This window comes from Hyperolius riggenbachi, chromosome 1, assembly GCF_040937935.1.
Source record: "Hyperolius riggenbachi isolate aHypRig1 chromosome 1, aHypRig1.pri, whole genome shotgun sequence".
NCBI classification, from domain to species: Eukaryota; Metazoa; Chordata; class Amphibia; order Anura; family Hyperoliidae; genus Hyperolius; species Hyperolius riggenbachi.
In genome coordinates this window covers 111,645,671-111,770,142 of record NC_090646.1, presented here as the reverse complement: position 1 = coordinate 111,770,142, position 124,472 = coordinate 111,645,671, and the positions used below count along the sequence as shown (strand labels likewise).

General features: G+C 44.1%; 2 protein-coding genes across 4 annotated transcripts in view; both read left to right on the top strand.

Annotated features, from left to right (window-relative positions):
- Window positions 1–4,535: 4,535 nt before the first annotated feature.
- SEPSECS (Sep (O-phosphoserine) tRNA:Sec (selenocysteine) tRNA synthase) lies at window positions 4,536–72,385 on the top strand. 2 transcript variants are annotated; one of them, XM_068278272.1, is made up of 11 exons: window positions 4,536–4,779; window positions 7,758–7,912; window positions 17,467–17,585; window positions 17,656–17,814; window positions 21,664–21,817; window positions 23,927–24,029; window positions 29,501–29,722; window positions 39,853–39,946; window positions 54,005–54,095; window positions 59,335–59,629; window positions 72,157–72,385. In XM_068278272.1, the coding sequence occupies exons 1-10, from the start codon at window positions 4,666–4,668 to the stop codon at window positions 59,624–59,626; spliced, it is 1,503 nt and encodes a 500-aa protein (XP_068134373.1). In that variant the 5' UTR covers window positions 4,536–4,665; the 3' UTR covers window positions 59,627–59,629; window positions 72,157–72,385. The 2 variants fall into 2 exon arrangements, with proteins under 2 accessions (XP_068134373.1, XP_068134364.1); XM_068278263.1 differs by lacking the exon at window positions 72,157–72,385 and having other exon boundaries at window positions 59,335–63,839.
- Window positions 72,386–99,842: 27,457 nt separating this feature from the next.
- LGI2 (leucine rich repeat LGI family member 2) overlaps window positions 99,843–124,472 on the top strand; it is a 73,410-nt gene continuing 48,780 nt past the window's right edge. Inside the window, exons 1-2 of one of the 2 annotated variants that reach the window (XM_068278211.1) lie at window positions 99,843–99,896; window positions 105,475–105,549. Coding sequence is in view for 1 of the 2 variants with exons in the window: in XM_068278206.1 (XP_068134307.1) it covers window positions 105,365–105,549 (185 nt within the window). In the remaining variant the exon portion in view is untranslated. Of the gene's footprint in view, window positions 99,897–105,225; window positions 105,550–124,472 lie in introns of those variants that run through there. The other variant, XM_068278206.1, reaches the window with a different exon arrangement.

Genomic DNA, 124,472 nt, shown 5'->3' with positions numbered 1-124,472 from the left:
AGAGCATGCCTATGTCTGGCCGACCCCCCTCTCCCCCCCAGGACCAGGTGCCAATATATTCTCCCCACCGCAGCTGACCGCTCTGACACGGAGACAGAGCGGCAGCACTTCCAGAGCAGCACCGCAGAGCAGCCAGCACCGAGTCACATGTGAGAGAATCACATGTGAGAGAGATGCACGGTGCTGGCTGCTCTGCGGTGCTGCTCTGGAAGTGCTGCCGCTCTGTCTCCGTGTCAGAGCGGTCAGCTGCGGTGGGGAGAATATATTGGCACCTGGTCCTGGGGGGGAGAGGGGGGTCGGCCAGACATAGGCATGCTCTGCATGCTATAGCATCTGATATGCGGCTTGCGTCCGGAGCTGGGGGAAAAGGTTAGATAGTAACAAAATTAGATTGATTTTTAACTTGTGCATTGACTTTTTGGATCACTTATATAATAAATAAAACATTACAATAGTGTTTTAAAATTCAATTTGGGGGCTAACAGTTACTCTTTAAGCAAGATAGAACAACAGAAGAGAATTCCAACCAGCAGATGGAACTGCGGAGTACAGAGGAACAAGTCCACTGTATTTCCACAGATGCCAGATTGAAATTGCCCGACTAATGTAATGATCTACAGGCGATTTCCAGCCAGCGCACACCATGTGTGCTGAAGCTGATGGAAGTGGCCACAGTCACAAAAGCAACAAGTCAGAACAAAGCAAAAACAGGGACAGACAATATGAATGGCTACCAATCTAGTCGCCACCCCGCGACGGTAGACATATCACATCATAGCAGGCCAGAATGAGAAAGCTAATCGCAAGAGAGGCGATTGCTATCAGCGACACAAGATTGAGCAAAGACAGAGCATGAACTGAATAAGGAAGACACAGCAAATAACCACAATCTGAATGCCAAGGAAAATAACAAAGAACTAGCTAAACGCGGTCCCCGCACGAAATGCACAACAGAGACAAGTGCGTTAACGGTACGGCCACCGCACGTTAAGCGCAACAGTGGCAAAACGTACCAACCCTAACTAACTAATGGACACAGTAAATGACGACAGACAAATAACGCAAACGCTTGCTAATCGGTTGCCTCACACCAGACAACAGCAAGCGTTCGTGCTAGACAAGACAGACTGAAGGAGTAACCAGTAGCAACCGCAGCTAAGGTTATACTCCAAGAGTCAGACAAGGGAGGTCCACCGCCTCTACCGCTAGGGTGAATGCAATCTAGGAGCGAGACCAAACGATTCACTGTCAGCCACCGCAGGTGACAGTACAATCGCAAGGACAAGACAATACAGACAGGAATAAACAGTACAAATAAAACAGAACCTGACCGTACTATAAGAAGTGCAGAACACGCTCCCCAATAATTAACTACACTAGAATATTCGCACAAAATACAAAAAGGCTGAGGCTCCAAGGTAAGTTTCCCTAATCAGAAAACTATGTCGAGCAAGGAATTCTGGGAGGAAGTGACATTTATACTAGAAACCTTCAAAGGAAGCAGATAAGCAATTTGCATGACAAGTGGATGCAAATCAGTCAGCCTTGCAAACTGACAAAAATGACTCTTTTCCCTGGACTGAACTATGCAAGCTGCATAGAAAACAAAGCAGTCCAGGGAATCAAGTCCAGCAAAGCGGATTCTGACACACTCCTAAAACATGCTAAAGATCATAACTCCATGCTTTCCTACTCTGGCCGAATGGCTTCGCCAAGTCTACCTTCATGCTGAGCTAGCTCCCTTGGCTCTGAAAAGACTTCTGGTTTGTTAATTAACATCTGAGTGTGAGATCAGCTTAGTTAAGCTTTGGCACTTCTGTGAAGGCCCAGATCCTAGTCATATGCTAATTAACCACAGGGGTCTTTCCAGTGAGCATACTTGCTCTCATGAAAAGAACTGTGCTAACACCTATGAAGACAACTGGGACCCCAGGCTGGACTGCAGATAGCCACAGACAGCCAATTCAGATCCTATCTTAATCGCAATCGGTGCAGAAAATCAATTGCGATCGCATTTTTTCACGGGCGGTTCACGGACGTCGTCTGAGGCCACGCAACCGTCCGTGACACCTACATATACTGGGACATATACCCCTGCCTACATATAGTGGGGACATATACCCCTGCCTTCATATACTGGGGACATATACTCCTGCCTACATATACTGGCCACATATACCCCTGCCTACATATACTGGGGACATATACATCTGCCTACATATACTGGGACATATACCCCTTGCTACATATACTGTGCACATATACCCCTGGCTACATATACCCCTGGCTACATATACTCGGCACATATACACCTGCCTACATATACTGGGGACATATACCCCTGCCTACATATACTAGGGACATATACACCTGCCTACATATACTGGGGACATATACACCTGCATACATATACTGGGACATATACACCTGCCTACATATACTGGGGACATATACACCTGCCTACATATACTAGGACATATACCCCCTGACTACATATACTGGGCACATATACCCCTGGCTACATATACGGTGCACATATACCCCTGGCTACATATACTGTGCACATATACCCCTGGCTACATATACTGGGCACATATACCCCTACCTACATATACTGGGCACATATACCCCTGGCTACATATACTGGGCACATATACCCCTGACTCCATATACTGGGCACATACAGTATACCCCTGACTACATATACTGGGGACATATACCTCTGGCTACATATACTGGGCACATATATCCCTGGCTACATATACTGGGGACATATCCCTGGCTACATATACTGGGGACACTGGCTGTTTGTCATTATGTGCATTTACTGGTGAAAAGCTGTCTCTTATTATGTGCATTTACTGGTGAAAGGCTGTCTCTTATTATGTGCATTTACTGGTGAAAAGCTGTCTCTTATTATGTGCATTTACTGGTGAAAAGCTGTCTCTTATGTGCATTTATTGGTGAAAAGCTGTCTCTTATTATGTGCATTTACTGGTGAAAAGATGTCTTTTATTATGTGCATTTACTGGGGAAACGCTGTCTCTTATTATGTGCACTTACTGGGGAAACGCTGTCTCTCATTACCTGCATTTACTGGTGAAAGGCTGTCTGTCATTACCTGCATTTACTAGTGAAATGCTGTCTCTTATGTGCATTTAGTGGGGAAACGCTGTCTCTCATTACATGCATTTACTGGAGAAACGCTGTCTGTCATTATGTGCATTTACTTCATATTTTTTATGTAAATACATTAGCTGGTATAACTACATTACAGTTAGCCCCACCCACGGGCAGGGTATATGAGGGATATATTTATTAAAACATATAAGGGCATCAATATTAAAAAAAAAATCTTAAAAAAACTTTATGGTAGGCGTGACTAGAGGTGTGTGTTTTGGGTGTGGTTAGGGGTGTGGCCTGGTTCCAGATTTCTAATTCAAAAATGTTGGGAGGTATGCACACAATGGGCTCTATTTACAAAGAGCCAAATTTTCCGGCAAATTTTACCGCTATATTCCCGCCAGCGGTAAACTCCGCATTTTTTCCACATTCACTAATATTTTCCGCATGCGGGAAAAAAGATGCGGAAACAGCCATTATTCATGCGGGAATCATGCGGTAAAATGGTCGCATGAAAAAGTGTTTAAAAAAAAAAAGTTAAAGTCCAGCAAGCACAACCATTTAGCCCACAGACTTCATTAAAGTCAATGGGATACGGAATATATCACCTACTACTTCTGGTTGTTGATAAAAAATCGTTAATTAACGACGAAATGATGCGCCTGAACATTTTTGAGAATTGATCTTTTATTGCGGAAAATACCGACTTTTGCGGAAATCTTTCCGCATGAATCCCGCACTTTTACCACACTTTTTCCGCATGCGGAACCTTTTGAGAATTTCAATGTGGCGGTGTTTTGGTCGGTAACTTCCCGCATGCACTTTACCGCATGCGGGAAGTCTTTGAGAATAGAGCCCTATGTGGCTTTTCACTCCGGCGCATGCCCTATGTGTCTGTACAGATTCCACCATTAACTCATTTGAGATCCTTTCCTGATCCCTGCCATGTGACAGCACTGTGAAGTGTGTACAGTTGGCTTGCTTTCAAAAATGGCAATTGGAGCTTACTTCCTTCAGTTTAAAAATAATCTTGGCTGGCTGGAGACAGAAATAGAGCAATGCATTTTAATAAGATGAAATAACAATTTGTGCAGTGCTGTTTTTTTTTTATTCATGTTCATATTATAAGGAATGCGGAATTTATTACACCATCTTCATAAGCCAAAGCCAGCAGCACAGTTTATTATAACCCCCGTATCTCTCCTCAGAAGTAACGGAGAACTTCAACCAAACCTGTCAGAAAACCTAACAGCTGTCACTTACAGAGGCGAACTGAACTGACAGTTGAGTGATCACGTGACTTTTTTCTCTAGTAAGCATGTTATTCCTAAAGTGAAGGGCGGGACGGACGGGTGTGTCGCATATTATAGACGTCACACAGTTAGAGTCAGCCCGATTGGTGCAGCCACAAATGACAGTTTCCGTACTGCCTTCGCGGATTGGCGGAGGAGAGAGGGTGGGCGGAGCTGCAAGTGACTGTCATGCTGCTGTGGCACTGGCTGTAGGCAGCGAGCACTAGTGCCGTGGGGGATCTCAGCTGTCATGAATGACGATAGTTTCAGTGCTGGGGAGCATCTCGTCTCCCCGGCTTATATCCGCCAGGGGCGGGAGGCCAGGCGCGGCCACGAGCTGCTCATAAGGCTTCTGCTGGAGAAGGTAAGTTTCATCATGAGTCACATGACGTGCTGCAAGGCACCACGGGAGTTGTAGTTCTCACACGCTGATGGTGTTTTATCATAACAAGTGTAACATTTCTTATTGTTTCCTCACTTTAGTAACTTTCTTGCTAAATAAATAAGCGTTAGGTGATTGGTTGCTTCACAGTGATTATTGCATGTCAGCTGTTTGCATCTGGCAGGGGTATCCCTTTAAATTATTGATATCAAATATTATATTTTAAAATCGCAGCCTCTGGAGTTAGTTTAGTTGAGGTGACCCAATGGGACACTTCAAAGATCAATGGCACCTTCCTGCTTACAGCAATATGGTTACAGCCACAAATTTGGTAGGGAAAGGGGACTTATTATCCACGCCAGCAACCTAATGCCCCCCCCTCCCCCCCCCCCCCCCCGCGTAACTAGACTTAACAGGGGCCCCCTGAAAAAAATTGTAGCATGGGGCCCCCTTGGTACCTGAACCCCATGCATATTTATTTCCTTTTAAAGAAGTGAAAGGTTCTGGTAAAAATGATAGCTGCAGTGTGTGGGGGGTAAAAAGTACATACCGTTCGCTCTTCCTGCCCCCCCTCCGTCTCTCGCCGTTAGTGTAATATACATGCCGGTTTCCCCGGCGACTTGCTTGACATCTGTCCCGGACATACTGCACCCTGTGTGCGAAGTATGTCCTCCCCTCTTCACTTCATAGTGACCCGCTCAGAAGCACACTTATCCCTCCGTCTCCTGCGCTCCACTACACCAAGCGCCACATGATTAGTAGGTGACGCTTGGTTTAGTGGAGCGCACATGCAGCCCAGAGGAGACGGAGGGATCAGCGTGCTTCTGAGCTGCTCACTATGCGCCGGCCAGAAGTGAAGAGGGGAGGACATACTGCGCGCACAGGGCGCAGTATGTCTGGGACAAAAGTCAAGCAAGTCGCCGGGACACCAGCATGTATGTTACACTAACGGCGGCAGGAGGAGCGGCGGTATGTACTTTTTAGCCCCCACACACTGCAGCTATCATTTTTACCAGAACCTTTTGGTTCTGGTATCCTTTAAACAATACCAGTTGCCTGGCAGCCCTGCTGGTCTTTTTGGCTGCAGTAGTATCTGATTTGCGCCTGAAACAAGCATGCGGCTAATCCAGTTAGATCTGACAAAAATCTTGGAAATATCTGATCTGCTGAATGCTTGTTCAGGGTCTGTGGCTAAAAGTATTAGATGCAAGGGATTAGCAGGACAGCCAGGCAAAAGGAAATAAATATGACAGCCGCCACATCTCTCGCTTCAGTTGTAGCGTCTGGAAGCAGGGAAAAAAAATTACACATGCTCCTGCATGCAGTTTTTGTAAACAAACAGGAGGTTTTTTTTTTGGTTTTTTTTTTTTTGCTAATTGGCTGCACTAGTGGTGGGAGAGGAGGAGGGTCCCCAAAGCCTCTGCCCCCCCCCCACACCTGTGATGGCAGGGGTGACTGCTACGCCCATGCCTAGACACCCCCCAAAATCCCCATTTCGGGTTCACTTTAAGCCTGGTATTCACTTTCAATTATGATTCAGTGTTCTCCCTAGGCTCTTTTAGCTGGGTGCTCCACCCGGGTAGTTTTGGGAAGCACCCGGCTATCATTGGCTCACCTCCTTCTCTGCTATAAGCCGAGTTGTGCAGAGAAGCACCGGCCCTGCATCATCTCATCTCACCCGGCTACTTTTTCATGTCATCCAGCGACTTTCATATGCCACCCGGCTGCAAAAAAATTCTGGTGAGAACACTGTGATTGGTCAATTACTGACCAGTTTTACCTATACAATCTGCTCATAGTATTCAATATCTGTTGAACCTCATTCTACACGTAGGGGGTAAAATTGGTCAGTGATTGGCCAAATGAAAGTGTGTACCAGGTGTTGGAGCTCTCCCTGTCTGGTGAATCTTTCTGCGCTTGGTTGGGAAATGAAATCTTCACATGTCACATCTAGTAACCTCTGAAACTGTGAGAGCTTCTAGTATGAATAAAAGGGATAAGCTGCTCAATCCTATGAGTGCAAATATCACAAAACAAGATTTTATTCTTTGTTTCTCACAGGTTTGCGTTAGAGAAAACCTGAACTGAAAATTAAAAGTCAAAATAAACATACACACGTCATACTTGCCTTATGCACTGTCTACTCATCAATATCTTTCCAGGGCTGTGGAGTGGGTACAAAAATCATCCTCAGTTTATGAAACCTCTGACTCCAGGTACCCAAAATTGCTCCGCCTCCTCTACTCCGACTCCTCAACCCTCTATCTTTCTCCTCTCCTGCGTCCTGTTTTTCAACATTGAGGTATGGAATTCTCCGTCCTCCATTTTAAAAATGGCATTTACCCTGTAACAGCTTCCAGGTCAGCACACTGTTAAGGTACCCCTGAACTGAGAGGGGGTTTGAGTAACCAAATGGGGACCGACGCAGTAGGAATCTACGTCCAGCAGGTGGTGCTGCCACCTTAACCGTACGTAGATTCAACATTGTCGTTAACGGAGCGTCCTGCTGTGATCGTGCGCATCCAAGAGGGGAGATTAGGCTGTCATATGACAGCTGACATCATCCCTCAGTGATCAGCAGCCATCACTACGATTGCCGTCGGATCGTAGTGATCACTTTTACAGCAGTGGCGTTAGGAGGGGAAGAAGAGGATCTACTCACCTTCCTAATGTTTCCCCGACGATCGTCGATCCCCTCCGCTTTGGCCGGCAACCCCGCTTGGTGTGATGTAAGTGTTGGGTGACCCGGGGAAACATGGACATTACCTTGCACATCAGTTGCCCTTTCAGCCATAACTGACAGCAACTGATATATAACTGACAGCAACGGATACATTTCAGTTCTGACAGTAATGACATGAACAGCAGTGCAGTGTAAGTGCTTTAGTTATCACATGACAAAATAAACTTCCCACGTCTTGACCTGTTTGACAAGCTTTTCACTTTCTTTTGTTTTCCAGGGAAAATGTCCCCAGGAAGCGTGGGATGAAAGCACAATAGAGCTATTTCTCCATGAGTTGGGCGTGATGGACAGTAATAATTTTCTCGGTAACTGTGGTGTTGGAGAAAGAGAGGGAAGAGTCGCTAGTGGCATAGTTGCACGTCGCCATTATCGGTATTTACATTAAAGTATTATGCTGTTTTGGAATTGTTGAGGTTTGCATTTATTGGGCCTAATTTATAATGCGTAGTTTTCGCACCTTGAGATACACCTGACCTGTTCCGTCCATGGTGCCGGGGCATCTTGTTTCTCCCCCTCCTAAGCTACTGTTCCCTAGGGGGCCCAGCACCGAGCGCCAGCCCATGAAATAACACCAGCGGCAGGTGTACCCCCCCCTTACACACATACTCTCTCTCCAGCACCCCCCTAGCCGCCCAGTTACAGTACCTCCCCTGTTAGTTACAGTAATCCCCACCCCATGGGGTCACGTAAAGAAGGCGACGATAGAAGCTGGAAGAGGACACAAGACAGAGGAATCAGAGTGTACCAGCTGGAGAGGTGAGGGCTTCGGCTGTGCGCTCTGCATTTGCCATGGGAATTACTGTAAGGGTGGGAGGCTTGGGGATTTCCTTAGCAGTAGTAATAGCATTGCGGGGGGCAGGACACCTTGCGCCAGGCCAAATATGTACAGTGGTGTGAAAAACTATTTGCCCCCTTCCTGATTTCTTATTCTTTTGCATGTTTGTCACACTTAAATGTTTCTGCTCATCAAAAACCGTTAACTATTAGTCAAAGATAACATAATTGAACACAAAATGCAGTTTTAAATGATGGTTTTTATTATTTAGTGAGAAAAAAAACTCAAAACCTACATGGAGCTGTGTGAAAAAGAAATTGCCCCCTGAACCTAATAACTGGTTGGGCCACCCTTAGCAGCAATAACTGCAATCAAGCGTTTGCGATAACTTGCAACGAGTGTTTTACAGCGCTCTGGAGAAATTTTGGCCCACTCATCTTTGCAGAATTGTTGTAATTCAGCTTTATTTGATGGTTTTCTAGCATGAACCACCTTAAAGGGAACCTAAACTGAGAAGGATATGGATTTTTCCTTTTAAAATAATACCAGCTGCCTGAATTGCCTGCTGATCCTGTGTCTCTAATACTTTTAGCCACAGCCCCTGAACAAGCATGCAGATCAGGTGCTCTGGCTGAAGTCAGACTGGATTAGCTGCATGCTTGTTTCAGGGTGTGATTCAGCCACTATTGCAGTCACAGAGATCAGCTGGACTGCCAGGCAACTGGTATTGTTTAACAGGAAACATCCATATCACTCTGTTAAGGTTCCCTTTAAGGTCATGCCACAACATCTCAATAGGATTCAGGTCAGGACTTTGACTAGGCCACTCCAAAGTCTTCATTTTGTTTTTCTTCAGCCATTCAGAGGTGGATTTGCTGGTGTGTTTTGGGTCATTGTCCTGCTGCAGCACCCAAGATCACTTCAGCTTGAGTTGACAAACAGATGGCCGGACATTCTCCTTCAGGATTTTTTGGTAGACAGTAGAATTCATGGTTCCATCTATCACAGCAAGCCTTCCAGGTCCTGAAGCAGCAAAACAACCCCAGACCCTCACACTACCGCCACCATATTTTACTGTTGGTATGATGTTCTTTTGCTGAAATGTTGTGTTACTTCTACGCCAGATGTAATGGCACACGCACCTTCCAAAAAGTTCAACTTTTGTCTTGTCGGTCCACAAGGTATTTTCTCAAAAGTCTTGGCAATCATTGAGATGTTTTTTAGCAAAATGGAGACAAGCCTTAATGTTCTTTTTGCTTAAAAGTGGTTTGCGCCTTGGATATCTGCCATGCAGGCCGATTTTGCCCAGTCTCTTTTTTATGGTGGAGTCATGAACACTGACCTTAATTGAGGAAAGTGAGGCCTGCAGTTCTTTAGATGTTGTCCTGGGGTCTTTTGTGGCCTCTCGGATGAGTTTTCTCTGCGCTCTTGGGGTAATTTTGGTCGGCCGGCCACTCCTGGGAAGGTTCATCACTATTCCATATTTTTGCCATTTGTGGATAATGGCTCTCACTGTGGTGGAGTCCCAAAGCTTTAGAAATGGCTTTATAACCTTTACCAGACTGATAGATCTCAATTACAGTACTTTTTGTTCTCATTTGTTCCTGAATTTCTTTGGATCTTGGCATGATGTCTAGCGTTTGAGGTGCTTTTGGTCTACTTTTCTGTGTCAGATAGCTCCTATTTAAGTGATTTCTTGACTGAAACAGGTGTGGCAGTAATCAGGCCTGGGGGTAACTACAGAAATTGATCTCAGGTGTGATAAACCACAGTTAAGTAAATTTTTTAACAAGGGGGGCAATCACTTTTTCACACAGGGCCATGTAGATTTTGAGTTTTTTTTTCTCACTAAATAATAAAAACCATCATTTAAAACTGCATTTTGTGTTCAATTATGTTTTCCCAGAACGTCATTTCGGACAGCACCCCTGGATGAGACTTGTCTCCCTCCCCACTGTGGACAGGAAACTGTTAAAAGAAGAATTTGCATAAGCAATAGGCAGCCACATATAAGATACTACACCTGCCACAGTACCTCAGTTTAGTTTCCTGTCCCGGACGGGATGCATGGGAGAGGTCTCCAGGAGTGCCATCCATGTCAGGCGGCAGGGGCAGCGTTTTCCAGGGCTCCAAGCAGCACTGTTCAGTGAACAGTCGGAGCCCTGCAGCGTGGAGGAGGCTTCTCCATTGGAGGCAGCAACTTTATGCGCGCAGGTGCGTGCATTGGAGAGAGTTCACTTCCGGTTGAACCGGAGGTAGTCACGCGCTGGCGTCCCGCGTGATCTGAAGTCTGAGCCGGGCGGCAGGGGCCGCGGCGGTGATTAGGAATCGGCATACAGCTGATTCCTTAAGGTAAGAAGCTGATTAAGCATATGCTTAGCCGGCAGGGGCCGCATGCATAATTGGATCAGCTGCATCAAGTCAGCAGCACAGGTATAAGTTTGTAGAGTCCATGATGCACTCTGGTTTGTGGCTGGGATCATGGAGGACGCCTCTGGGTCAGCTCCTGCACAATCTGCTGAATCTGCCCAGGATCCCTCTCTGGCAAGTAGATGTGACTATGTTTCTTCTGCTTGGCTGGATGTATGTTATGTATAGAGGGATTTGTCTAATGGCTGGCTATCGTTTATTATGTTTTATACCCCAAAAGACATAAGACTGAGAAGGTTGAAAAGTCTGAAAAATCTTCTACTCAGTCCAGTCAGCATGGATTGGCAACTCTGAATGGAAATTGTGCCAGTATTGTACAGAGAAGGTCCACAGCAATAGGAAATTAAAGATAGTGCTATTGCTTCTACCGCCTCAGCTGCTTCAGATGGGCCTGGGACTAGTACTGCTATGGCTTATCTACCTGTTATAGCTAATCCATCATCTCCTATGTTGTCTGCACCTCTAACTATGCCTCCTGCTTCCAAGAGACATAGGCCTCTATTTATTGAGCATTCCTGCATGCGGTAATGCTCAAAACAGCTGACTTTACCCACCATTTAGTAAAGTGTGCATTCATAAAACCTGTGTCCGCATGGAAATTTATAATTCCTGAGCAGGTGCGGGAAATTAACACCTTGTGCGGAGATTATCACAACACAGGTCACTGAAGGTTAATTCATAAAAATTAAAGCAGGCAAATGTGAGCAGAGAAACCCTGGCTGTTTAGAGAAGGCGATAAGCCAGCCATAACAGGCAAGCTAATGGAGAGACAGACCTCCCAGGCAGCTGCAGTGAGAGCAGAACAAACTGCATCCCAGAATACCCAGGCTGTGTTTTTAACCCCTTGGGTACCTGTTTTCAGATAAATTTCACATCAGAAAGCCTGCATGTGTAACATTCTTGAAGTTCTTCTAAGCTGCAGCAATTAAATAGATTGTTTAAAAGAACTAGACAGATTCAGGGCAAGGAGAGGCAATTTAAACAAAAATGCACATGTAAAGGAATGCTGGGGCTGCCTCCTTTATAGTAACTCTCTCTGCACAGAGAAAATGTATCAAACTAGGAGGAAGATTTGAGTAAAACTGACTAAGGGCCTTTTTTTCATTACTCTGCGAGTTACGATTTGATTCTGATCACGAGGTACGTTAAATTAATGGAAACTGCAGCAGCAATTTCCATTAGTGCAATCTGATTGCGATGCGATTTGGACAAAGCACAATCGTCATCCTCCTGCATTGTATGCAATTGAGCTGTACTATAAGTATAGTAGCGCAATCGCATAGTGGAAATTGAAGTGCGATTGGGATCGCAAATGCGGTTGCGATCGCATTTCATAGTAGAAAAGAGCCCTAACCGCAATGTTTTTTTTTTTTTTTCCTGAATTAATGAAAGACTTACTAATAGGTATTAAGTCTGAGCAGAAATCTTTGACACCTTTGGATCAAATGTATGAGAGTTTGGCGGATCCTCATTCTTGGCTTATTCCAGTCCATTCTACTTTTAAGATTAGGATTAAGGAGTGGGATAATCTAGGGAAAGGGTTTTTTGGCCCAGATCATTATCTAAATGTTATCTTTCTCCTGAAGATCAGGGTTTTGGGGAACCCCGCCTAAATTAGATCCATATTTTTCAAGGGTATCAAACAAAACTGACCTACTTTTTTGAGGATTTCTGGGAAATTTTGAATGATTTCCCTAAAGTTTGGAATGCTTCCAATTATCTAGTGGACGCTTCAGATGATACGGTTAAACTTATGGCCAGAACTACGGCATTAGTTAATTCAGCCAGAAGAGGTGTATGGGTAAAAACTTGGAATGATGACAATTCTTCAAAATCAAGTTATGTGGTGTACCTTGTGAAGGGGGTCTGCTGTTTGAGTCAGTTAGACAACCCTCTAGACAGAACGGCAGACACACATTTAAAAAAAAAAAAAAAAAGTATTCCTGTTAAAGGAATTCTATCGATTCACATATTTTCAATTGACACAGGAATTGTTTGGGAAGTGTTGCTAAGTACTGGTGTATACATTTTAGTAGCAACCTCTTTGTTTACTGTTATCAAAATGCTTTCAAACTTTACTGACAAAACTGACTCTGAGCCATGAGGAGAGGGGAAATTCCCCTCACACTTGATCAGATAACTCTGTGTAACTGTGTGTGACAGAGAGAACAGCTGCAGCTTCTGTGTCCTGTTTCGGACTGAAGTGTCTGTAGGGAGCAGAGGAAATGTAACTAATTGTTACAGCTTTTCATACTGTTTTTTGCTTTCAGAGTTTGTTTGATATTTGCTTTCTGTAGTCCGATATGCAACTCTGGCTGTGCATTGAAGTAGACACCCCTTCTGCAATTGATTTGTCCCAATATAGCTAATCCTACCCTCAGTAAATTACAGCTTTTGCCTCTGATATTTAACATGAAAGGTAGGAAAATGTTTACACAGCAACTTAGACATTATTTGTACATTGTCTTTTTAGAACACTTGGGTATCGATAGTATTCCTTTAAGAAAGGACCTTTTCAAAGTAAACGGTCCTTTCGTCCCTCCTTCTAAGAATAAGTCAGATCCCTAGTCCTCTAAGGGCAGGAGATGGGCTCTCTACAAGTCACAGAAGCCTAAGGGCCTGTCCAGACTGCACACGTTTCCAGCTGCGTTTTGGAAACGCGTGCAGGAGGCCGACACGCACGACATCAGACAGTGCATAGAGTGCACTGTCTGATGTTCACACTGCATGCGTTCCGGACCTGTGCGGTCCGGGAAAGCATGCTGCACGCAGATTTAGCAAAAACGCGCGGCTGTCCCATTCACTTTTCAGTGATGGGATCAGCCACGCAACGCATGCAAACGCGGATGGCGTGCGTTCGTACGCGTTGCCTTCCGCATGCGTGGCCGTCCGCGTTTGTAATGTGAACCGGCCCTAAGTCCAACTTCACTTTTACCAAGAAGTCAGATAAGCAATGACGCTAGTATTCCAGTGAGATGGAGAATTGCAAATTTCAAAACATGGCAACTACAGTGCACAAAATATTGGTTATTTAGGCTGCTTTCACAGTGGGACGTTACAGGCGCAGGTTAGAGCAGCTTGTAACGCAGCCCAGCTCACAGTAATGAAAAATCAATGGGCTGTTCACAGTGCCCACGTTGTGTTACACTCTAACGCTGGACGTTTAAAGAAAGTGCATCATGCTGTGCGTTATACACGGTTTTAGCCGCATTAGACTGTTTGCATATGCTCAATAATGTGTGTTTTTTGTTTTTTCTTGCAGGAGAGGAGGGGAGAGTCCGCTGTTGTGGCCAGCCACATGACTAATTAATATGCACTGCAGTGTTAACTTCCTGGAGCGGCCGCTTATTGGCTGGCAGGACCACGTGATGCGGAGTTTTCCGATCACGTGCTCTCCACAGTCTTTTGCCGCATGCGCCGTTTTCGTCCGATAGTAAGCGTCAAAAAGTACGCATCACAGACCCATTAGGAGACGCATAACGTGGCTCTAAATAGCATCCAACTTCAAAGCTCACATGCGTTGCGTTGGGGGCACGTTATGTGACCTTAGCGTCGCATCTAACGCAACGTCTTAGTGGGAAAGAGCCTTTAAGGTGTTTTTTGTTGGAGGGATACAGAATAGAGTTCAGCCAGCCTCCTTTTTAAGAGCTTTTGCATTACTCCCCGTTTGCAGGACCAAATAAAGTTTTCAGCCCTACAATCGAAAGTCCTTTCCCTGTTTAGAAAAAAGGGTAATTCGAGAAGTACCGAAATGTCAGAGGACAGGGATTCTATTGCCCTGTGTTTTGTCTAGTAAAGGAGCTACAGGGAAATTATCAGTTCATACTAAATTTAAAGAGTCTAAACCAGAAGGTAAAATACAGAAAATTCAGGATGGATTTGATCTATTATTCATCTCTTACAGAAGGACGATTTCCTAGCCTTTCTAGACTGAAAAGATGCGTATCTTCAATTACCGATACATCTGACTTCTCAATAATGCTTAAGGTTTGCCATCCAGATGGAGGAAGAGGTAAGAATGTATCAGTTTAATGCTTTGCCCTTCGGATTATCCTCAGCTCCAGGGTTGTTTATGAAGGTAATGTCTGGGGTTCTAGCTACACTTAGACAGAGAAAGGTTAACATTTTGGGTTACCTTGATTTTCTGTTTTGGGGGACATCTCCCAATTCGGTAAGAGATCAGATTGTTACGACAATAGTCTTACTACAAGATCTAGGTTGGATCATTAATTGGGAGAAATCTTCCTTAATTAAATCCTACACAGATTATACATTTGTTTGGGCTATTTAATTAGCATATCAGACACAGGAGGAGCAATTCAATTCTATCATGCCTCATTCCACAAGAGGAATTTCGACTTCTTGGGCAGAGAGGGCAGGGGCCTCTATAGATCAGATTTGCAGAGCTGCGACCTGGTCAAGTCACAATAAGTTTGTAAAGCTCTATCGCCTTAATGTATCTGTCTCTGCAGGTTTATCCTTCAGAAGGAAAGTTTTGCAAGCTGTGGTCCCACCCTAAGGTTTTAACTCTTGTATATCGTCTCATCCAGGGGTGCTGTCCGAAATGACGTTCTGGGAAAGACCACTTTACTTACGGTAAAGTCTTTTCCAGTAGTCATGAGGACAGCACCCCTGCAACCCGCCCTTATTTGGGTAGGAAAGAGAAATAAGTTTGTGTAAGCATCATTAAATGTCCGTGTCATCTTTTTATTAACTGAGGTACTGTGGCAGGTGTAGTATCTTATTTGTGGCTGCCTATTGCTTATGCAAATTCTTCTTTTAACAGTTTCCTGTCCACAGTGGGGAGGGAGACAAGTCTCATCCAGGGGTGCTGTCCTCATGACTACTGGAAAAGACTTTACCGTAAGTAAAGTGGTCTATCTTTGACTAATAGTTAACGGTTTTTGATGAGCAGAAACATTTAAGTGTGACAAACATGCAAAAGAATAAGAAATCAGGAAGGGGGCAAATAGTTTTTCACACCACTGTATTATTCAGTCCGTACAACACACACAAGTGTGTATGTATAGATAGATAGATAGTCATCCCCCCTCCTCTGGCAGGCCCTTCGCTTGTTCGCACTTGTCTCTGCCCCCAAATCTGTAAAATCTGGTGCTAGCCACGCCCATCAAGCAGTCAAGAGGAGCACCGCTATAAGGATACAGTGGTGTGCCACGATCCCTGCCCCTGTGTCCCAAGGGGCATACACACAACAAACCTGAAAGATGGATCGGCACCACTGCCGATCCATCTTTGAAGTCTGGAGGAAAAAGCCATGCATGAGCGGCTCTGCTACAGCCAAAGAACTTGATTGACAAGCCTTTGTCCAATGGGTTCGAAGGGCCACTGCATTAGAACAGTGAGCTTGAGGGGGGATAGTGGAGCCTCTGGATTATCCAGAGCCTTCACTCTACTAAGTATGTTACTTTTTAAACTCACAGGTACTCTTTTTAATGTTTTTATTAAAATTTGAAAAAGTGAGCTTGTAATGTAATATGCCTATAAGTGAGGAACTCTGCTCTACCTTAGGCACTGCTTTACATTGGCCTGAAAAATGGCTGATCAGTGGGTACCATGAGCCATGTGTGACTCCTCACCCCCCAACGTCTGGGTAAAGGCATGCCTAGAGAGGATGTACGGATTTACCACTTTGGTAAACTTGGATATAGTCTCTAGTGTTCCTGGCAGATCTTGTGTGTTTTGGTAATTGGAGTGTTTGTGAATGACAAAAGTGATGAAGCAGAGTGGTCTGTACATGCAGAGAGGCACCCAGTATAACAAGTTAGAACTCTTTATTGAGGAAAAACATGCAGCCATATATCATACACAAACATCAGGAAATACAGCTTACTGAGAGAGGAACACACACAGAGAGAATACAGGAAACTACAATAGCATAGAGATTTACACATCATTCTACAGACAGTGACATCTTGTGGTTGCTTTACTATAGGAGGTGCTTAGGTAAAGCTAGTAGTTCTGCAGCTATACTGATTGTTTCATTATCATTCTGTTCTGTAAGTACTCCAGAAAATGCAGATGACACTGTGAGCAGGCTGTCGTGTTACAGTCTCCCCTCTTGGGATGTAATAACTGATAACAGGACATGGTGTGAAGGTTTAGAGCAAGAGTGTAAAACTCAATTGCAAAGTGGGCCGAAATTGAGCTCTGGGACCAAGTCGCGGGCCAACCTCAATGTCTATTGGCCACCTCTTTCCCTTATAGAATTCTCCCCATACCATATACAGCTCCCTGATGTTTAGTGGTCCTCCCTCCCTCATCTATACAATTCCCTGATGTTTAGTGGTCCTCACTTCCTCATCTATACAATTCCCTGAAGTTTAGTGGTCCTCCCTTCCTCATCTATACAATTCCCTGGTGTTTAGTGGCTTCCTACCCTCTCCTTTACAGTTCCCTGGTATCTATTGTCGTCCCCTCCCTATATGGCTTTCCTGTAGATCTAGAGCTTAGCCTCTAATATACCTTCTCTGGTGGTCCAGAGTGCGCCAAACATAATGCACAGTGGGGAAACCACCTGAGGGCCAAATCTGATGGCTCTGAGGGCCATATCTGGCCCTCCAGCTGGAGTTTGGCATGTATGGTTTAGAGTCTTGTGCTTCCATGTTTTCTTCTATATTAATTGGAAATATAGATAATGCATAATTCAGATGCAGCAAGTTCACCCCAGGAATGCTAAGCGATTTTTCTCTGTTAACTGCAGACTCATCCACGGCATTGGAAGATCAGGAGACATCGCTGCTGTACAACCAAAGGCTGCTGGCTCCAGCCTCTTAAATAAGCTAACCAATTCAGTGGTGCTGGACATGCTGAAACTTGCAGGCAGGTGGATTTGCAAATTACATTCCAATTCATGTCAAGGTGCAGCGCAGTGACAAATGGTTCATTACAGGTGTGCGAACTGCTACAAGCTGCTTTGTGGTTCCTATGGCAACTGGAATGAGTTTAACCCTGTGTTTCCTTACACTGCGACATAAAAGGCCAAAAGCAAAGTATATTATATGGCCCCGGATAGACCAGAAGTCCTGCTTCAAGTCCATGATCACTGCAGGTAATTGCTGGCTTTATTTTTCTGAGCGTGAATATTGTGTTGTTGATCAAGTAAATTGTGCAGAATCTCTGCTTGGAGTCTCTTCTATGGGTATAGTGAGTCCTGCAACAGATGAGAATGAGTTGCATCACATTGTAAAGCCTGTCTCTTGTGGCAAAGCTGCAGGGTATTCCCATGGCCCTGTATTACACTGCAGCTGTTACAAACCAAGCCAGGGATGTACATGTAATAAAGGATGCCTACAAAAAAAGGAAGTCTGACCTGAATTCCGATATTAAACGACCGGTAATGACTGATATCTTACGAAGACCTAACCTAATTTTTTCCTCTCACACAGTCCCCACCCTCTATCGGTGCCTGACCCTAAATCCTCCCCCCACCCCCCACCCCCACCAAAATATTTAATGTGCCCTTATACTGTGGGAGGCGCAAATGCCTCTAACACCGTACTCAATGCCGTGCCCTTTTACCTGCTTGCTGTATGTGCCCTTTTTAACTGTTTTGAGGCCAGGGCAGTCTCATCCTTACTGTCTTTATTCGAATATAAATTAAATTGTGGTGAGTCCACTAATTCACAATCCAATACTGAAGTGAAACGCAGCTGAGATCTCAGCACTAGTCTATAAAAGAGAAGTTAGTGGCTACCTAATACTGGGGGTACCTCTGGCTATGTAGACTTGGGGGCACCTCTTATTACCGAATACTATTGAGGGAGAAAATCTGTCTTCCTAATACTATTGGGGGCACATTGATTGGGCTAGCTAATATTATTTGGAATACACATCTAGCTACTTAATACTAATATCTAGGGGCATACCCGGCTACGTAATACTTGCAACTACCGAAAACGCAATGTTCTCGGTAGTGGCATTGCAATCTGTGGCAGTGCTCCTGCTAAAAGAGCCTATATGGTGGCATAAGTACTGCCAAGGGTTATAGACCACAGGACATAGGCTTTGTTCCCACTAGCATTAAACAGCAGTGGTTACTTGCCCTTCTCATCCCCAGGTGAGTGATGGGGTAACACTTGTAAAAAGAACTCCGATTTTTAAGACTGTTCCTAACTATCCGAGTCACAGACAGGGCTGTGGAGTCAGTACAAAAATCATCTGACTCCTCAGTTTATGAAACCACCAACTCCAGGTACCCAAAATGGCTCTGACTTTGACTCCGACCCCTTAGTCTAATACTTACCAGGGCTGTGGATTTGGTACAAAAATCATCTGACTCCCGACTCCTCAGTTTATGAAACCACCAACTCCAATTCTGACTCCAGGTACCCAAAATAGCCCCTACTGCTTTTAACATCTTTTTGCAGTTATTTTTCATGTTCTCTTGGGCGACATGGTAATTCTTTACTTAGAAGTCGCCAATCAAATGCATGGTGACGTCAATACGACACTCTGTAAGTGTGTTTGGGATTACATAAACTTGTGTTCCATTTTAAATACAGGATGAAATATCGTTTTCAGTGCAGCTAGTCGCATTGCCTGAAATATCTTCAAAGGACACCTGAAGTGAGATTGCTATGGAGCTGCCATATTATTTCCTTTTTAAACAATACCAGTTGCCTGGCTGTCCTGCTGATTTTTCATCCATCAGTAGTGTCTGAATCGCACACCTGAAACCAGCCTGTGGTTAATCTAGTCAGACTTCAGTCAGAAACCTCTAATTTGCATGCTTGTTCGGGGTCTGTGGATAAAATTATTAGAGACAGAGGATGAGCAGGACAGTCCGGTAATTTTGCCTTGTTTGAAGGGAAATAAATATGACAGCCTCCATGTTCCTCTCACGGCAGGTGTCCTTTAAAGGGATACTGTAGGGGGTCGGGGGAAAATGAGTTGAAGTTACCCGGGGCTTCTAATGGTCCCCCGCAGACATCCTGCGCCCGCGCAGCCACTCCCCAATGCTCCAGCCCCGCCTCCGGTTCACTTCTGGAATTTCAGACTTTAAAGTCTGAAAACCACTGCGCTTGTGTTGCCGTGTCCTCGCTCCCACTGATGTCACCAGGAGCGCACAGCACAGACTATACTGGGCATGCGCAGTACCCTCCTGGTGACATCAGCGGCAGTGAGGACATGGCAACGCAGGCGCAGTGGTTTTCAGTCTTTAAAGTCTGAAAGTCCAGAAGTGAACCAGAGGCGGGGCTGGCGCATTGGGGAGTGGCTGCATGGGCACAGGATGTCAGTGGGGGACCATTAGAAGCCCCGGGTAACTTTAACTCATTTTCCCCCGACCCCCCCCCCCCCCCTCCCTACAGTATCCCTTTAAAGGGGAACTGAAGTAAGAGGTACATGGAGGCTGCCATATTTATTTCCTTTTAATCGATACCAGTTGCCTGGCAGCCCTGCTGATCCTCTGCCTCTAATAATATTAGCCACAGCCCCTGAACAACCATGCAGCAGATCATGGGCTTGATTCACAAAGCGGTGCAAACTGTTTAGCATGGGTGTGCTAAACAGTTAGCACGTGAAGTGGCGTTCGGGGACTTTTGCGTGCGCAAAGTGCCGCGATTTGCACGATCGTGGATTTTTGCGCGCGCAATATACCGCAATTCACGGCAAATCGCGCGCAAAAGTCTGCGATCGCGTGAATCGCGGCACTTTGCGCGCGCAAAAGTCAGCGAACTGTACTTCACGTGCTAACTGTTTAGCACACCCGTGCTAAACAGTTTGCACCGCTTTGTGAATCAAGCCCCAGGTGTTTCAGACTTTAAAGTCAGATCTGACAAGACTTGCTGCATGCTTGTTTCTGGTGTTATTCAGATACTACTGTCGAGAAATAGACCAGCAGGGCTGCCAGGCAACTGGTATTGATTAAAAGGAAATAAATATGGCAGCCTCCGTATACCTCTTAGGCCTGGTGCACACCAAAACCCGCTAGCAGATCCGCAAAAATGCTGGCAGATTTTGAAACGCTTTTTCTTCTTTTTCTGCAGCGTTTCAGTTAGCATTTTGCGGTTTTGTGAAGCGTTTTTGGTGTAGTAGATTTCATGTATTGTTACAGTAAAGCTGTTACTGAACAGCTACTGTAACAAAAACGCCTGCAAAACCGCCCTGAACTGGCGTTTTTCAGAGCGGTTTGTGTTTTTCCTATACTTAACATTGAGGCAGAAACGCATCCACAATCCAAAAAATGCCTCACCCCGGGAGGATTCGTTTCTGCAAAACGCCTCCCGCTCTGGTGTGCACCACCCCATTGAGATACATTGACCAAGCGGATCCGCAGCCGCAAGCGGATCTGAAATCGCTGAAAAAGCTGCTTGGTGTGCACCAGCCCTAACTTCAGTTCCCCTTTAATCACATATATGGATTGGCTGGTCTGTACATTTTGCAGTTTTGGCGGAGTATTTAATTGGCTGGTAAACTTTGCGTTGATGTAACCTTTCAAAGTCTTGGTTGCTATAAGTGAAAAGAGCAGACCGAGGAGGCCTACTAGAACTGCAGCTTGGATCTATCAAAACCTGTACAAGGAAAAGTGGAAGAGAAGTGGGGCAGATACTCTAAGGATTCTGGCTGCTTTGAACTTCTGCTTTCCACAAGTTCTGCTTGCTTTTACATAATCTGCCCTAGTGTTGGCAGAGCTGAACAGGGTGTATGTGGATCACAACTCCTGACAATGTCTTATCTGTAGTAATTTACCCTAGAGCTGGACATAACTCTACAAACAAGCAACTGTGCCAAGTAAAGTTGTGACTGGCAAATCTAAAGAGTTCTACTTGTCATTTGTTTGTCCGTATGCTGCAATTTCATCATTCTATACATGTCCTGTTATATCAGTCAATCATCCCTTTTTTTTTTTTTTTTTTTTTTTTATCACTTCTCATGAACTGTTCTAATTTCCATGAAGGTTTTGAGCCAGTTGTGATAGAGAATGTGCTGGAGGGGGATGAACTGCGCACCGATCTGAGCCTTGTGGAATCTCAAATCCAGGAACTTGGAGCAGAGAACATCCTGTGTGTTCACTCCACTACATCCTGCTTCGCTCCTCGGGTGCCTGACAGGTAGGAGGCTCACCGTGACCTCAGTCACAAGCTGTGTCTTACACTGAAAGCATTGTGTTGTACTGCTTGTGACAGAAATGACATTTGCATTTGATCTGTTAAAGAGTCACTACAAATATCCTTGTAATAGAAAGTGATACATTATTTTGATACCTAATTTTACATTAAAGCAAATCCAAACTAAATCACAAAAACAATGTGCTGGACGACTGCTGAAATAACAGCACAGGAGATTTGGGTGCTGCCGCTGCCACCATAGGCTGTAATAGGAATTACAGCTTAAGCAGGGCTCAGTGACTGATTTGAGTGCCGTCAGTAGATGGAGCACAAATCAGTACAAGAACACTGTCATTCGGCCGCTGGCAATAGCTGGAAGCCGAATTATCCTTCCCCCACTATCCATGGCGGCCTGGAGGGGAAATAGTAATTAACGCACCTGGGACTTGTGCAGGAGCGGGGCGAGCCGTTTATTGGCTTTCCACTGCGCCGAAATCTCCCGGTGGCTATAATTTGTGTTATTGGATTTTATGTTTAATCAAACACCATTCAAAAGAAATAAATTTATTTTATTCCTCACATTGCTACCTAACCAGCTCCTATCATCTCCAGCTCAAAAACATAGCACACATCCAAACTTTTCTCACTCAAGACACAACTAAAATGTTAATACATGCTCTTATAATATCTTGTCTGGAGTATTGAAACCTACTAATTTTGTGGACTACCAACTAACAGACTGGCGGCACCCCTCCAATCTGTACTGAACTCAGCTGCTCGTCTCGTTCATCTTCTCGTTCTTCCTCTGCTGCTCCTCTCTGTCAAGCTTTTTATTGGCTACCAATTAACCAGAGGATCCAGTTCAAACTCTTAACCCTAACCTACACAGCTCTGCACAATCTCTCTCCCCTGTACCTCTCCTCGCTGGTTTCCAGATATCAACCCAATCGTAATCTCAGAACTGCACATGACCTGCTGTTGTCCGCCCTTAGAATCACCTCCTTACATTCACGTATACAAGATTTTGCACGTGCTTCACCCCTCCACTGGAATGCCCTTTCACAACACATCCGTCACTCTCCAACCTTTTTGTTCTCTTTAAACGCTCTCTCAAAACTCACTTGTTCTGACAAGCATGCGCTCTACCTTGGGCCACTTCCCCTTTGTCCTAAGGCCAAACTCCTACTAACTCCTACTAGATATCCTAAAACACACTGCCTCCTGGTATCTTTATTGTATACTACCCCACCTCTTGTTTCTCACCCTATTCCTTTAAATTGTAAGCCTGCAAGGGGCAGGGCTCTCTTCCCCCTTTTGTGTCTTGGAATTCATTTTATTCATCATGTTACTGTTGTCACTGTCATTATCAATTTTGTTTTTTGTATCAATTCGGTATTTTGTCACTAATTAAGTGTTTTGTATATTAGTGGATTTCAATTTGTCTGCATTATGTGCCCCATGTTCGTTTCATACTTTGTACTACGCCACAGAATTGGCGCTCTATAAATCAATAATAATTCTAATTTAAATTGTTTTTCTTCCTGATAGTCGTAAACATAAAGACAACTTGCTTATTGTTGGGAGCTTAGCCATACCCCTTGTAGTTATGCAGCACAGCAACCAACCGGAAGGTGCAGGCAGGGTCATGTGATGCCTAGCATTTATATAAACCATGACCCAGAGAATGGTTGGTATTGGCAGGTGACCTTTGAAGGGCTTGTGGAGCACAGGGAATGAACAGCGAGTGATCATAAAGGTGTGGATGACATTGTATTCTGTTTTCTGTAATGTAATGACGGCTGTCAAAGGGCAACATCAACAATGTATCTCTATTTTCACTACCTAGGACAGTGTACTTTATCATTGCATGACCTTTATGAGAATCTGCTGGTTCTTCCAGATTTTCTTTCCAACATAACATCTCACAGATGCTTTTGAATCCCTTTTTATACGTACAGTTCCATTAGATACCTTTTTCCTTTTTTATATCAAGCTTCCTGTGTCTAATTTGTCATCTTATGACAGTTTGCCAAACATACCTGACATGCCTGATGACTCTGAAGCTAATGAATGGAAATATCTAATTAATCAAGCTGCTTGTGCTTTGTTTAGGCTGGAAGAATTGGCAGAGATCTGTGCCAAGTACGATATTCCACACATTGTGAATAATGCCTATGGTGTCCAGTCTTCGAAATGTATGCATCTTATCCAGCAGGTATTGTCTCCACAGAAATTATCTTTATGCCTGACACATTAAATCCAGACAAATATCTGTTTTGCTCCATGAAAAATGTAGCAGTTCTGATGCTTGTAAGCTTTTCTTTGGTAGATTGACAGATTTTAATGAATAGTGCTTGTGTTGGTGTGTTAAGTGTAACTTTAATCTGTCAAAAAGCTAATAAAATTGTTTGTGATAGTCTTTAATGGTTATATCTGTTTTAGGGTGGCCGTACACCAGCAGATGACCGATAGATGTACCCTAAGGCCTATTCACACTGGGGATTCACAAAATTGTGTGTGTTTTGCAGAGTGATTTTTTTTTTTTTTTTTTTTTTTTTACATATGAAACCGTAATCGGTCCAAAATCGTAGAAAAGCAATGTATGCGTCACGCTTCTGATTTACACAGATTGCGAATCCATAGCGATTGCTGCACATACTATACAGTACTTTAGCGCTTTTCAAAGCACTAGTGTTCGCCGGTGATTCAAACCGCTGTGGAAACCGCAAGGAAAGCTCCTCACTGTGAATAGGCTCTTAAAGGATACCTTAAAGAGACACTGAAGCGAAAAAAAGTACAGCTAAGAAATAAAACATTAGGAGCAGATGCACAAGTCTAATGCTGTTTCCAGTACAGGAAAAGTTAAGAAACTCCAGTTGTTATCTATGCTAAAGAGCCACTGAGCTCCACTACTTTCAAAGTCTTCTGAAGCTTATTATCTCAAGTTAATCTATTTTTTTTTTTTTTTCAATTCTTTTTTTTTTTTTTTTTTTTTAATTGATTTTCATTGAACAGAACAAAAATCGATAAACGTTCAGAAAACGATTAAACGAAGTTGCAAGTTAATCGATCTGGCAGATAAATCTAACAGAAAATTGTATGGTGTGTACCTAGCATTAGATAGGATCTTCTCTTATCGGAATCAGATCTTTTGCCTCCACACACTGGCTGTAGATCTTCTATCAGCATGAAGTGTATTGAATGTCTGGTGCAGCTAATAGAACAGCTGGTTCTGTATGGGAGGACTGCAAATACCCCTTTGCAGTGCAGTTTCTAGGCTAAAATGCACCCAGGGCGAGTGTGTAAAAATTGCGCCCCCCCCCCCAGCAAGGTATGGGTGCCCGCAGTATAGGTTAGCCAGGTCTAGTTGCACTTAGTATAGGTCCCCCCAGTATAGGTAGCCAAGAATAGGTATCCCAGTATAGGTAGCCAGGCATAGGTGAGCCAGTATAGTTGCCCCCGCTATAGGTTAGCCAGGTAGGTGCCTCCAGTATAGGTAGCCAGTTTAGTTGCCCCCAGTATAGGTTAGATAGGCAGGCGCCCCCGGTATAAGTTAGTTAGGTAGGTGCCCCAGTACAGGTTAGCTAGGTGGGTGCCTCTAATATAGGTAGCCAGAATAGTTGCCCCCAGCATAGGTTAGATAGGTAGGTTCCCCCCAGTATAGGTTAGATGGGTAGCTGCCCCCCAGTATAGGTTAGATTAGGTAGGTGCCCCCCAGTATAGGTTAGATTAGGTAGCTGCTCCCCAGTATAGGTTAGATTAGGTAGCTGCCCCCCAGCGTAGGTTAGATTAAGTAGGTGCCCCCCAGTGTAGGTTAGATTAGGTAGGTTCCCCCCAGTATAGGTTAGATAGGTAGGTGCCCCCCAGCGTAGGTGAGAGTAGGTAGCTGCCCCCCAGTATAGGTTAGATTAGGTAGCTGCCCCCCAGCATACGTTAGATTAGGTAGCTGCCCCCCAGTATAGGTTAGATTAGGTAGCTGCCCCCCAGCGTAGGTTAGATTAAGTAGGTGCCCCCCAGTGTAGGTTAGATTAGGTAGGTGCCCCCCAGTGTAGGTTAGATTAGGTAGCTGCCCCCCAGTATAGGTTAGATTAGGTAGCTGCCCCCCAGCGTAGGTTAGATTAAGTAGGTGCCCCCCAGTGTAGGTTAGATAGGTAGGTGCCCCCCAGCGTAGGCTAGATTAGGTAGCTGCCCCCCACTATAGGTTAGATTAGGTTGGTGCCCCCCAGGGTAGGTTACATTAGGTAGGTGCCCCCCAGGGTAGGTTACATTAGGTAGGTGCCCCCCAGCGTAGGTTAGATTAGGTAGCTGCCCCCCCCCCCTTCCAGTATAGGCTAGATTAGACAGGTGCCCCCCAGTATAGGTTAGATAGGTAGCTGCCCCCCAGGGTAGGTTAGATTAGGTAGGTGCCCCCCAGTATAGGATAGATAGGTAGGTGCCCCCCAGCGTAGGTTAGATAGGTAGCTGTCCCCCATAATGGAGGGGGGAGCCGCGGGGAGGGCAACCCGACCTCTCCCTCCCTCTCCTGGGCCGCCCTCCGTGCTCCCCCCTCAGATGTAGAGCGCAGCAGCAGCAGCAGCAGCCAGGGAGGAAGCGCTGTATACAGCATACCTCCCTGCGTTCCAAGCGCTGCTCTCTCGCCGCCGGTCTCTTCCTCTCTGCCTATACGATGATGCACACGCTGGTTCCTGTTAGCCGGAACTAGTGTGTGCATCATCGTATAGGCGGCAGAGAGGAAGAGACCGGCGGCGAGAGAGCAGCGCTTGGAACGCAGGGAGGTATGTTGTATACAGCGCTTCCTCCCTGGCTGCTGCTGCTGCTGCTGCGCTCTACATCTGAAGGGGGAGCACGGAGGGCGGCCCAGGAGAGGGAGGGAGAGGTCGGGCTGCCCTCCCAGCAGCTCCGGCTCCCCCCTCCATTTCAGCGCCCACCTCCCAACAGCGCCCCGGGCGGCGGCACGGGCCGCACGGCGCTAAAAACGGGCCTGCCCCTTTGTGTAGATGAATAGCTTTTCAATTCTAGTGCAGGAAAGGGTTAACAATACATCAGCACAGGGATCTGGATTAAGCAGCGATTGGAAGAGTAGATATGAAGATTAGGCTATGGGCAGTAGGTTTGTTTGGGCTAATCCAGCCAATTTTGGGACATGTGGGAGAAGCCCCATTAGTAACAGCAGGCAGCACTGAAGAGGGGAAATGGAACTAGTTTACAGCAATCCATTACTGGATTGCTTTAAGGCCCAAATAAACCTGTATGTAGAATAAAGCAAAATTCCAATAATAGTCAGGATAAGTGAATATAAACAGCATATGGAGGCAGAGTGTTTGACTGAATGTCTTTCATGGAAGACATTTGCTTCAAATGGAAAACACCCTGTATTATCTTCTTTATATGCAGCATGGAAACCAAGTGAGATCACATAGCTCCCAACTGTCCTTTTTTCGGAGGGACAGTCCCTTTTTGGGAGCTCTGTCCCTCTGTCCCTGCATCATCCTCATTTGTCCCTCTTTCAGGACTTTGTCTCTCTTTCTATATAAATATATACATTTCTATACTAAAAATGTGTTTGACTCTAAACTTTATTCCCATCCTTTAAATTGATATATTACTAATTTTAAAATGTTACTGTGAAGGAAAATGAACCAGGATAGAAAGGACCAGTGTGGTTTGGATTATAAAACATATTTTCTTATGAAATTTTTATGGCATGCGTGACTGGAGGCGTGGTGGGGGTGTGGCCAGGGGCGTGGTTTAAGTGTCCCTTTTTCTCATCTCAAAAAGTTGGGAGGTATGAGATCATGTGATACAGTGCAGAACAATAGCTGGAGACTGGGTTATGTTTACTAATGCTGGGAATACATGATTCGTTTCTGCCGCAGATAGATGGTTCAGTAGATAATTTCCAACATGTCCGATCTCCCGTTCGTTTTGCCGCTTGTGGTTTTTTTTTTTTTTTCTTTTTTGCATGAGGAAGTGGGACCTGCACTTGTAAGAAGTACCATATTTCAGACTATAAGACACACTTTTTCTCCCCCAAAAGTGGGGAGAAAATGTTGGTGTGTCTTTTATAGTCCGAATGTGCCCTCCGTCGCATGTGGAACACAACAGCTCCAACTGTCACAGCACAGGGCACCACTCACAAGCCCTTCTGCAAACACTTCAGAACATCACTGCCAGACGCCGCTCTCTGCATTGCTGGGTGAATGGTGCAACGCGTGGCATTAGATTGCGCTGCCATAGCCTGCACCAGTACTCGGAGGGCTGAGGCCATCACAGCGCAGGGCTCCACTCACTACAAACACTTTGGGACATCCTCTGTTCTGCTGACAGACGCCATTATCTGCATTACCGGGAGATCAGGGAAACGCGGTATGGAATTGCGCTGCTTTAGCCTGCACCAGTACTCAGGCACCATACTTCCTCGTTACTGATGCCCTTTGCATGACCTGATGGCGCATGTGGAGTCACGCAGTAAGAGGGTGTCAGTAACCTGTAAGTTTCGGCACCCTCCGAGTACTGGAATTAATTTTAATTAATACCAATAAACACCATTGCCCTTAGAATTTGCCATGTTCAATTTTTATGTTTAGTGGGGCTTTTAAATTGGAGGCCTGCTCTTTCTCGATCCCTCCTGGAATGCAGTGTGGGGAATTGTTTGAGATGGCACAGTTGACATTGCAGTCACTCTAACATCACGGGAAGGCTATGATACGGTGGGGCTCTGGGCAGAATCAAACCAGCTAGGTTTCCTGTGAGTGGTGGTGGGGAGGACCTGGCAGTCTGCTCTGAGGGAGAGAGTTGGGGTAGGTGGGCAGCAGGTTGCCTGTGAGTGATGGTGGCAAGGACCTGGCAGTCTGCTCTGAGGGAGAGGGTTGGGGGGAGTTGGGCAGTAGGCTGCCTGTGAGTGGTAGTGGTGGGGAGGACCTGTAGGTCTGCTCTGAGGGAGAGGATTGGGGAAGGTGGGCAGCAGGTTGCCTGTGAGTGGTAGTGGTGGGGAGGATCTGGCAGTCGGCTCTGAGGAAGAGGGTTTCTCACATTCTTCTTTGCAAAACAGTTGCCATGTCAGTGTGACCTAAAATTTGGTTTATTCTGCTCCATTTGCACTGCTTTATGAATGGAAAATAAAGAGAATGCAGTTAGCAGGATTGGTACTATACAGTACCTATGCTTGTCACGTGCCACTTCAGGCATACTTTAATGGACCCTTGATTAGTCTCTGTTCTCTGTTCACCTGATCTCATGGCAGACTATTAAACAGTGATCATGGACTGTCTTTGCTGAGAAGTTACAGCTGCTGGCTGTAAATGATAATCATGAAACCTTCATATGTACAGTTGGTTTTAGTACAGAACATATTCTTAAAAAGAACATCACAGATTCCCTTTAATCTGGCTGCATTCTCATATTTGTTTAAAAAAATGAAGATAAAAGTGTATTTCTGTGCCTTTCCTTTAGAATGATGTTATTTTCTTAATGCATGTTACAAAATGAAAGCTTCTGGTTGGTGGGTTGCTCGGTCTCCATTTCCCACGATGCATTCTTTTATCTTCCTGTTTCTGTTCAGATCCCCTTCTTGTGTTTGTAGTATTTTTTTTTTTTATTTCTCTTACTTTCTTTAATCTTGTGTTCCTGTGTAATATTAACCACTGATGTCTTTTTGCATAGTTTTTGACTTCTCTCTTTTTCTAGGGAGCTCGGAAAGGCAGAATTGATGCCTTTGTGCAAAGCTTGGACAAGAATTTTATGGTGCCAGTAGGGGGAGCTGTTATCTCTGGTTTCAACAATGCCTTTCTGGAGGAAATTAGCAAAATGTACCCAGGGAGAGCATCTGCCTCTCCATCTCTGGATGTCCTAATAACACTGCTGTCACTTGGTGCGAGTGGATATAAGAATCTCTTGACAGAAAGGAAGGTAAGCTGTTGTTCTAGGGGAAAGAAGGAGGTCTGTTTAAACCTGAAGAGGTTAATTGAAGTTTGTATAAATGTCAGGCTGTAAGTGCTGGGGGATTTAACTCTTTGGTTGCTGTGGGGCCTGTGGGCACACACCACCCCTCCTGGAAACAGAAGATTGCTTTGTTTTTTCCATCATGTCATTGAAGATCAGACACTCTGCTACAGGACTGTAATAATCCGTGTAGGATGGCAGATGGCTCAGTGAACAGGTACATTTGAACTCGGCTCTGTTGCCGTTGTGGCTTTTTTGCTACATAATAGACTTTCTGGTGTTGCTTTGAACAGTCCTTGCCCCCCAAATATCTTGCTACTTATCAGATCTCAAAAGCAAAATCCCCAATTTCCCCTTACCTGCACCAAGCAGAAACTGTTAAAGTACCACCAGTGTAAAAATCAATGCAATTAATCTTCACCAATTCTACCCTAATGTTATGCAAATGAGTGAGAATATAAATTGGTTGGTAACTATCATAATCGGTAAACCCATGATTAGTGAAAAGGAAGACGTCTTGCCAGAACCAATCAAAGTTCCCATAAGCAAATGAGCTTTGCAGTATCAAACACTGTCTCTGTGCATAGAGACAGCGACTATGAGGACATTTAGGGGTTGAAAAAAAAAATACATTGTACATACTTAAATTGTAATAAATTAATACCTCTTTGCCCCCCCCCCCCCCCCAATTACCAAAAAAAATTGTTAAAAAAAAAGACAGCAGTTAATGAAGAAAACACAAATACTTGCGTTGGGGACTCCGCTTCTTTACTATGTATGGCATGAGGGTATATTACTGTTATATTTGCATATATAGGGTTTTAATTAGCGACGGACACAAAACTGAAAAAATGCACCTTTTTATTTCCAAATAAAATAATGTTGCCATGCATTGTACTAGGGACACAATTTAAACATTGTAAGAACCAGGAAAAATAAAATATGCAGGTTTTATTCACAGTAGTATGTTTTATTTTAAAACCATAATGGCTGAAAACGGAGCTATAATTAAATTTTTTCTTATTATTCCTGTTAAAATGCATTTAGAACAAAATATTCTTAGCATAATGTACCACCCAAAGAAAGCCTAATTGGTGGAGAAAAAAAAAAGGATCTAGATCATTTTGTTGTGACAAGTAGTGATAAAGTTATTGGCGAATGAATGGTAGGAGCGCTGACAGGTGAAAATTGCTCTGGTCCGTTAGGATAAAAACCTTTGGGGGTGAAATGGTTAAAGGGAACCTAAAATCTATTTTAAAAAATCCAGCACTGTGTATCCTTCTGCAACACATTCTTTCAGCTATGCATACTACATTCTCAGCAGAGGCTGACCGGACTATCCACTCTGGCCAAAAACACTCTAGCATGTGTGTACTGGCTTTGTCTGCTGTCTTCACGGTCAGCCAGTTGTCATGTATAGGGAGAGCAAGGAGAAAGAGGTAGAGGCAAGGCTGCTAAGCCAAAAGCAGAGCCTGCTTTTGGCTTAGAAGCCTTACCTAGACCGTTTGCTCGTGATTTTGAACAACAGAAACATTTTATTTTAAATTTTATTTAATTTTTAAAGTGAACTGAGAAGCATTTTTAGCTTCCAGAGCATCTCCATAGCACATTAAAATATGCAAACAATGTGGCTTATTACTAAAATCCCATTCTACCTCTTCTCATTACATGTTAGAGGCTTTTACTGCACTACTTCCATGGCCTGCCGTTTGCAGAAAGAGCAGGCAGATAAGAACTGCTGCAATTTTGCTGTGGCAACTGAGCACACCCTTGGTGCTGCAGCTCAAGTGCTTTGGATCCTCCAGGAGAAAAGTGCAGTATAAATATTTTGTTTTGTTTCATAAGCAGTAGCAATGAGCAAAAAAAAAGTTTTCATCATCAGGGGGTGAGGAGATAGGACACTGTACTTCAAACAGTTTAGAAAAGTCACACTTGATTACATTCACAACTTCCCCTGGATAATTAAGGGCAGAGAGAAGGGGAGGGGGAAATGGCAGCTCCTACAGCTATTAGAAACCAGGACAAAATGCTTGGATCCCTTCAATATGTCTGCACTATGCTGTGTTTGCAGGGAAAATGGAAAAAGTGGTAGGAAAACACTAGAATACTGTCTACAGTTTTTGATGGTTGAGCAAGGATTTATCCACATGAAAGATGCCTTTGACAGTCGCTGTTTCATTGGCCCAGAATCTCTGTGACCTTCACTTCTGCATATCCTTGACCTATATAGCATCCTATTGAGAACCAGTTTGCTATAAAATGCAAAGAATCTTTTGTTTTTTTGTTCTTTCAGTCATATGTAGCTTGTATCTCGGCAACTCCTTTTACCACTTGACGTTCATTTATTTTTGTAGATTTTTTTTCTTCTTCACCAACACAAGTCTCCCGCTTGTCAAGTAGACAACTTTGCGTTTTTAGAATTGGCCGATTGTTCAACAGAAAATAAGCACTGAAATGGAGTTAAATATAGTGCATGAAAATCAATGGCGCTGCCATCTCATTCCTCTGAAATAAGACCTTGCGCTGTACGTTTGCTCGGGGTGCTATTAAGTTCTCCATAGTGGTTGCTTAGGAAAACGAGCCTGTTATTGATTTGACCCTTGGAAAAAAAAAACACGCACCTATTCTAAGCCCAGAAGCGCTATTAATCTCTTCTGCATTAGCCTGCGATCCCCTTCTGTGTGTGAGACCAGGCCGGATGCACGCGTTTGAGGTGGGAGAACTGGAAAGTTGTGTTCACAGCTAGAGTTGGGAAGAGTGATTGATGGAGAAGCTTGCGTGGTATTCCCTTCCTCTGATAAATAGTCTGATATGTGATGCATTTTATTGACGGTAAGACCAAGGGCAAACAGCAGCAGCAGCAGCATCTCCAGGCAACTGAAGGTGAAGCTGCAATCCCGGCCTTATCAGCTCACTATCTGATTAAACATGCCTTATTAATTTATCCTCACCTGATTTACATCACTGATAGCCGGGGGCTGACCTTCCCTGTGCCAATCACTTTATCAGTTTTGCATTTGCTGTGTAACTAAAGGGTAAAGTCTGTTTAAACCTTAAAGCAGACCAGAACTTCCACTCTGCTCTAAAAGATGCACAACAGTATAATAAAAACATATTTGTTACCGCTGATATAAATCTGCAGTGTCTACTTCCTGCTTTCATGGAAGCAGACCTGTTGTTTACATCCTGTGTTTGCAAATGAGCTCTCTGCCATGGAAGTCAGCTGACACAGGTGAAGGATCAAATTACAACTTGTGCTTAGTAACAGATGAGGGGGAATTGAACAGAATAAACTCTAGATACATACAGGGTGCATTTCTATATATTTTCCTTCTGTCCTGTGCAAGAGTCCAGGTCCTCTTTAACCACTTCAGGACGAGTGCAATTTTCACTTATCAGCGCTGCTCCCATTCATTCACCAATAACTTTATTACTCCTTATCACAGCTAAATGATCTATATATTGTTATTTTTTGTTGTTGTTGTTTTTTTCAGGACAAATTAGGCTTTAGGGCCCATTCACACTTTAGCGTTTTGCCGGCGATTTCGGCAAAACGCTCAAACGCTAGCGCTAGGGTAATAAGTCTATGTGCCTGTTATCATTTGGGCGATTTGCGCTAATCACCGCAAATCACCCAAAAAACGCTAAACACAAACGCATAACCTGCACCATTTTCAGGTGATTTCCTGCCGATCGTTAAAAAATCGCCAGGTGTGAATGGTGATTTTTTTTTTTTGCGTTATTCGCCAAAAAAATGCCAGAGCAAAACGCTAGCAAAATTGCTAGCGTTTTGCGATCAGCAAGTGTGTATGGGCCCTTACTGTGTGAAAATTTTGTTAGTAAATACCTTATTTTCTTTGCATTTTAAAGGGAATTAAGGTAAAAAATAGAAAAAACACACTTTCTCCATTTACATCCATTATAGCTTTGCAGTAAACAGTGCTAAGTATAAGTTAAACCCACAACTTTTATTTGCTTATCCATCCTGGTTTTTGATTTCTCATTGTACACCATCAATGATTACGAGACCTTATTTGCAAAAATAACAGTAATATACCCTCATGGTATACATATTTTGAAAAGCCAAGTTCTTATGGTAACAATACATGTGTTTTCTCTTATATTCTGTCACTTTGTTTTAATTTTACAGGTCTTTTATTTTGGTACAGAATGTGCAAACATTTAATTGATTTTGATTCAGTTTGTGACTAAAAAGGATACACAAGACATGGGCCTCAACCCTAAACTTTATAAACTCCATTCTACAACTTATCAGGGTTAAAATATTACCAAATATGTCTCTTGTAGTTTTTACTAAGACTTTCCCAAGTTTGATCATCATTTTGAAAATTACTTTTCAAAATGTTGGATTGAGTTTGTCCCTACCCATTTTTTATGTGATGTGTGTTCAAGCTTTAAGACACACCAAAATGTATTGTACAACTTTTCACGGTTAGAATGATACTACATGTGCCTCATTTAGTAACAATCTGGTGGTGCACTCTCCCCAAACACACTGGACGTATATATCCGTCCAGATAGGCTCAAGTGATTAATGACTAAATGTACATAGTTTATTGCAATCTTTCGTTAAGTTTCTTCTTCAGGCATTATACAGAACTGTAATGCCTAAAGAAGAAACTATTTGGTTTTGAAAGCTTGCAATAAACTATGTACAGTTAGTCATTAAAGGTATTACCTGAATCAACAATTCTTGGTTTGATGTCTGTATTAATAATCTATACTGCTGTTCTGTTAAATGTATTTAAAATCACTGTCTTATGAAGCTTTTACAGGAAACATAAAGTGTGTGTGTGTGTGTGTGTGTGTGTGTGTGTGTGTGTGTGTGTGTGTGTGTGTGTGTGTGTGTGTGTGTGTGTGTGTGTGTGTGTGTGTGTGTGTGTATAGGTTTAGCACTAATAAACATTTAAAAAGAAGAGCATTTACAGTATTTTCGGACTATAGAATTATAAGACGCACAAGAACATAAGACGCACCTAAGTTTAGGGGGACAAAAAAACGGGTAAAAATAAAAACTTGGAGCATTGGTGGTGGCGGGGGCATCTCATGGACCTTCTCTCTCTCCCCCCCCCCCCCCCCCCCATTATTATGTTCTCTTTGCACCTGTTCTGTCCTCCTGTAGTCTCCCTGTGTCCTCTTCTGGTCTCCGTGTCCTCCCGTGAGCCCTGTGTCCTCCTCTGCCCCATGTGTGTCCTTTCCCCCTGTGTGTGTGCCCTCTGCCCCGTGTTTCCCCCCTTTGTTTTTTGCAGCAAATAAGGACACTCGCATAGATACAGGCCCTGCTGCTCCAGTCAAGTTGTGCTGAACTACTATAGCTGCACTTAGGCAATGCTCCCATGTGTCCATCCTCCGCCCCGTGTCCCCCTCTGTTCTTTGCCGTAACTAAATGAACACTCACTCGGATGCGGGTGCCCGCCGCTCAGTCGGGTTGTACAGAAATAGCTGCACTTATGCTAGGAACACACAATGCGTTTTTTTCAGTCGATTTCCCGCTCAATTCTCTTATCTTTTCTTCTCAATTTCCATTCACTTCTATGAGAAATTGACCAGAAAAATGATCTAAAATCTGCTTGACTGTTACTGCCTGTTACCTGCACCTGCCCCCCTGCATATTCCATAGCAGCTCCATGGCTCTGAAGCCGCCGCACTCCCCATGCACGACGGGCATCACCACGCACACCAGAGAGGAACTCCTGCTATGGGAGGCCTGCAGCGCGGAGTCCCATGCATCCCTGCGGGACACAGTCTGGGCACACATCGGGCTACTTACCAGAAGGGCCAGGTGGGCCAGCAGAAGATACCGCCCCAGGGGAAAGAGAGCAGGAGTCCAAGCGAAGCTTAAAAGAAAGGGCCTGCGTTCACCCATCCCAGCCATTCTCCTGGCTAATGTCTGCTCCCTCCCAAACAAGCTTGACGAACTGCTCATACTGCTAGGACGCAATCGTTCAATGGGCACTAACACCCCAGTCCTTTGCTTCACTGAAACGTGGCTGAACGACACCATCCCGGACAACTCCCTCCAACTACCCGGCTTCAACCTCTTCCGCGCAGACCGTGACAGCGCACTCTCCGGAAAACAGAGGGGGGGTGGCATCTGCTTCTATATCAAGGCCACCTGGTGCACAAACACTTCCATTATGGACAGTCACTGCTCACCTGACATTGAGTTCCTACTCATAAATTGCAAACCCCAATATTCACCAAGAGAATTCTCCTCCTACGTCCTTGTAGGAGTATACATCCCCCCCAGTGCCAACACCAAGATCGCCCAGCGTACAATCAGCGACACCATCTCGAGGTGGGAGACATCCCTCCCGGACTCCCTCTTCATCGTCTGCGGGGACTTCAACAGCGCGAACCTCCACACGGAGATGCCTCGCTACAAACAACACATTACTTGCCCCACCAGGAATCAGAACACCCTGGACCATTGCTACACGGTCCTCAAGAAGGCGTATAAACCTATTCGCCAGGCTCCCCTGGGCAACTCTGACCACTGCCTAATCCATCTAATTCCAACCTACAGAAGGCACCTTGAATCATCCAAGCCAGTCCTCAGGACTGTGAGAAAGTGGACAGAAGAAGCTAAGCTACAACTGCAGGCGTGCTTTGACTGCACGGACTGGGCCACCCTTGAGACAGCCTGCCTGGAAGAATGGACAGAGAACGTCATCTCCTACATCAGCTTCTGCGAGGAGCTGTGCATCCCCACAAAAACCTTCAGGGCCTATCCCAACAACAAGCCCTGGTTTAACGGCAAGTTACGCCGGCTCCGAAAAATCAAGGAAGAAGCGCACAAGTCCGGGACACCAGAGGAATTCAAGGCAGCCAGATACACCCTCAAGCGTGAACTGAGTGCAGCAAAGAGGGAATACTCCAACAAGCTGGGGCTCCGCCTACGCTCAAACAACACACGGGAGGTCTGGCAAGGTCTTAGGGCAGCCACAAACTTCAAGTCTTCTCCCCATCATGCACCCCCGAGCCTCGAGCTAGCAGAAAAACTCAACGAATTCTACTGCAGGTTTGAACATCAACCAACCCGGGTAGGAGATCTGAGGACCAACCACTGGGCACCCCCCATACTCACCCCTCCTAGGACTGGTGATGCCCTCCCAGAACCAGCTGTGGTCCAGGCGACAGACGTACTCAGGCACCTCCGGAAACTTAATCCTAGGAAAGCCTCTGGCCCAGACGGCGTGTCATCCATGTGCCTAAGATCCTGCGCTAGCCAGCTAGCCCCGGTGCTGACCTCCATTTTTCAGAATTCCCTGTCGGCTGGCAAAGTACCCTCCTGCCTTAAAAGGTCCACCATCATCCCACTCCCCAAAAAACCAGGGGTCACGGATCTCAACAACTACAGACCCGTGGCCCTTACCTCAACAGTCATGAAGATCCTTGAAAAAATAGTCCTCACCCATCTGAAAAACTCCACCAACGCCCTCCTAGACCCACTTCAATTTGCATACAGGGCAAACAGGTCCGTAGAGGATGCCATCAACATCAGTCTGGCATACACTATGGAACATCTGGACAGACCCAACACCTACGCCAGGATCCTCTTCCTGGACTTTAGCTCTGCTTTCAATACGATCTGCCCGAACATCCTGTATAACAACTTAGCGCAACTTGGGCTTGAGGGTAATCTCTGCACATGGATCAAGGACTTCCTCACAAACAGGACGCAACAGGTCAGACTTGGTAGCTGCCTCTCCCAAACGAGGACCACAAATACTGGCGCCCCCCAAGGCTGTGTACTGTCTCCGATACTGTTTTCCCTGTACACGAACAGATGCACCTCAACCGCGGACTGCGTTAAGGTAATTAAATTTGCGGACGACACCACCATCCTTGGTCTCATCAGTGAGGGGGACGAACGCACCTACCGCAGTGAGATTGAGCGAATCTGCAGCTGGTGCAAGGACAACATGCTTGTCCTAAACGCTGCAAAGACAGTCGAGCTGGTTATCGATTTCAGGAAACGCCCCCCCCCACTCAGCCCGGTACTCATCGAAGGCACTGAAGTCACCAGAGTATCAAGTGTTCGGTTTCTGGGCACTACCATCACCAACGACTTGAGATGGAGTGAAAACACCACCAAATGCCAAAAGAAGGCGCAGCAACGGCTGTTCTTCCTAAGACAACTCAGGAAGTTTGGCATGCCGCAGGAACTGTTATCAAGCTTCTACACTGCCACCATCGAGTCAATCCTGTGCTCATCTATCATCGTGTGGTATGGGGGTGCCACCACGAGCGACAGGTACAGACTTCAAAGAGTAATCAAGGCAGCGGAAAGAATCATTGGGTCACCCCTGCCACCTCTGGACCTCCTCCACGCATCCAGATTGAAAACAAGGGCATACAGGATCACGAATGACCCGCACCATCCCGGTGGCCGCTTTTTCAACCGCATGCGCTCGGACCATCGTTTCAGAGCTATTTCCACCAAAACCTCCAGGCACAGGAACTCCTTTTTCCCCCAAGCAGTGTGCCTTCTGAACTCAAGTCACACACACAGAAAAACTAAATAGAACACCTGCGACCCAGGCCTAATTAAATATGTACTTTTCCGTGGTTCCGCACGCAGTTTTTGCACTACAATACCCTAAAGTCTCTTGTCTGCACATGTTTTGCTTGCACTATGTTGTTTTATTGTTCTATGTCTGTCATTGCATGCTTTGCACTACTATGTCTTATGCCGATGTGTACCACAAACAATTCCGAGTGTGGCAACTGCTGCACTTGGCGAAATAAATCTGATTCTGATTCTGATTCTGATTCTAAAATAAATATCGGACATGACGGAAATGATCTATCAAATCCTCTATCTAACACAAAATTTGCATGGTGTCTTCCTAGCATTAGAGAGGCATTGCAAGGCTTTACAGAAGTGATCGAATCAGGCGGTGGGCGCGGCCCTAGGGTCCGCCAGTCACGTCTGCACACTGCTCTGCACCCTTCTCTCATTGGTACTGCTGGTCCCTCCTTCAAGACTACAATACATACTTTATTTTTCTGCAGTGTAGTAACGATCAAATGGCTACTTAGAGAACAATAGACTCTGGTAAGGTTTTGTCAACATTAAACTGATAACTAGACGGATGTTTGTGTGGAGTAGCAAAAAACCTGAAAATGTACTTCTAATGCTAGGTACGCACAATACAATTTTTTTCTGTCAGATCGATTATTTCCAACAGGTTCAAACTGATTTTTGAGTGATTTTTTTTCCATATAAGTAAACGGAAAATCGATCGGAAATCAGATCGGACATGTTAGAAATAATCGATCTGACAGAAAATCTGTCAGAAAATTGTACCGTGTGTACCTAGCATAACAATTAATAGGTTTCTAATGAAAAAAGTAAATGGAAGTAGGGATATGCTCACAAGTAATTACGAGTAGCTAGCTACTCGACTTTGTGATTCGAATGAGGCTTAATTGCCTCAGGTGTGCAGCTGGAAGAGAGGGGGTTAATTACCCAGCTGCCCGCTGCTTCTCTGCGTATCACAGCCTTGCACACGACTCAGTACCGCTCACTTCCTCCTTCCGGTTGAAGGAGGAAGTGCGTGGTACGGAGTCATGGAACACGCCCCATTGGACGCATGCAAGGCTGTCGTACGCATAGAAGCGACAGGCAGCTGGGTAATTAACCCCCTCTCTCTCACCCGCACACCTGAGACAAGCCTCATTAGAATCACGAATTTGAGTAGCTAGCTACTCGTAATTACTTGTGAGCACATCCCTAAATGGAAGCTAAAGCACTTGCATTTTGCTGAGAAAACACTGCTGATAACAAGGCAAGGTCAGTCAAACACAGACTGACCTAGTTGCTGTTTAGAATTCAGTCTTAGAAATTCTGTCCTTAAAGCGAACCTGAGCTGAGCTGAAGCTCAGGGTCAAAAATGTCTAATTACCCTGTGGAGAGGGAAGCGTCAGGATCCTTTCGAAACTTCCCTCGGTGGTCCGCAGTGCCCCTGTTGCTGATTATAAGTACTACAAATAAGTTTATTTTCAGTTCAGGTTTTCCTATATGAAATCTTGGTACATGAAATAAGCCAGCTTGTTCTTTTGTTTGGCAGGAGATGTTTGCCTATCTCTCCAGTGAACTGAAGGAATTGGCCACAAAGCATGGTGAACGCTTGCTAGAAACTCAGCATAATCCTATTTCAATGGGTAAATTAAGCTCCGTTTAAAATAATAGACATTTTTTTTTTTGGGTAGATGATGATTGTTTGTAAATTTGTATCTGGCTTACCACCACTACCACTTTCAGTCAGGCCCAGAAGTAAGCAGAGCAATTTTTAGGTTTTAGTGATGGAAGTTTTCATCTGTCAGCTACTCTTCTTCTTCTTTCTAGTCTCTGTATTTTTGGGAAATATGACTTTCAGTGTAGGGGGAAAAGTGCCTGGTTGAGGACAGGGGAAGCCTCTATAGGATCCAAAGGTTTCCCCCTCACGAGGTAAGTATCCAAAATATGCTGCAATAAACCTAACAGGTTTGCTTTAAAGGATACTTTAGCGCTTAAAATATCTGAAAAATGACTCTTGCTGTGTGTGTGTGTAGTTGTGCAGATGCTTACCGCACCTCCTGTACCCAACGTCACCCTGCATTCTCCGGTAATTGGCCCCGTTCTTTACTCCTGGTCGGTGTCAGCTGACCCAAACACACTACACTGCGCATGCACAGTTTGTCCGCTTGGGCTCCTTGTGACTACTCTCCCCGGCGACCCCATGTGAATTACGCCTGCACTTCACCCCAATCGGAACAGATAGTGACGTTGGGGCACGGGAGGTGCAGAAACTCCACGCACACAGCAGGCGTTATTTTTCAGATATTTTAAGCGCTAAGGTATCCTTTAAGTTTAACCCCTCTGGCGGTATTCACGAGCAGAGCTCGGGCTGACTGACACATGTCAGGAGCAGTAAGCCCGAGTTCTGCTCATTCGGGCAAAAAACAGTGAGCACTTTCCTGGGTCCTGCACACGATCAGCGCTTGTCAGCGGGACCCAGGCTTCTTCCACATCCCCCCCTAAACCGGAGTCCCCATTACCGCTCTGATCTTCCGGGATCTGGTGGCCAATTAGCATGGAGGATCGGCTGTGATGTGGCGTGACGTCGGGGGCGGCGTAGGGTCGCGGGAGGGAGGAAAAAAATGTAAAAGCTTCTGATTGGGCCAAAATAGCATTGTATTGGATACAAGGGGATTTTGTATCCAATGCAATGTTGCCTTTTGCTTCCTGGGTGGCTGAGAGGAGCTGGCTGTGATCTGTGAGTGCTGATCTGATTCCTTCCTGCCTGCCTGTTACCGATATTTTTTTTTTTTTTTTTTTTTTTTTTTGCCTGGACTTTGACTATTCCTTCTGCCTGGATTTTGTTATATTACCCATTGCCGATTTTTGCCTGGCCTTTGACTATTCTTTGCCTGCTGCCTGCACCGACCTCTGCCTGGATTTGACAACTCTCTGCCTGCCGTTTGCACCGACCTCTGCCTGCCTGTCGTTTACTATGGCATCATCATCCAGAAGGCGTCTCACAGCGAAAGCGCTGGCAGAGTTGGAGAACAACGATCTGCAGTCACTGGCGGACTCCAGTGACAGTGACGCACCTGGGGATCTGTCATCCGACCCAGGTAGTGACAGCGACTCCTTCACCAGCGAGGTCAGGTTTAGTGCCCCATCGACTTTTCTCAGGCTCCGCCACTGCCCCCACGTTTCCCTTTTACTGGGGAGCCTGGCCTGAAAAAAGAGTGCGAGTGCAACCCCCTGGCGTACCTGCAGCTTTTCTTCTCAGAGGCGGTTATTGAGAGGATAGTGGAGGAGACTAATTGGTATGCTAGCCAACAATTGGCTGCTCCTCAAAGACGCTTTTCCAGGAGCAGGACCTGGGAGCCGGTAACAGCAGCGGATATATGGTTGTTCTCGGGCCTGATCATTCTGCAGGGAGTGGTGGGGAGGGCCCTGCAGAAATGGTAGTGGAGCACAAATAAGATCATTGCGACCCCCTTCTTTGGTACAGTGATGTCAGAGTACCGGTTTTCCCTAATAATGACATTTCTCCACTTTGCTAACAATGAAACCTTTGAGGAGTTGACCCACCCTGCTCCAAAACTAAAAAAAATCTGGGAGGTCTACCAGATGGTGGTGGAAAATTTCAGGACCACTTATGTGCCACAGAGGGACATCAGCGTGGACGAGAGCCTAATGGCCTAAAAGGGGAGGCTGAGCTGGCTCCAATATATCGCTTCCAAGCGGGCCCGCTTTGAGATCAAATCGTACACTCTATGCGAGTCAAGTACCGAATACATCTGGAACACTATTTTGTATACGGGAAAAGGCACAAATTTTGTCCCAGGTTTAGCAAATTTGGAGTGGCGACATCCTTCTGGAGCCTTTACTGGTCAAAGGCTACTGTCTCACCACAGACAATTTCTATACCTCCCTTGAACTGTCTGAGATTCTTATAAAGCATAAAACTGACACCTATGGCACCGTTAGGGCTAACAGGAGGGAGATGCCATCGGCCTTTGCCAAGCAGAAGCTGAAGACTGAGGACATAGCTGCTTGGCAGAGAGGGAAGATGTTGGCACTCTGGTGGTGGGACAAAAAAGACGTCTGTCTCCTCTCTACAGTTCACGACACCTCCACTGTCCCCACCAGAACGAGAGGAGGAAAAGACATTGCAAAAACCGCAGGTTGTGGTGGACTATAACCACACCATGGGTGGTGTGGACAGAGCTGACCAGGCGGGGTGATCTTTTTATCCTGCTGTAAGGAAACAGCAGAAAAAATACTACATGAAGATTTTCCGTCACCTCCTGGAACGCCTATATTCTGCACAAGCAGCGAAGTGACAGGCCGGTGACGCACGCTGACTTCATCTGGAAACTGCAAATGCATCTGTCTAAAGTACCAGACTGCTGCAGATGACAGTTGGGCGCCGTGCCTCTTATGTGGTAAACCCGGAGCGCCTCACTGGCCGTCCTTTTATGGAATACAAGGGCTTTTATACATTACCTGTCTTGAAGTTTTCGGCAGAGTCACTCCGCCTACCTCCTCAGCAGTGTGGTGGCGGCCACGTTTCCGAACACTGCTGAAGGTCTTCGGAGACCTCTGCCTGCAACAGCCGCTTCCTGATTGGTGGCTGCCGAGCTAAGGGCGGGCCACGCAGGTGAGCTTGCACAGAGCCCTGGCAGCGCTTTGAGGGGGGGAAAAAAAACAGTTTCTGCTCTGGGAGGGAGGAATAGTGATCACCTGCTTGGAAGGATGACATCAGGAAAGGTGAGCATTTTGCTTCATGACCCCTGCCCCCTCCCCCTCCTCAATCATGCAGACAGAGCCTGTCATTGCAGGCTCTGTCTATTATGCTTTAGATGCCCTTAAATATACATTTGATCGTCAGGAAAATATGCAAAACTATGTGATAAAAGAAAATATTTTTGTTGTTGTTTTGTCCATTAAAGGGGATCTGAAGTAAAAATACTTATGAGATAATGATTTGTATGTGTAGCACAGCTAAGAAATAGGACATTAGTAGCACAAATATGAGTCTCGTATTGTTTCCAGTACAGGAAGAGTTAGGAAACTTTACTTGTTATCTATGCAAAAGAGCTTCTCTGAGCTCTCCGACTAATTTGTTAGACTTAAGGTCCGTACACACGCCGGACTGGAGGCAGCGACAGGTCCGTCGTTGCCTCCCGCTGGGTGGGCGTGCCAACGACAGTCCGGCGTGTGTACGCACTGTCGGCGGACTGATACGGCTGTTTCTGAGCGATCCGCCGGGCGGATCGCTCAGAAACAGCCGTATCAGTCCGCCGACAGTGCGTACACACGCCGGACTGTCGTTGGCACGCCCACCCAGCGGGAGGCAACGACGGACCCGTCGTTGCCTCCAGTCCGGCGTGTGTACGGACCTTAAGATTTGTTCTGCCAAGAAGTTCTAAAGGTCATTTGCTCTGCTCTGGTTCATCATTTAAAATACACAGTACAGTTTGTAAACTGCAAATACTAGAAAACAATGCAATGTTATAGAAAAAAACAGCTATAGAACTTAAAATAAAAATTATTTTCTTTGCTAACAATGTTCTATTCATTATCTGTACTACACATACAATTCATTATATCGGTGGGGTTTTTTGCTTCAGTGTCACTTTAATAAACAATAATACAGTGGTAGAAATAAAAGCTTATTGCACTACATTAACATCTTTTTGTCCCATCTGATTTAAGGCGCCCACTACTGATACAATCTTGATTGTGCAATCTCACCACTTTTATGTAAAATGAGGGAGTACCTAATGCCTCGTACACACCATGCAATTCCCTGACAGATAATTGGGTGGAAACTATTATTTCCAACAGGTCAGATCAGAGTTTGAATCGTTTTTTCTGATTCGATCACTGCTATACAAAATCAATCAGAAAAACGATCGGAAATCACGTGGGACCTTTTTGAAAATAATCTATTCAACCTGACTATTTGACAACATTTCATGTTGTGTAGCAGGCACTAAAGGGGGCCACACACGGTACAATATAATGATGCGATTTTAAGGTTATTCGATTAAAAAAAAACAGATTTCCCGAAAAATTTAAAGCTTATTATTTTTATTTTTTATTCGCACAAGAAATCTGATCAGATTTCCCTTTTTTTTTTTTTTTTTTTTTTTTTTTTTTCCCTTCATTCTTTTGAAAATAAACCCTGATAATCCACCATGAGGAGATGGACTAGTCCAAAACCTGTCAGTTCTATGAGATTTTAACGTCTTCATTTTTTTGCTCGAGTGTTCCTTTCATTAACTTCCCCTTTAAGAAAAATTGTCCCTTGACTTGCCCAATGTGCTCTGTAAAGTGCTGCGGAAAATGTCAGCGCTATATAAATGCGTAATGATAATAAAGTAACTGGATAGAGCGGCACGGATTGTAATAACTGTGACAGATGAGTGCGCTTGGGAGATCTGCCGCTGAGTTATTCAACCTGCTTGAATTCACTCATTTTTCACTGAAATATTATTTTTATACGGCTTTAACATTTAGTTTCCAGCTTTATTATAAGAAATAAGAAGATGGTGGCCGGGGTTTATCCTGTGTCATTTCCTTCTCCCCACAATGGCTGTATATTATCAGCACAAAGTGATACTTGCTGTACATGGCTGCTGGAGGAAATGGCTGCATTGATTGTGCCGAGCCATTATGCCCAGTCTGAGAGCCGAGTACAAATGCTCTTTGATACCCACTGTGCGTTCTGTGACATTATAGCATTAATAAGCTGAAAGTGTTCAGCCGCAGTGTAATGGCTTACTCGGAAAATCCGGGGACAATACCTGGACAGCTTTTTCCCGGAGCGTCATTCGGACAGCACCCCTGCTGAGACTTGTCTCCCTCCCTGACTGAGGACAGGAAGCTGAAAAATAAAAATTTGCATAGCAAATAGGCAGCAGCATAAGTAGGGAACAAGTACCTCCATCTTCAGTTCAGTTTCCTGTCCCCGGTCAGGATGCATGGGAGAGTCTCCTCTGGGTGCTATCCAGTCAGGCGGCTGGGGCGGCGTGGGTCAGGACTCCTGTAGAAAGATCGTTCAGTGAACGATAGCGGGTCCTGCAGCGTGTTGGAGGCTACTCCTGAAGAGGCAGCGGCTTTATGGGCGCAGGCGCGCTACACAGGAAGTTCCGGTATTCGAAACCGGAAGTCGTCATGCGTACGCGTCCCGCATGACGTAACCACCCGGAAATGTGCAGACAACCAGCGCACAAGCCAATCAGGCGGCCGGGGCGGCGGAGATCATACACCTGAAGCAAATCAGGTAACCAAATTACTATTTAAAACAGCAAAATGTATCCATTCGTCATTCTGCTCTTTGAATTTGACGATGGAGGACGCTGCAGGTTCTTTCTCTCTGCAGTCTGCAGAGCCAGGCCTAGATCCCTCTCTGGCAAGTAATATTGAAAGTATTTACTTAGCCAGCATATATCTGTGTAGAGGGAATATTGTATCTTACAGTCTTGTCTCTTATTTTTTCTTTAGCCCAAAAGAACTGACAAAGCTGATAAATTGGATAAACTCAATCCTCAGACCAGTCAAGTGGGTGATTGTCTGTATTAATGCATGATATATTTTTTTGCTATGTTACAGATAGGCTAAAAAGGTCTATGTTTGTTTATATTATAGACAAAAAAGGACAAGACTGATAAGAGTGTTCATCAGACCAGTCAAGATAGACATACAAAGAATGAGAGAAAATGTGTTATCTGCAATACTCGTTTTGTAGCCTCTTCAGCAAGAAAATTGTGTCAGGCCTGTACTGAGAAAGTAGTCAAGGATGAATCTCCTGTGTTGATGAAAGGATTTATGGGCTGGATGCGGGCTGAGATGGCATCAGCTATTAAAGAAATTAAAGATTCAGCTATAGCCTCTACCTCTACTTCTATTCCAGCAGTGTCCTCAGCAAATGTCCCACTGATTTCTGAGAATACAGATAATACGGCCTCTGTTAATACCATAGATCCACCTGGGTCCCCGGTATCCTTAATACCCCCTTTGGTTCAAAAAAGGAAAAGAAATAAGGAGGATTCAGAAGCTTCTGAATTATCAGAAGGAGAAATTTCAGAATTAGAAGATATTTCTGCAGAAGAGGATGCAGTTAAATCAGATAATCATCAAAGATTTGCCTTTTGTCCAGAATTAATGAAAAGCCTTTTATCAGAAATGTATGAAACAATGGGTATAAAAGATGAACAAAAATCCTTGACACCGTTAGATGAGATGTATGTTGGTTTGGCGGATCCCCAATTTCAGGTTATTCCGGTCCATTCTTCCTTGAAAGATTTAATTAAGAAGGAATGGAGTAACCCTGAAAAGAGGGCTTTTTGGCCTAGGTCTCTATCTAAGAAATATCCCTTTAGTCCTGAGGATCAGGCTTTTTGGGGTCCTCCGCCCAAATTAGATCCTTCTCTGTCTAGAGTGTCAAGGAAAACTGACTTATTATTCGAAGATTTTGGTAATCTTAGGGATCCCATTGATAAAAAACTGGACAATATTTTACGCAGAGCATGGGAATCATCCTCGCTTACTTTCAAGCCCGCAGTAGCTTCTACAGCTGTGACTCGGTCTCTTAAATCCTGGTTACTAGAAGTACAGACTAAGATTGCAATGGGAGTGCCTAGGAATGATATCCTGAATGACTTTCCTAAATTATTTAATGCAACTAATTATCTTACAGACGCAGCCGATGATACAGTAAAATTAACAGCAAGAACTACTGCTTTGGTAAATTCAGCAAGAAGGGGAGTATGGGTGAAAACGTGGAACGGTGATAATGCATCCAAGTCTAGACTGTGTGGTATACCATGTGAAGGTGCCTTGTTGTTTGGTTCTAAACTCGAGGAGACTCTGGATAGAACCGCGGATAATAAAAAGAACTTTCCAAATAAGAAAAGACCCTATCAACCTAGACGGTCCTTTCGAGGACCCGTCAGGTCTGACCCAGGAGTTAAGCAGACCCAAAACAGGAAAAGATGGGCTCCCTATAGACCACAGAAGTCCAAGACCAATTTTGCTCCCCCTAGTAGATCTGACAAACAATGACGCCAGGATTCCGGTGGGAGGGAGACTGGCTCATTTTTTCGAGTTCTGGCAGATTCACATGACAAATCAGTGGTTACTAAAGATCATACTAGAAGGATACAGGATAGAATTCGATCAACCCCCACCACTAAAATTTCTGGTTACCCCCCTCCCAGTAGATCCAGAACGAGAGATATTTCTTCAACAGGAGATAATGTCCTTATTACAAAAGAGAGTTGTAAGAGAGGTGCCATTATGTCAAAGGGGTTTAGGGTGTTACTCACCGGTATTCCTAGTAAAAAAACCACAGGGAAGCTTCCGCTTCATTCTAAATCTCAAGGTCTTAAACAAATGCATAAAATACAGAAGGTTCAGAATGGACAACATTCACTCTGTTATTCATCTCCTACAGAAAGACTGTTTCCTGGCATCCTTAGACCTCAAGGATGCTTACTGGCACATCCCAATTCATCTCTCATCCCAACAGTATCTGAGATTCGCAGTTCCAATCGGAGGAAAGGTAAGACACTTTCAGTTTTCTGTTTTACCTTTCGGAATATCTTCAGCTCCATGGCTGTTTACTAAAGTAATTGCTGAAGTATTAGCCATCCTAAGATCAAGGTCCATTAATGTGCTTGGATATTTAGACGATTTCTTGTTTTGGGGTCCTTCTCGTGAATTTGTAATTACTCAAAGTCAGATAGCCCTTGAATTCCTCCAAAATTTGGGGTGGCTGGTTAACTGGGAAAAGTCTTCTTTAACACCGAGTCAGTCCATGGAATTTTTAGGGTTCACTATTTCCACTAGAGAGGAAAGGACTTTTTTGCCTGTTAGAAAAATATCTGCAATTACAGACTATATTTTTTCTTTTCAGAAAGCAAGGACAATTTCTCTAAGAAAGGCTATGTCTCTACTAGGACGTTTAACGGCCAGCTTTCCAGCAGTACAATGGAGCCAATTTCATACGAGAATTCTGCAAATATGGATTCTAAAAGCTTGGAACAAGAAGTTGTCAATGCTGGACAAGAAGATATTGATACCCCACTATGTGAAAGTCTCCCTGATGTGGTGGCAGGACCAATCACACATCACAGAAGGTCGTATGTGGAATTATCCGGTTCAGAAAGTGCTGACGACGGATGCCAGTTCCTGGGGATGGGGAGCCCACTTAGATTCCCTGCCAGCCCAGGGTCAATGGTCCAGGACAATGTCTTTGAAGTCATCGAACAGCAGAGAGCTGGAAGCAGTTTATCAGGCATTACAACACTTCAGTACTCCTCTCAGGAATACACATGTAACAGTCAGAACAGACAACAGCTGTGTAGTAGCATATCTGAACAGACAAGGGGGAACAAGGAGTATGACCTTATGGACCCAGACTTTTCGGATCGTTTCTTGGGCAGAAAACAATATCAAATCCTTGACGGCAGTCCACCTGAAAGGCACATCAAATTCCCTGGCAGATTCCTTGAGCCGTTCAAAGTTAGACCAGAACGAATGGTCCCTCAATCATGGGGTTTATCAGCAAATAGTGGATCAATGGGAACATCCGGAGGTGGATCTATTTGCCAGGAGAACGAATATGAAATGTCTAAAGTTTTGTTCCCTATATCCGCAAGACAATCCTTGGAAACTGGATGCATTCTCAATAAACTGGGGATCACATCTGATGTACGCTTTTCCGCCCATACCTCTTTTACCAAAGGTGCTGAAGAAGATCGTTCAGGATCAAGCCGAAGTAATTCTCATCGCTCCACTATGGCTAAAGAGACCTTGGTTCACATTACTTCAAGCTATAGCAGTCTCGAAACCGATCATTCTCCCACTTCAAACAGATCTATTGAACCAGGGGAAAATTTTTCACCCGAACCTGAAACTCCTTCACCTCTCAGCATGGAGGCTGAATGGCGCATCTTGAAAGATAAAGGGTTCTCCAATAGGCTCACAGAAACTTTAATTCAAAGTAGGAAGAAGGTCACTCGGCAAATCTATAACAAAGCCTGGAAAGTGTTTAACAGATGGTGTGCGGAAAAATCATTGGAAGTGAATTCATCATCTTCGGTATTGGAATTTCTTCAAAGTGGCTACGAAAAAGGTCTGAGTGCAAGTACGCTTAAGGTACAAGTTTCCGCATTGAGTGTTTTTCTAGAAAGAAAACTAGCTCAAGAAGAGTTTGTTATTCGATTCTTTCAGGCACTAAAGAGACTGAGACCGGTGATAAGACCTAGAATTCCATCTTGGGACCTAAATACAGTTTTACAAGGACTTTGTGAAACTCCTTTTGAGCCGATTGAAAATATATCAGAAAAATATTTATCATTGAAAACAGCCTTCCTTATTGCCATTACTACGGCTAGGAGAATAGGAGAATTTCAAGCACTATCAATAAGAGAACCTTACTGCATAATATCGGATGATAGGATCACGTTACGTCCAGATATTACTTTTTTACCAAAGGTAGTATCCAAATTTCATAGAACTCAAGATATCTTTTTACCCTCATTCTGTCAAGACCCAGCTAATGAGAAAGAAAGAAGGTTACACTGCTTGGATGTAAAGAGATGTCTCATTCAATACTTGGAAATGACAAAACAGTGGAGGAAGTCTGACGCAATATTCGTTCTATTTTCGGGAAAATTCAAGGGGAACAAAGCTTCCAGAGGAACATTATCCAGATGGATAAAACAGACAATTGCTACTGCTTACAAGACTCAAAATAAACAGCTATCTTCCACAATTAAAGCTCACTCGACTAGAGGAGTCTCGGCATCTTGGGCAGAGAGGGCTGGGGCCACTATTGAGCAGATCTGCAGAGCTGCGACTTGGTCCAACCACAACACCTTCGTCAAGCATTATAGGCTGAATATTTTAGCTAGCACAGATTTAAGTTATGGGAGAAAAGTATTACAGGCTGTAGTCCCTCCCTAAGAGAATAATCTTGGTTATCATCTCAGCAGGGGTGCTGTCCGAATGACGCTCCGGGAAAGAACAACTTACTTTCGGTAACGTCTTTTCCGGAAGTCAAGAGGACAGCACCCCTGCAACCCACCCTATTTTTGAGGGTTTATAAGGAATAAAGAATTACATTTTTTTCAGCATCAATGGTTGTCCGTGTCTTTTTTATAACTGAAGATGGAGGTACTTGTTCCCTACTTATGCTGCTGCCTATTTGCTATGCAAATTTTTATTTTTCAGCTTCCTGTCCTCAGTCAGGGAGGGAGACAAGTCTCAGCAGGGGTGCTGTCCTCTTGACTTCCGGAAAAGACGTTACCGAAGGTAAGTTGTTCTTTAAATACATTTTCAAAAAGGCTTGTTTCACATGTCGCCCCGTGCAGGAGAAATATTTTACTGTCATCGTAGAGAGAAGTGGGGGTGGTTGTTTAATGATTTTTTTTTGTTTGTTTTATTTGTTGCAAAGTTTATATGCTTACAGAGTGACATTTCTATCGGGCCTGTAATACAGTTTTTTGCTAATAAACATCACACCCACTCTAAATCATGTTAGCCGTTTAGACAAAGATCTACACACACTCCTAAACTAACGATTTTCAAACTTCGCTACAAAGTAATCAGTTGCTAATGTTTCTACAGTAAAGCAAACTTGATACAAAAATAAACGTGTGAGACAATGAGTTGTTTGTGTAGGACAGCTAAAAAAAGACATTAGTAGTAAAAAAAAAAAAAAAAAAGTCCTTTTTCAGTTCAGAAAGTTAAAAAAGAGAGTTAAATAACTTTTTGTTGCTATCCATGCAAAAGAGCTTCTCTGAGCTATTTGACCCACTGAATCGAATGCAGTCCTGTTTTTTGAAGCACTTAACCTCCTTGCTGGTTATCCCGAACTCAGTTCGGGGTAACCTGCGCAGGAGGATTGCTCAGGCCCCGCTGGGCCGATTTGCATAATTTTTTTTTTGTTACAAGCAGCTAGCACTTTGCTAGCTGCTTTTAACTTCCGATCGCCGCCGATCCGCCATGCCGCTCCCCCCCCCCGCCCCAGACCCCTGCGCTGCCTGGCCAATCAGTGCCAGGCAGCGTTGAGGGGCGGATCGGGATTCCCCATGACGTCCCGACGTCCATGACGTCGGTGACGTCATCCCGCCCCGTCGCCATGGTGACCGGGGAAGCCCTGCAGGAAATCCCGTTCTGAGCGGGATTTCCTGCATACTCTGATCGCCGAAGGCGATCGGAGTGGGTGGGGGGATGCCGCCGCTCAGCGGCTATCATGTAGCGAGCCCTCGGCTCGCTACATGATTTAAAAAAAAAAAAAAAAGAAACAAAAAAAAAAACCTCCTGCGCTGCCTCCTTGCCCGAGGAATTGAACCGGCAAGGAGGTTAAACAACCAAAAAACAGTGAAAGGGCTGGTGCACACCAAGAGTGCTTCTAAGCACTTTTCAGATTGCCAGCATTTTGAACAGCGATTGGCTCCTACAACCCTATGAGGGTGTTCCCACAGCAGCATTGTGACTTTTTTTTAAATCGCAAATTCCCTGCAGGTAGCATTTTTTTGGGAGCGATTCAGCTTGAATGAATGCGCAAAAATGCTCATTCATTCAAAAATCACTCTGAAAATCTCCTCACAAAATCGCTATCGCAAATCACTAAGCGCTAGCTAGCGATTTTGGTGTGCAGTAGCCCAGAGACACCTTAAGATAAGGTTTTACTGCAGTGAAGTTCAAAGGGTCGTTATGTCTGCTTTTGTTTTGTAGCTTAAAACAGTGTGGTTTTAAAACTGCACTTGTGACTGTATATACAAAGGACAGTTACATAAAAAGCTTAGGGACTGAACTTTTTTTTTTCTTTATATGTAGTGAGGGTATATTACTGTTATCTTCTGCCTATATGGGCTTGTAATTGGATGCATGCAAAACTGAAAAAATGCACCTTTATTTCCTAATAAAATATTGGCGCCATATGTTGTACAAGGGAAATATTATTTTAAAGGTTGCAGTAACTGGAACAAATGGGCAAATAAAAGTTATGAGTTTTATGCACAGTAGAAATTTTTTTTTTGTTTGTTTTTCTTTGTTTTGTTGCTGTATGTATGTGTATGTACAGTATATATACACACACCAAGCACTTCAAAATAATGAATTGTTTTTCCATTTTCTTTCTTACTTTACCCTTTTTAAAATGCATTCAGAATAAAACAATTCTTAGCAAAAGGTACCACCTAAAGAAACCTAATTGGTGGCGAAAAAAACAAGATATAGATCATTTAGGTGTGATAAGTAGTGATAAAGTTATTGACAAATGAGTGGGAGTAGCGCTACAGGGAAAAATTGCTTTTGTCCTTAATAAGACACTTAAGCCCCCCCCCCCCCCCCCCCCCCCCCCCCACACAAAGAAATCAGTTTTACTCACCTGGGGCATCTACCAGCCCTCTGCAGCTGTCCCGTGTCCTCAGTCACAATCTGATTCTCCTTTCCCCGGCCGCCAGCTACTTTCACTTCGCCAACAGGCCTAGCCACGCATGGCCTTCTACGCGTTCCCGTCAGCAATAGCGTCCTGTGCACGGGCAGGGCGCTATTGCTAATGGGAACACGTAGAAAGAGATGCGTGGCCAGGCCTGCGCTGGTGCAGTGAGCTTGTCGGCTGAAAATGAGAGTAGCTGGCAGCAGGGGACAGGAGGATCCGTGAGTGACTGCGAGGGCACGAGACAGCTGCAGGGGGCTGGTAGAAGCCCCAGGTGAGTAAAACTGATTTGTTTTTGTTTTTTATTATAGGCTTAAAGAGGAACTCCGGTGAAAATAATGTAATAAAAAAGTGACTAATTCATTTATACATAATTATTGTAAAAATGAAGCAGTGTTTGCTCATTGTAAAATCTTTCCTCTCCCCGATTTACATTCTGACATTTATTACATGGTGACATTTTTACTGTGGGCAGGTTATGTAGCTGCTCCTAGCTGTTTTGACTGTTAGAGACAGCTGTAAACAGCTAATTCCTGTCTGTGAGCCTTGTTACATTGTAACAAACTGCCAAAAGTACTGCGGTCCCAGAGCTTCTTGTGGGAGGGGTTTCAGCACAATATCAGTCATACAGCGCCCCCTGATGTTCTGTTTGTGAAAAGCAATATATTTCTCATGTAAAAGGGGGTATCAGCTACTGATTGGGATAAAGTTCAATTCTTGGTTGGAGTTTCTCTTTAAGAATCCCTTTAAAGTGAACCCGAGGTGAAAATAAACTGATGAGATAAACAATTATATTTATCCTCCTACTCCTAAAAATTACTTTTTTAGACATCCCGGGATTTTATTTTATCTATAAACCTTTAGAAAGTAGATTGAATGTTTTGTTGTCTCTGCTCAGTTGCAGTCTATTAACTGTCCCTAAATGAAAATACATGAACTTTATTGACTCTCTCTCTCCGTCTGCTCTCAGAAATATGTAGAAAAATGTATTCTGCCATGAAAACTCTTATGGAATCTCCTCAAAAAAGGTACAGGCACAGCTTTGCTGAGCGGATCGGAAACAAACCAGTCAGAGGTGAACTCTCTTGATGGGAATCGTTGCACTAGCGTTTTAAGAGTGATTTTGAAAATCGCCAGTGCTTCAAAAAGGGCAAAAACGCCCTTAGTGTGAACGAGCCCTTAGTCTGCCTTATATTATGATGTCTCTTGCCTTGGCACTTCTGTTATGACAGTATTTTTGATTTGTTCTGTATGTGTTGATCAGCCATGTCTTTGAAGAGCCTGAATGATAAGGGGGGCACCGCCATCACCCAGCTGGGATCTATGCTGTTTACAAGACAAGTGTCTGGGGCAAGGTAAGTGGCCCTTTTACTGATGCTTTTGTTTACAGGTACTTTAATCCACCACTCTGACACTGAGGTAACCCAGTTTTATTTTGATTTTATTGCTCTGCAATAGCTGGAATTGCCAGAGGTAGCGCCAGACTTTTGCACAGTTCTATTTAGAATCTTAAGTTAATGATTGACCAGCTGCCTCATTGAGTAGTGAATGAATTGTCCTGTAAGGTATTTACTGTATTTTTTAGGCCATAAGGCCCTGTTCACACTCAGGAGCGCAAAAGGCTACCGCAATCGCTTGGCGATTTGAATTTTGCATTGTGCTATTCTGTGATTTTTTTTTTTTTTTTCAGCGATTATGTTTATATATTCCAGTGGATGAGGATTGGGACACAATGGCCGGGAAAATGATTCATGTAGCACGTTTACAATCATCAAAATTGCAAGCGTGCTGCAATCACTGCAGTGTGAGTACAGGTAGTCCTCGGTTAATGATCGAGATAGGGACTGCCCGCTCGTTCTTAACCTGAATCTGTCCTTAAAGGGAACCTAAACTGAGAAGGATATGGATTTTTCCTCTTAAAATAATACCAGTTGCCTGACTCTCCTGCTAATCCTGTGTCTCTAATACTTTTAGCCACAGCCCCTGAACAAGCATGCAGATCAGGTGCTCTGACTCAAGTCAGACTGGATTAGCTGCATGCTTGTTTCAGGTCTGTGATTCAGCTACTACTTTGGTCAATGAGGTCAGCAGGACTGCGAGGCACCTGGTATTGTTTATAAGGAAACATCCATATCCCTCTCAGTTAAGGTTCCCTTTAAGTCGGGACAGCCACCTTTGCCCCCGTTTAAAATGCAGAGTTATTGCAGCGGAAGGTAAATAGAGGACATCTCACCTGATCCTCGGCGGTAGAAGGTCCCCTCGTGGTGCCCGGATGCTGCGCAGCCCGTCCTCTCGCTCCGTCCACTGTTCCCCGGCGGCTTCTGGCTTCACATGCGGCGCATAATGACGCAATTAGGAAGCGTCGCCACTAGGGGGCTCTTCCTGATTGCGTCATTATGCGCTACATGTGAAGCCAGAAGCCGCCGGGGAACAGTGGACGGAGCGAGAGGACGGGCTGCGCAGCTTCCGGGCACCACGAGGGGACCTTCTACCGCCGAGGATCAGGTGAGATGTCCTCTATTTACCTTCCGCTGCAATAACTCTGCATTTTAAACAGGGCAGAACAGGTAGTCCCCGGCGGGCGTGACGTCATGCGACGGGGCGGAGCTCTGGTCACGGCGTTCGTATCGGTGGGTCGTTCGTAAGTCGGGCGTTCGTAACCCGGGGACTACCTGTATACTTATAGACAAAAAGCGCTAAGCGTAAACCTAGCCTAAGATGCTGCTGACTATAAGATGCACCTAGGTTTAGAGGACAAACATTAGGGTTAAAAAAAACACCCACCCAATTATGTCCCTCTGGTGTCCCCCTTGTGCCTTTTTTGTACCTCCTGTGTCTCCTTTGCCCCCTTGTGACCTCCTCTGTCCACTTGTGTGCCCCCCCCCCCTCCGGGGAAGGTCTGAATTGTATTATTACTTCTTCTTCCCACTTCTGGGGGAGAAAAAGTGCATCTTGTGTTCTGTAAAAAATTATACTTTCTGAATACATAGCTTGCATTAGTTCCTTTTTTTTTTTCACCACCAAGTCATCTTGTCCCTTTTTCTCGCTCATTTGTCCCTCTTTCATATGTGAATATATGTATTAGTCTACTAGAAAACATGCCTGTGAGACTCTAAACTGACTTAAATCCCAGTCTCCTAAATTGACATGACTTTATTCTTTATTTAAAATGTAAATATAAAGAAACCATAGTCATTATAGAAACCAAGATTGTGGTTAGGCATGAACAATTTTAGGAAAAGATTGAATTGCACGATTTCTGTCAGAAATTGCAATTTCGATTCACGATTTTCAATATCGAATGATGGATCGGCACACGGATGGTGAGTATGAGTTCCCCCAGTATGGTTAGCCATGTATCGGTGCCCCCAGTATAGTTTTGCCAGCTATAGGTGCCCCAGTAAAGGTTAGCTAATTCGGTGCCCCAGTATAGGTAAGCCAGCTATAGGTGTTGCAGTACAGGTTAGCCAGTATAGGTACCGCAGTACAGGTTAGCCAGTGTATTGGTGCCGCAGTGCAGGTTAGCCATCCAGATCCCCTTTAGTGTATATAACCAGATCCCTCCCCCCCCCTTTAGTGTATATATAGGCAGATCCCCCCCCCTTTAGTGTATATTGCCGGATCCCCCATTTAGTGAATATAGCCAGATCTCTGTAGATCGTCAAGCCACTGATAACGATTTTCGGTTTAAAACCGAAAATCGTTCAGCCCTAATTGTGGTTTTGCTCATTAACCACTTATGTGGTTACAGACGGTATATATTACAGAGATAGATATTCGTATGTTGCGGCGGACGGCCGCTGCTTGCATGCGTTCCTTGCTGACGCCCGTTAAGGAAGATGAATGGGAATCCAGTTGTCAGTTGTCCTCTTTAAAGGACAACTGAAGCAAGAGGAATATGGAGGCTGCCATATTTTATTCTAAGCAATACCAGTTGCCTGTCTCTACCTCTAATACTTTGTCATAGACCCTGAACAAGCATGCAGCAGATCAGGTGTTTGACATTATTGTCAGATCTGACAAGATTAGCTGCATGCTTGTTTCAGATGTGTGATTCAGGCACTACCACAGCCAAATTGATCAGCAGGACTGCCAGGCAATTGGTATTGATTAAAAGGAAATAAATATGGCAGCCTCCATAGTCTTTTTCACTTCAGTTGTCCTTTAAAACAAGGTTAGCAACGGCTGTTTCTATATTGCACCACACAGCAGTTAATCAGTGGTTATGGTATTCCTATGTAGTATATGAATATTATTTGTTCTGTTATTTTAAATCCTCTTGATGCATAAACCGCTAGTATTTTACGTTCCTTTAAATGGTAAGCGCACGTTGAAATGTAATCTAGGTAAATTCTCTTGGCTGCTGAAAGATCTTCTGGTCTCTGACAGCCTTGAGAAACATTTGTACTTTGGGGAGAAATGCTCCATTACACTGATTGTTCGGAGTTCCCTGCCCAGCTCTGAAGAAAACTGCTGTATCCACACATTGGCCATCCCTGTATGCTGTCTGGCAAGCCGGAATCAGCTGAGGCGGGAATGTCTGTGGGAAGCTGGGAGACAGCAGCTGACATAGTTTTTACCTCAGTGTTTGTAACACATACAGAACCACTGAACAGGGAATATTTAAGAAGTCTTGTGCTGTGAGTACGGCTTGGGGCTGTTAACAAACTCCTTTTTATCCCACACCACATCCCACATCGGCTCAACAGTTTTTTGTTTGTTCTGGGGATTTTTTTCAATCCAAAGGTTTTATGTATAAGTAATAAAAACAATCACCTGATCCTTAGCAGTTTCTGAAATTACCTAAATCTGACCTTAGGGTAAAACATGCAACAGATTACACTCTGCCATTTAACAAAAATAAAGCCTAAATTGAGAAGCCATGTGTAAAAAATAAATAAATTTTAGTACACCTCTGTTTCAGTAGCTTGTAGAATCACCTTTAGCAGCAATAACTTTTCTGTAGGTTTTTAACTATATCTACCATTGTTGTGGAGCAATTTTAGCCCACTGTTCTTTGCAACATTGCTTTAGTTCATTGAAGTGTGCGTGTATTTGTTTATGAGCAATTCTCTGGGCTGGTGCACACCAGAGCGGGTCATTTTTTTCCACAAACGCAAACTCGGGGGCTGCAGCATTTTTTAAGATTTCTGAAGCGTTTCTGCCTCAATGTTAAAGTATAGGAAAGTAGAAAATTGCTCTGAAAAACGCCAGATCAGAGAAGCTTTCCAGGCGTTTTTGTTACAGAAGCTGTTCAGTAACAGCTTTATTGTAACAAGATTTGTAATCCGCTACACAAAAACGCTCCAAAAACGCTAGGCATGCCTAGAATCGCTCTGAAATCTGCTCCAAAAACATCTAGCGGTTTGCAGATCTGCTAGAGGTTTTTGGTGTGCACTGGGCCTCTAAGGGTTTAGCCACAGCATTTTGATTAAGTTGAGGTCTGAGCTTTGACTGAGTCATGACAGCACCTTGCTTATCTTTTTTTTTTTTTTTTTTGCCATTGTGTAGCAGATTGCAGGTGTGCTTGGTATCCTCCTTCTGTTGCATGAGCTCATTTTGGCCAAGCTTTTATTGTCACACAAATGTTTTTATTTGAATACTTTGTCATACAGAAGATTTGATGGTTGACTTGGTGACTGCAAGGTGCCTAGATATTATGGCTGCAAAATCAACACACCCCTCCACCACCATGCTTCACAGCTGGTGTGAGATATTTGTGTGCATATGCTGTGTTTGGTTCACACTAGTTGTATTTGAACTCTTTATATCCCTCCTAAATAAGCTATATGCACACTATACATCAGCGGTTGTGGGTGTGTGCCTGGTTTTCGGGGACATAGAGATGATTTGAATATGCATCATGGGAAACCACAGTTGCTCAATTGAAGCTGAATTATCACAAATAACTTCTTTTGTAAGAAGGCAAAATGATAAACTTCCTTTGTCAGCTTTTCTTCACATTTAGTGCTTAATCCCCAACAGAAAAATAATTAAAAAAAAAAAACACAGCTCAAACGTTTTATACTACACTCATAACTTCAAGTGGTATGAAACTCAGCATTTCATCTTTGTTCTACATTTCTAAAAGATTTACAGCATAAGTTTAGTTCCACAAAAGAATTGTAGCAGAGCAGCATTCAAACAGTTAAGCACAGCACTTTGTTCTTCGGTGGAAAGCTTCTGGCCCCAGCCAAAAAGGTGATGACATTATCTTTAGTTTACATTCCTTTGTCAGATACATTTAGTAAACTTTAGCAAAGTGCTGAAACTGAGCTTCCTCTGCTTCTAGTATGTGTGCAGCTGAGAAGTGATCACTAGATAGATTTTAATGTATAAATAAGAGCAGCTATGCAAGAAAATGCAATGGCATATTTCAGAGCAGATAAACTGTACTTTGGAAACCTGTAATTTGTAAACAGACCCATATTACTTGTGCATAAAAACAAATATAACTGTATGGGTAGTAAAAAGTAGGAAAACACATATTTTTTTTTTTTGAATGTTTTATGTCAGGAGTTTTACCCCACTTTGGCCCCGATTTTTATATTTTAGCAACTGTCCTACCTCTTCTGTCCTTTTCTCTGTTTTCAGGGTTGTGCCTCTTGGTTCTTCACAAACCGTCAATGGCTATGATTTTAAAGGCTTCATGTCTCACAGTAATGACTATCCCTGCGCCTACCTGAACGCCGCATCTGCCATAGGCATTAAAAAACAAGACGTTGACCTGTTTATCAAAAGGCTGGACAAGTGCTTGAGGCTGTGCCAGAAAGAGAAGCCTTCAGGCGATGATCTGCAGACAACCATGGAAGGTGTCACTGAGCTATCTCAGCAGCTCTCCCTGTCTTCACAAGCGGAAACTGAGGATCCACATCTGTTGACTTAACTCGTAAGGGATTATTTATAAATGGAGGAACATTTCACACCACAGTGCAGTCGGCGATGCCCGTGCTTGCACTGAATCGTAGGATGCTGGAATCGTTTTCAGAAAATATACGATTTGCAGGCAAATACACTGTTAAAGAGAGTGCCAACTAGAATTCCTAGTGACCTTATCTTTTAAGAGGTACTCGGCGAGACTGGCACATATTGTCACACCAAAATGATCAGGGCGCATTTCACTGTGAACTATTTAGAAATATTCCTTTGATTTGCACCGCACTATGTGGGATCACGTGTTATGACCTCTTTATGTGTATTTGCTTGTTTGAAATGTTTTTTCAACAAGGCGCACAACACAGAGCTGGTCAAGAGGTTATTTTTGCTTTAAGTAGTAGCTACTCCTAGAAGGGTTCCTCAAACTGGGTGCCACGGCACACTGGTGCACCTCCCAGGGGTGCCTCTGTGTTCATCCCCATCCTTTGTATATTGCCATCACGTAATGCAACACGCGCTGCCCGCCAGTTAACCTTTAGTCCCGGCAGCTATGGTTGAAGTTGGACATTAGAGAAATTGGGGTGGAGCGATTGGATCAATGCGGTTTGGCCTAAATAGGTAAGGGAAATGTTTGTCCAACTAACGGGGGTCACTTACAATCTGGAGTGGGTGCTGAGGTGATGCTGCATAATTAAAGGGGGTGTTACTAACTGCAGTCCTCATGTGGAGAAAAGTACTCTATGTGCTCTATATTAAGATTGATTCTTTATCCTTGTCATGTTCATTCAGGAGAAATGCTGCAAAATGGGGTAAATGCTGCTTTACTGACTAACTGGAGTGGGGGATGCTGACTAATGGGGGGTGACACTTATTATTTAGAAGGGGTCAGTTACTATTTGAAGAGGGTAATGCTGCCTTATTTGGGGGTCAGTGACTATTTGGAGGTGGATGCTGTCTGATGCTCACTAGCTACTAGGAGGAGTGTGCTGTCTAATAAGGGTCATAACACCATTTTGGTAGTTGTTTTTCTCGAGGGTTGCATTGAAAATCAAGGGCTCACCCCAAATAAGTTTGAGAACCACTGCACTAGAGCGTACCCAGCACCAGGGCTGTGGAGTCAGTACAAAAATCACCCGACTCCTCAGTTTATGAAACCTCCAACTCCAGGTACCCAAAGTTGCTCCGACTGCATAGCCGTGCCCAGTGTAGTGCGGCCTGGCTTGGAAATTAATTCTATCCAGCCACATTTTGGCACAATGAACAGGTGTCCTCCTTTCACTTGTACTAAACGATGCAGCACTTCAGATGTGTGCCTGGCTCATCACTACAGTTCTAAAGCTGCCTATAGACACTAGCCAAAGGAAGATCCCATCCGTAGGAAAATATCTTTTAATATTACACACATTTACATTTTTAGTGTTTCTGTTTTGAAGGTGTAAAGTTCCTCTGAATTGGAGGAAAACTATACTCAATTGTCCATGGTAGGCTAGATAACCTCCTCCTGAGTGCCCCGATGCTGATCGTTCCCTCCCATTACCCATACCCTGTCCTCTTACCTCCCGAGCCTTTCCGGGATTCTGAATTGTGTATGCGTGAGTATTGAACTGCACATTCGCAGTGACAGAAAGCGCTCGTGGACAAGGTCTTACTTTCGCTCTGCACTCGCGGTTGAGAACTTGCCCCTACACAGTGCTCGATGTTGCTTGGGAAAACTTCCGGAAAAGTAGTTGACTGAAGGCTCCCATTGAATACTTAGAGCACTAGGGGCTGGGAATGGGAGACCAGGCAGCTCTGGCCCTTAAAGGGGAACTGAGAGGCTGCCATGTTTTTCCTTTTAAGCAATACTAGTTGCCTGGCAGCCCTGCTGATCCTCTGCCTCTAATACTATTAGCCATAGCCCCTGAACAAGCATGCTGCAGATCAGGTGTTTCAGACTTTAGTCAGATCTGACAAGACTAGCTGCATGCTTGTTTTTGGTGTTATTCAGATACTACTGCAGAGAAATAGACCAGCAGGGCTGCCAGGCACCTGGTATTGATTAAAAGGAAATCCCCCAGTATGCACTAGTTGTAGAAACAGGCCTGTGGTTTAGTTTTATATTTTATGATGTGTGTGTGCACAAAGGGGCAACTCACTTTTCTGCACTGCTAGTGCACTTAAACCTGTAACTAAAGTGCATGGAGTGTTCTGTAGCATTGTATTGATTGGTACTATTCCTGTGTCTGTGTATTGGACGCAGGGTGTTTTTGTTTGTTTGTTTTTAAACCCTAGCAGTTTATTGCAATTCCATCATGTATAGGAATGGATGGTAAAGCATGCTGCATTTTCATTTTACATATGTTTTAAAGGATTTTTGAGGCAAAAAAGGCAGTCCCCATCTGCCTCTTTTCATCCGCTATTTGCAACGCTAGTAGGCCCCAACTAGTACTAGTCAGGATATTTGAACAGGAAATAAAGGCCATCACTTATTGTTCAAAGGTCCTTATGAAAATAAAGGCATTTTAAAAGTGCTACAGGGAACAGGTCCTACCAAATTGGGCATGTTGTTGTCATAGGAAAACGCATGCATTGAAAACACACCATATATAAAATGGTCAAATTGGATTGATAGGTCGGCACCACCGTTGAATAGTTAAAAGCATATGCACTTTAGCGCAGATTGAGAAGGGGTAACATTGGAAACAGTGGGGCTGTCGCTGTGTCTTTGTGCCTATTTTTTGTTGCTGCCATACAGGCACAGCTTTCAGAGCTATAATACAATAAAGAGCTTTTAATTATACATGGGTGGTGCCCACCTATCCATCCAATTTGCTAATATATATAATATAATATACACCTCTCTCCCCTGCAGTGCTGCTGACTGTATTACCTAAAAAGGTTTTGTTGAGCCTGGGTGAGTGCCAGTGCTTGGCTAGACTTTCTGGTTTGGAAAGCCCAGAGATGCCCACTTCCACCCCACGCAAGATCTCCACTCCTCCTTCCCACCTTGGCCACATCACTTCTGCCATCCATTTGACTTCATTGCTTGGCCTCTGCATCAGTAATTGAACAAGCGAAGATAGAGCTGGCACACCATTGTAGCAGATCTGGGTGCTTGATAGTGTGATACAGGAAATATCACAATACAACAGCAAACACTTAAGTCCATCTGCCTACCAGTTATTCTTCCTTTATAGCACACTCTTTATTGTGTCTAGAACCACAAGAATCTGACAGTTGTTTTGGGGACTAGGGGGACTCTGCACGGCCCCCGAAACAATTGTCAGATTCTTGTGGTTCTAGACACAGTAAAGAGTCACTGGGAATTGTTAATTAAAAAAAAAAAGCCAGATACCTAAGGAAAGTGGAGGCTCTGGGTCCTAATGAGCCTCCCTCTTCTCTCCCGGTGCCCGTTCTAGCGCAGGATCCCCCATAACAGCATTTAACCAATTTGGTCAAATGCTGCTGTCTCTGCCGCCCAAGGGAGGCTTCGAAAGTCTTTGGGAGTCAGTGCTCCCGAAGACACTCCATACTGCGCGAGTTCCCTCTCGTGTGAAGTGTGGAGCTGCCTGTCTTTGGGAAGACTCTGCTTGTGAAGTCCCCCGCGGCGGGGGATTTGAGCATAGGAGCTGCCCCCCCATCCTTTTCCCAATGCCTAACGCTAACCTACCACTAATTCCTAACATGATCACTAGTTGTAGCTGGCGACCACCATTATTTCCTATGTAGAATCTGATTGGCTAATATCCACGTAGCATCTCCTTGACCAACTCTGCTCTACACTGAAGATGAGAGCAAAAAATTGATCTTCAAAAAAATAGGGTGGGATGTGCAAACAAAAGCCATGTATTGAATGGTGTGTGTCAGGAGAACTCATCCATAGGATGTGTTTGCACTTTAAGCATAGAAAGCAGTAGGTGTGCATGTGACTAATTGTTGCTTTCTTATTGACCAGAGAGCCTCACTTTTGATTGGAGGCAGCTTGTCCTAGATCATTCTGCATCTATAATGGCACATGTAATGTTGGATTCCCCCCATATGAATGTGTACAGCGTTTCTAAATAAAAGCTGTAGGTTTAGATGTGTTCTGTTAGTAGCTACCTTTTGATGCTTTAAGCCCAATAGAATTTTTATATAACAAATAATTACCGTATTATAATTTAAGTGCCTTTTTGTTCTTGCCTTTGCTGCCTGAAACAGCTGCTGTTCTTTTGTCCCTAAATAAATTGTTTATTTTTACCACATTTATTGCTTTTTTTTGTTTCAGATTTTGTTATGCTTTTATGAGATTTGTGCGTAACTTTGCCACCCATGCATTGTTAGGCCTGTGAACCTGTTATGAGCCCCATTGTGGGCAATCGCAAAGCACCCGCAGTTTGCCTAATTGCGCAAGTTATGTGATTTCACTGCGATTCTTGAAGCGGTTGCGATTCGGGCCTGCATCCTGTCCCTGTCGGGAAGTTATATCTGTCAGGGACAATTAGCTTTACTGTAATATACTGTAATAGAATGTATATGATATTACATGAAGTGCAGCACAAATGGTAAACCTTACAACCATAAAACTCCCCCCCCCCCCCCCCCCCAAAAAAAAAAAACACAGGATGTTAACCCTATGTCTGCTTCCATTCAAAGGAAGTGGACACACTGCAAACTTATTGCAGGATTTGTATCCACTGTAACAAATGTTTTTCTTTAAAGTGCATTATGTTGTTGCTTGCCTTTTAGATCGGAGAGGAAGTTGTGAGTTCAGGTCCGCTTTAAACAGGCGGGTACATCTGTGCTGTGTTACCATAGCCAGGCCTCACACTGTACTTCACATACGTCAAGAAACACAAGTCAGAATAAAATATTAAAGAAGCCGCAGTCAGAGGCGGAATGAGCACGGGCACAGTGATTTGCTGCGTAATTGTCTTGCTTTTGTTGGAATGTTCACATTATTCAGTGTAGCTGCTGAGATCAGAACAAGGTAACCAGATGCATGGAGTCTCCAGAGCCCAGTAGGAGGTGGTGGAAAAGATTATGTTGCAAATGTTAATGCTGGCATTGCAATTTAGCTCATACACACTGAAAGCACATGATTGAAAAGTCATTTGTACTGTATAATCATCATTTTCAGGACAGCTGGAGTCCAGAGACCTGCATCCTCCTCCACACTGCTGTGCATCAGCAATTTTACACAGTCTTACTTCAAAAAGTGTGATGGAGCTAATTGAAGATTCATTGAAAGATTAATTGCATGGCCAGCTGTTATGACTAATGGCCAAAGCCCAACATAACTGTTACCAAACAGGAGAGGTCAGAGAGATGAGCTTTCATTGAGGTTGTATTCCCTAAAAGGGAACCTGTGAGGGCAGAAGACAGCTGTAACATCTGAGGCTTCTGTCCAATTGTAGAGACTTCTATTTCTGGTTCCCAAGGCTGGGATATTTCTAGAGCCTGGCACACACTTTCAATTATGATTGACCAATCACTGACCGATTTTTACCACCTCCCTGTAGTATAATTGGTCAGGGATTGGCCAATTAAAATTGTACGTGTGTATGTACCCTACAGCCTTACACAATTTCAATTATTATTGGTCAATCGCTGACCAATTTTACCACATCCATGTAGTATAAGGGTTTAGCTAGATGCTTATAGCATTTAATATCTGTTGACCTTCGTACTACATGCAGGTGGTAAAATGAGTTAGTAATTTGCCAATCATATTTGAGGTGATGTTCCCTCCTATCACCCTTCCATTCCCGCCTCTTCCTGCCCGGTTCACTATCCTTAACTCCTCAATGGGCGGGGAATGAGGAAGAAATGGGGAGTGGCTGAAGGGAAAGAACATGCCTCAAAGTTTGATTTTAACCAAAAGTCAAATTATTAAAGAAGCGATTACGGAAGGCAGGGGTAGAACAAGTAGAGGAACAAATAATACACAGCTGTAGGTGGAGCCAGCATTGCCATACCTCTGTGCTTATCCTGGGTAGCTTTGCCTCAGGTCTGGTGTACCTTAGATAGTTGTATCTGCTCAGAGGCCTTTTAGGTCACGTTCAAAACGTGCATTATGTATGGTCAATCACTATGGAACACATGCATTTTCACACACATTATCCAGAAATGTACTGTAGACAGGAATCTGTTACAGCAGAGAGGTGGACGCACCCATACAATTGTATGGTCAGTGCATTCACATGCGGCAGCACTAGTTGGGTTTGAAGTCCTGGAGCTGAGGTACTATGGTTGTTAATATTAGCCTTTTCATGTTTATTATTAGTTCAGTATGAAATCCTCAAGATCTATACATAATGGTTCTATGGTTGAGCTCCTTGCTACAGAGAACACTGATTGGATGCTTGAGTTAGCCCAGTAAATAATACAAAGTGGTTGTGTTTGGAATGGCCTGAGGCTTTTCCTACTCTGCTTTCAAGTGTGGGTCTGGTTTACTCTTCTTAAAGGGTACCCAAGGTGACCTGTGACATGAGATAAAGTGTATGTATAGTGTCAAACATTAAAATAAGTAGGCTGTTTTTTTTTTTTTTTTCGGTAAAGGCAAAAAAGTAGAGAATTGGCTCTTGGGTGCATGAGAAAATACAACATGCTTTATTAAATAATTTCATTATAGAGATCAAAAATTGGAAAAGACATAACACCCACAAATATCAAATAGAAAACAGGACCCTCCCTTAATGTATAAAACCAAATGCTCAAATTCTCCCCAGGCAGTAATATAAGTAATGAGGCTGCAGTCCTCATACTTTTTGGAGATAAAGTCCATTCCTAGAACACCGTGGATCATGTGACCCTCAACTATAGTCCACTCATAGCAGCTGGATCAGTATAATCTCAGATGGAAGAGGCTGTCAATGCATAAATTCAAAAAAGCCATATGTGAGCAGCAGAGCCAAGCGTATGCAGATGCGAATGATTGAGAGTTGCAGCAACATGAATGCTTATTAGTACAGAGACCGAATAGCTTTTCGTATATGCACTGAAACCAACAGCAGGCCATAACACAGTCCAGAACCATTTGAAGCAGGTGTAAAGCTTGTGTATAGATGAAACAGGCTTGAAATGAAGTCCCGGCAGTGACCAGTGCAGTTAAGGTCAAAGCAAAAGCAAAGCGGCAGTTCTTAAGCAGAAACCGACAAATGAATGACAGCCCGCTGACGTTAGTACCATGCAAGATATAAAGGTATCCCCCAATCGCAGGGACAGTAAAAATGCAGCATATGATGTCATGCATGGCTGGCTGATGAACACAGACTGGTTGAGTGCAAGTCCACTAGTGAGACATAGTTACCGATCCATGAACCATGGGCTCAGATGTAAAGTTCCAGTGTCTCTCAGAAAGGTCACACTGCCACGGGGAGATGGGTAGCTGCCAGGGTCGCCTGACATGTTTCGACGCATCTAGCGGCCTTTTCAAAAGAAATAGGAATGAATAGAAAGCACGCCGTAATGGCGTATTTGATCCCCGCCACGTCCGCCATGGCTCTGCCCACATCAGTACTCACGCCCGCTAAAGCGTAGCGCAGGCGTGTGGGTGGTGGCTCGCTGGAGTGCAAATGCACTCTACAACAACCAGGCAGGAAGCACGCCAGGCCCCCGCGAGGCGGCGCCCAATAAGACTAAGGGCGGAAGTGAGAGGGGCCATGACCGGCGCAGCCCATGTAGACACCACAATAGCTGAACTCTATAGTGCACAATAAATTTAATCAATAGCAAATGTATACAAATTATGATAGAATATATATATTCTCAAACTTATGATCTGCTGAGATATAAATGTAAATTGCACATGGCAGATGGCACCAAGACATGGCCCAAAAACAAAGAAGCCCAACAGACGCACGGGGACAACAAAGCACCCGGCATCTGCGGTTGCAGAGAATGGGGCCAGTATCCGTACCACCGACAACAATTTCACAGGAATGATCATTAAATGAAACTGAGGTGAAGGAAACAGCCAAAATAAATGAAAACTGGCCTAATAAATAAATAAAAAGCCACAGTTGACAAAAATGCCCATCAAATGCTGCAAAGGTAGAAAAAGATACATGCAGCAGGAGGAAGGGGAAAGGAGGGAGCAAACCCTCCCAACCCGAAATAGAGTTAACCCACAGACAGGGGGAGCCAGAATATGAAAACAGAGCAGTCAAGCAAATTTTCCAGCTAACCTGGCAGAAAAACTCGGTAATTGATACTGTCATTTAGTCCCTTTGACTCTGTTGCTTTGAGATTGAATATCCATCTGGATTCCAAATGTAGCAATGTCTTATCTATGTCTCCGCCTCTAGGGTGTTGATGGACCCTGTCGAGGCCTATGAATTTCATATAGCTCGTGTCTCCGCTATGTTCAAGATGTACATCTCTGGAAATGGGAGACTTGAAGTTGAAGGTAGAGATGTCGCCCACATGGTTCTTAATTCTCTCCTTGAAAGCACATGAGGTTTTACCTATATAAAAGCAACCACATCTGCAATATAAGAGGTAGATGACACCCACTGTACTGAAGTTTACAAAGTGTTGCAACCACCATCTATGACCATTGGGCAACATCACAGACCTTCCAACCTCAAGGTATCGGCAGTATACACCCCCCCCCCCACATGTATATGTCCCAGTCACTGTACAATGTCTTCGGGGCCCATCCTTGCCCCAATAATGGCTAGATGTAAGCCTATTTCTCAATGTCTTACTACGTAAGTAACTTGGGGGAGTGGGAGCAACAAATTCTCTTATAGTTTTGTTGTTCGTCAAAACATGCCAGTGTTGACGGAGTATGCTTTCCACCTCATCTTTTTGATCATTAAAGCAAGTGACAAGACGTGAAGTATTGTTAGTGCCTATCTCCTTGGACTTTTTTACAAGAAGATCGGTGTGATTAGTTGCTTTCGCGAGTTTATAGGCTTTCTTGAGCTATCTGTCTTTATATCCTCTCTAAAACGAGAGCGTAATAATTTAGCCTCCTTTTCAAAGGCGACATCATCTGTGCAGTTACGGCGCAATCGTAAATATTAGCCCGTCGGTATTCCCCGTATTGTATGCTCTGGATGAGCACTATGGGCATGTAGATAAGAATTCGATGCTGTCGGTTTACGATATAATTGGGTGGAGAGAAATCCCTCATCACTAACATGAATTTTCAAATCCAAAAAAGAAATTGATTGTGATCTGCAGTCCATGGTGAACTTCAAGTTCCACTCATTCTGATTCAAAGTCACGATAAACTCTTCCAGGAGAGCCTTACCTCCAGTCCAAAACATGACCACATCGTCTATGTACCTGTGCCATGACACAATGTGGCACAGGTACATGTCCAGGGAGTAATCACCGAAAAGATATCGCTCCCAATCCCCCAGGTACAGGTTATCAAGCGACGGGGCACAAGTTGTCCCCATCGCTGCCTCCCTGCACCTGGAGGTAATAGGTGCCATCAAACATAAAAATATTGTTCTGTAGAATAAAAGTCAGACGATTAAGGAGAAATTGATTATGAAGTGTCGCACTAGTGTCTAATTCGGAAAGAAATTTACCAACCGATTTAACTACCCTCTCCTGTGGGATACTGGAGTAGAGGGCCTCTACATCCAGGGTCACCAGCAAAGCCCTGGCCGGTAACTGCAACCCCTCAATGATCCCCTAGATGTACAGTGTATCACAAACAAATGAGGGAAAACGATGCACATGTAACTGTATGTGCTTGTCAATGTAAACGCTAACCTTCTCAGTCAAAGACCCATTTCCGGACACAATGGGCCGGCCTGGAGGTCTCAATAGGTTTTTATGTACCTTAGGTAGGGCATAAAAAGTTGGAACCACCGGATGTTCCACCTTTAAGGTAGAACCCACTTCGGCAGTGATGACACCATTCATTATGGCGCCGTCAATGAGATCAAAAAGCGCCCGTTGGTTGGTAATCTTCTGGCACATATAGGTGTATTGTTCAGACCTCATGACCACTAAATTCCCCCCCTTGTCAGAGGGTTTAATAACTATGTCCCGATTTTCACGTAATTCGGTTAATGCAAAAATCTCGTTCTCAGAGAGATTCATCATTTTTATTTTTTTCAAGCCACATACTTTGAATGTCCCTCTCCACCAGAGAGACAAATGTGTGGACACTGGGACACATTGAAAAGGTGGGGAATGCAGCAGACCTAGGCCTAAACTCTTTTCTTTTCCTGCCTAAAAGAGCTAACATTCGGACATACAGGTGATCGTTTCTATCTTGTTGGACCCTTGTTGGATTATAGTGTAACCCTCACTGATAAGCAGTTATAGCCATAGAACTCCTTCCCAGCAGAAAACAGCTTCTGACTGTAGGGAATAGATTAAAAAAAACTTAAATAGTTCCTGTATTTTAGCTCTGGGACGCTTAACCCTCCTGGCGGTTTGCTAAAAATCCGCTGGGGCAGCTAATCCGTTTTTTTTTAATTTTTCTTTTTCATGTAGCGAGACAAGGTCTCGCTACATGATAGCCGCTCAGCGGCATCCCCCCAGCCCCTCCGATCGCCGGCACTGATTGGCCAGGCAGAGCACGGGGTCTGTGGGCGGCTGTGGCGAGACGAATAGCGGCAGATCGGCGGGTAGCGGCGGCGATCGCATTGCACACGCAGCTAGCAAAGTGCTAACTGCGTGTAGCAAAAAAAAATTATGCAAATCAGCCCAGCGGGGCCTGAGCGGTGCCTTCCGGCGGCATAGCCCGTGCTCAGCACGGGCTTACCGCCAGGGAGGTTAATAGACCAGTGAGCAGAGATAATGAAACTTAAAATTTTACTTTGTAATTGTTTAAGCATAAAAAGGATATATACATAGGTAATTTTTAGGAGTAGAGGATGTAAGATCCGATGGCCGCTCATGGCGGTCGGAACGCCTAGAACAGGGGTCTGCAACCTTTAAGACATAAAGAGCCACTTGGACCTGTTTCCAAAAAGAGAAAAAAACTGGGAGCCGCAAAACCATTATAAAACAAATCGTTAGCAGATATGACCCCCATATGCGCATATAGTTAGCAGATATGACCCCCATATGCGCAAATCGTTAGCAGATATGACCCCCATATGCACAAATCGTTAGCAGATATGACCCCCATATGCACAAATCGTTAGCAGATATGACCCCTATATGCACAAATCGTTAGCAGATATGACCCCTATATGCACAAATCGTTAGCAGATATGACCCCTATATGCACAAATCGTTAGCAGATATGACCCCCATATGCACAAATCGTTTGCAAATATGACCCCCATATGCACAAATCGTTAGCAGATATGACCCCCATATGCACAAATCGTTAGCAGATATGACCCCCATATGCACAAATCGTTAGCAGATATGACCCCCATATGCACAAATCGTTAGATATGACCCCCATATGCACAAATCTTTAGCAGATATGACCCCCATATGCTCAAATCGTTAGCAGATATGACCCCTATATGCACAAATCGTTAGCAGATATGACCCCCATATGCACAATCCTTCAGCAGATACGACCCCCATATGCACAAATTGTTAGCAGATACGACCCCCATATGCACAAATTGTTAGCAGATACGACCCCCATAGGCACAAATTGTTAGCAGATACGACCCCCATATGCACAAATCGTTAGCAGATATGACCCCCATATGCACAAATCGTTAGCAGATATGACCCCCATATGCACAATCCTTCAGCAGATATGACCCCCATATGCACAAATCGTTAGCAGATATGACCCCCATATTCACAAATCGTTAGCAGATATAACCCCCCATATGCACAATCCTTCAGCAGATATGACCCCCATATGCACAAATCGTTAGCAGATATGACCCCCATATGCACAATCCTTCAGCAGATCTGACCCCAATATGCACAATCCTTCAGCAGATCTGAAAAGAAAAACCCATTTACTCACCTAGTCAGAAGACCTCCGGTCCCGACCTTGTGGCGCGCAACTCCCACGATCCTCTTCCTACGTCACGTCCTGCCTGCATTACACTGCAGGGCTACGGGAAAATGGCCGCCCGAAGCCCTGCACTGGTCCGGCGGCCTCTCTGATAGGCTGCTGGCCAGTGACCGCACATGCGCGCCGCAGCCACTGACACCAGAGCCGCGGCTGAGCCGGCTGACGCGCGCCGCAGCCACTGACACCGGAGCCGCGGCGAAGGTGAAAAAGCCGCATGCGGCTCCGGAGCCGCGGGTTGCTGACCCCTGGTCTAGACCTACGCTGAGGGGCAAGCCTCTGGTTCTCGGCCTGTCTCTGAGGTCACTGGAGCGCATGGTGCTCAGCTCCCATTTGATAAGTGGCGGACGCACTCTCAGTACGTGCTCCGCCGATGTAAACATTAACCAAGTGTGTACATTGCGTGTCAGCATCTCTGCTGACATGCTCTGTGTTGATCGGTTACTTTGGATTCCTTTACTTTCTGATTGGTTAGTCCTAGTATAAATGAAAGGTGAGCGCCCTCTGTCATGGCCCGTGATAGCCTATGCTGGGCTTGTTGCTGAGACTGCGCTCTCACCAAGTGCTTGTCTTGCTACCAACTTGTGTCTGTCTCTTGACTAAATCTCTTTCAGATTGCCTTATTGTTGCCAACCTCTGCCTGTACCTGACCACGCTTCTCTATTGGATTACCCGTTGCCGACTCAGCTTGTACCCGGATTCCCCTGTCTGCCGCCTGGACCGACCCCTGCTTGTTAAAGGACTTCCATAAACTCTGCCTGGACTGACTCTGGCCTGTTTGACCACGCATCTGTCTAGTGATTATACTTCAGCTGCAGCCTGCTATCTTGTAATCGTCTGGATTGCCTCAGCCTTTAGGCCTCAGGTGACTATTAAGTATACTGTGTTTGCCTTACTCATTGCTGTGTTTGGTGATTGCTGTCTGCCAGTTTGTATGCTACATCTGCCTGCAGGGTATTGTAGTTTGTATTAGGCAGGAGTTTCCGCAGGCGTTAGGGCTGGGCTATAGGTCAGTCATATGGGCATACAGCCTGACTTATAGCAGGTAACCAGACAAGCCTGACAGAGGAATGATACAATTGTTGATGTTATCCGCTTATTTTCACTTTGGGTTCACTTTGATTAACACTTACTGTATATTCCTGCGTATGACTACTTTTTAACCCTTGAAAATCTTCTGAAAAGTTGGGGGTCGTCTTATACGCCGGGTGTTATTGATGCCAGGTGATATGCCCTATCCTGTTACCGCCTCTCAGATCTCCCTGCTGAGGGAGCGCAATCTATTCTTCCATACCGCTCTGATAAACAGGTAGATAAGGAGAGCTGACCAGTCTACTTAAGGAGAGTTGACCAATGCAACAAGTCAATTGACTATATACTGTTATATACTGAGTAACACATACAGCACAGCACCAGTATCTGTTCACACACAGCACCAGTATACGATTTTTTTATTTTTATTTTAATTCGGTGTGCGTTGGAAGAGGGGTAGTCTTATACGGCGAGTATATCCCAAACTCTGTATTTTAACTGGAAAAGTTGGGGAGTTGTCTTATACACCCAGTCGTCTTATACGCCGGAATATACGGTAGCTACTGTATTTTTTTGACTATAGGACTCACTTTTTCTCTCCCCAAAAATGGGGGGGGGAGGTCACTGTGTTTTATAGTCCAAATGCAGGGATTTCCGGACTTGTGAACACCTGCCAATACGGACCTCTACCCGCCGCAATGTCAGGGACTCCCTGTACTGTTCCCATGCAGAGAAGGACATGGGGACAAACAGAAGACATAAAGGAGGACAGAGGCGGACACATGGGAGACACAGGAGGACACAAGGTGGACACAAAGACACAGGAGGTACAAGGGGGCATGAGGTACAAAGGGTGCATAATCTACAAGATGCCTCTTCATCATGGATGCACCAGGTTTAGTATATATATTTTTCCCCTGGTTTTTGTGCTCTAACCCTAGGTGTGTCTTATAGTTCGAAAAATATGGTACTTCCATTCCATACAAGCTTGAAAGAAAGAAGCACCTAAAAATAATCTAAACTTCAACTGAACTTTGCTAGTAAAACTTATATGCCAGCTAGCCCATTTGCAGCCTATTTTCAAAGCGTGCAACTTACAGCAAATCCTTGTACAGTTTCTCTTTATTCCGAGTGATGACTGCATTGTCTTTGCATTGCTTTTTTTCTGCTACCTGAATGTGTTTCTCTGCCAGCTCAATTGGGCAGAAATGCTTTTGTTTCCTTTCCTGCAGCTTCAGTTTCCTGGGCATGAAATGAAGTGATGCTATAGGCAGCAGGTGTCTCTACACATATCATTAGTCCATGCTATTTCAGGTCTCGGCTCCAATTGTGGTGCCTACAGAGTTGTTTTATGTGACTGTAACTCCTTCCACTCCATCATGGCCAACACAGTCTGTCTGACCACTGAAGGCACAGGGGGACCGTGGAAGAGGACAGAGGGAGACACTGAAGGGGTGGGGGAACAGGGGGGACACTGGAGGCACAGAGGAGCTACAGGGGACAGAGAAGGCACAGTGTTTTGCTTAATAGACAAATCCATGTTAAGAATTAACTTACAGTCCCTATCTCATTTGTTAACTGGGGACTATATATTCGGAAAGTATTGACAGTGCATCTGTTTTTCCACTTTTTTTTTTAACACTGTTTGTATTGGCATTTTTTCCAAATCCGCATAGATAAAAAGTTGAATATTAGTCACATTAGTAGATGCAGCATGTAAAAGAATGACACAACCAGAAAAGCAAGAGAAGTGGACCACAGGTATGACCCAATAAGAACCTAGGAGGAAAAATAACAATGTGCATATGATGTAATTGAGTGCCACAAAAAAGTCATTGATGTGTCAGAGAGTCTTGACCCTGCTGTTATCCACGAACAGAAAGAAAATATACAGTTAGGATCAAACACTATCAATGTCCATACTGAAATGGAGAAGGCAAAAAAACTAGCTATAAACACTTTAACAGAAAAGGAAAAGCTCAACAACAAAAATAAACAGAAAATAACCATAACTGAAGATCAGTCAAGAGAAGAAAAAAAGGGTCGGGTCGGATCCCATTTTAGAGTAAATAGATAAGTATAAAGGGATGATCAATAACTGGCCCCATAAGTGTAGCAATAGTAATGACGAAAAGGCATTGGGGTAGCTCTATACTCCATACAGAGCCTCCCAAGGACCCCACATTTTATCATATCTGGCCTCTGAATCTCCCATAGTTGCTGTGAGTTTTTCTATTAGTATTGTCCACTTTATTTTTATCAAAACCGCTAATAAGCTCGGAGAGGCCACCTTCTTCCAATAGGAAGCTATGGTAAGCCTGGCCGAAATTAATATATGGATAACCAGGATTATTTCAAATTTACGAAATTCAGGAGCCGTTTTGCAAATCAGTGTTAAGAAGCGTTGCAACTTTTTTGGTGCATTGCGTTGTAATTTTGCATTGCGACCTTAACGTTGCATCATAACGCAACATCCCACCGTGAATCTAGCCGGAGGCTACCATATTTATTTTCTTTTTTTGAACAATACCAGTTGCCTGGCTATCCTTCTGATCCTCTGCCTCAAACACTTTAAGCCATAGACACTCAACAAGCATGCATATCAGATGTTTCTGACTAAAGTCTGACTAAATTAACTGCATGCATGTTTCAGGTGTGTGATTCAGATATGACTGCAACCAAAGAGATCAACAGGATGCCAGGCAACTGGTATTGTTTAAAATGAAATAATTATGGCAGCCTCCATATCCCTCTCACTTCAAGTGTCCTTTTACTGGGTCCAGGAAAGAATATTTGTAGACTTGTTCTGTTCTCACTAATATTCATGGCAATTTTATAACTTGGTGGAATTTTTCTTTAAAAAAACATTAGAATAAACATAAATGTCTGAAATACAAGCCTAGTTGTAGCCTTAATAATAAGCCATCTCCTCTTTTATATACAGTATTTATTAATTAAACATTGGTGGCATTTTAACTAACATTTGAGATATTTTAGCTTACAGTATATTTTTACTTTTTAAAGTTATTTTTTGATTGCATTGCTCTCGATTGTACAGGAACGGTTTCCCAGGTGCTGACTCGAGTCAGCATTGATCACAACAGGAGAGCTCTTCCTCCTGGGCCAGATGGCCGGTCAGACACCTGCTACTGTTGCTTTTCTGAAGATGTAACACAGTTTTCAACAAGAATAAAAATTGAGATGGTCCCGGAACAGCTGGCCTGGTCGCTCTCAGCCCTCTTGTAGATTGCAGCCACCTGGACATGTGCTGACCTACGACTGCTGAAGAAAGAAAGACGGTGTAAAGTTTTAGGTTACACCAAAAGTATAAATAACTGGATTCCTCGCACCTGAAGGTCCCTCAACCAACGTCATCAGGAATAGTCAGTTATTTTACAAAGCCCGTCCAGCTACGCTTGGCATTATCCATTTCAGGCATTCCGCAGTCTCCTACGTCAGTACAGACAATGGAGCTTGTGGTATTTCTCTATAAGTGATGAGAAACGGGGGCTAATCATTTTAGCAGGAAGATAAAACTGCTTTGATATAGCAGTGGAATTATGCAAAGGATTTCAAACTTAATTTCCATCGGGATCATTATTGTTCCTTTGCTCAAAATGGGCACAGAATTTATAAATTAAAACGGCGGTTTTATTATAGTAATTTTTAAAAAGGACCATTATAGTGAAAAATTGTAAAATACAATCAAAGAAAATGTATATTTCTCCCAGAGTAAAAATGTCACACTACGGGGGGGACCAGGCAGCGTACCTAGGCCAATTCCCGAGAGATTTTGTGCCGAAGTTTGCCTGCGGTCTGTGGTTGCTACAGATCTCTCTCTGATCAGTTCCGATCAGAGAGAGATTTGTCTCTTGTTCGATCGGCCCGCAAAATCGCTAGATGCATGGATACCTTTAGAGGTTGGGGCCAGATAATCAGCTTTGTGACTAGCAGGAGCCCCATTCCCAGCTGCTCCCTAACTAACTCATGTCAGTTGTGTTGGAATAGGGGAGGAGCATGAACTGCAAGCAAATGCGTGGTCTGTCCAATAAAACTAGACTCCAAACCCGGACATACTGCGCCACACGTGCAGTATGTCTGTTCTGCTCCCCGTGGCTGGATGTTACTATGCGGCCACTGGGAAGCAGAATGGATATACTGCGCATGTGCGGCACAGTATTTCTGGGTTTGAAGTCGCACAGGAGAACGAGACTGACCAGAGAAGAGCGGCAGGGGATGGATGTGAACAGGAGGCACGGTGAGTATTTAAAGCGGAATGAAACCCAGCATTTCTTCTTTGCTCTAATAGATTATTTACAGCCTATTACATACAACCAGCATTTTTTTTTACTAGAACAGCATTCAAAGGGTTACACACAGGACTTAGAAGTTCCCCGCCAGCAAAGCTGGACGCATCCGAAGTGGAGATAATGTTATCTTGTATTTAATTGTATCAAGTGAGGAATGTACTGTAAATAAACACTTCTCTGACACTGCAGGCTCTGCTGAACAAAGTCAGACAATCAGAAAGCATTTCTGCTTATGTTAGAACATGAATAAAGCAGTTATAATGCAAAGTCAGCTCTCAGAGAAAAAAAAAGTGTACTTTGGGAACGTATCATTTCTAAATGATTAATAATACTTATGCACAAAAGCAAACACGATAACCGTATGGCATATAAAAAGGAAAATGTGTTTTTATTGAATACTATGTCAGGGTTTTATACCGCTTTAATTATTACCCTCTACCCACTATAACTTCAGATTTTACCAGAGCCTTTTCGGTATCCTTTAAAATGCGGAGTTTAATGCCAGCAAAACGTCAGAGCGGCGCTGTCCATCACCGACACGTGGACCGGAGCATACTGCGCAAGCGCAGTAGTTCTGCGTCTGCGCAGTAGGCTCCGATCCACGTGGCGGTGATTGACAGCGCCGCTCGGCCGTTCAGCTGCGGCGAACGGCTGACGGCAGAGCTGCGGCGAGAGACATGCTGGGAGCTTGGGGCTGGACGAAGCTCCGGGTAAGTAGCACTTATTTTCTTTAAAAACGGGTGATAACTCCTTTGAAGGCAGTAATCATTGGGGTGTGGGAAAGAGATGAATTTTACCAATGCTGTAGTAGAGGGCATATTGCGGCAATTAAGAAAAATATACAGTACTAACCTATTTTTCATTTGTCACATATGTCCTATTTATGTACATGAAGGAGGAATGCAGATGTAAAATGTTAAATACATATTTATAAGAAGTACATTTCTCCCAGAGTACAATGCACTATAAATTACTTTTCTCCTATGATGCTGTCGTTTTAAGTAGGTGCTAACAATCTGACAGGACTGCTCCATCACCTCATGGGGACTCTCAATATTTCCTTTTTGCTTTACAAAAGCACTCTATGAAAAATATTTATATAATCAGGTTTTAAAAATTAAAAAAATCTTTTTTCGTTCTCCATTTTCTTAGAAATAGGCTCATATATTTTATCATAGATTGACTTAAAACAAAACTATGTTTTAAAAAAATTAAAAAGTTAGTTACCTCAGTAGAGGAAAGACTCTGGTTCCTCCAGAGGTTTCTCCGATATTTCTTGAGCCCACCACTGGTTGCTGGGACCCTATTCTTCTTGGCCATGCTCCTGTCTGTGAACAAGTGCAGCCACATTGCACAGGTGCGTGTCTGCTCAGTAGCATGGAGCCGCTAATGCAGCTGTGCATTAGCTGCTCTGTGCTACTGTGCAGGTGCGGACCATCTTGTACCTGCACAAACCTACTTGACAAACCCTTGTTGAATAGGTTCAGAGAGGGTCCCAGCTCTGAAGCGACCAGCTTGAGCAGGTAATCCAGAGGCTTCCCTCTACTGAAGTTTCTAACTTCTACACTGAAGTCCACATTTTGAAGCCTAGGTCTGCACGCTTGATTTCTTAGTACTGCAAGTGACCATATGATACGTTTACATTTTTAAAGGGTTTCTGTGGCATATTGAAAAACAAACAAACTGACACTTGCCTAGGGCTTCTATCGGCCTCCTGTAGCTGTCATGTCCCGTGCCACCGGTCCAGGTCTAATTAATCAATTAACGCGGCTGCGCGTGTCTTTGGGACCTTACAGCGTAGGCGCGGTATGAGAATACCTCGTACTGCGAAGTAAGCACCCAGAGACGCGAGCGCATACTAGTCATCTTATTAGACGAATAATTGACTGCAGCCGGCGATGGGGAAAGCAGGATCGTAGGACGGCGCAGGACATGACAGCTACAGGGGGGGCGATAGAAGCCCCAGGTAAATATCTGTTTGATTTTTAACAAGTCACAGAACCCCTTTAAACATTTGGTCATGTGACCGGAAACAGATTCAGACTGCAAGGAGGGAATGGGGGGGAAGTGTGGACTGCACTCTGAAAATCTTGCATCCTCCAGCTTCGGAAGTCTGTCCTACAGGATGTGGTGCCTCCCAACTAGAAACTTTAAGGGCCGGTTCAGACAGGCTTTTGGTAGCGTTGCATTAAAACCAAAACGGAGAGAGAAACGTGTGGTATTGGATTGCGCGTTGCATTTGTGCCCCCTATGGGGGTCCGGAAGCATCAAATATACCTTGGACGCTACATGTAGTTTTCAGGACGAGATGAGATAACAGCCTTAAGCTCGCCATTTACTCAAATGATGGGAAAAGTCGGTGCCGTTGTTTAGAAAGTGAATGAGGAAAGGCCCTATTCACAGTTGCAAAATGCTAACGCTTTTGCTAGCGTTTTGCTCTGGCAATTTTTGCCGATTAACGTTAAAAAAATAATCAGCATTCACACTTGGCGATTTTTTTCCGTGATTGCGATTAGCGTTTCTATAGCACTAAATGCGATCGCCGGGAAATCACCTGAAAATGGTGCTGAATACAAATTCGCGTTTGGCGATTTGTGTTAATTGCCGTCGATTAACACAAATCGCCCAAGTGAGAACGGGCCCATAGGGTATTATGGCACTACCGCTTAAAAAGTGCCAGCGCTTGAGCGGTTTGCTGAAATTTCTGGCAAAACACTCAGATGTGAACGGGGTCATAAAAGTGTTTAGCTACTAGAGGAGCTTTTAGGAACACAAAACAATCTTTGCTTCTGAGTGACTACACAAGACTAGGGAAACATTTGTGCCTAAAGTTCGGTTTTAAACCCATTTTATACTGTTCTGCAATCATTCTGCACCGCGGCCTCCTGAATAGAGAAGTTAAAGCAGAGATTTATCACAACGGTCATAAAATAAATCATAGGTTTATATTCCTGAAGCACCGGCGTCTATATCGTTCCCAAATTGGATCCTGTCCTGCAGAAGAGGCCAGAATCTCTTGCTTCATTAACCTCTTTGTCCCCGCCGATTGTCTCCGCCAGCCGCATTCACTATGGATTCTGGGGTAGGTCTAGTTAATCTGTCATTGTGACTAAACTCCGAGCTTCCCACAGACAGTTTGTTCCGGAATTGAATATGGGGCTTCATGCAAAACGAATGAATGCCGCCACTGCTCTTTTCACCGTCTACAAAGGAGCGAAACTGCTGCGTGTAAATGTGGAAACCGCTGATATTTTGTTTCCATAAATATCTCGCCTTTGGAGTGTCGGATTTCATTGGTGCCGTTTCCTTGGAGTTTTCTGGCTCCTTATCGCTGTTTTTCAGAGAGCCGAATACAAATGAGGCTGTTCTGCAGTGCACCCAACATTCTGCGACTGGAGCACCAGTGCCCGGCTCCCATTCTTCTGAGCATGAGTGATTACTCCAAGGAATGTGCAATCACACCCACACAATGGCACACAAGAGTATAATTAGCAAAGGTGTATTAAGCATTTCACAGCCACTTCTGCCCACATCCTGATTTGAGGCTTCCATACAGCGCAGTCAACATTCTGCTGTAGTCAGTGCTGAGGCCTTTTCAGTCTGGCGTCTGAGTTCAGAGACAATAGCGCAGAAGTCATAGAATTCGAACAACCCCCCCAAAGAAAACCAAGTCAGCAGGTGTTCTATTTTTAGGCACTGGTGACTCGACTTAGCGAGCTCACTGAGTTGAGCGCAAGGGGCAGTATATTCCGTCAAATCCTGCCCAGCCATCAATCATTCCTGCTCAGCACACATCCAAACTGATAGACGGATGTATAAAAGGAGCAAAAGCCAGGATCTTTATGATACTTCTAATCATTTGAAGGGAGGCACGATTTGTAATTGCCACGATCATTAACCTCTTGCAAATGCATATACAGTAAAACCTTGGATTGAGTGTAACTTGGTTTAAGAGCATTTTGCTATACAAGAAAAAACTTTTGTGAAATTTTGACTTGACATACAAGCAAAAAAAGTATACATGCGTCACGTCATCACAACTGAGCCGATAGTTCTTCTCTCTTTGGCGCTGCAGGATTGTACACAATTATACTTAATCTGAGTGTAGAGACTGCAGGCCTCATTCACAGTGTGACGTGCGGAGCTGCATTATAAACTCTTATCAAGCAACTTACTGCACTGCTATGCTAATCCTAAGGGACGTTAACAGTGCAACGTTAGTGCTGCATTGTAACGTGTAGCGTTATGGTAACACACTGCTTGCAGTGCGTTACCTCTGAACACACATGGTACCATCAACAGGAAAGCATACTTTTCATTGCCTGTATGCTTCACTGTACCTACTGTATGCAACAGTAACGCAGCGTTACCACCTTTTTTTACGTTGTGTTGTAATGCTGCGTTGTGACCTTAACGTTGCATTACAACACAACGTCCCACTGTGAATGAGGCCGCAAAGTCACATTTCCATGAAATCCTCAAAAGTAACTGTCATTGGAGAAGTTCCTTGTTAAAGCCACACACACACAAAAAAGGTTGGGTCGAGCCAACAGATGGCAAGGATTCTGTTAGTTACAGTGAAATTTGTTAACCTTTTTATTGTATACTACTTTACTATAACTGTTTTTGGATTATGGAACAAATCAACTGGGTTTCCATTCATTCTTATGAGGAAATTCGCTTTGATATAAGAGTTCTTTGGATTTCAAGCATGTCTCCGGAACTATTTATGCTGGCAAACCACGGTTCCACTGTGTGTGTGTGTGTGTGTGTGTGTGTGTGTGTGTGTGTGTGTGTGTGTGTATATATGTATGTGTGTATATATTACCATTACCTCTTTATTAAATGTTAGAATACAGTAAATGCAAGCATATTAACCACTTGAGGACCCACCCTTTACCCCCCCTTAAGGACCAGCGCTGTGTTGAGTGATCTGTGCTGGGTGGGCTCTGCAGCCCCCAGCACAGATCATGTAGCAGGCAGAGAGATCAGATCACCCCCCTTTTTTCCCCACTAGGGGGATGATGTGCTGGGGGGGTCCGATCTCTCCTGCCTGCATGTGGCTGGCGGTGGGGGGGGCACCTCAAAGCCCCCCTCCGCGGCGAAATTCCCCCCTCCCTCTCCTACCTGCTACCCCTCCGGTGATCGGGGCTGCACAAGACGCTATCCGTCCTGTGCAGCCAGTGACAGGACGTCCCCTGTCACATGGCGGCGATCCCCGGCCGCTGATTGGCCGGGGATCGCCGATCTGCCTTACGGCGCTGCTGCGCAGCAGCGCCGTACAATGTAAACAAAGCGGATTATTTCCGCTTGTGTTTACATTTAGCCTGCGAGCCGCCATCGGTGGCCCGCAGGCTATTCACGGAGCCCCCCGCCGTGAATTGACAGGAAGCAGCCGCTCGCGCGAGCGGCTGCTTCCTGATTAATCAGCCTGCAACTGGCGACGCAATACTGCGTCGCTGGTCCTGCAGCTGCCACTTTGCCGACGCGCGGTATGAGTGCGCGGTCGGCAAGTGGTTAACATTGAGGGAGCCATGGAACTCAGTCCTAAAACCTTAATAAGATGTGCAGAAGTTATAAAATCACAGAAAAGCAGTTATTTATGCAACTATATGCAGCTTGAAAATGGACCAATCAATTTAAACCTGGGCTTAAATTGATTGGCCCATTTTCAAACTGCATATATTTGCATAAAACTTGCATACATGTGCATCAACTTGGAAAAAAAAATTGCATATCATTGATCATCCCTACTTGCAAGCACAGGACTGGGACTGGGAACAAGTTAAATCTGCTTCATCAAAATTTACACAATTTCTGCTGAATGCATTGAAGTCAATGTGGAAGGTGGAATCAATTCAATTTTGTACAGTTAAATGGTTTCAAAGCTTTAGATGTTCCCGGTGATGGCCCGGCGTTGCCCAGTATGTATTTGGCTGGTGTTGGCTCCACCCACTTTTTCTAACTCTTACACACAATTACTCAATGACCTAGTTTGTGAGCTTTACGGTCTTTGACATCGATAATTTGAATTGAAATGAAACAAATCTGATTGGCTGTGGCTCCACCCCCTTTTCTGAATTTGAAACCCCAGTCACCCAATGAACAACTGTACCAGGTTTGAGGCTTGTGCCATAAACAGTGCAAGAATGGCAGCAATTAAATATTCCCCTTGAAAATGAATGGGTGAATTTTGATTGGCTTTTTTAGGCTCCACCCACTTTTCTGAATATTAATCCCAGTGACTAACTGTGCACATTTTGAGAACCCTGCTATTAACAGTGTAAGAATGGCTGAAGTTTACATTTTCCCAGTGAAATTTGTGTTAATCTCCGCCCACTTTTTGGTTATGGCTGGGAATAAAAAGTATCCTATATGTTATTCCAGGTAATGTACTATGTGTGTGCCAAATTTCATTCCAATCCGTTCAGCCATTGTTGTGTGAATGAGTAACAAACATCCAAACTTTCACATTTATAATAGGGTGACCAGATGTCCTCTTTTGCCCGGACAGGTCCACTTTTTCCGTCCTGTCCGGGGCGTCCTGGCGGGTTTTAGAAATGTCCGGGTAGGAGCCGTTTTGGGATGCGAACGAGCCGGCTCTTTGGGAGCCGAGCGGCCGAGCCGGAAAAGCCGATGCTTATAGTGCCGGAAGAATGAGAAGGGACATATTCACATAAATGTGGCCCAACATGGGTCTGTGTAAACCTGTGGAGTTTAGTTATGAGGTGATAAGGTATCTGATTGGCCGGCTACTTCAGGGCTCAGTAGTAAGGGAAAATAGTGTAGGCATGTGGTTGATTGGTCGGCACAGGTACCTGTGCCTTTTTTGCCAGGTGTTGCTGGGGTGCAACATTGTTGCAGGAACGAATCAGGGGCGAGTTAGGTGTATATAAGAAGCCCCGGTCCGCTGTTATCTGCCTTCATTCCTGCGTGGCTGGGACAAGCTCGAGCTGTATTACGTGAGCTTGTAATACTGAGCTGTCCGCCACTATGGATGTGATTAGGCTGTTGGCTACCAGGGCCGAAGAACCGGGTGGTCTGGATGTGCTTACCCGGTGTCTGCAGCTGGCGGAGGAAGAGCGGAGGGTCGAGGTTGCAGCAGCCGGCGCCGGAGATGTTCCAGCAAAGAGGCCGCGGAAGACGCCTCGGGCGTACTCGCCTGAAGATTCCAGGTCCCGAGTTTCGCTGCCTTCGGCAGCGGGTGGATCGGCCGGGAGGAAGGGGAGCGGCAGCTGGAGCAAGCAGCGTGGAGGCTCCGGCAAGAAGTCATCAGCAGTGAAGTCCAGCCAGCCTGAAGCCCGCCCTGCGCTGATTCAAATGGCGACCAATCGCGTCGCGGAGGAGGCGGGACCATCCATACCCCCCTTGTCAGCGACCAGTCGGGTTGCTGAGGGGGCGGAGCTTGCGGGACCTTCAGGAGTGGCGACCATTCGGGTCGCTGAGGAGGCGGGGCCAGCAACGATGTCGTCCAGAGCGACCAGTCTGGTTCCAGTGGAGCCATCGTCTACTACTTCTGGAGCGACCAGTCGGGTTGCAGGGGAGGCGTGTCCTGCGCTTACTTCCCAGACAGCGCCCAGCAGAGCAGTGGAGGAGGCGTGGTTCCCAGCCGTCATCCTTCCGGCAGCCAATCGGGTCGTGTCGGATCCCCGTACTGAAGCCGGCCTTCTTCCCAGCGGCTCCGGCGGGGCCTCCAGCAGCGAGTCGTCCTCTTTCCCAGGGCTTCCTGTCGGGGAAGCAGGCAGCATCGGGCGTGGTGGTTTCCTGCCCTCCACAGAGGTCACAGCGGAACGCGGAGGGGAGCGGTCGGCTCCTCCACCTGTCAGCCATCCCAGCCTGTTCAGCGGTGGGAGTGGTCGCACGCACGCCGGGGTGGTTGGACCAGGGTCGCCTTGGCAACAGGCGACGCTGGTTTCAGCAGCCTCAGGCGGTGCAGCGCAGCTCCATGCTGCAGGCCCATCAGATGTCCCTGCCTCAATGAGGATTCCGGTGGTATGCAGCTCTTCACCCCAGCCCCTGCAATCTGCTAGTGACGGTATGTATCCCAGCACTACACCGGTATCTGCACTTATGTCGGCTTTATTGGCAGCATTGCAGGGTAATCCTTTGGTTACTAATGCCAGCAGAGTATGGGTTAATGGATCTAGTAATGTGGTGAGTGGAGGGTTGGCTAATACACATGACACACATTTGAATGTTTCTAGTCTTCCTTCTGCTAATGTTTCCATGCCTGCTACACATGTTCAAACTGCACCAGTTATTGTTTCTAGTCTTCCTTCTGCTAATGTTGCTATACCTGTTACAAATGTTCAGCCTTCACCAGTTATCCGACCAGGGGTTGCTGAAACAGCTTATAAGGAGAATTTGTCATGTAAATTGCCTCCTTTAGGTTTTCATCTTACCACCGCAGTGAAAGAGAAAATATGGGGAGGTGAGTATGTTGACATTTTGTCTCTGCTTCCACATACCAAAGATTTTCTTAAGGGTGAAGGTAAAAAGGATGAGAAATCAGAGGACGACAGGAGACGTCCAGTGTCCATGTCATTGCATAACTGGCTTCAAGCCTTTTTTATTTATGCAGGTGTAATGGGGGAAAAATTCCCACAAAAATGTCCAGAAATGTTCATTTACCTAGATTCCATAGTTGAAGCATACAAATCATATGGTGGTCTAGCATGGTTTACATATGACGAGGCATTTAGACAGAGAATTTCAGTGTACCCCGAAATGGGATGGGGTTCAAAAGACGTTGGCCTCTGGCTGAATATGATGCAACAAAACCAAAAAATGTCTAATTTAAAACAAACTGCACATTCTTCCACAGGTACAAATTACAAGAGGGGCATTTGCTATGCGTTTAATGATTCGCAATGCAAGTGGCCTGGTTCCTGTAAGTATAAACATGAGTGTGGTTTTTGCGCTGGCTCACACCCCATAGCCAAATGTTTCAAAAAAGCTGCTGCTGCTTCTCAATCAAATCCTAAGGAGCTTTTTCTCAGGAATGCCCACCCCGGTGATTCTGGCAAACATGCTACCGTGGCTCAGGCTGTATCCAGACAAGGAGACGGCGCAATTGTTAATTGATGGTTTTAGCCACGGTTTTCGTTTGCCAGTATTTTCGGGTGTGGGTTGTATCTTAGTGCCAAATTTAAAATCAGTAGCGTTACACAGGGATGTAGTGCGGGACAAGATTAAGAAAGAGTTAGATGAGGGTCGGATTGCTGGCCCATTTCTGTCACCTCCTTTTGTTAACTTTCGCTTGTCTCCCTTGGGCGTGGTGCCTAAAAAAGAACCGGGTTCTTTCAGGTTGATACACCACTTGTCGTATCCGTCCGGTAGGTCACTAAATGACGAAATTAATGGTAGTCTAACATCGGTTTCTTATACGTCCTTTGAAGATGCTTTGGCAATACTCCGGCCTTTAGGTAAGGGTGCGCTGTTAGCAAAATCAGACATAAAATCTGCGTTCCGATTGTTACCAATCCATTCAGATTCTTTTAATTCTCTGGGTTTTCATTTTGATGATCAATTTTACTATGATAAATGCCTGCCTATGGGTTGTGCCTTGTCATGTAGTTATTTCGAAAGTTTTTCCACTTTTTTAGATTGGGTTGTTAAAATAATATCTGGTAGGGACTGCCTGATTCACTATTTGGATGATTTTTTATTTATGGGCCCTGCACAGGCGGACTTTTGTCATCAATTATTAGTGACATTTATGGTAGTATGTGAGCACTTTGGCGTTCCCCTAGCATTAGAAAAAACAGTGCAGCCGTGCACTTGCATTGAATTCCTTGGGATTACAATAGATACTTGTTTAATGGAATTTCGTTTACCTAAAGAGAAAATCGAGAAGCTGCATGCATTAATTTGCACCTTTTTGAGACGTAAGAAAGTATTACTAAAGGAAATGCAGTCATTGTTAGGATGTCTAGCTTTTACCACCCGAGTGATGCCTATGGGCCGTGTTTTTTCTAAAAGGTTAGCTGCAGCAACAAAAGGTCTAAAGTCCCCTCATTCCCATATTAGGTTAACTGGAGAATTAAAAGAAGATCTTTTGGTTTGGGCCAATTTCTTGAACAATTATAATGGCCGTTTAATATGGCAGGGTGAATTTTTGACTAATTCTGAAATGAATTTTTTCACAGACGCATCTGGCAGTGTTGGCTGCGGGGCGTTTTTCTGCGGTCGCTGGTTTTGCGCGCAATGGCCTGCACAGTGGCGACAGAAGGAGGTGACAGGAAATATAGTTCTCTTAGAATTATTTCCAGTAGTGGCATCATTATTTATCTGGGGCAGGCATTTTGAAGGAAAACGGGTGCTAGTCCAATCTGATAATAAGGGTGTTGTATTCGCAATCAATTGTATGTCATCCAAATCGCCTCTTGTAGTAAGATTGCTGCGTTTATTAGTTTTGTACTCTCTTAAATTTAATATTTGGATGAAAGCTTCCCATGTTCCTGGTATATCAAATGATATTGCTGATTCTCTATCGCGCTTACAGATGCAGAGGTTCTGGGCATTAGCTCCGTCAGCAGAGCCAGTGGGAGAAGAAATTCCAGCATTCCTGTGGGAACTATTATGGACTTAGTTATTAATAGAATCCGTCAATCAGTCTCTGTGGCTACATGGCAGGCCTATTCAGGTGCATGGAGAGACTGGATTACTTTTACTAGGAGTTTAGGCGCGAATGAATGGTCAGTTTCGGAGGATATTGTCTTACACTATGTGGGGGTCTGTATACAGAAAGGTCTTTCGCATTCTCATATTGGTAAGTCCTTGGCGGGTATTTCTTTTTTCAGGAAATTAAATAATCTGCCACCATGCAATTCCTTTTTCTCGATAAAGCAAATATTAAAGGGTCATAGGCGGCTCACCCACACTCCAGATGGTAGGCAGCCGATTTCGATTAACGTATTGACGTCGTTATGGGAGTCCACTGCTAGCACTTGTTCATCTACTTTTGAGTCGTTTCTCTTTCGCTGCGCATTTAGTTTGTTGTTTTTTGCCGCTTTGCGCGTAGCTGAATTAATTTCTACTAGTAAGACCAAGGATGATGGTCTCCAATATGAGAATGTTATTATTTCAAATTCTGGCTTGGGTATTTGGATTAAGAAGTCAAAAATGGATCAGGTAGGCAGAGGTGAATTAGTTGAACTAAATGCATGGCCCGGTAACAGGTTATGTCCGCTTAAAAATGTTCAAGATTTCTTGCAAGTACGGGGTATCAGCAACGGTGTGCTGTTACGACATGAAAATGGTTCCCCTTTATCTACTTTTCAATTTAACGCGGTTCTGAAGCTGTGCGCTAGAACCGCTGGTTTTGGTGATATGAAATTGACATCGCATTCATTCCGCATTGGAGCAGCAACGGAAGCAGCGAAATTGGGCTTACACGAAAGTGTTATAAAACGTATCGGTAGATGGAGATCGAGTGCTTTTAAATTGTATATCCGCACTTAACTACTTTCTTGTTTTTTCAGGATTAAAGACTGAGGTGTGGATAATAGGCCATTCTTTTGTATTTTGGGCACACAATAGGGCCTACCGAAGATGCTACACTACTAATTTGAATATGGACTCTAATAAGTTTAATGTTTATTGGCATGGAGTTAGAGGTATGCGGTGGTCACAGTTGCGTGATGTGTTAATTGATTTGTTAAAAGTTCGGGCTGAACCAGATGTGTTAATTGTTCACTTGGGGGGAAACGATATAGGTAAACTTAAATCGCTGGAACTGTACTTCAATATTAGGGATGATTTAGCTGACTTTAAATCTTTCTCTCCTAAAACAGTAATTGTGTTCTCTGAGGTGGTTCTACGGCTGAAGTGGTTAAGGTCACCTGAGCTTCGGCCTTATGAAAAAGTCAGGAAGCGTTTGAATCACAAACTTCAGAAAACTTTACCAACAATTGGGGGCTTCTCCTTCAGGCATTGTGATTTGGAAGGGGGGCTACAAGGTCTGTATAGGCAGGATGGTGTTCATTTGAGTGATGTTGGTCTGGACATCTTTAACTGTGGTCTCCAGGGTTGTATTGAAAGGGCCGTGGGTGGTGTGACAGGCTAGTTGCCTGTCGTGTGGGGTCCTAACGGAGTTGTCATATTGATTTGGGTCCGAACCGTAGTGGTGGATCTAATAACCTGAGTTAAGTCTGTTTTTACTATGGTTAATAAGTTGAATAAAGTTATTGGTTTAATAAAGTTGGGACCTCAACAATTTTTAAACTTTACCAATAAAGATGGCCACGGCCTTTAAACCGCAACCTGGAGTGTATTTAGTTTATTTATTTATTTATGTCATAAATAACCTTTTTCCCAACAGTGTTGACTACAGTCCCATGAGAAGGGACATATTCACATAAATGTGGCCCAACATGGTTCTGTGTAAACCTGTGGAGTTTAGTTATGAGGTGATAAGGTATCTGATTGGCCGGCTACTTCAGGGCTCAGTAGTAAGGGAAAATAGTGTAGGCATGTGGTTGATTGGTCGGCACAGGTACCTGTGCCTTTTCTGCCAGGTGTTGCTGGGGTGCAACATTGTTGCAGGAACGAATCAGGGGCGAGTTAGGTGTATATAAGAAGCCCCGGTCCGCTGTTATCTGCCTTCATTCCTGCGTGGCTGGGAAAAGCTCCCCACCCACCCATCCCTTCTCTTCGTATGAGTCAATCGTCGTGGTCAAGCCTTTATTGGTAGAAGATACGAAAGAGTTCAAGTTTCATATGGGGTCCTAACGGAGTTGTCATATTGATTTGGGTCCGAACCGTAGTGGTGGATCTAATAACCTGAGTTAAGTCTGTTTTTACTATGGTTAATAAGTTGAATAAAGTTATTGGTTTAATAAAGTTGGGACCTCAACAATTTTTAAACTTTACCAATAAAGATGGTCACGGTCTTTAAACCGCAACCTGGAGTGTATTTAGTTTATTTATTTATTTATGTCATAAATAACCTTTTTCCCAACAGTGTTGACTACAGTCCCATTCCCATCACTAGACTGTCTGGGTAGTACGAGCTGCGAGCATGCAGAGCCGTTTTGGGAGCAAGCCGAGCCAGAAGAGCCGATGCTTAAAGAGCCGGAATTCCCATCATGGAATTCCGTCTCTTTAAGCATCGGCTCTTCTGGCTCGGCTCCCAAAGAGCCAGTTAGTTTGCCTCCCAAAACGGCTCTTCATTAGGCAATCAATCCCTGCTGCTCTGCTCCGCCCCCATCCACTGAGAGCAAATTGTGGAACAGAGGGGCGGTGGCGAGGGGCGGAGTTTAGGCCTAGGAGTTAGTGAAGTCACGCTGGGCTGATGTGGCCTGTGGGAGCAGTAATTGATTTATAAAGCTGCGACACAGACGCAGTGCAGAGAGTGAATTCGTCTGGAGGCCGTGCCGATCGTCCTCTTTTTTTTGGAAATCAAAATATGGTCACCCTATTATAATATTAGTAAGATTGGTGTGTTTCAGGGAAACTACTATTTTTCAGAGTTTCTATATGAAGGAGTTTCAGAAATGTGACAAGTGGTTGGTTTTCTAAGCTGGTGACCAATAATGATGCAATCTTACCAAATTTATGTTGTAAAAGGGTAAACTTAGGATACTTTGACTATAAAACACAAAACACTGCGTTAGTAAAAAATAATGAGGATGTCCACAATGGTGGTGTGCTCATTTACCACAATATTAAACAACAAAGTGAACATGCAAAAAGAGTCAAATTAGAGCAAGAGTCCCGAACAATCCAGTCTTAGCGGTGTGTGTGTGTCCCAAAATGTAAGTAGGAGCAGTTTGTGATGTGACACAGGTTTGTCTTATTGAGCGAATCACCACCACCGCTCTCTCAAGATATCTCTCACTCACTCACCCTTATGTAGTGTCCATCTATGAGATTGGGTCCACAGCGCCTCTGGGGTTGTTGAGGATGCCCCCCTGCCTGCCACGTACACTCCCACTCCTCTTCAAAGATTCAGGTCTTCATATGCAATTCACCTCAAAATATAAGCCAACAGCCACCATAGTGTAAAACCATAACCGGAATTTATTAACATTGAACACACAGTGTTTACGGGCTCAACCCCTACCGTGGGCCATCTGGCTGGCTTTCAGGTGTGCTGGCTTGTATTACATAGAAAGTGGTAAGATTGTACAGTGAAGAGTGTATCATTAGAGGGCACTGTAAAGGGATCTGCGCACTAAGTGCTAAACATTTTTGAAATGAACCTCCCCCTAAGGAAGGTATGCTAATTGTGCAGCCTTTCATGGTGGGGCAGGCATTTACTTAGGGGGCTGATCCATAGCCCAACATGTCCATATGGAGGCCTCCATCTTCTCTATTCCTTGCCGCAGAATTTGCAGATCCCCGCTGGTTATTTGTATGTCGCCGGCTGCACAATGCTTGCCAGAAGATGTCTTTCCCATTGATGAGGTTACGACTACATTTCACGTCCTCGGCATGCATTGCGTGGCCAGGAACATAGGAATAACCAGCCGGTATCTGAGACACTTTCTCATACATAATGGACACATGCAGATTTTGAAACCATTTTTATTTAGTTTTCCTGCTCTTTTCAGAACAAACCACTTTGGCCCCCCTATTCAGTTAACCTGAGTTTTCTCACAGGAGACACTTTTACACCTTCTCAATAAATTGCCTTTGAAGCTCTCAGCAACAAAGAAAATACTAAAAATTAAGTTTGATATTCATCTCTTTTCTACTTTTCCTACTTTTTAGTATTTTTTCATAGTTACATAGTTATTTTTTTTTTTTTGGTTAAAAAAAGACATACGTCCATCGAGTTCAACCAGTACAAAGTACAACTCCAGCCTGCTCCCTCACATATCCCTGTTGATCCAGAGGAAGGCGAAAAAACCCTTACAAGGCATGGTCCAATTAGCCCCAAAAGGGAAAAATTCCTTCCCGACTCCAGATGGCAATCAGATAAAATCCCTGGATCAACATCATTAGGCATTACCTAGTAATTGTAGCCATGGATGTCTTTTAACGCAAGGTAAGCATCTAAGCCCCCTTTAAATGCAGGTGTAGAGTTTGCCATAACGACTTCCTGTGGCAATGCATTCCACATCTTAATCACTCTTACTGTAAAGAACCCTTTCCTAAATAAATGGCTAAAATGTTTTTCCTCCATGCGCAGATCATGTCCTCTAGTCCTTTAAAAAGGCCTAGGGACAAAAAGCTCATCCGCCAAGCTATTATATTGCCCTCTGATGTATTTATACATGTTAATTAGATCTCCTCTAAGGCGTCTTTTCTCTAGACTAAATAAACCCAGTTTATCTAACCTTTCTTGGTAAGCGAGACCTTCCATCCTACGTATCAATTTTGTTGCTCGTCTCTACACCTGCTCTAAAACTGCAATATCTTTTTTGTAATGTGGTGCCCAGAACTGAATTCCATATTCCAGATGTGGCCTTACTAGAGAGTTAAACAGGGGCAATATTATGCTAGCATCTCGAGTTTTTATTTCCCTTTTAATGCATCCCAAAATGTTGTTAGCTTTAGCTGCAGCGGCTTGGCATTGAGTACGATTATTTAACTTGTTGTCGATGAGTACTCCTAAGTCCTTCTCCAAGTTTGATGTCCCCAACTGTATCCCATTTATTTTGTATGGTGCTAGACCATTGGTACGACCAAAATGCATGACTTTACATTTTTCAACATTGAATTTCATCAGCCATGTACTGTATGTGCCCATATAGCCATCCTATCCAGATCTTGTTGCAATATGACACTATCTTCCTGAGAGTTGATGATTTCAGTTGCTATAACGTTATTTTGAAGGTAAGGTCAAGAATTATCTCTTGAGAGAAAAGTTAATTGAATAGGGTCCATGTTGTTAAGCTGGCCACACAAATGGATCCCTCTCAGATTATCTGATAAGAGATGGATCTATCTGATCAAACCCTTTCACACACTGTACACATTTTCAAATCCCTTTTTTCAGCATGATATCTATTGAAAATCCGTGCACCCTGTCTGTTGGGTCCCCAGGTCTCCCAGCGCCCGCACCAGAACCCCCCTTCCCCCGCCCTAGGGGCAGCAGAGCTACTCACTTGTCCACCAACGCATTTCCTCTCCACCGCTGGGACTTCTCCCTTTCTTTTCACTTCCTAGGGAGCTGTGTGTACCAAGACTAAACACTAGAGGCCAAACACTAGGAGCATCATACCTTACGTAACCACTGGAGGCCTTTAGTATTTTGCCTCTAGTGTTTGCCACATGATCCACAGCTCGCGGGAGTAAAGAGAGAGGGAGAAACCCCGGTGGTGGAGAGACAACATGGGTGGAAGTGTCAGTGGACAGGTGAAAGTAAGCTTTCCTTCTGCGTCAGACGGACAGAAATCGAATGCCGCTTGCAATGTTCTCCCGACCAGCCACCGATCAAGCAAAATCTTACATTTGGTGTGATCGACCAAATCAATTAATTTTGGCTGACAATCAATCTATTAGGAATCATTTGCACATTGTTTTCTAGCAAGTTCATTCACATGATCGAATCAGTCAGATCTCGATAAAAAATATTGACCATTGTATGGCTACCTTAAAGAGGAACTGTAGTGAAAATAACATAATGAATAAAATTGCTTATTGTTTACAATATTAATTTATGGATTATTTGGTGTTTGCCCATTGTAAAATCTTTACTCTCCCTAATTTTCACTCTGAAAAATGTATGCCTGGTAGTGACATAATTTCTACCAGGGAACATTCGATACTGAGAGTTCTATACACAGAGGGCCAGATTTATCAAGAGTGTCTGAGACAAAATATTAGTAGGTTTTTAGAAATCCATGCAGATCTGTCTCATGGTGACCATACATGGTACAATTTTTTTCATACAATCCTACCATTTCTATGTAATATAAGGGAACTGCCTAAATTATCCTTTTAGTATATTCACTTAATTTACCCTTATATTACATAGAAATGGTAAGATTGGATGAAAAAATTGTACCATGTATGGCCACCATAAAACTCTCAGACAGTGCAGTGTGAGGGGAATTGCTGTTGCTGAGGTAACCAACACACCTGCTGTATTGATAGCAGCAGGCTCTGAGGAGGAATTCAGCAGCGGGGAGGAGCACATCACAAATCATGTCTAGCCTGCAGTTCTACACCTGGGGAACTGTTATCCAGCACTTCTTAATTTGCACCAGTTTAGGCCTGGTGCACACCAGAGGAGTTTTTCTGAGCGTTTTGAGTTTTAAATCTGCTGCTAATGTTATCCTATGTGTCTATGCACACTGGAGCAATGAGGTTTTGTAAAAAAAACCATAGCATTACATTGGGAAGAGCTTTTGAAACCTCTAGCGTCCTAATGTAATGCTATGGTTTTTTTTTTACAAAACCTCATTGCTCCAGTGTGCACAGACACATAGGATAACGGTACTTATCCGTTAGCCGGGCGCATCCGGCAGGTGGCGCTAATTACTATTCCCCCTCCAGGCCGACATGGATAGTAGGGAAAGATGTAACTCTGGTGGAGTTTTGTTGCCACCTGCCGGATGCGCCCGGCTAACAGATAAGTACCAGGATAACATTAGCAGCAGATTTAAAACTCAAAACGCTCAGAAAAACTCCTCTGGTGTGCACCAGGCCTTAGAGATGATTTTGCACTTTTCTTAACTGTAGTGCAGCTCTCTAAATGCATGTTAAATTGCCACTATTACCTAGGATTTAAGAAGGTTCTTATTATTATGCAGAACTGTTCTCCCTGCTGGTTATAACATCTTAAGAAGAAAAAACGGTACTTATCCGTTAGCCGGGCGCATCCGGCAGGTGGCGCTGTTGTAGCGAATTTCGATGCGCTGGGTTGTATCTAATTCCATTCATACTTCAACGTAGTACTGTGTGAATGGAAGCGCCGCAGGTGGCGCTAATTACATTGATACGTTGATAACAATACAGTGTTAATGGCAAGGAATACATTGTATTTGAAGTGGCTGGCACTTTTACATGGAATTCAAATGAAGGCGGCGGCAATGTAACAGATGAAGCCGCCGCCTTCCTCTGTTCTTCTTCTTCTCCCCCTTTGCCCTCCTCTCGCTTCTACAATGCTGGCAGCCTGCGGGGACATGCGTCTCCCTCCAGAGTTGTTCGTCGCGGCAGGGAATCCTGCTTGTTTCCTTGTGACGAACGACTGTGGGGGGGGGGACAGGCGTGCCCCCCCCCCCCCAGCTGGCAGGGTTGTATAGTTGAGAGAGGGCAAAGGGGGAGAGGAAGAACAGATGAAGGGCGGCGGCTTCATCTGTTACATTGCCGCCGCCTTTATTTGAATGCCATTAAGTGCCAGTGCCGGCCACTTCAAATACAATGTATTCCTTGCCATTAACACTGTATTGTTATCAACGTATCAATGTAATTAGCGCCACCTGCAGCGCTTCCATTCACACAGTGCTACATTCACTAAGTATGAATGGAATTAGATACAACCCAGCGCATTGAAATTCGATACAACAGCGCCACCTGCCGGATGCGCCCGGCTAACGGATAAGTACCGAAAAAAACTGTCTGTAATGCGTTGATAAATCTCCCCCAGAGAGAGAGATACTAGTTGCTTGGCAGCTGGAAACAGCTGTTATTTCCCACAATGCAGCGAGGGTCACAGGCAGGAAACTGTCATGACATCACACTCTGGGAGGGGTTTTACCACAATATCAGCCACACAGATATATTCAAGCAAAGGTAAAGGTTTCTCATGGGAAAGGGGATCATCAGCTACTGATTGGGATGAAGTTCAATCCTGGGTCAAAGTTCCTCTTTAAGTCTTCTAGCTGCCATGTGCTCCAAAACTTTACCAGCTTGTAATTATAAGAAGAAACCTTATCATAAGCAAAGCTTCTAAACTGGTGGTTAAACACCTTTTTATGACCTATGCAGAATTTCTCCCAAAACTAAATGGAACCCAAGTTCTATCCAAAAGTCAAGAGGAAACATGGAGGCTCCTAAAAGGTGAGCTGCAGTTTTCACATTTACAGCAGAGTCTTTGCACCTCCTTTTGGTTGTCCTGTTCTCCGGCCATACATTATTTATAGCCGCTTACCTCTGGCAGTGTATGAAGTGCCCGCTAGTTACTTTTATGCGCCGTGCAGCTCCTATTCCAGAATATTAAATTAACTTCTTTCTGTTTGGTGAGGACGCTCAGACGATTTTTCTCCGTCTGCAAATCTTTCACAGCGCAAAATCGGAAAATTGATGTAGCCGAGAATGTTATTTACACTGTAATAAAAAGGCAATCAGGGAAGTCAGAGCCACGGCTTCCAGAGAAGAAAGTTGCTAAATGATTGTTTGCAAAGCATTCATCAAAAACCAGTTGTTTTAAATGGTCTTGTAGCAAACAAGGTTGAGCGTGTTACAGATCTGTTTTTATGAGCGATGTCTCTTAGTACAATCCTGCTGAAATACAGTCCTCACATACCTCTTTGCTTTACTGTTTACTACCGGCACTTACATTGAACACTTTCATTATTAGACTGCTAATAACACTGAACTGGTGGGCTAAATGGGAGTCAAGCTTTGTTACCAGTGACAGATCACCTCTTTCTTTTTTTTCTTTTTTCTTATTTGGGACACATTTAAAGCATAACTAAAGTCGAATGAAGAACGTTGTTTTTTAACAAAGTCAGAAGAAACTGTAAAATGTGGTATTAGGTGATTGGGGTGTCATGATAAATCAGATGCTTTAAACTTGAAATGTACGTGTATTTGTAAAGTCAGCAATGGACATGAATAAAGGACTTTGGTGAAAATCTCATACTGAGCAGAATGCTCCCAGCATGCAACAGAAGAACAGTATGGCCCAAAAGACCACACCACAACTGATTCAATCAAAAATTCAGCCTTTATTGGTATAACATAATGCAAAAATGGGTAAAAACATTTAAAAACAGAAACACGTGTGGCAATTGCCCAATATTTACAATATGAGTTGCTCCATAATAAATAACTATAGCACAAATAGCAAATGATCAATACTAATAACTCCAGACCTGGGCCGCAGAAAATAGATAGGTAATAACAGACCAGTGTTACCAAAGGGTTCCACAGGAACTGACAGTGACCATAGTGTTGAAAGATGAACTAGAAACGGAGTCAACCATAGGAAGGTGAGGAAAACGGACAAAACCGGCATAGATCAATTACCAAAGTAAATGGAATACAATAGAAATGTGCACCGTAGTGTATCAATAAGGGCTGTATAGCCGCCAAAGTGCTAAGAGTGTGCGCGCTTACCAGTGGGAGAAGGAGCGTTTCGCTGCTAACCGCGGCTTCTTCCAGGCATGACTAGAAACGAATGCTCCCAGCCACGAGAGCACAAGCGCCACGGCCACATGCTCACGCAGGCACAGAAGATGCTGACCTGCAACGGAGAAGACCCCGGGACACCGGCTGGGAGCGGAGCTGCAGCGAGGGACAGATGCCCGAGGCTGGAGGAAGCCTCAGGGAAGTAGATTGATTTTTTTTTTTAAACCCAGGACTTGTCCTTTGAGTGAAAATAAACTGATGAGATAAACAATTGTATCTACCTTACTCCTAAAAATGACTCTTAGAGATCCTACAGATTTATTTACAGTGGCTTGCAAAAGTATTCGGCCCCCTTGAAGTTTTCCACATTTTGTCACATTACTGCCACAAACATGAATCAATGTTATTGGAATTTCACGTGACAGAGCAATACAAAGTGGTGTACACGTGAGAAGTGGAATGAAAATCATACATGATTCCAAACATTTTTTACAAATAAATAACTGCAAAGTGGGGAGTGCGTAATTATTCAGCCCCCCTGAGTGAATCCTTTGTAGAACCACCTTTTGCTGCAATTACAGCTGCCAGTCTTTTGGGGTATGTCTCTACCAGCTTTGCACATCTAGAGACTGAAATCCTTGCCCATTCTTCTTTGCAAAACAGCTCCAGCTCAGTCAGATTAGATGGACAGCGTTTGTGAACAGCAGTTTTCAGATCTTGCCACAGATTTTCGATTGGATTTAGATCTGGGCTTTGATGGGCCATTCTAACACATGGATATGTTTTGTTTTAAACCATTCCATTGTTGCCCTGGCTTTATTTTTAGGGTCGTTGTCCTGCTGGAAGGTGAACCTCCGCCCCAGTCTCAAGTCTTTTGCAGACTCCAAGAGCTTTTCTTCCAAGATTGCCCTGTATTTGGCTCCATCCATCTTCCCATCAACTCTGAACAGCTTCCCTGTCCCTACTGAAGAGAAGCACCCCCAGAGCATGATGCTGCCACCACCATATTTGACAGTGGGGATGGTGTGTTCAGAGTGATGTGCAGTGTTAGTTTTCTGCCACACATAGTGTTTTGCATTTTGGCCAAAAAGTTCAGTTTTGGTCTCATCTGACCAGAGCACCTTCTTCCACATGTTTGCTGTGTCTACCACATGGCTTGTGGCAAACTGCAAACAGGACTTCTTATGCTTCTTGCCACTCTTCCATGAAGGCCAATTTTGTGCAGTGCATGACTAATAGTTGTCCTATAGACAGATTCCCCCACCTGAGCTGCAGATCTCTGCAGTTCGTACAGAGTCACCATGGGCCTCTTGACTGCATTTCTGATCAGCGCTCTCCTTGATCGGCCTGTGAGTTTAGGTGGACGGCCTTGTCTTGGTAGGTTTACAGTTGTCCCATACTCCTTCCATTTCTGAATGATCGTTTGAACAGTGCTCCATGAGATGTTCAAGGCTTTGGAAATCTTTTTGTAGCCTAAGCCTGTTTTAAATTTCTCAATAACTGTATCCCTGACCTGTCTGGTGTGTTCTTTGGACTTCATGGTGTTGTTGCTCCCAATATTCTCATAGACAACCTCTGAGGCCGTCACAGAGCAGCGGTATTTGTACTGACACTAGATTACACACAGGTGCACTCTATTTAGCCATTAGCACTCATCAGGCAATATCTATGGGCAACTGACTGCACTCAGAACAATTACGCACACCCCACTTTGCAGTTATTGATTTGTAAAAAATGTTTGGAATCATGTATGATTTTCGTTCCACTTCTCACATGTACACCACTTTGTATTGGTCTTTCATGTGGAATTCCAATAAAATTGATTCATGTTTGTGGCAGTAATGTGACAAAATGTGGAAAACTTCAAGGGGGCCGAATACTTTTGCAAGCCACTGTATGTTTAAAAACTTATAAAAGTAGATGTATTGCTTTGTCTCAGCTCAATTACAGATGACTGCACCATGTGTCAGAGATCTAAAATAGATTAACTTTTTATCTATCTCGTTCTCTTTTTTTGGGCTGTAATTCCTTATCAGCGAGGGAAGATGTAGTCTGACTGACTAGGTCTCGACTGGAGAGAAATTCTTAGTTGCATATTTGTATGTTAACTTTAAGCAAGAAAAAGAAGAAAAGGAACACAGCATAGTTATTTGTATACTTGTCACTGTAATTACACATGTCTATCTCATCATGTCACATGTTAAAGTTCCCTTTGACTTGCTATGGGACCACTTGTAACAGGACAGACTCATTAGAGCAGGGATATCAAACCGGTCCTTCGAGGGTCGAGGTCCTCACACATTTTTGACACAGCTCAAATTAATTGATGGGTCTGAATCAGGTGGAACACATTCCTCTCTTTCTCAGTTCATCCTAAACACTGGCATGGATCTTGTCCTCCAGGCCTGGAGTTCGACACCTATGCATTAGAGAATCCAGATCTCCACTAGCCATTGCAGACATTTATCTACCCAGACTCCAATGTAAAGTCAAAGGGAGGGGAAATGGGCTGAAAGAGAAAGGGTAGAACATTCGACCACCCTCTCACCTCCAAGTCTATGCTCTGTCCCATGAAATGCTCCCATCTTTTTATGAACTACTATGTAATGACAAAGTTAAACGTTGTCACATTGCCTTGCAGGAAACAAATTATAAGTTGCTATCTCACTTTTATAGGTGTCCCTCTACATCACGGACATGCTCACAGGCAATGAGATCTCAGCTCCGTATTTGGTGGGATTTTCCTGAGATCAGACAGTTTGTAGGTAAGTATGTTTGGTAAAATCAATAGATTTGCATTACCAGGTTATCCAGGTCTCATGGAATTGCTGTATTGTCCCTAATAGCAAATTTGGTAGCTAAAGTTACAAATAAATCCTTAGACATTGTCTTAAAGGGTCCAGACTAGACTATGGGCACCCTGTATAACTTGCTCCCTCACCAATTGCACTGAGATCATGAATTAAGTTATATACGTAAGAGTGAAAAACATTGAATCTATTAAAAAAGGAGTCCTTCTTTAAAGTTAATTTTTTTGGTCAATCAAACATCGATTGTGGTAGGCCATTTTCAGCAAACTGAGCAGTCTGGAGTTCCAGACACATCTTCTCAATTTAAATTAAATTAAATTATTATTACGTTATTAGGGAGGAGCTAATGGGGGTATGGCCAGCAAAATAGCAAAGTCAGTATTCCTTCCCACACTCACAATGAGGAATGCAGGGCGGACTGAGGACAGCAGTAGCAAGTGAGCAAGGCTCTATAGCTTTGTTTTCCAGTGATCAAATTTAATATTGAGTAGCGTACCATGGCAATACGATACATGATCAATTGGAGATAGATATCAGTGCCCAACCTAAGTGTACTTTTTACGTATTTGCAACCCTGTCCTGCACAACACTGTTGCTCATTGTTCCTTTCATGGACATGTCTTCATGAATACTGACTTTTGCCAGTGTAAGAGAGGCCTATAGTGCTTTTGAGATTGGCCTGGGTTTCTTTGAGGAACCCTCATCATTGGTTGATTGCTAGGGCGATAGCTTTTAAGACATGATGCGACTAAGCGGAATGTGTCCTGCAGTGCAGGAGACAAAAAAACAAAATGGGCTCATACATCATTTATTGTGGGGCAGCCGTACACATGCGAATTCTCGGCAAACATAGCAAAATGACCATCTCACCCAAATATTATCCAGCGTGTGTTGGAGGCTTTAGTGTGATCTTTGTTGGTCAACCACTCCTGAAGAGGTTAACAAAGGTTCTGAATTGCCTCCACTTAGATGTGATATGTCTGATGGTGGACTGGTGGAGTCTGACCTCCTTAAAGGACCACTCCACTGAAAAAAATAAGCAGTTAAACTCAAACAAGTTTTGGTCTACTCAATCTCCTCATGGAGGATTCTTAGGGTTTTCTTTGTTTTCAAAAGCATTTCCTCAACGGCAGTTCTTAGTCTAACTGGCAACATAGTGTACAAGTGAGTAGGGAGGCTGGCTGGTATCTTACTATTTTGGCAGTTAAACTGCCGTTGAGGAAATACTGTTGAAAAAAAAAAAAAAGAAAACACTTAGAATCCCCCATGAGGACATGGACTAGTCCAAAATCTGTTGGTTTTGTCAGATTTTAACTGCTTAATTTTTTCGTTGGCGTAGTCCTTTAAAGAGTTTTAAGACCTTGTAAAGCCTGGTGAAGGCATCTGTTACTGCATATGGTAGATCCTTAAAAACCTAATTTGATTGAGCAGTGATGGGTGTTTGGATTGTGAAGACTCAGATTTTTGTTCTTTAGATAAAGCACAGCTGGCAACACTCACACCTGATAAACATCCCATTTAAGGCTAGATTAAAGTCAGCTGAGGCAGCCCATAATGATCTGCCAATAATCAGAGTCCAACTCCCGATGGCCACCCGATCAGCTAGCAGATCAATTTGGCCAAGTGACGTCCCTCCTTCCCGCTTATTAGCAGAACATGTCAATAGCCTGCAGGCTACCTATGCAGGCTCGGATTTACCATAAGGCACTGTAGGCACGTGCCTACAGGCGCCTGATGATGGAAAGGCGGCTCACTCTCCTCCCTGAGTGCCTCCCTCCCTGCCTCCATTCCTATACCGAGTCCCAGGGTTTGTGTAAATGATAGGTTACTCACCCGAACCTCAGCATTCCACTGATGAGATTTACCTTCAACTGGCGACACCTCAAGTTACCTAATACTTTGAGTCACCTCTGGCTACTGGGGTTACCTCTGGCTAACTAATACTAAGGTTCACCTGCAGCTACAATGGACAAGGGAAATAAGTGAGAAGTGACAGCTGCGCCAGCCAGCCCTCCTTGGTGCGGTTAGATGGGGGTTTGTAGATTCATGGAAGGCAAAGTCTAGGATGCCAGGACATTTGTGCCTATAGGCTCTAGTGATGTAAATCCGGGCCTGTACCTATGCATCTGTACAGTCTGGGCCCAGCCAAGTTGCCCGAACCCTGTCAAGCGACATCCATCTAGCATATGTACGGGCCTTTACTCTGTTTCCCCTCAAAGGAACTGATAACAATGGTGACCTACCTGGCCTGACCTACTTTTGCCTCATGAATGTGTAACTTTGGAATATTCACTGCAATGCATATATGACTAGGTATAATATTGTGGACTCATTTGTTTAAAGTGGACCTGAACTCTTGCACAGGACAGAACAAAAGCATAGAGAAATGTATTTAGAGAGTTTAGCCTGTTAATCCCCGCTTATTTGTGTCTAATAACAAGTTGTAATTTGATCTCTCCCCGTGTCACATGACTGCCATGGCAGAGATGGCAGATTACCCCGATGTGAAAGGACAGGATGTTAACAATATGTCTGCTTCCATGAAACCAGGAAGTAGAAACACTGCAGATTTATTTTAGGATTTGTATCAGCTGTAAATGAAATGTTTTTGGTTTATAGGTTATTATTCTGTTGCATATCTTAGAGCACAGAGGATGTTCTGAGTTCAGGTCCGCTTTGATTGTGACCATTATTCAGTTTTATGACTTGTGTGAAAAGCACACATTTGTGCAGTGATATAGAAAATCCCGTCACCCGCTAATCTCACAGTATCAGGTGAATATAGAAGAAAGGTTACAGATAAATATTATCTCGGGTATGCTTTAGTTTTGATTTATCTGAAGTCTCTGAGTAGCCCTTGGTTATGAGGTTGAGGTAGCATTTAAATATAGACAGCTTTTTGTCAGGGGTACAGTATGTATTGGTGGGCCTAATGCCATTAAAGTGAACCCAAGCTGAAAATAAACTGAAGAGATAAACAGTTGAATCTATCCTCATACTCCTACAAATTACTTTTTTTTTTAGATACTCTAAGGTTTTATTTTATGTTTAAACATTTACAAAGTAGATTGAATGTTTCATAGTCTTCTGCCTAAAGTATCCCAAAGCTAAAATATTTGAACTATTGACCTTTTTTTAATCTATCCCCTGCACTCAGAAGTTGTTCTCTGCATGTTAAAGTGTTATGGCTGTAATTCCTTATCAGTGAGGGCTACTATAATCCAACAAGGGTCTGACAAGAGAGAAACTGTCACTTGCATGCCTGAAGGTTAACTCTTTCAGGCAGAAAAAATGAACACAGCCTAGTTATTAATGTTTGGCACTGTACATACACATGCTTATCTCATCATGTCACATGTCATCTAGGTTAGAGTTTCCCAACCCTGTCCTCAAGGCCCACCAACAGTACAGCTGGCCATACACTACCTGATTCCCCGGCGATCGACAGCAGATTCGATCACTGGGATCGAATCTGCTGTCACATCGTTCACGCTACACGCTAAATTTCCCGTCCCGTCGATCGTGCGGGAAATTAGCGTCGATTGCCCGCGGGTAGGGAGCGCGTCGCTAGCGGCGTTCGAGTGCCCGACAACTGACGCAATACAGCTGCAATACATTACCTGCTCCGCCGGCGCGACTCCCCAGGTCTTCGCTGTCTTCTCCGCTCTGGTCTCCGGGTCTGACATGCTTCACTTCTTCCTGTCCCGGCAGGAAGTTTAAACAGTAGAGGGCACTCTACTGTTTAAACTTCCCCCAGACAGGAAGAAGTGAAGCATGTCAGACCCGGAGACCAGACCAGAGCGGAGAAGACAGCTCTCCCATATATGCCATAATGTCTATTAACAGTGATTGCTTTAGTTCAAAATGTGTAAATACACATGTTGAGATTTAGGGGTAAACTAAGTTTTGTGTTTAGTGTCTAGTTAATAGCTCAGTCTTCATCCTTTAATGCATATAATAGAAAATGTGCATGAATTGCATTAATTAGCAATACAGTACACAACGTTTTTTGTGCATTGCACACATGTATATTTTGCAATAAATATATTGAAAGTACCTCTCTGGCTGGGTTCCTTAGCACCATTTCCTGCTGAGTGTGCAGTGTCATTTTATTGGACAGACAGCTGACAAAACTCCACCCCCTTTTCTATCACCACACACATGTAGCTGTCAGGTAGGTGCTAAGAAGAGGCAATAGTCTTTCCCAGTGTGCACAGAGCTGACTCTGCCCACCTGCTCCCCATGCTGTTTAGAATTTAACTCATTGTGGTCAGAACTGCAGTTACAGCTCAACACATTCTTATCTCACTGTCTCAGCTATGTACATAAAATCAACCATGCCCAGTGTACTGGTGCTTTTTTTGTTGTTGTTATTTGTTTTTTTTTAGGGTTAAATAAAATGAGAAATGGTTTATTATTGTGATCAAAGCATGTTCACGTGACTGGGGGAAGGTGTGGGAAAGGTGATATGCTTTATTACATCCTGGCAGGGAGGAAAGGGACAGTCCATGGGACTGCTGCTGAGAAGAGATGAGACAATGAGATGTTAATAATTTTAATTGCATGCACATTTAATTCAAATTGTATGCAGTATGGAATCAGACCAATCACGTTGATTTTGATGGGCCAGTACATTTTGCATGTAAGATGGAACTATTAGTTTATCATTTACCATCTCTATTGCTGAGCTGAAGTGCTGGCCACAAAGAGTTGATTTATCTCAGCCCAGGAAGGAGGTGGGATCAGATCTGCTCTGTGCTGGGAAAGTAACTTCCTCTCTACTGGCAACAAGGAGCTACAGAACCCAGCCAGACAGGTATTTTCAGTATAAAAACGTACACATGTACAATGCTCAAACCTTGTGTGTTTACTAGTTCATGCAACTTTACTATCTCGTGCATTTAAAAAATGGGAGGCTAAACTAGGGCTGTAACACATGTTTCGTGACCCAGCATGTTCTCCTGCAAATACTGAAATAACACGTGTCACACAATCCAATTGTCAAGGTAGGATTTCCTCCAGCAGCCCCCCGGGGGTCACTCTATGTGACAGATCACCCCGGGGCAGCCATGCACTTGTTCTAAGCAGACATCTCCCTCCAGCCCTGGCAAGGTCATCCTGTGATCTGCCCTCCTCATGTTCAAGGAGGACAGAGCATGCTGAAACACAGTAGGAGCCTTTGCTACTCGGGGATTATTTTTAAACTCACCCGGATGGAGAGTGGAATAAATTATTCATTGGAGGGAAGAAGGGAGAGAAGGAGGCTGCTGCTGAAGTGCTGATGTCAGGAGACAAGTGCGGTGTAGTATGGTGCAGTCAGGATAAGGAATGCCTGCCAGCCAGCTCTCTCCCGAGCCTCTGTTCATCTCCCAGCCCTCACCACTGCACAGTGCACACACATACTCTCACACACGGGGGGCCAGATGAGGATGGCGTTGGCGAAGGGACCCCTGCTATTCTTGCTGTTGTTGGGATGTATGCACCACCATGCTGCTCAACTTAAGAAACCTGTCAAATGTCCTTCCTCCTGCAGCTGCACCAAGGAATCAGTCATCTGCGTGGGCTCTTCAGGGATCCCCAGGACCATCCCCAGCGACATCAGCTCCTTGTAAGTGGAACGCCGCTAGCACAAGTTGCTTAAATGAGGATGTTGTGAACTGAGCGCATACAGCAAGTCTCTATTCTCTCCACAGCCTCAGAGGAAACACTGTACTGTTTATTCTAATGGCTAACTATGATAGGACTAACTATAGGGTTAAACCGGGCCTGAACTCAGAACTGCCTCTCTGCTCTAAAAGATAAGTAGCAGCATAATAACCTTTATTGAAAAAAAAAATTTCTTTGTTATAGCTGATACAATTTTTGCAATAAATCTGCAGTGTCTACTTCCGGCTTTCATGGAAGCAGACATAGGGTTAACCAGGGCCGGGCAGAGGCGATAGAGGCTCCAGCCTAGGGCGCAGTGTAGGAGGGGGCGCACAACTCAACTCCGCTATCATTCCCCTATTGGGTTTGGAGCAGAGAGAAATAATAGGGGATACATGACAGTGTGGGCAAGCCAGATAACTAGAGAAAAATGTCTCGGTTTTCCTTATGTCCTGTGCCAAAGTTCAGGTCCACAATTAAAGCTGAAACTTTATCAACAGGGGCGTAGCAATAGGGGTTGCAGAGGTAGCGACCGCATCGGGGCCCTTGGGCCAGAGGGGCCCTGAAGGGCCCTCTCTCAACTACAGTATTAGCTCTCTATTGGTCCTGTGCTCATAAAAATCACTTCTAAAGATACTTTGAATAGTGGTAATCATTAACAAACTGTTTCCCATCCCATTCTAGCACCTCTGATACTGTAGTTGCCATTGGCAGGTTTTGGTGCGCTGTATTAATTGTTCTGTATAGAGTGCTTGGGGGGCCCCATTGTAAAACTTGCATCGGGGCCCACAGCTCCTTAGCTACGCCACTGTTTATCAACTTTGTTTATGTATCTTAAACCTGATTATTTGAATTGCTACTTTTTGAAGGTAGGATAATACCTTGCCAATGCGCGTAAGGCTCCTGATAAACATGCTTTGGGTGACACATTGGCACAGGGTGTATAAGAGTGGAGCTCCCTAGAGGTGTGACTTTGCAGGACTATGGCTGCTTTTGCTTTAAAGGGCAACTGAAGAGAGAGGTATATGGAGGCTGCCATGTTTATTTCCTTTTAAGCAATACCAGTTGCCTGGCAGCCCTGCTGATCCTCTGCCTCTAATACTATTAGCCATAGCCCCTGAACAAGCATGCAGCGGATCAGGTGTTTCAGACAAGTCAGATCTGACAAGACTAGCTGCATGCTTGTTTCTGTTATTCAGATACTACTGCAGAGAAATAGACCAGCAGGGCTGCCAGGCAACTGGTATTGATTAAAAGAAAATAAATATGGCAGCCTCCGTATACCTCTTAGTTCAGTTCCCCTTTAAATCTTGCTGCAGATGTTTGTTTATGCAGCTCTGTCATTGACACCTTTTTAAGTAATCCTCTTCAATTTTAACTGTTACTTAATTATTCATAGTGCAATTACATTAAGCTAACCATACTTCAAAGACTGGCCAAACCATTTGGCATGGCCTGAAGCAGTCCTGGGCACCACTCTGCTCCATCACTGACAGGGGCTGCAGTCTTGCATAGGGCATACCAAACTTCTGTATTTGTGGGTTGGAATAGCAGGCAGGCAATCAGGGCTGGGGTTCTGGTACCCGCCCTCTGTGACATCACACAGGATGGCCTTGGTACGGCAACTGGTGGTAGAGGCAGTTAAAGCAGACCTGAACTCAGAACTTCCTCTCTTCTTTAAAAGATAAGCAACAGCATAATAACCTTTAAAGAAAATCATTTTTTTTGTTGCAGCTGATACAAATTCTGCAATAAATGTGCAATGAGTCTACTTCCTGCTTTCATGGAAGCAGATATAGTGTAAACATTCTGTGATTAAGAATTATCTGCCGAGATTCCTGAGCTGACACAGCAGAGAGATCAAATTACAGTTGTGATTAGTCACAGAGGAGGGGGAATTAGACAAGCTGAACTCTCTAAATACATACAGGGGGCATTTCTCTGTGTTTTCCTTCTGTCCTGTGCAAGAGTTCAGGCCCACTTTAATATTCACTTTCTACTTCAGATAACGGAGTCAGTCCTTGCAGAACTTTTATTTCCCTATTATTCGGACCTGGAGTGCCAAGTAATAATACAGAACACTAAAGATCCAGTAAAACTCAATTTTAAAAGCACACTTGAAGTGAAAGGGACAGACATAGAGGTTGTCATATTCATTTCATTTTAAACGATGCACATTACCTTACTATCATATGCTGATCATCTTCCTAAAATACCTTTAGCTATAGACCCTGAACAAGAATGCAGATCAGATGTTTGACTGGATTTGCTGCATGCTAGTTTCAGGTGTGTGATACAGACACTACTGCAGCCAACGAGATCAGTAGGACTGCCAGGCAACTGGTATTGTTTAAAAGGAAGTAAGTATGGCAGCCCCCATATTCCTCGCAGTTACCGCAAGCCAGATAACTAGAGATGAAGTTAAGGTATTGGGGGGGGGGGGGGGGCACTGGGCCATCTCTTAGTCTAGTAGCAATCAGTGTGTGACGGCTGGGGTGGGAGGGATGGAGTAGCGCACTTTGGTGTCTCAGCCTCAGGTGCTGGTGGACCTTGTCCCGGCTCTGGGGTTAACATCTTGTGTTTACAAATTAGCTACTCTGCCAAGGCAGCTAGCTGACAAACCTGAGAGATCAAATTACATTAGGGATTAGTCACAGATGAGGGGGAATTAAACAGACTCTTCTCTCTAAATACATACGGTGTGCATTTCTCTATGTTTTCCTTCTGTCCTGTACAAGAGTTCAGGTCCACTTTAAGGCTAAAACTCTGTCAACTTTATTTGTGTATCTAAAACCTGATTATGGCTGTCCTCCGGTCCACCCCCGCTGCCCAGGACCCTCAATAACTTTGGGGCAACGACCCTCTCCTAGCACGGTTGTGGCTCCAGCTGCGCTCGTGTCAGAAGAGGAGAACGGCCCCAATCAGATTACCACCAAACCTATGTCAGTAATCTTTGGAGGGTCCAAAGGGCGGTGTTGGGAAGCCTCTATGGGATCCAGAGGCTTCCATCTTTTTAGTTAAGTATGTGATTTAATTTTGCATACCTCCCAACTTTTTGAGAAAGTGAAAGAGGGACACTTAAGTCACACCCCTAATCACGCCCCGGCACACCCCTAACCACACATAACATAAAGATTTCATAAGATACATATGCTGTTTTACAATTCAAACCACACTGGTCCTTTCTATCCTTCATATTAACATATGAAAATAAGTAACATATCAATTTAAAGAGAATCTGTATTGTTAAAAATCGCACAAAAGTAAACATACCAGTGCGTTAGGGGACATCTATTCCCCTCTGTCACAATTTCGCCGCTCCCCACCGCATAAAAAGTAGTCAAAAACAGTTTTAAAAAGTTTGTTTACAAACAAAATGGCCACCAAAACAGGAAGTAGGTTGATGTACAGTATGTCCACACATAGAAAATACATCCATACACAAGCAGGCAGTATACAGCCTTCCTTTTGAATCTCAAGGGATCATTTATGTGTTTACCTTCCTCCACCTGCAGCTATCATCCACTGAAGAGTGACAGGCTGATTGTTACTTCCTGCAGACAGCTCTGTGTCTGTAATTCCTCAGTATGTGACAGCCCAACCAGCTCAGAGGACAATTTATCCAGCTTGTAAAAGGCAGGCAGCTCTCTTCTCTCACTAACAAGAGAGCAGAGAGGTTGCCTAATCTAAATAACACACACGGGAGTGTGCATGGAGAGGGGCATGCATAACAGATCAACAACACTGAATAGTTGGCAGCCTTCCAGACACAGGGTGACAAATCCGACAGGAGAGAGATAAGTTGATTTATTACAGAGATGGTGATAGTAGAAAGTGCTGCAGTAAGCCAGAGCACATTAGAATAGGTTTAGGAACTTGTAGGATAGTAGAAAAAAGGATGACATTTTTGTTACAGAGTCTCTTTAAATTATGGAAATAAAGTTTAGAGTCAATTAAACACATTTTTCAGTAAATAAAAAAAATACATATATTTACACAGAACTGTATATCAGTCCTGAAAGAGGGACAAATGAGGAATAAAAAGAGACAGAGGGATTGGGTCCCCAAAGAGGGACTGTCCCTCCAAAAGAAGAACAGTTGGGAGCTACAGTATGGATTTTGTATCTGAGCTTTGTTTCAGGTACCCTTAAAGAAATTGCAAAATAGTCAATAGAAAGAAAAACATAAGTTTCATTACACATAACAAGGAATACACCAATATAATACCATGATATAACAGCACCTAGCATATATCTGGGAAGAAACCTAACGTATTTGAGATAATACAGCGTAAAGTGAGGAACTGTGGTTTCCCACAATGCATCACTACTGAATATGCAAATTATGCACTGATGAGGACCAACAGTCTGTAACAGGCTGTCTGCATGTTGACTTGATGTGGCTCTGTAAATTTAAAAACGTATAGAAAAAGCAGATCTTTTCCATACTGAAATCAAATAGGGGGTGCCTTTTAGCCTCTATAATAAAACCCCTTTGTCCCTGCGTCCCATGTCCTTGTGTGTGTCCCTGCGTGCTACTGTGCATGTGCCGCAGGGACAGCCGTTGGACGGGAGCAGGACAAGCAGGGGGCCGGGCACAAGTGCAGCGGGCACACGCACGCATGCGCAGCGGTGGCAGCGGTCACGGGAGGATGAGAGGGAGGGGGTGGGAGGCGGCGGGGTTTAAACACAGACTTAGAGCCCGTTTTTAAACGGACTTAGGTCTACTAGTAATCGACAGTGGGATGCGAAAGTTTGGGCAACCTTGTTAATCGTCGTGATTTTCCTGTATAAATCGTTGGTTGTTACGATAAAAAAAATGATATTTAAATATATCACATAGGAGACACACACAGTGATATTTGAGAAGTGAAATGAAGTTTATTGAATTTACAGAAAGTACGCAATAATTGTTTAAACAAAATTAGGCAGGTGCATAAATTTGGGCACTGTTGTCATTTTATTGATTCCAAGACCTTTAGAACTAATTATTGGAACTCAAATTGGCTTGGTAAGCTCAGTGACCCCTGACCTACATACACATGTGAATCCAATTATGAGAAAGAGTATTTAAGGGGATCAATTGCAAATTTCTCTCCTCTTTTAATTTTCTCTGAAGATTAACAAGATGGGGATCTCAAAACAACTCTCAAATGACCTGAAGACAAAGATTGTTCACCATCATGGTTTAGGGGAAGGATACAGAAAGCTACCTCAGAGATTTCAGCTGTCTGTTTCCACAGTTAGGAACATATTGAGGAAATGGAAGACCACAGGCTCAGTTCAAGTTAAGGCTCGAAGTGGCAGACCAAGAAAGTCAACCCACAGACCAGCAACAAAGACCTACAATATCTTGCTGCAGATGGAGTCACTGTGCATTGTTCAACCATTCGGCGCACTTTACACAAGGAGATGCTGTATGCGAGAGTGATGCAGATGAAGCCCACAGCACAGACAGAGCCACTTAAGTTATGCTAAAGCACATTTGGACAAGCCAGCTTCATTTTGAAATTAGGTGCTGTGGACTGATGAGTTCTTTGGGCATAAGAAGAAGCATTATGCATGTAGGAAAAAGAACACAGCATTCCAAGAAAAACACCTGCTACCTACAGTAAAATATGGTGGTGGTTCCATCATGCTGTGGGGCTGTGTGGCCAGTGCAGGGACTGGGAATCTTGTCAAAGTTGAGGGACGCATGGATTCTACTCAGTATCAGCAGATTCTGGAGACCAATGTCCAGGAATCAGTGACAAAGCTGAAGCTGTGCCGGGGCTGGATCTTTTAACAAGACAACGACCCTAAACACTGCTCAAAATCTACTAAGACATTCATGCAGAGGAACAAGTACAACGTTCTGGAATGGCCATCTTCGTCCCCAGACCTGAATATCATTGAAAATTTGTGGTGTGAGTTAAAGAGAGCTGTCCATGCTTGGAAGCCATCAAACCTGAATGAACTAGAGATGTTTTGTAAAGAGGAATGGTCCAAAAATCCCTTCAAGCAGAATCCAGACTCTCATTGGAACCTACGAGAAGGGTTTAGAGGCTGTAATTTCTGCAAAAGGAGGATCTACTAAATATTGATTTAATTTCTTTTTTGTGGTGCCCATATTTATGCACCTGCCTAATTTTGTTTAAACAATTATTGCACACTTTCTGTAAATCCAATAAACTTCATTTTATTTATCAAATACCACTGTGTGTGTCTCCTGTATGATATATTTAACTGACATTTTTTATCTTAAAGAGAAACTCCGACCAAGAATTGAACTTTATCCCAATCAGTAGCTGATACCCCCTTTTACATGAGAAATCTATTCCTTTTCACAAACAGACCATCAGGGGGCGCTGTATGGCTGATATTGTGGTGAAACCCCTCCCACAAAGAGTTCTGAGTACGTACTCTTGGCAGTTTCCTGTCTGTGAACCCTGTTGCATTGTGGGAAATAGCTGTTTACAGCTGTTTCCCACGGCCAAAACAGCAAGCAGCAGCTACATCACCTGCCAACAGTAAAAATGTCACCATGTAATAAATGTCAGAATATATAAATCAGGGATTTAAAATATTTTACAATGGGCAAACACTGACTAAATCATTTATACATAATTATTGTAAAGATGAAGCACTTTTTTATTACATTATTTTCACTGGAGTTCCTCTTTAACAACCAACGATTTATACAAGAAAATCACGACGATTAACAAGGTTGCCTAAACTTTTGCATCCCACTGTACTGTATATAAATGATATCAAATACCAATAGTGGGAAAAAATACCAGTATAAATGCGTCTTTAGGAAGGTACCTCCCACCCATTAACTGGACCAATCGTGGTTGGGTAGGGATATATTCCGAGTTCAATCTTCTAGATAGCAAATTAGGATTTTTTTCCCCTTTTAAACAATGCAGAATTGCCTGGCTGTGCTGCTGATCCACTGTTTCTAGTACTTTTCACCATGGAAGCTAAACAAACATGCAGATCAGGTGTGTTGACTGGAGTCTGACTGCATTAGCCACATGCTTGGTGGCTGGATAGTGTACTGGTTAAGGGCTCTGCCTTTGACATGGGGGACCAGGGTTCAAATCCTGGCTAGGTCAAGTACCTATTCAGTAAGGAGTTCAAGGCAAGACTCCCTAACACTGCAGGGTGGCCTCCTGAGCGCGTCCCAGTGGCTGCAGCTCTTGAGCGCTTTGAGCCCGAAAGGAGAAAAGCGCTATACAAATGTTTGGATTATTATTATTTGGATTATGCTTGTTTCAGGTGTGTGATTCAGACACTGCTGATGCCAAAGAGTTCAGCAGGAGTGCCATGCAACTGGTATTATTTAGAAGGAAACAGGGCTGTGGAGTTGGAACAATTTCTGGGTACCTGGAGTCTGAGTCAATGGTTTCATAAACTGAGAAGTCTGAGTTGGATGATTTTTGTACCAACTTTACAGCCCAGGTTCAAGGAAATAAATAGAACAACCCTCATATGCCTTTCACTGTAGGATCCCTTTAGGTAGAGAACCATAGATTTCCTGACATCACCACTACTGGCAGCGTCCAGTGATGTACAGCAGCCTTGCACTTTGCCAACCTCTTTTCTCAAAGCAACTATAACTTTGATCCCTTAACCAGGGAAGGCTGCCAGCAACTGCATCATCATTATTATATAACAATTACAGAATTTTGCCTAAAATAGTGGCACTTAAGCAACAAAAACCATATCATGCTATCCAGGTGGAGCTGAAAGCCAACCAAGTAGTGCACTGTAATGCAGGAAATAGGACCATCACTAGATGACTCCAGAGGTGTTTGATTCACATTGGTGGCACTTATTAAAGGGGCACTATGGCGGAAAAAAATTTAAAAGGTAAAAATATGTGCAAACATATACAGAGCATGTTTTTTTCCAAAGTAAAATGAACCATAAATTACTTTTCTCCTATGTTGCTGTCACTTACAGTAGGTAGTAGAAATTTGACAGGTTTTCGACTAGTCCATGTCTTCATGGGGGATTCTCAAGGATTTATTTTCAAAAGCACTTAATGAATGGCAGTTGCTCTGTCCAACTGCCAAAAAAACTGTGTAGAGAGCAAGGAGGCTGGCCAGCATCATTGTTTAAATCCTTTTTAGGGAATATCTTTATAAAGAATAAAAGCCTTGCTGAGAATCCCCTATGAAGAGATGGACTAGCCCAACACCTGTTGCTTCTGTCAGATTTCTACTACCTACTGCAAGTGACAGCAACATAGGTGAAAAGTGATTTATGGCTCATTTTATTCTTAAAAAAAAACAACGTACTTCTTATTTGTCTATGTTTGCACATATTTTACATTTTACAATTTTTTGCCATAGTGCCCCTTTAAGAGCTTATATGACCCACTTCAGATTCGACCCCTAGATCAAACTGCATATCAGAATCCTACAGCCAATCACTGTTAAAGGACAACTGAAGTGAGAAATATATGGAGGCTGGCATATATATTTTTTTTTATACAATACCAAGCATGAAGCTAATTTATTAGATCTGACAATGTCAGAAACACCTGATCTGCTGCATGCTTGTTCAGGGACCATGGCAATAGGTATTAGAGGATAGTAGAGGATTAGCAGGATAGCCAGGCAACTGGTATTGCTTGTAGGGACCCCGAGCAGTAACTAAAATAAAAACTTTCACTTACCTGGGGCTTCCTCCAGCCCATGGTAGGCTGCGAGGTCCCCCGCCATCCTCCTGACTCTTCTGCGGGTCCCACTGGCGGCTCCGTTGCCTAGTGTTGAATCCTTTGCGTCATTGCGCCGGCCGCTCAGCGTCATCACGGCGGCCGGCGTGACAATACTGCGCATGCGCGGTTCAGAGACAGAAAACCGCGCATGTGCAGTACTGTCACGCCGGCTGGCGTAATGATGCGAAGGATTCAAAACGAGGAAGTACCCAGCCCGGGTGTCGCCGGCAACGGAGCTGCCAGCGGGACTCGCCGAAGAGTCAGGAAGACGGCGGGAGACCTCCCAGCCTACGGTGGGCTGGAGAAAGCCCCAGGTAAGTGAAAGTTTTGATTTTAGTTACTGCTTGGGGTCCCTTTAAAAGGAAATAATTATGGTAGCCTCCATATACCTCTTGCTTCAGTTGCCCTTTAAAAGGTACCTTATCCCCCAAGTTCATTTGCAGTGAAGTACATCCCAACGCTGCCTCATCCCCCTGCCACTTTGAACTCCTGGCGATCAAGGAGTTCAGATCTGATCAGACTGATGGGATGGAGCCAAAACATGGATCGATCCCTTCAATGTGATCAGATTGGTTAGTGGGTTTTTGCCCATTAAAGGGCACGACCGAACGTTTCTGATCAATTACCGTGGTGATTGGAAATGATCAGTAGGCTGTGGGACTGTACCGTTAATGGCGACCTCAATACAGACTACCAAATCCAGCTTTACAAGGGCTGGCAGAAATTGCTGTGAGGTGTAAGCAGAGAAAAGGAATGGTTTATAAAGGAGTACTGTAGTTATGTATTGGGCGAATATACAATGGACAAAAAATCCCTGTAGGTGCACCACAGACACCTCCTACTAAACTAATCAATTAATCAGAGATATAGTGAAAACATAGGACAGTGCTGCTCAAATCCGGATCCGGGAGATACCCGGATAGTTGCTATCCGGATATCTCCCAGTAAACCTGTGCGGGGGGGGGGCGTAAATCTTACCTGTCTGACGTCTTCTTAGTCTGTCCTTCGGTGCCTCCCACGATGCGCTCCACGCGCGTAACGTGATTACAAACACTTCCTCCTTCAACCCGGAAGGAGGAAGTGTTTGTAATCACGTGACCGCCGCTTGGACCGCATCGTGGGAGGCGCCGAGGGATGGCCTGAAGATGTCAGAAAAATAAGATTGACCCCCCAACCCCCGCCCACCCTGCGCAGGTAACTGGGAGATATCCGGATAGAACTATCCGGATGTCTCCCGGATCCGGATGTCTCCCGGATCCGGATTTGAGCAGCACTGACATAGGAAACCAAAAAAATAGCAAAAAATACTTTTTTCTTTTAATATTCAGAAAAAGGGCAGAATTTTGTATACAAAGACTTCAATCACGTAGAAAAGTGCATATAATTTGTAGAAAAAGGCAACAACATCGATTTTTTTCGGGTCTGTGACCCTTCTTCAGGCCTTTAAACATACAGTGAACATCTATAAAGTATAAAAATACAATATAGTTAAAAATTGTAGAAAAACTACAACTATAATACAATCAAAATGTGATAAAAAGGCATTAAACCTTAAGAGAAAAAGACACCCAAGAAGTGTATAAGTTATATAGAGTAGCACCCCAAACCACCCAGCGTGCCATGGAAGATATTGGGAGAAGAAAACAAATCGTGAAAAAGAAATTAGAAACGGGCAAAAAAAAAATGTACCTGCACAATTTAACACAATGGTATCTCATCTGGACAATCACTAAGCCAGGACAGACCACCTACAAAAATCAATGCAGGAACCAGATCAAAGATCAATTACAAAAGATAGCTAATAAGTCACAGTTCAATTTTGAGAAATAGCTAATGTAAAAAATGTAACCATAAAAATCAAAAAGTATAAAGCGACCAAAGGCAGTGCTCTAAAGGGTACCAGAGATTCAATATGACTACCATAAACAAACAAAAACAATTAATATGTTACCACATAGAACATCAGGAAAGAAGCAGCACAGGAGCAGGTCATCCAAACCGGGTGGTGACTACTCAGCAAATGAGCTCAGTTTAAATACCCTGCAGGAAGGCGTACTGGGCATGCTAAAAGCAATCCACACCTGTTCGCAGTCTTAATTCTTTGATGAACCAATGACAAATAGTAAAACCAGGTAAAGGAAATGATGTACAATGGATGCGACAACCATAAGCATACTTTTTGCCACAAAACCATCCTGGAGTGCATAGGCGTCACTTCCTCCGCATCCAATGCGGAAGAATAGCCACTCAACAGAACCAAACTAGAACGCATAGATATATGCGTCACTTCCTCCACGGCAAAGGCAGAGAAACAGCCGTGAACGACCACTAAGACGCGTCACTCCCTCTGCGCGTGACACGCAAACAACCAACAGAACAAGACTGGAACGCATAAACATACGTGTCACTTCCTATGCGTGTAATACGGAAAAACAGCTGCAAACAACCAATGATAACGGTATACATATGCGTACATCTAGCTATAGATAAAGGCAGTATCGTATTTCCACAATCCACACGGCAAAATGGACGCATCTAGAGATAAAGAGCTGGAAATTAGAAAGCTAGGAAATAGAATAAAGAGCCATATTAGTTGCCCAGACCCAATTACCTGTACCCAAAAAAGAGTGTTAAGAGGTAGAAAATGTTCCACACCAGTAAGATCATAGGAGACAAAAAGAGAATGGAGAAAAGGAGAAACAATGATTAAAGCACTGATTATACAGTAAATAACACAAAATAAATATTAACACAAAATAAATATTTATTTAAGGACAATATTCGAGGTTCATTCCATGGGGGGGTCAGTGTGTTCAGGTACCTTATCCAAAACGCTTCTCTCTTCAGAAGGTAAGCCTGTCAATCACCTCCTCGTCTAGACCTTTCCAAAACTAAAAATCTAAGCTGGCCAGCGGAGTGTTTTGCGGAGTGTTTTGCTTCCCAGAAATGTTGAGCTACTGGGGACACTAAAGTAGGGTGGGCTCCATTGTGTTCAAAGGCAACCTTAATATTTTAACGATGTTTACCGATGCATTCCTTGACCGGACGAGTAGTTTCTCCTACATCAAATTTACCACAAGGGCACTTTAAACCGTAAACCACGAAACTCGAATCACACGTCACATGATGGTGTAACTTGATAGGTGTACCTCTCATAGGGTGGTTAAATTCCTTGCCTTTAATCACATATTGGCAATTAACACAATGAAGACACGGAAAGGTGCCTACTCGCAGTGGAGCCAACCAACTCTGTGATCTAGTCAAAGAAGGACCAACATCAGCCTTCACCACCATATCACGAATTGATCTGGTTCTTCTGGCCATCATTGGTGGTTGACTGAAGGCTGGGATCTCCTTCCTAAGTGCCGACAGAACATACCAATGTTTCTTTATCAAGGAGGCAATTTGGTTAGACAGTGTATTAAATGATGTTGCAAGAACCATCCTATCACTACCCTCTGTAGAGCGACAACTCACTCTTGGAGACAGAAGAGAACTCCTGCTCATCCCTGATACCTCTTTCCTCAAACGGCGCACCAGATTGGGGGAATATCCCCTATCTAAAAAATTTTTTGACATTGTTTCCAACCTGCAATATGAGGTATTGGGGTCACTAACAATTTGTTTGACCCTCATGAGTTGGGACTTCGGAAGAGATTCACAAAGTCGCTTAGGATGGAAACTATGGAAATCCAGCAATGTGTTGCGGTCCGTGAGTTTACTATATTAATCACAACTAGGGAGCCATCCCACCATGGAAACTTTTACATCTAAAAATGGTATAGAAGTGACACTTACATTGGCCGTAAATTTGAGGGAGGAGAAAGCTTGTTGTAACTAAGAGAAAAAAGAATCAAACAAGTCACGTGTACCTGTCCAAATAATAAAAATATCATCGATGTAACGTCGCCAAATAAATACATAAAGACAAAAAAGTTCATGGGTATAAATCCAACTTTTTTCAAAACTCTCAACAAACACATTGGCGCAAACTGGAGCCACATTACTCCCCATGGCTGAACCTCAAAGTTGTAAGTAGAAATCATCCTGAAACAAGAAAAAATTCCTTTTGAGAACCATATCCAATAGTGTCAAAACAAAAGTAATTTGTAAATTATTGACCTCCTGATCTTCTAATAGAACATTCTTAATGGCTCACAAACCATCTTGGTGGGGGATACATATATATAAAGACTCAATGTCTAGAGTTATGAATAGACAATTTACATGAGGAAGTACAATATACAAAATATAGTAATAATAAAGTCAGAGGTGTCACGGAGATAGGAAAATTGATTGATCATATATTTCCTTAGCAGTTGATCCAGGAAAATTGCCACTCTGCTAAACACTGAGTCTTTGCCTGCCACAATCGGCCTCCCTGGGGGATGGAGGGGATTTTTATGTAATTTAGGCAAACTATAGATAACTGGAGTCACTGGTTGATCGTTCTATAAATAATCAAATAACTTCTGATCTATAACACCACCGGACCTGGTCTCTTCAAGTACAAGTTTAAGATCATGCAGATAGCCATAAGTAGGATCACAATCAAGTTTACAATACACGTTAACATCATCAAGTTGTCGTTTGATTTCATTTATATCCACTTCGCATCCAGACCTTGTTTTCCCCTTATTGACCAGAGCAGTTTTGATGTTTTAGCTATGTCCCTATTCAATCAGCAATAACTTTATCCCTACTCACGACACGTAAATGATCTACATATCGTTTTTTTCAGGATAAACTAGACTTTAATTGGGGGATATTTTGTCCCGGGAATTTTTTTTTTCTGCACATTTTAGCGGGAAAAAAGAGGGAAAAACGTTAAAATTGCATTATTTCTCAGGTTTTCTTCAATTCTAGTAAAAAATAAAAAGTGCTACAGTAGGTAAAAGACATGTCATCAGTATTAAGTCCCCCAAGGATAGATAGCCAGATGTGTGCCCATTATCAGACACCCCAGTATAGCCAGATGTGCCCTCCAATATCAGCCTCCATTATAGCCAGATATGTCCCCGCATTTGCTACCCCCCACATATATATACAGCTGCGTACCCCAATAAAGCAACCCTCATTATGGCCAAATGTGTCCCCAGGATCAGTGTATCCCATTATAGCCAGATGTGCCCCCAGGATTAGCGCCCCCGCCCCATTATTGCCATATGTGCCCCCAGCATTCAGTTATGTCCCTCAGGACCAGCAGATGTGCCCCCCCCATTATGAAATCCCCCACCCCATTACCCTGATGGGCCCCGATAATAATTTAACCCCCCTTCAGATTTTGAACCCCCACCCTCTATTATGGGCAGCAAGATATGCCCCCCCTTACCACTATGCTCCCCGCGCCCCCCCCGTGGCCAGATCGTAAAAAAATGCCCCTGCAAGATGAATATCTCACCTTACCTGGTTCCTGAGATCATCCTGCAGCTCCAGCTTCCATTCACCGTGATGCACTCAGCCCTCTGATGCCGAACATCCGGGTCCCGGCTTGATGACGTCATCAAGCCGGGACCCGGATATTCAGCGTCACAGGGCTGAGTGGAGAGCGGTGAATGGAGGCTGGAGCTGCAGGATGATCGCAGGAACCAGGTAAGGTGAGATATTCATCTTGCAGGGGCATTTTTTTACGATCTGGCCACGGGGGGGGGGGGGGGGGGGGGGAAGATGAATGATCACGCTGTTTGCTACAGCGATGATCGTTCATCTGCGGGGGGGGTCACTAATTGGCTACAAGGGAACATGTTCCCTTTTGCCAATAAGTAAGGCAGCTGACGGTGCCGGGGGGTGCGCTCTAAAGCGCACCTGTTCCTGCACAGCAGGGCTGCAAGCAGGTCAGTATATCTACGTGGCTGTGGCTTGGAGGGTGCCACAGCTGACGTAGATATACTGTAGTGGTGGGGAAAGTGGATATAATCAATCTTAACAACAATAGCTCCCCCTTTATCTGCACTCTTAATAACAATTGATGTATTCTCCTTGAGATTAATTAAAGCCTGTTTCTCTTCCTTTGTAATATTCTGATGAACAAATGGTAACAAACCCCGTTTGAACGAACATTCTAAAGATTCAAGATCACGTTTAACCAACTTAATGAAGGATACAATATGAACATCAGCTGGAGGTTTATTAGACGAGGGCACTTCCAATTAGGATCAGTACATGAAAATAATACACAATGCCTAACCTTTAAAGCAGGGGTCCCCAACCTTTTCCAGCCCAGGGACCACTTTCTGGCCAAATTTTTCTCCGGGGACCGGGGGGGGTTTGGTGCGGCGATGTGTGCGCGCGCGACCTAGTGGACAGTGTCGTGCGCAGCGGGTTACGGGGGTAGAGGGAGGGCTGGGGTGCGGCGGCATAGCTAGCATAGTTGCCCCAGTATAGGGAGTTTAGTTGCTCCAGTATGGCTAGTATAGTGCCCAGTATAGCTAGTATGGTGCCCAGTATATAGCTAGTATAGTGCCCAGTATATAGCTAGTATAGTGCCCAGTATATAGCTAGCATAGTGCCCAGTATATAGCTAGCATAGTGCCCAGTATAGTGCCCTAGTACGGGTAGGTAGTGAACGGCCACCGCTCCTGTTACCTTATGATTGGACGGCCGCTTCTTCTCTTATAATCCCCCAGGCGCCGCTCTCCTGTCTGCAGTATGGCTAGTATAGTTACCCCAGTATAGCTAGTATAGTGCCCAGTATATAGCTAGCTAGTATAGTGCCCAGTATATAGCTAGTATAGTGCCCAGTATATAGCTAGCATAGTGCCCAGTATATAGCTAGCACAGTGCTCAGTATATAGCTAGCACAGTGCTCAGTATATAGCTAGCATAGTGCCCAGTATATAGCTAGCATAGTGCCCTAGTATGGGTAGGTTTGCCCGCATTGCGTTTCTTTTCTGGTGAAATGTTTGCCCGCATTGCGTTTCTTTTCCAGGTGAAATGTTTGCCCGCATTGCGTTTCTTTTCTGGTGAAATGTTTGCCCGCATTGCGTTTCTTTTCTGGTGAAATGTTTGCCCGCATTGCGTTTCTTTTCTGGTGAAATGTTTGCCCGCATTGCGTTAATTTTCTGGTGAAATGTTTGCCCGCATTGCGTTTATGTTGTACTGACATGTTGCCCATATTGCATTTATTTTGTACTGACATGTTTGCCCGCATTGCGTTTATTTTGTACTGACATATTTGCCCGCATTGCGTTTATTTTGTACTGACATGTTTGCCCGCATTGCGTTTATTTTGTACTGATATGTTTGCCCGCATTGCGTTTATTTTGTACTGACATGTTTGCCCGCATTGCATTTATTTTGTGCTGACATGTTGCCCATTGCGTTTATTTTCTGGTGTCCGAGGTAACTGTTACTGCATTTATTATTTAATGGTCATAGATGGCTATGTTTGCTGCTTTGTGGTTACGGTATACTATTAGCATCACACAGTTTCTGCACACTCATGATGCAAAGTCTCGTTTGTCTTATGCCTCGCTGTTACATCATTACGTTAGCTCCGCCCATACAATGTCATGACCACGCCCATTTTTCGGTGGTGCCCCGCACCGAAAAATGGGCGTGGCCATGACATTGTATGGGCCCCCCCCAGTCTTCGTTGCTGCGCGCTCCTCAGTCCTCCCCACTTTTCGCCGCGGCGCGCCCCCCTCCCCCATGCTCCCCCTCCTCCCCCACGCCCCCCCCTCCCCGTCCCAGGTTGGACCCACAAAAATCTGGTCACTCTACATATAGTGAAAAAGAAATTAGAAACGGGCAAAAAAATTGTACCTGCACAATTTAAATACACAGTAGTATCTCATCTGGACAATCACTAAGCCAGGACAGACCACCTACAAAAATCAATGCAGGAACCAGATCAAAGATCAATTACAAGAGATAGCTAATACAGTCACAGTTCAATTTTGAGAAATAGCTAATGTAAAAAAATTTAACCATAAAAATCAAAAAGTATAAAGCGACCAAAGGCAGTGCAGGCAAAATCTAAAGGGTACCAGAGATTCAATATGACTACCATAAACAAACAAGAACAATTCTTCCTATGGAAATACTGCGCTCCACTGGAACAAACTTACACCACCAAAGTCAGGGGATCGCAATTACAAAAGGCTCACTCCCAGGGGAGGACTGGGACCTTTTGGCCTGGGGGGAAAACACAAACTAGAGGCCCGTTTTCACGGCAGTCCAGCCCAAATGACATCACACACGTGTCCCACGAGCCATATGCCGGTAGTCTCGTGGGAAATACAGCAAGGACACTCGAGGGACAGTGTGACAGCTAAAGTATAAATGCACTGGCATCGGGGAGCACATAATACATTTTGAGTTACAATGGTTGGGGTTTCTATCTCTTACACAAGTCCTGCAAGCAGCCCTTCTGGAGTCTAGGGACTGTCTGCAAGCAGCCCTTCTGGAGTCTAGGGACTGTCAAACTTTTCAACCTAGACAATATCTTATGTAGCTGTGCACATGCAGTTATCAATGGTGAGAGACCAGACAGATATTTTCCCACGGACCCTGCAGGCAAGCCTCTGCTCTGTATCATGCTGTGTATATTTACTAGCTTGCTCGCCCTGCAATTGCTCTGTAATTGGGCGTTTATCTCCCTCATTCAGCCTAGTGTTTCACATTGCCTTATACAAAAATCTGAATTCACCAGGCACAGTGCCAGCCCTAAATCATTAAATTAGAGGCAGCCTGGGGGGAAAATCTCCCCCTTCCCCCCTGGCCAGTCCTCCCCTGCTCACTCCACCTTGATCAACAATACTCAGGTTCAATCACTGCGCATACTTCAATCCCTGTAAAATCATAAAAACATATAGTGCCCAATATTGCTTGCATCAGGCTGCGACTCACACCTCGTGCTGCACACCTGGGGGTCGTGCCACCACCTTATAGGGGAAATACAGCAGGTCCCCCCTCCGTGCCCGCACTCACCGAAAGAGCGTCTTGCTCAATTGCACATCAAATCAAACTGCTTTGCCAGCCAAGGAGAATCAAGCAGATGATAAAAGACACATCCATTTATTGGATTAAAAGCATCCGCAGGCTTACAGTTCTCAGGACACAAGTTTCAGCTCCACCGCGGAAGATCTAGAGCCACTCGCTCCCACTGCTCGTCCTGCTTCCTGATTACGTCAGCGCGCTCCTCCGCTCCGCCCTACGCGTTTCGTCACAATCCGTGACTCATTCAGGGGCTGGAGGATAGCGCCGACGCAAAACCCTTAAAGCTGCACGGCGTTCCCCCCGCCCCGACTCCACCCGCAGCCCTGCCCTCTCCTGCTGCTAGGTTACCATCAAGGCGTGCTGGCTCAGTATCTCCGCCGCGCAGCTGAATTACAAATCAATTAAAAACACATTATCTACCTATAAAAATTACAACATGGTTCTATCTTGATAGGAAACCCAGTGCTTCACATTGCTACACATTACATCCCTTATTTTAATCATTCCATATTCCTCATGAAAGTTAATATTGCCATAATGCATGCCCCATACACCATAACATATTACACCCGTTGCCCATTGCACATCCCCCCTCATCAAATACATTACTACTGTACCCCGACCCCATTGCACATCCCCCCACCAACGAAAGTACCACTTATCAAAAGTGACAATATGTCTTATTCCTCCCCAATGATTAAATCAGTGATCATCATTACGGTATATACCTCAATAGTGTGATACTCCCTTAATAATGTCACCCTTTCAATTCATTTTCCTTCCCAATACCATTGTGATTAAAGTGACAGTGCTCATTACAAAATTGTTACACATCAACTATACCCATCCTTAATATACACTACCCCCCTCTCATATGGTGTCATTGTAGATCCTATGTATCCTGCATCAAGTATACACACCAACCCATATGCTGTGACCAATTTACTATTATTCTCATTACCCATATCCTAATACAGACACGTCCTCTATACAGTAATAAACCCCCTGCTCTATCGCTAGACACATATTCAACTACCCACACTCATTAATCTCCATATTACCTCACCTTAAAGTGACGGTGCTCAATATTCAAATTATCATAACTCCTAATCCATTTCATAAATATACATACCGTATATACTCGCATACAAGCCGAATTTTTGACCCCCAAAAAGGGGGCCAAAAGTTGGGGGGTCGGCTTGTATGCGAGTCGTGGGTGGTGGTCTGCGCCCCCCGCCC

Bases quoted from the DNA above. Each gene is read 5' to 3' on its own strand.
- SEPSECS (XM_068278272.1), top strand. From the start codon at position 4,666: ATGAATGACGATAGTTTCAGTGCTGGGGAGCATCTCGTCTCCCCGGCT. The intron at 4,780-7,757 runs GTAAGTTTCATC...TTTGTTTTCCAG, and splicing joins TAAGGCTTCTGCTGGAGAAG to GGAAAATGTCCCCAGGAAGC. The intron at 24,030-29,500 runs GTATTGTCTCCA...CTCTTTTTCTAG, and splicing joins GTATGCATCTTATCCAGCAG to GGAGCTCGGAAAGGCAGAAT.